Below are 144,179 nucleotides of genomic sequence, written 5' to 3' on the forward strand. Positions count from 1 at the left end.
TAGGGCTATAGGTTAATTGGAAGGGGAAGAAATTGTGTGGCATAGACTCATGGCCCAAAATGCCCTGTTGCTGTGCAGTATATCTACATTACTAAAAAAGAATTACATACTTCCCTATCTTTTCATTATGTGGATCCATTGAAAGTTGGCAGGGAGCGCTAAATTAGTCTGAAGGCTTCCCTTGCCTTCCATCTGGTTCCATGTACACTGGTATAACCTGGCCAATGTGTTGGCATCTAAAATGGCACTTCTACATGAGGAAGGAGTGTGAGCACCTAGCACAAATAGAATCAAGACCTCTCAAAGGATGGATGAAATCATCATGTTAACAGCCATTATTACCTGGAGAGAAGGGAGGTATCTCCACCTCACTCTGCCTGCAGAATGACCTATGATAAAAAGCAACCACGCATGGTCAGTCTAGGTACAAAGTTACCAACCCAGAAGGTGGAATGGTGGAAGGTTGTGGCAGTATTCAAAATGCCTCAATGGGTTGCAGTGGATGTGGAGTTAAGTCGACTTCTCTTGGCTTTAGGGAGTAGAATCAGTTTGGTTGCCCGTTTACCCAATTCTTTCTTCCACTTCTGTGGAGTTTTCCTGCTTTGGGGTAAGAGAAGGGATGCTGTTTAACATTACAGTCATGATCCTACATTCTGTGGACAAGATTGTGGACTTCAGGAGAACCAGCAACGACCTCTCTATACATCAACAAACCTGTAGTAGAGATAGTGGAGAGCACCATGTTCCTTGGTGTTAACTTAACTAGTGATCCATTGTGGTCACATAACACCTCCTCACTTGTCAGGACTTACTTCCTAAGAAGACTGGTGGGCAAGGCAAGGCTATTGTCCACCATCATGTCAGCCTATTTCAGGAGCTCTATCAAGAACATTCTGGCCAACTGCATCACAGTATGGTATGTTTGCTGCAGATAAATAGATCAGAGGTCAATCCACAGGACTATAATGGTGGCAGGGAGGAACAATTAAGTCTTCCTCACCCCCCCCCCCATCAAAGTGATCTACTGGGATCGTGGTCTGAAGAGGGCATGCAAAATCTTTGAGGACCCCTTCCACCCCGCACACAGCATCTTTCAGCTGCTCTCATCAGGAAAGAGATACAGGAGGATCAGAGCCAGCGCCACCAAGCTGAGGAAGAGCAGTGAGAAAGCCGAACGACCAAAGGAACTGCTCACACTAACCGACCGAGATGCTCATATTCATGAAGCAATATTGATTTATTTATTTGTGTATGTGATAACTTATCCTACATATATATTATTCATCTATATCGGTGTTACGTGTCTGCGAGTTTTGCAGCGAGGACAGGATAACGCTGTTGCGTCGTTGGACTTATGCAATCAGATGACAATAAACTTGATCGTATTTCTTAACATAGAAATCCTAAGACTGTGGTACATTACACTCTTCCTACACTGCATTGCTGTTTCTCATTTCAGCTTATTAGAACATCAAAGAATACAGTCCCTTTATTATGACATAGATCATTGCAGCACCAACAGGCCCTTCAGCTTATGATGTTGTGCCAACCTACTCCACAACAATCTAATTTTTCCCTTCCACTCACTCAAAACCCTCTATTTTTCTTAAATCCGCATGCCTATCAAAGAGTCTTTTGAATGTCCCTAATGTACCAGGCTCCTCCACCAACACCCTCGATTATGGTAGTTATCTTGATCTGAATCTGAAACGTGGTATATTGTAATACCTGACACATCTTCTCAAGGAAATGCTGATATCTGAATGCAATATTTATACTGAAGTTGATCTACATTAGGTGGTATTCGGAGATATAGTTTTGTTTGGTTATGGAAAGAATATCTTTTTCTATACGAGATAAGATGTCTTTTTATGAGTTAAAGTCGACCCCATTCATTGATTATATACAATTTAAATAAGTTTGAATTAATCATTTTTTTTCTTAAAAAAAACTTTTTTTATTATATATTTTTTCTATATATATGTTTTCTTTTTTTTCGTTTTTTCATTATTAGTTGTTTTTTTTCGTTTAAGTTCTTTTTGTTTTTGTTTTTTCATATATATTCTTATATAATAAAAAAATTTTGGATTAATAATTAATACTTAATTAATATATTTTTTTGTTTTTTTTATATATATCGATCTTTTTTTTTAAGATATATATTTTTTATTTTTTTTATTATACTAATAGTATTAATTCTTCACTCTTTATCGTGGGGGTGGGGAGGGGGGGTTTAGGGGTTAAAAATAGATTATTTTTTTAGTCTTACTTTTTAGTTGTTAGGGGGAGATGCCGAGATTGGTATTGTATTAACTATGTTACTTTGTACTTGTATTACTTTATTTTGTATTTTTTCTATACGTGAATTACTTACTTTCTTCATATGTTAAAATTAATAAATAAAGTTTTGAAAAAAAAGAAGTTGATCGACAGGAACATCAATTTGAACATTGAAATATGGCCAAGCCCATCAAATTTCTCCATGACAAACCTCAGTTACCCCCTCGCTTTCAGAAGTACACAGAACTGTGAGTACCCAACTCCTCCAATTATATACGATCCTGGTCGTTAAATCCTTGTTAAACTCTATCTTAGCCCATGACATTTATCAAAACAAAAATCTAATAATCTTAAATGTTAAATTTTTAGTTGAGTCCTAACATCATTTTGGAGGCTCAGAGTTGTACTTCTCTTATTAATCTTTGTCAGAACTTCCTAAAACTACTTTCAAGTTACCAGATTCACATTTTTAAATTATGTCCATGTTATTCATTCTTTTGTGGCGATGTCATCGGAAAAGACTATTTGCCTTTTCAAGTCTTTTAATCAGTTTTAAGACTTCGATTGAATCATCTTTTAATCTTCTTTTCCTAAAGAAAGGCTGGCTTAGTGTGTTCAATCTGTCCTCATAATTTAACCCTTAAAATATGGAACTCCGCTGGTAAATCCATCCTGCAAACTCACCAGTATATATTTCTGAGATGCTGCAATGGTAATGCTCAAACTGATTTAAATCCAGATTTGAATAATTCCTATCACACACCTTTGGACTAAAGTGATATTAGACTGAATAATATTTGGAATGGTCCAGTGGTTCTCAGGCTCATGTTCTTTTTTAATGTAGAAGGGCATTTAAGAGTTGAGATTATTTTATTGTCATGTAATAAAACAGAAAAATATGATGTTACAAGAAATTGTCTTTAGACTACCGAAAGGCAGACAGAGATTCGCTCTCAGCAGAAATTGTCCACCGCTCTTTACAGTCAGAGAAAGAGAAGCAAAAGAGAGTCCCCCCAGAGTCACTGAGTGTCCGTGGATTCATCTCCAGAGCTCCCGCAACCTCCACCACACACAGTCTTCAGTTCAAACCATCAGCAATCGGAGCTCCAGATGGAACCATCTGACATGATCAGGAAGCCTCCAGCATCCTTGGCACTCTCTTGCATCCCGGTTCAGATACCTGGTACCCCTTCAGCCATTTTTAAACCAATCTCCAGCATTCCACAACCTGGTAAGTCCCTTGACCGCAGTCGCCAGCAGCCCGCAGCCTGCTTGGGTTCTTCATCTCCAGTCACTAACAGCTCACCGGCTGAGTTTTCTTCAGCCTCATGACCTCCCCCCCCCCACCACCCTCAATGTTCCACTGTCCTGTGGATCATCTCCACTGCTCCATTTCAAACAGGGAGAGATCTCCCTGTTTTCTGGTGCCTTGTGCCAGTCCTCTGCTCCCACAGAGTCAGAAACATCTCGTGGCCGCTGCCAATCATAGGCCCCACCATCTTGGGCCCAGACCCTGTGAGTCCAAGATAAACCACTATTGACTCTTTTAAGAAACCATTTAAAGCCTGTACACAGCCAAAAGCAATCAGACTGGGTGGTTCAGCCCTTCAAATCTATGCTAGTTCTCAGGACAAACCCATCAACCCGTTCCCTCAATTATTTCCTTGGGACTCATTCACTGTCATAGAACCATTCATTTCAACCTGACCCCCCCCTCCCCCCCCACCTCCACTCCATCATATTCTAAAGGAATTTAACTGGTAGATTAATTGGCTAGTGCCATTCACTCCTTCGACCCACAATGCTCACTAACATCCTCAAAAATGCAAGAATAAACCTTGACCACAAATCAGGGGAAAATGCATAAACACAAGAAAGGCAGCACCAGATTCTAGATCGAAAGCTAGTAGAAAGACTTAGGCAGCTTAGGAGAATGGATGAAGAAATGGCAGATGAGATATAATGTTGAGAAATGTACGGTTGTGCATTTTGGTAGAGGAAATAAACGGTTGGATTATTATTTGCATGGGGAGAAAATTCGAACCTCAGAAGTACAAAGGGACTTGGGGGTCCTCATGCAGGATAACTTGAAAGTTGACCGCCAGGTTGAAACGGCGGTAAAGAGAGTGAATGCTACATTGGCATTTGTTTCAAGGGGGATTTTGTATAAGAATAAAGATATGTTGATGAGACTCTCACTGGTGAGACCACATTTGGTGTACTGTGCGCAGTTTTGGGCCCCATAGCTTAGAAAGGACAGGGAGGGTACAGAGGAGGTTTACCAGAATGATTGCAGGCATTAGAAGGCTAACATATGAGGAAGGCTGAGTGGCTCTTGGACTCTATTCATTAGAATATAGAAGAATGAGAGGGGATCTCATAGAAACATTTTGAATAATGAATGGATTGGACAGAGTAGATGTAAATAAGATGTTTCCCCTGATGGGTGATTCCAGGACAAGAATTAAAAAGTACCAATTTACAACAGAGATGAGGAGAAATTTAGCTGTGGAGGCTGGATCATTGTGGGAATTTAAAGGGGAATTCGATTGGTATCTAATTAGTCAGGGTATCATGAGATATGGGGACAAGGTCAGAATATGGAACTAGATGCAAGAACAGTTCAGCTCAGGGAGGTTTCATGGAGCAGACTCAATGGGCCAAATGGCCTACTTCTGTTCCTTTTTCTTGAGATTTTGTGCTCTTGCGATCTTGAATCTGCTGTGCCACTGATCTTCTATCCCTGCTGGAATAAGATCAAGTCAGAGTTAATGGGCATATGACAGAGAATAGGTTATAGAGAGTAGGAATAAGTGAAGGTATTGTTCTGATTGCTGACATTCAGTAGTTTTGAGGAGGTGAATGGTCTCTTTTAACATGGTAAGAGCCATGATCTTATTGAAGGGTGGACCCCATTCAAGGGGAAGAGTGACCTATTCCAGGTCTTCTAGTGGCGTGGTCATCTGCTCAAGGGCAGTGGTTAGCTCAAATCAGTCAAATGAGTAGAGAGAGGAGTGGAGCAGAGGGATGAGGATAGTGGGATGGCAAATGTTTGGAAAGGGGATGCAGAGAGGACCGAAGCCAGCCCTACTTCATGATTAGAACTTCCCACTCTCCCACCTTGCATGCTGAGCTCAGAGGGACACATAATGATGTTTGAGTCTTTTGAAACCCATGGACTCTTAGTTTGTGTATCACAAGATATTTGTGAGGACTCCAAACTAAACTGAATCATGGGCTTGGGGTATTATTATTTTTTTCACCTGCATGAGAGTTTACCTGTCAAAAAACAAAGGCTCAGATTTCTACAGTCCCTTTTTATGGTCAGTCTACTTATTCCTAAAAGTCTAAACTGAAAACTTCTGGTCTAATTTAAAACAGGCAAGGACCTATTAAACAAACAGTTCCCAAAACCCCAAACTCAAACAATCAGTAATAATCCTACATTATGTGTGCCACCTGCTTGGAAATCTCTGCAATGAAGCAGTAGAGGCTGCCTCATGAAATGAGCTTAAGAATTAGAATCAGGATTTATTGTCATGAACATTTCACACAATTTGTTGTTTTGCGGTAGTGTTACAGTGCAAGTATTTATATAAACCACATTTCAAAATAAATAAAAATAGTGGAAGAAAAAAAAAGACAAGGTGGGGCAGTGTCTGTGGTTCATTGTACATTCAGAAATCTGATGGCGGAGGGGAAGGAGCTGTCCTTCTGCTACTGGGTACTCATCTTCAGCCTCCCAGTGACCTGGGTTGTGGGGGTACTTGAGGATGGAGGCTGCTTTTTTAAGACACCGCCTCATGCAGATGTCCTCGATAGAGTGAAAACTGGTGCCCCCGATGTCACATGCCGAGTTAACAACCCTCTGGAGTTTTTTTCCTGTTCTTAAGGCACGTTTGAATCGATTTTTGAATAATCGAGGGAGCAAGTGTTCGGGAGAGCAGCCAGGTAAGTGGGCCAGTAATAATCTTATTGAAGGGGGGAGGGGGGCGTGAGAAAGTTTAAAGGGTCAGATAGTCAACTCCTCCTATTTCATATGTTCTACTGCTTTAAGGTGCAATAGTAATCCATGGAAATATTCAGAATGATTAGGCAGTGTTACCGCTGATGAATGGTACCTTAAGGGGAAAATATGACAAGAAGATCCACTAACACCTGAACTAATGCACAATAAATCTTGGATATCACAAAGAGCCTCATGCATCCTTTACAGAAGGAAATCTCATTTGGCTCCAACAAAGAGGATTAGGATAATCCTTGTTAAATATGATCTTTCAGCATTTCCAGGGTCCCATTTACCTCATACTATTAAATTATCGTTCCCATAAATATGCTGTGGTATTCAGTTGTACCAAATTTATATTTAGCATCAAGAGGAATGCAACATATGGATAGTTCTCCACACATCTGCTCCGAATCACAGTGTTTCAAGGCACTTTTAAAATAATCTGAGCAAGTTCTGTGCTTTTGTTACATGGCAACTGCAGCCTCTCCCAAATGTTAGAACCCATGGCGCTTCTTCAAAAGGTTCCCTTAGTGTCTTTCAATATTCCACATCAAACATACCCTTTAAGCAGACTCATTCAATGTGACACTTTAATCAAGCACATGAGTAATTAACTTCGAACTGGGTTTACCTAAATTACTCTTTAACGGAATTAGCTGCCTTTATTCAGGTCCATCCTATTCTACACTTTATTGAGGATTATCAAAATTATTCTCAAACCAGACTCATTTTATACAGAGGAACACAAAAATTGCAGAGGAAACAATGAGTCTCGATGAATGTCACGACCCAACAAGTTGGCTGGCCATTTATACTTATCGATGCTGTATCCCCAATTGATTCCTCCTGCAAGACATTGCTTGCTCATCTTATACCGAACTTGAATCAAATTTATGTATTTTTTTTCAACATACAACACGGTCACAGGCCCTTCTGGTCCACGATCATATGCCCCCCAAATGCACCAATTAACCTACAACCCCAGTATGTTTTTGAAGGTTAGGAGGAAACCAGAGGTTATGGCACAGCACTGTAGATTTCTTTTGCTCTATGATTGTACTCGAGCTGGCAGAGTCCGCAAGCATTGTATCCACGCTGCTGAAGACCCAACTGCGCTGGGTGGGTCACGTCTCCAGAATGGAGGACCATCGCCTTCCCAAGATCGTGTGTTATATGGCGAGCTCTCCACTGGCCACTGAGATAGAGGTGCACCAAAGAAGAGGTACAAGGACTGCCTAAAGAAATCTCTTGGTGCCTGCCACATTGACCACCGCCAGTGGGCTGATATCGCCTCCAACCGTGCATCTTGGTGCCTCACAGTTCGGCGGGCTGCAACCTCCTTTGAAGAAGACCGCAGAGCCCACCTCACTGACAAAAGGCAAAGGAGGAAAAACCCAACACCCAACCCCAACCAACCAATTTTCCCTTGCAACCGCTGCAACCGTCCCTGCCTGTCCTGCATCGGACTTGTCAGTCACCAACGAGCCTGCAGCAGACGTGGACATACCCCTCCATAAATCTTCATCCGTGAAGCCAAGCCAAAGAAAGAAAATTGATTGGTTGTGATCTGATACCATTGCTTATCTATCTTCTTTCCCCTTTATTGGATAGACAACAGGCATTACATTAACACAAACCAAATGATATTGCATAGATGACATCAGGACATGGCAAGCACATCAAGCTGAATTAATGGCCAGATCATCCAGTGTTGGTTAGAGAAGAAATATCAGGCATGACATGGTGAAAACTTCTCCACTCTTTTTCAAAAAGTGCCTCTAAATTGCTTTGACCAGTCAGAGCTTCATTTTGATCTCTTATTCAAAAGAAAACATCACTAAGTATCTAGTAGTTCCTCGGTATTACATTATGTGCCAACCCAGAATGTGTCCACAACTCATTCAGGTAGGAGAGAATGCTATCCATTGAACTAAAGCTGATACTTTGACATAAAATCTTAGAGAATAAAATAATATCATAAAAATAACAGGAAATACTGCTGGAAGTCAAGTTCAAGTTTATCATCCAATTGTACATGTACAAACTGGTCCTTGGTGCAAAGACATGAAAACACACATCCAGACATAGCACACATTATACTATAATCTGATGTGGTCACATGTTGGAAAGGAATACAATGTCACACATTTTTGAACATTTTTCAATTGGTTGCCTCTCTCTAAGCACTTTAATCAGATGTTGTAGCAAGTTGAAAATCTACTCTTCTGAAATGTCAATTTACACCCAAACTTTTCTAAGTTTGCAAAAGGCATTAATAAATTCAATGGATTCCTGCCTTTTGCACACATCTAATTGGCATCAACCACAAAAGTGAATCTGTACGCAAAATGAGAATTAAGATCCAAAGACTGATTTCAGGCACAGCAATGTTAATGACACTGTTCAGTGAAAAGGAGCATCTGCTCTTCTACAGAGTAATTCCCTCTACCCTGAAGGAGATCTCATGTTTATAAAGAAAGATTTGAGATTAAATGCTGTTCTGGATGGACTAGTTTTAATCCACACAAAAATAGATTCATTGCCAGATTAGCAGACATAGTCAACAAAGATAGACCTTTGGGAGAATTTTATTTTCACCTCTTGCTGTCCCCACAAACAAAATAAGCCCCAAGAGATTCAAATATCCTCCTGTATAAACCAGCTGGAAAATGTTGCGTGAGTGCAAATGATTTGTTAATGAGTTTCGTGATCATATTCAAAAAAGGAAATAAATTCAGTTCTACTGATTACAGTGGTGTTTCCCTGCTACTTGCCGTAGAGAGCGTTGTTACAATTTTACATCTGCCTTCAATGGTCAAAATGCAAGTCTATCAGCCTCAATGTTGATTCTGTCCATCAAAAGGTAGACAAGATTCAAGCCTGATAAATCACAGCATCATTGTATTTTACAACATAAAAACAGACTGCATAACCCACCACATCCATGATGACTAATGGGGACTCATTGGTAATAATTGCAATTTTCAGAACGGAGTGGAGTATTCGAATACCAAGCAGTTCTTGTGCTCATCTGGACCTCCCTTATATGTTGGTCAACAAGAAGTCTGCAGATTCTAGAACTTGTACACAAAGTACTGGAAGGACTCAACAATTCAGGCAGCATCCATAGAAAGAGATAGACAGTCGATGATAGGGACCGTAACCGTTCATTGTGATTATCAAGGATCGGGCAGCTGGTCGATTAAGAGTGCGGGGGGTGTGACGGGGAAGGTGGAGGAGCACAACAGGGCGTGTGATAGGAAATGCAGATGGGAGGGGAAAGGAGCTATGGGGCGAAAGGGGGAAGGGGCAGAGGGCTAAGAAATGTCCACTCTGATAGTGGGGAGAGAGTGGGGAGCTGGAGGTGTGGGTGACTGGTAAGTACGGTGGCTGGGGGAGGAGATAGAGGAAGAATGGGGCCACTGATATGGGAAAGGGGTGGGGATGGGGTATTGTGGTTATTGGAAATTGGAGGTTAATATTAATATTATCTGATTGGAAACTGCTAAGTACTGTTCTGTTCCTCCAATTTTTAAAATTTCTTGATTTTTGTCGGTGATTCTGCTTCCACCATTCTTTCAGGCAGTGTCCCTCCCAGAAGAAATGAACAACTTCTACATGTGGTTTGAGGCAATAAACGATGTGGCAGTGGAGAAGACCATCCCCCCTTGCTGTGTCCTACAGTGGCTGATACTAAGAGAGAACTAGACAAAGTTAACCCAAGGAAATCTGCTGGACTGGATAACATTCCCGGCAGAGTGCTAAAGGGTTGTACGGCTCAGCTAGCAGATGTTGTCACCAACATTTTTAACATCTCCCTGAGTTACACTGTGGTCCCTCCCTGCTTCAAAGCCGCCACCATTGTCCCTGTGCCAAAGAAGTCATCTGTGTTCTGTCTCAATGATGACCGCCCTGTCACACTCATGTCCATCATCATGAAGGGCTTCGAGAGGCTCATCATGGGGCACATCAAAAACTGCTCCAACTCAATCTATAACTTTGAGAAAGACACCACTGTTATAGGCAGGATTTCTAACAATGACAAAATGGAGTACAAAAAAGAGATAGAGGGACTTGTGGCTTTGTATCAAGATAACTTCTCCAACAATATCATCAAGACTAGAGAGCTGGTCATAAACCTGGTGGAGAGGTAAAGCTCACACCCTAGTCCACATCAACATAGCTGAGGTGGAGACAATGGACAGCTTTTTATGCCAGAGGTCTCCAATGACCTTTTCCACCCAAGTTGATGCAATGGCCAAAAAAGTGCACCAGCGCTTCTACTTATTCAGAATGCTGAAGAAATTTGTCATGTCACCATTTGTATGTCTCATCAACCTCTGCAGGTGCACCAATGAAAGCACCCTATCAGCATTCATCACTGCATGGTACAGCAACGGCTCCACCTGAGACCACAAGAAACTGCAAAGGGGTGAGATAGTGGCTCAGTCACAAGGTTCACAAATGCAAGATCACACACCATCAGATCCAAGGACAGTTTTGTTGCTGCCTTTATCAGTCTCCCGAATGAACCCCAAAAGAGGCAAATTAAGTTGCTCTGTCCCAACTGATCTCTCTGTATCTCTGCTCTTTTTTTTATATTTTAGTATTGTCTTGCTTACTGTAACATGCATGAGATGTCTACTGACCTGTTAACAAAATGACTTCTATCACTAGAATTTCTATATACGTGACAACAAACAAACTTGTAAGGAGGCTATTCAGCTCATCAAGTCTGTGGTGACTCCTTGTTGAGCAGTCCTGCCTGCTCAATTGTCATTTGGGAATCTTTTCTTTTCAGGTTCGATTCCCAAATGTAGGCACCTTCTTCATAAACATTTCAACTGACTGTAGATGGTGAATTCCAGCTCATAATGTTCTCTGAGTAAAATATCTTTACCTTTGATCCTCCTTGTATCTTCTACCAACAATATTAACTTGACTCCCGGGTCCCTGAACCATTCACGATTGGAGCATCTTCTCTCTTCTGATTGAAATCAATTCTGATTTTGTAATTGTTAATTATACTGTTGATGAAAGAGAGTTTTCCTTCATCAAACCACATTGTCTAATTTTGAACAATCATTGATTAATTTTCATAATTTTGTTAACACATACAGCAGGGCCCCACTATTTCGCAATGTTTTGGATCCAAAAAAAATTGCACCGCGAATAAAGTGGGATCGCACTAAATTGAGGTTTCACTGTATACGCACGATCATGTCTAAGATCAGGGTTGGCTGCAATGGAGGTACTACTGTGATCCCCCACCTGGCCCTGTGTATTTGTAGGCTGTTATCTTTTTTACTTTATGGAGAGTGCTGATCTCCCAGTTTATCCCTGGCTGGTGATGTACTTTGACGAAGCTTAGGTATCTTAGCCCATGTCTGCCACTGACGCCTTCACATGAATTGTCACTTTTCAGGGGTTGTAGCAAACATTGTTCTTGTTCCAAATTGCTGGTCCCTCAGTCTTGAGATGCTCTCTCCAGCTCGCCACTTCTCCAGCTCTGTGGATACTTCCCTGGATTCCCCCCAGATCTGCCTTCCCCCTCCACCTGATCTGGTAACCTCGGAAGCCTGGATCTTTGCCAGCAGCTCGCGCCTGGCTGGCGATTACTTGCTGACTTTGGTGACCTCTCTAAGTTGCTTGGATGATGGTGGTTGCTCTGGTTCCCTCCTGATGCTGCCTGCTGGTTTGAGGTCAGTGTTTAGTCCAGTGGTCAATGTGATTTGAATGACCATCCCTGCAGACAGGGGTTCTGGAGACTACCAGCCCATGCACCAGGACTCCAGAGCTGCACCTCCTGTTTGCAGTGAGGGGAACATGGCTGATGTTACCCATCCTCTCACGCTATCTCATTGCTGTGAAAGCCTCAGGCCTGGGTGGAGAGGTGCACAGCTTGTCCGGCACAGAGGTTTTGTAACCCATATCTCACACCATCCCTTGCCCATTTTTTCTAGTTAATACATGGACATCCCCCCCTCCTGCCATTGATTCTAATAACTCATTGCATTATATCCGAATTCGCATTAAATTGGGTTCCACTGTATGTGGTTGCTTCTTGCCAACACTCTCCATATTTTACTTTTTTTTTCTCCATGGCATTGAAGGCCAGCTCTAACAAGCAATGATGATTGCTTGCGTAAAGTCCAATTCCTTGCACTCACACAGGGTGATGATAACTTGTTATTCCATTGCAATGAACAGGTAAGAGCATCTTCAAATAAAATTACTCTGAGCTAAGCAAGGCGGTGATGGATTTTATGTTGTCGAATCATTTATAAAATATTTTAACTATCTTGAAATGGCCTCATGGTTCCATTGAGCGATAGGTACACTTTGACCTGTCACCATATATCACTGCCAGACTTGGTCATCTCCCTTTTGGCCATCTATCGATTTTTCCTAGAATTTAGACATCCTGCCTTTGGGCACATTATTTATGAATCAGAATGTGATTTTACATCATATGAAATCCAAGTATGTACCAAAGTCCCATTAAATGTCAAATTGCATTTGATAAAGAACATCTTGATAAATGCATCTTTGCTGTCCAGATGTTCCAAGGCTTTGTGTGGAGCCAGTGAGATATCATCTGCCATAGACCTGTTTCTACGATAGGTGAACTGGAATGGATCCATGTCACCGCTCAGACAAGAGCTGATCTGCTTCATCACCAGCCTTTCCAAACACTTCATCACTGTTGATGTAAGTGCTACTGGTCAATAGTCTTTAAGGCAGGTTACTGCACTCTTCTTGGGCACTGGTATGATTGATGCCAGGCAGGTACCACGTCTTGCCAGGGTGAGATATTGAAGATATCTGTGAATGTTGGTCTTCATTGCAAGAGAGAATTTAAGAACAGGGAGGCTCTGCTGCGACTGAACAGGCTGAGGACGAGGCTGCACCTGGAGTACTGCATGCAGTTCTGGTCTCCTTACTTGAGAAAAGATTTACTGTCATTGGAGATGGTGCAGAGGACATTCACCAAACCAATTTCAGAAATGAAGGGATTAACCTGGGAGGACAATTGACTTGCCTGGGACTCTACTCCCTGGAACTCCAAAGAAATGAAAGGGGATTTTATGGAATTGTATAACATTATGAAAGAGATCATTAAGGTTGGGGGCAGGAAAATTGTTTCCACTGATAGATAAGAGAAGAACTAAAGGACATAGCCTCAAGATTCAGGAGACTAGATTTACAATGGAAAGGTGGATAAGCTTCTTTCTTCCAGAGAGATGTGAATACAGTAAAATTTCTGTTATCTCTAATACAAACAACCAACAACTTCAAGCAACAGGCAACAAAAATAAAATGCAGAAAATCAATGGGCAAAAAAAACCGTAAGTTTAAAATTGGAGCATCTCGCCGTTAGTTCTCCATTCACACAACACGCAGTCTCAAACAACCAGAAAATTCACTTATCTGGCATCTACAAATCCCCGTTGGTGCCACACACCAGGGGTTTTACTATATGTAGAATTCTCTGTCCAAGGAAGCAGCGGCAGTGCCTCATTAAAGGCACAATTTGATAGGTTTTTGCATCGTTGGGTAAAAAGGCTGATGTGCGGATCGGAGTCCACAGTCAGATCAGCCATGATTGTATTGAATTACCAAGTAGGCTCAAGAGGCCAGATGGCTACCTCCTGCTTGTGTTTCTATGTTCACTTGATCTCAACTTCCATATCACGTTATAACTTGTGAATACTTTGTACTTAACATCATTTGTTGCCCCATCTACTAAACACTACCTTCTGACCTGAAAAATAACCTGTTTCTACCTCTTCTCTGTTTTCTGTCCAAAATACTCCTTAATTGTCTCTATATATAGTCACCCCATGCCAGGACCTCCTGTTTTGTCCAATAATCTCCTTATCAAATCCAAATGCATCACATCTGCCGTTATACATACTCCTGATTACATTCACAAACACTTTCTGACACATTGGTCAAACATGATATCTCTTTCATAAATCCACATTGACTGTGCCCAATTTTTACCAATTATTTCCAATATTTTTCAATTGTCTGCTTCATAATGAAAGAAAAAACACCCACAAAATGCTAGAGAAACTCAGCTGGTCAAACAGTGTCCTTAATGTAGCAGAGATTAAAATATAGGACATTTTGAGCTCAAGCCCTTCATCAAGGTATGAAAGAATGTTGACAGGTGCCTGAACTAAAGAATGGTGGAGTAAAATGTGAGGGGGGTGTGGGTAGAGGTGGCAAAGGCAGGAGGTGAGAGATGAAAGGAGGGAGGGGACAGCAGCATTCTGGGGGAGGAGGGATGGCTGGGTGGGAGGAGGAGGAATGGAAGGGAGAGAAATGGAAAACCTGGAAAGGGGGAGGGGAAAGAAAAGATGAGCAGGTTAGGAGAAAGCAGAGAAGTCGACGTTAATGACATCTGACTGGAGAGCGCCTAGACGGAAAATAAGGTGTTGTTCTTCCAATCTGTGGGTGGTCAGGTTGGGATAGTACATAAGGCCATGGACTGGCATGTGAGTGTGGGTGTGTCACTCATAATTGAAATAGTTGGCGACTGGGGGGTCTCTGTTATTGTACTGAGCGAAGCGATCTCCCAGTCTGCGACCAGTCTCTCCGATGTAGAGGCCACAAAGGGAGCACCAGATGCAGTAAATCAGTCCTGTGGATATATGTGAAGTGTATTTCAATTTCTCTTATGAGTCATACTCCCATACTCATATGTCTCTCCATGGCCTTATGTACTATTCCACCCTGACCACCCACACAGGCAGTGGGGCTATTAGTGACTCAAGGATGTACCCATGCAAGCTAATGGCTCCTAGTGATTGTGGTTAAGGGACTTGCACCAGGCTGCAGACTGCTGCACATCGGCTCGAGACTGGCTGAAGGAGTACCAAGTATCAGAAGTGGGATGCAAGAGGGCGTCGCGGGCACTAAGGGCTCCCTGATTGAGTCAGAGGTTCGGAGTTGGAGCTCGGGCTGCTAACGATGGACTGAAGGCTGTGTGGCAGTGAAGGCTGTGGACAATCAGTGGCTCTAGGGCAGCGGTTCTCAACCGTTTTCTTTCCATTCACATACCACTCTGTGATTAGTAAGGGATTGCTAAAGATGAGATGTGAGTGGGAAGGGAGGGACCCAATTGTTACTGAACTAATTCACTTGAGAAAAATTGCAATTTTCCCATTTCCTTTGGAGTTCTGAAACAGTGCACATAACAAGTCAATGAAGGACGATGAAAGCAGTGGTTTCCAAACTTTTTATTTCCACCCGCATACCACTTTAAGCCATCCCTTACTAATCACAGAGCACTTATGGTATAGGGATGACTTAAGGTGGTATGCGAGTGGAAAAAAAAAGGTTGAGGACCACTGCTCTCGGGGGAACTCTCTTTTGCTTCTCTTTCTCTAACTGTAAGGGGTGTCGGACAGCTTCTTCTAATGGCAAATCATTGTCTTACTTCTGGTAGAATAAAGAAAATTTTGTGTGATGTTACATTTTCCATTTTATTACATAACCATAAAAGGATCTTGAATCTTGAATGGTCAGCATTTTGGATGTTGACCCAGTAACATTCACAATTCGGTTACATATTTTAGCATCTCCAAATGAATGTTGTACACAGAAAGTGGCCATTTACTCAAAGCAGCTCCCTGTTGTGAAGGCAATGAGGTGATATATGAGGCATTCTTTAAAATAATATTTACCTCTAGCTATTGATGAGACTGGCCACCTTTCATGTGGGCTCAGTTATGGGCAATTAGGAAAAATAATTATTGAGAAGTTTGTCGAGGTAAACAACTCATCTTGCGACTTAGAAGAACTACAACTGGGTTTTCCCCAGACGTCTTTTGGGCAGCAAAATTCTTTCACAGCACCCATCGGGTTAATAAGGATAGGACGAGCCAACTGTCACGCCACAAATTGTGTTGAAATAATTTCTTGATCACACTGGATGTTGCACCAGAAGTGATGTATCACTATTGTTTTAGGCAATGCTATGCATTCGAAAGTCTAAAATATCCCCACATTCCAAGTGCCATGGGTGTAATAAGTGCCGGGGCATTTTGCGTGTCTGTCTTGAAAGTGCTATAGAATATATAATGTAAAGCAATCATTTTTTTTTCTTTTCACTTCTAATTAAATGCAACAAGTTTTTAATTCAGTTATTCTTTGTGCCTGAAAGAAAACATATTTATAGCAGCAGCTCTGTGCTGTGAACCACCAGGGTAATGGGTTTGACCAATTGTCAGAATCAATAGTTGGCAAAAAAAGTGAGAAAGACATTATCATTTAGTGCAGAAGAAATTGAGGATGCTGTGATCTGGAGTAATAATGATCTGCTAGAGGAACTCAGCGGATCGATCAGTGTCTGTGGGAGACTTGATGTTTCAAGTCAAAACCCTTTATCATGACTTAATAAAGGGCTGATGAAGAACTTTGACCCCAACCATCGACCATACTTTTTCTCCCAATGATGACTGATGACTACAGGTGTACCGTGGAGATCATTCTGACCACTTGCATCACTGTCTGGTGCGGAGGTGCCAAGAACAGGCCTGGAGAAGATTTCAGAGGGTGGTGAACTCGGCCAGCGCCATCATGGGCACCAGTCTTCACTCCATTAAAGCCATCTCAAGAAAGCAGCCTCTATCCTCAATGATACCCACCTACCCTGACCACATCCTTTTCTCACTGCTGCGATCAGGAAGGATGGATGTGTAGGAGCCTAAAGATGAACACCCAAATGGCACAAAAACAGCATCTTCCCCCTCCCGCCCCCTCCCACCACCAGATTTTTGAATGGACAATGAATCTCTGAGACTACTTCACTTTCTCTTCTTTTGGATTAATCTATTTATTTTTAAAATGTGATTTATAGCAATTTTGCCACAAAAGAACAAATTTTGTGACATGTTCATGACATTAAAATTCTGATTCTGATTCTCCTGAACTGCTGAGTTCCTCTAGAAAATTGTTTTTATCTTGCTTTCCTATTTGTTTTTTTGCCCTCCACAGGTCATGTAAGATTTTCAGTGCAAGAAGTTAAACGTATTAATACAGTGGACATGAGGAGATAGAGTTGGAGAGCATGAACCATAGAACATTACCCCACAGAAGCAGGCTTCTTTGGGCCTTCTAGTCTGTATCAAACCATTTTTTTTGCCTAGTCCCACTAACCTGCTCCCAGTCCATAGCCCTCCATACCTCTCCCATCTATGTACCTGCCCAACTTTCTCCTAAATATTAAAATTTCGCCCGCATTCCCCACTTTAGCTAGAAGCTCATTCCACATGCCCATCACTCTCTGTGAGAAGAAGTTCTCCCTCATATTCCCCCTAAACTTTTCCCCTTTCACTCTTAACCCATGTCCTCTGGTTTGTATCTCACTTACCCTCAGTGGAAATAAAAGCCTATCTACATTTACTTTGTCGATCACCCTCATAATTTTAAATATCTCTACCAAATCTCCCCTCATTCTTCTACTCTCTAGGGAATAAAGTCCTAATCTGTTTAACATTTCCCTGTAACTCAGTTCATAAATCCAATCAACATCCTAGTAAATCTTCTTTGCACTCTTTCTATCTTATTGATATCTTTCCTGTAGTTCGGTGACCAAAACTGCACACAATACTCCAAATTTGGCCTCACCAATGTCTTTTAGAGCTTTAACATAACATCCGAACTCCTATACTCAATACTTGGATTTATGAAGTCCAATATGCCAAAAGCTCTCTTAACAATCCTATCCACTTGTGACACCACTTTCAGGGAATTATGTATCTTTATTCCCAGATCCCTCCATTCTACCTCACTCCCCAAGTGCCCGACCATTTATCATGCATATCCTTTCTTGGTTGGTCCTTCCAAAATGCAACACCTGTTGCACGTTCATGTTCATGTTCATGTTCATGTTCATGTTCATGTTCATGTTCATGTTCATGGTCTTTCAACACAATTGTAAGCCAGCAATGTGTGTGTGTGTGTGTGTGTGTGTGTGTGTGTGTGTGTGTGTGTGTGTGTGTGTGTGTGTGTGTGTGTGTGTGTGTGTGTGCGTGTGTGTGCGCAAGTGTGTGTATACATGCCTAGTTTTTCTGCATGTATGTGTGTGAGCAAGTGTGTGTGCGAGTTTGTGTACATGCCTGGTTTCTGTGCATGTGTGAGTGTGTGTGTGTGTGCATGAGTGTGTATACACACCTGGTTTTTCCACAAGTATGTGCGCGCGCAAGTTTGTGTATGCACCTGGTTTTGTGTGTGCAAATGTGTGTGTGTGTGTGTGTGTGTGTGTGTGTGTGTGTGTGTGTGTGTGTGTGTGTGTGTGTGTGTGTGTGTGTGTGTGCAAGTGTGTGCATGAGTGTGTATATATGCCTGATTTTCCCACGTGTATGTGTGTGCACAAGTGTGTGCGTGAGTTTGTGTATGTGTCTGGTTTTGTATGTGTGTGTGCACGTGCTCATTGTGTATAATTATTCAACCATGACCCTCTTTTCAATTTACTTTCAAATGCATGTTACAGCATGCACAATAGACCAGCCAGCTTCAAATCCAATTTGCTTTCAAATTCCCGTGACAGGTAATTATCACACAGTAATATCGACCTAGCTTTGTTTTTCTTGCATCTCCCCCATTCATTGTTCCTTCCTATGTAGAACAGAGCAGTTCTGTGAAGATGTTTCTTGTTATTACTCCATTGTTGAAATATAAGATGAGGAGAAAGAATCTCAGCAGTAGGTAGAGTAGATCTGGGATTTGGAAACAATGTCAAAAGAGGATGAAGGTGAAGGTGTCAGTGCCACAGTGGTTCCAGCTGCATGGGGAATTATGGGTAAGCAAGACAGCCATTGCTCCTGCACAATGGCATTGAACTGTCACTGTAAACCAGAGCAACATTTGCAGCAGCGGCACATCGCAGTCCCCCAACACTCCCCCAATCGTGGCAGTGACCTTTCTTTACCCTGCTTGTGGCACCCACCTCCCCCATGACAGCGAGCTCTCTCCCCAGCATGGCAGTGGCCTCTTTACCCCCTACAGCAGCAACTCTTCTCTCCCACTGCAGTAGCGACCTCTACCCCCCCCTCCCCCCACGGCAGTGACCTCTTTCCCACTGCGGAAATGACCTCTCTCTCCCGGAAGCAGCGGCCTCTTCCCCCCACCCCGATCACAGCCCCTCACTCTCCCCCCCCCCGATCGCAGCCCCCCATTCTCCCCCCGATCGCAGCAATGGCACCTCGCAGGGTTTCCCTGCGACGCAAGCGCGCCAGTGCTGAAGTCACCAGAGTAACTAACCGGATTGGCCATTTCCCCTTTTCAAACCATCGGACCAAGACGCCTGGGTAAGTTTTACTGGTTTCCATGGTCATCTCTGAGGTAGGTCAGGGACCCATTTAGGTTCTAACCAGGTTAATCCAGTTGAAACCTTTCAATTCGCCAAGTAACTGGGTCACTAAGCATGCAAATTGCCCGGTTAACCCCATTTTATATGGGAGTTGACATGCATTCAAAAAGGTGAGGATCCAATACAGTGCAGCAACTGATATCCTGAACAGTGCTATGACTGGGTGGGAACACATCAATGTTGCAACCAAAACTCAGAAGAAATCCCCTCTGCAAAATGATCATCGGAGAAACCCCTGATCCATCTATTGTTTTTGTTACTTTTGGAAAAATACTTTACTTAATTACTCTGAGCTATGAAGATTTTGGTTCCTTGAACACTTCTGGCTGTATTTAATGGATTAAATCACCTTAAAATGTTCCTATCATTTACCTTTCTTTAAGATAAAATCTGTTTTTGTGATTTCCTGTCATATTCTAAGTCTAGTTCAAACATTCAAAACCATGACGAGTAAACATGTCACTGAAATTTCATTTTCTGCATTCGCCTTTGAAATTCTTCCCTGATGATCTTGGTGCAGTCAGTGACAAACATGGTGAAAGGTTTCACTAGGACATTGCAATGTAGAAAATAAGTATCCGGGCAACTGAAATCCATCAATACTGCCCGACTATTTTTGGTGACTATTTTTGGTCACTGGTACGAGAGTAATCAGATATTGAGTACAAATGAAAATCAACGGCAAAACATTTTTAGGTCAGTTGAACTAATGCAATGTGTCAGTGTCATGATGCGATTAAACATGCTGTAATGGATTTGTGTTAATCTTTAAAGTTAAAATCTTTAGTTATAAAATATATATTTCTGAGTAAAGTTAGTTTGTGGACTGGATTCAGGGTCAAACACAGGTCACAGCACTGTTACAGAATCACTATTGCAACCAGAGAGTGAGAGAATTCATTTTGGAGTTGCTGCATAAGACCCTAATGAAACTGAAGTGGCTCTTAATTGATTCAAGAACCATGGAGTGTTTGTTTCTTTAGAAACTGAAGTATTCAAGTACTCAAAAAGAACTGCCGAAGGAGGCCATCTGTTTAATCAAAAACAAGTTTTTGCTTGTGGTCATCAGATTTCCCGGAGTCATTAACCATTTAAATCTCTAGGACAAAGATGAGGCCAGATGTTTTTTGTGGATGTGAAATGATAATTTGATAAGGTTCACGCTTTTGGAAAAATTAATCTGAAACAGTAGTGATGTTATGTCACTTGATTTTGAGAAGGGATATTACTGAAGAAATCAGACATTTTGGGTCAGTTGGAAGAAACTGTACCTCCTGTGAATACAGGATTTGCTTTTTCCGTCAAGAGAAGAAAAGGATAATTGAAAAGGATCAGTGTTCTTATTAAAAGACGGAATATCCAATGGTATTTTAAATAAAAACCCACCCGCAACTGCTCTTTAAAGAGAGGCATCCTCATTTGTGTCCAGAAGTATGGTCACCTTTGAATAAGGAGTTTGAAATCATTGTGAAATATATAGACTCCGTGACTCCAAAGGGAATTAGGAGGAAATTTGTGGAAAATCACTCGTAGGAAGGACTGAAGAATTTTGTTTGTGTGAAGGAACATTGTTTTGAAAATGACTCTACAAAAGGAATTTGTGAGATTTTAAAAAGTCTGATGATTTTGATGTTTAAAAATACTTAATTATTGCTTTTGAGCAACAATTTAAAGAAATTACATGCTTCATTCTTGCTTCTCATTATTTCTGATCCACAATTTAAGAAGATCCTCAAGTTCAACACGATGTTTGAAACTGGATTTAAAAATTGATTTTTCAGAATCAAGTTTAAATTATATTAATTTGAGACTTAATCTCTCTATCTCTCTCTCTCTCTCTCACACGTACACACACACACACACACACACACACACACACACACACACACACACACACACACACAAACACACACACCCACACACACACACACACACACACACACACACACACACACACACAAAGATATTAAGGTTAGAGAAAAAGTTTTTTAAAATGATATGTTATTCAACATCATGGCTTGGCTTCGCGAATGAAGATTTAGGAAGGGGGCTGTCCACATCTTTTGGAGGCTCACTGGTGGTGAACGAGACTAATGTCACAGTGGCTGCAAAGGAATTTCTGGGTTTGGTGCTGCTGTGTCACGGTTCTTCCTCCATCTCCTTTTGTCCTCAAGGCCAACCCTGAGTGCGTTCTTAAAGGAAACGACTGGTGAATGGTGTGTTACCAGTTCGCGTGATCTGGGACAAGATGGTCAATGTGACATGCACCAAGAGATTTCTTCAGAGAGTCCTTGTACTTCTTTTTTGGAGACCCTCTGTCATGGTGGTAAGGGGAAAGTTCACCATACATCATAATCTTGGGTAGGAGATGTTCTTCCATTCTTAGACGTCCCCTGCCTGGTATAGCTGCATCTTGATGTTGGTAACCTCCACCTGTTCAAGGACTTGAATGTTGGTGACAAACTCATTCCAGTGGATGTTGATGATTCTGCGGAGGCAGCGCTGGTGGAAGTGCTCAAGGAGTTATTGGTGGTGATGGTAGATGACCCATGACTCAGAGCCATACACGAGGGTGGTCAGTATTACAGCTCTGTACACACTGAGCTTTGTGCCTTTCTTCAGATGCTTGTTGTTCCAGACTGTTTTGTACAACCTGCTGGATGCGCTGTTTGCCTTTGTCAGTCTGTTTTCAACTTCTTTATCAATCTTGGCATCTCATGAGATGGTGCACTCCAGGTAGCTGAAGTGGAGGACTGTCTTCAACTCAGTCTCACCAACGGTCATGTAGGGATGGTAGTACTCTTCCTGAGGTGTGGACTGATGGAGAACTCCTGTATTCTTCAAGTTGACTTCGAATCTGAAGAGCTCAGCAGCCTTCATAAAGCAGGATGTTATACTTTAGAAGGCTGTCTCTGTATGGGTAACAAGGGCAGTATCATCTGCGAGAAGTAGGTCTTGAATGAGTTGCTCCAATGTCTTGATGTGGGACTGTAGTCATCTCAGGTTAGAACAGACTCCCATCAGTGCGGTATCGGATGTAGACGCTGTTTTTGCCATCAAGGTCTTCTGTGGATCTTTGAAGCATCTTGCTGAAGAAGATGGTGAAGAGAGTTGGAGTGAGAATGCAACCTTGATTTACCTATTGAGAAGGTCTCTAAGAGGTTAATGTTATGGCTGATATGGCCATGCTGATCTTCATGTAGCTGGATAATCACATTGAGGAACATTCAGAGGAATCCCAGTCATTCCATAATTTGCCACAAACCTTTCCTGCTCACAGGAAAGGTCAACAAATGCCATGTACCTTGTTCTTTTCCTTATACTTCTCTTGGAGCTGCCTGAGAACAAATACCACGTCAATGGTGCTTCAGTTGACTCTGAAGCCACATTGACTCTCTGGGAGGTGTTCTTCAGCAATGGTGGGCACCAGTCTGTTTAGGAGTACTCTGCAATGGAGAGCAGAGTTATCCCCCGGTAGATGGAGCAGTCAGACTTTTCTCCCATGTTTTTCTACAGGATGATGATGACTGCATCACAAGACTTGCCTTGTTCCCAGCAGCATATAAAGAACTCATGGAGTTTGGTCTGTAATGCTGGGCCCCTATGCTTCCAAACCTCTGGTGGTATTCCATCGACTTCTGTCGCCTTACAACTGTTCAGCTGCCCTAACCCTCTTCTAGGGTTGGAATCTTGTCCAGTTCTTTTTTTTTCTCTGGGTGTTGTGGGATGCTGAGACTTGGACCATGTGATTGGCGCTGAGCAGAGTCTTGAAATGTTCCAACAGCCATTTCAGGATGGTCATCTTGTTTGTGTAAAGCACCTGGCCCGACTGAACTGCGCAAGGGACTTTAGACCTGGTGCGAAGGGCTGTACACCACCTTCAGGGCTTCATAAAACCCTCTGTAGTCACTGGTGTCCACACAAAGCTGATTTCTCTCTGTGAGGTTGGTCCACCACACATTCTGAATCTCTTGAAATTTGTGCTGGAAGGCTGCTTTCTTATCAAGACAAAACAGCTGAGTAATGTGCGGCTTGTGGGAGGATCTCTTCTTCATCAGCAATTCTTGGATCTCCTCCTTGTTGTTTTCATTGAACCAATCTGTGTTCTTTGTGGACAAACCTTGGATTACTTCAGGGGCCTCCAGGATTGTAGTTTTTAGGTGTTCCAAAAGCACTTCTAGGGGTCGGCTGTGGAGAAACTGGGATCCTCAAGCCTCAGCTGAAGATTCGCCGGGAAGTCAGCTTTTACTTCATTTGACTGGAGATTATCAACCTGGAACTTTTTCCTTGGAGCCCCTGTTCTCCTTGGCTTGGGTTTGAAGTAGAGATCGAGTTTGCAGTGGACAAGATGATGGTCCTATGACACTCTGAAGTGAGCATCACTCAGCTGAGTAAGATTTCCCAAGGTCTCTCTGGCACACCAAGATATAGTCTATGAGGTGCCAATGCTTGGACCGAGGATGCATCGATGTGATCGTCAGACTATCTTTCTGTTGGAAAAAGGTGTTGGAGATGGTGAGTTAGCGCAGCAACTCTAACTGAAGGTGCCTGTTGTCATTGCAGCTTCCAACACCATGTTTGCCAAGTACTCCTTTCCAGGCTTCTGGATCTTGGCCTACTCTGGCACTGAAGTCGCCAAGGATGACGGCCTTGTCATTTTCAGGGAGCTCTGTAGGAGATTGTGCAGATGAGTGTAAAACTTATCTTTTTCTACAGGATCTGCTTAAAGAGTTGGAGCGTGTACACTGAAGAGTGTGGCATGCTTTTTTTAAATTAAACTATTATGTTATTAATAGTTTAATAGAACTATTATTTTTAATTTACCGTTGTCTGGTGAATTTTCCATTGCTGTTCCTTTGTTAATACTAATAAGATTTTATTAGTTCATAACAATGCAAAATTCAATGAAAGTAAACTTAATGTTTCCACTTCCCACATGATACAGCAAATCTGAAATAATCTTTGTGTTTTGCTTGAAGTTGTCTATCATAATCCCCAACTTTTTTTCAGGAAGCAAACCTTTTGAAAACAATTGCTGTCTAATGATATTTAAGTCTCAGTTTCTTTTCATTGACAATATTGTTTTTGAAACAGTGATGATCCAACCTTTGACTTTGGATCAAGGTAACTACCTTTTAATCGCATGCAATTAATACTTTATTGGTACTGACCAGAAAAATAATTTTGAAATAAATCCTCTCAGTCTGTTTCCTAGGGAAGATTATTCTAGAATTTGAGGGCAAAGGTTTAAGGTGTGAAGGGAAAGACTTAACGGGAACTGAGGTGGAACTTATTCATTCCAAATGTGGAATGAGTGGCCAGAGGAAGCTATAGAGTGAGTTACAATTTTTCAACATTCAAAAGACATTTGGACATGTTCATAGAAAGGAAGGATTTGGAACAATGGTTTTCAGACTGTCCCCACCACCCCCCCCCCCCCCCCCAAACTCACATTCCACTTTAAGTAATCCTTCTGGCGTAAATTCTCTGTGATTAGCAAGGGACAGGTTAAGGTGGGATGTGAGTGGGAAGGGAAGGTTGAGAATCACTGCTCTAGACCCAATTGTTACTGAAATATTTTGCTTGAGAAAAATTGTCATTGGCCCATTTCCTTTGGAGTTATGAAACCATGCACATAATGAGTCAATGAGGTATGATTAAAACAGTCGTTTTCAAACTTTTTCTTTCCACTCACATACTACCTTAACCAATCCCTTACTAATCACAGACCACCTATGACATAGGGATTACCTAAGGTGGATTCTGAGTTTGGGACCATTTGAAAACCACTGGTTTAGATGGACATGGGCCAAATGCAATCAAATTAAACTAACCCAAGATGCCAGCCTAGTTGGCGTGGACGAGTGGGGCTGACGAGCCTCTATGCCTCTATGCCTCTCTAACTCTATATCAGTGAAGAATGTCTGTTGGCAAGGCCAGTATTTATTAACCACTCATTGTTAATGAGTTGGTTTATTCTACCTGTTGAAATATGGTGCCGTTGGTTATGTTCCAGCATTTGGTTCCATCACTGAGTAAAGATATACTTGATGCATTCTCAAGTCAAAGTTTGGTGTGTGCCTTGCAGGAGAACCAGATGGCTTTTCCATTACTGTACCTCAAGGCTTTTATCGATCAAGTTTGAAAACTCTGAGGCATCATATCTTAAAATGCATCACCTTCTCTACTTGTCAATTTCACCTTGACCAAACTTCAGAATTTAAGGACGGCATGGTTTGTGTAGAGTTTAACACAATGCTGTTACAACGCCAGTGATAAGGTCTGGAGTTCAAATCCCAAGCTGTCTGTAAAGAGTTTGTATCTTATCTCTGTTTCTTTGTGGGTGTCACCAGGTGCACCGGTTTCCTTACAGCTTTCAAAACTTTCTGAGGGTTATAGGGCGACATGGGCTCTTAGGCGAAAAAGGCCTGTTATTGTGCTGTATGTCTTAATTTTAAAATATATATATTTGATGTACGATTGGTGACAGTATAAAATAACGTCTGTTAGTTTGTTTCTTGGGAAATGAAAAGAAGCACGAATGTATCTCCAAGAAAATAGAATGTTTGAAATAAGCCACCAAGCCCCTTGATTAGATGATGACTGATCAGAATCTTAAATAGTTCTTTCTATCTTGATTTCATGGCATAAGAACATAAGAAATAGGAGCAGGATTTGGCCATCCGACCCATTGCACCTGCTCTGCCATTCAATAAGTTCATGGCTGATCTGATCATTGACCCAACTCCACCTACCTGTCTTTTCCCCATATCCCTTAATTCCTTTTCTATGTAAAAATCTATCTAATTGAACCTTAAATATGTTTAATTAAGTCACCTCAACTGTTTTCCTGGGTAGAGAATTCCACAAATTCATTAGTCTCTAGGAAAAACAGTTTTTCCTCATCTCCATCTGAAATCTACTTCCCTGAATCTTGAGGCTGCGTCCCAGAGTTCTGGTCTCACCTACCAGTGAAAACGATTTTCCTGCCTCTATTCCTTTCATAATTTTGTATGTTTCAATAAGATCTCCTATCCATTTCTATAAGATATCCACTTCATTTTCCTGCAATATGAAACAATACCAATATCAGTTTTGATTTATTCTAATTGATTGTCATTCTAAGTACTTTATTGAGGGTGGGAGGGACAGTTCCATTTCCAAATCTTTTATATGAAGAATTGATTCTTAACATCACCTCTTAAAAGCTTAGATTTAATATTGTGGCTATGTTGGATTCCACCTCAAGTGAAAATAATTCCCCTCTCTCTCTTCATAATTAATTATCCTAAATAATTAAATTTTTGATTGTAAGTAGATGAAAGCTATTGATTCTTTTATGCCATACATTTTCAAATGAGGTAACCTTTATATTTTGCTAACAAGAACCATCTTTCAAACAAGCATTTTTCATATTAATTCATTATTGAGTTTGGACAAAAGTTGTAGAACTCCGTTCCAAATTCAAGGTTTATTATCCTCTGAATGGGCAAGTAAAACCAGATGAAACAGTGTTCTCTGGTGCTCGGTGCAAGAACTTGCAAACACATATCTAGACATAACACACATGCAGATAATACATATGTACTATCTATATACATTTATAAAAATCAATAAATATGATTTAATAAATATTAGTGTCTCAGAGTGTTTGTATGAGCAGATCATCAATTGTTCAGTCTCACTGCATGAGGAAAGAAGCTCTTTCTCAGCCCTAATGATTCTGATACTTCTGCATCTCTTTCCCATTGGGAAATTTCTGGAAGATAATGTGTGGAAGGTGATAGGGGTCCTCAACAATTTTGCGAGTCCTCTTCAGACAATGATCCTGGTAGATCACATCAATCGGGGTGGGGGAGGTGGGGGGGAGACCCCATTGATCCTCTCTGCTGTTCTTATGGTCCTAAGGATTGCCTTCCAACCCAAATATCTGCAATAACCATACCTCACTGAGATACAGCCAGCCAGGATGATCTCGATCGGGCTCCAGTAGAAAGTTGACAGGATGATAGCAAGTTGCCTTGCTGTTAGGTCTGCTTTGTTCATGAATGAGTGAGTCAAACACCAGACTGAGTCGAAATCAAGGTTCTTTGTTCTTTATTGCCGGATTGTAACACTTGCAACTAACAGTGTTAGTTGGAGAAGGCGCATTCTGCCGTTATCAGCAAGTGGTGTTTTTTTTATACCTCAGGATACGTACTTAGTAAATGATCATACCATGACATTGTCCAATGAATAAACTTTTGCTATCCTTCTCTGTTTGTCTGCTGCACATCATTCTTGTTAGTGCAAAGCTTATCTTGAGTGGACAAGGTCACATCTGCATTCTGTTACTCCTTAGTACTGGGTGACTCCTTCTCCGGTCCCATCTCATGATGTTTTAACCTTACACTTGCCCACCTCAGTCTTCTCAAGAAGTGAAGTTGCTGTTGCATCTACCTGACAAGTGAGGTAATGTGTGACCAGGATATAAATTATATCCACATAAAATAAATAAATCCTTAAGTTTTAATAATGCCACTTGTAGTGTGTATAATCATTGCTCAAATTCCAGTTCTGGAAACTGTAAATTCATTAAGACTATAACTGAGTCATAAATCTATTATCTAAATCACCAAAATAAGTTATGGAAAATCTTTCAGGAGTTGATTAATTTGCAAGTCCCACAAAAACATTGTTAGGAGAGAGAAGTTGGGAACTTAAAAGATACAAGTCAGAAAGCAGCTGTATTCTGTTTTCATTAGGATACATGTTTTGCCCAACTTTAATGGTCCTGAACAAAATTCCCAGTGAAGCATATAAGAATCAATCACATATCTCTGTGCCTGGAAGCAACATATCGGCCAGTTATCGGTGGTGGATTTATTAATGAACCAGATGGGATGTTATACAGCAATCCAATGATCTGGTTATTTAGACTAGCTGTGTGGTTTAAAATTATACACTAGCTGTGATGAGAATCGAACTCAGGTCAATAGATGGTGAGTGGTAGTTTGCAGCTTAATTACACACCAACACCCAGCATCTGAGATAAAAGGAGACTTACAACCTAACAGTGGGTTAAAGGAATGTGCTATCCCATACCTGAGTAATTCAAACTGACCTAAAATAAAAATTAAAACTAGAGTATTGTGTCCAGTTCTGGTCTCCTAATTTGAGGAAGGACATTCTCGCTATTGAGGGAGTGCAGCGTAGATTCACAAGGTTAGTTCCTGGATGGCGGGATTGACGTATGCCGAAAGGTTGGATAAACTGGAGTTGTATATGTTGGAATTTAGAAGGATAAGGGGAGATATGATTGAGGTTTATAAGATTATTAAGGGATTGGACATGATAGAAACTGATTCCATGTTCCCGATGTGGACTAGATGCCATAGTTTAAGAATACAGGTAAGGCCCTTTAGGACAGAGATGATAAAAACATTTTTTATTCAGAGAGTTGTTAGTCTGTGGAATGCTTTGCTGCAGAGAGTGGTAGAGGTGGGTCCTCTCGACATGTTTAAGAGGGAGCTAGATAAGGTTCTTGTGGAGAGGGGATTTAAGAGTTATGGGGAGAAAGCAGGGACAGGGTACTGATAGTGGAAGATCAGCCATGATCTAAATGAATGGTGGTGGTAGCTTGATAGGCTGAGTGGCCTACTCCAGCACCTATTGTCTATTGTCTATTAAAATAAAATGCCCAATGGCATGTGACCAAAGAAAATTAGAGCCTAATATTCTACTATAGAGTTAGAATTTTGCTAGTGTTTTAATTGGAAACTGAGTAAAATATCTTCTGGTGTATGGCCAGATCATTCATCAAAGCAGAACTGCATAAAAAGCGAAAACAAACACTCCCACAATAGAAATGACACCACCAGGCACAATCCACTCAGCATCCCACAGTTCCAAATGAATGAAATATTAATGTTTGCCTTTAAAATTATTCAGGGGTTTAATGGTTTAGAAATATGAAAACTCTTCTAATGTTATGGTCTTCAACATGAGAGATAATAAGTATATGGTTGTCATCCTTGAAGGATTCAGGAGAAATCACTTCATTGAGTTAGTGGTTATAATGTAGAACTACCTACAAAGGACTATGTATAAAAATAGTCAAAGTACCAGTTAATGATGATGGAAATAAATTGCTTCTGCTAGTTGCAAACATTGATACTTGGGGCATAACCTAAGAAAAAATAATAATAATTCAAGCCTTTCAGAAGAAAAGTTGGTACAAATTTGGAACTTCCTTCCACAAATGGAAATTTGTACAGTGTCAATTGTTAATGTTAAATCTTTCAACAAAGTATGGAGGAAAATAGGGGAATGAACATGAACCTAGAGTTTGTAGATAAATAAACTCCAATTCCATTGAATGTTGGAATAGAGGCAAGGATCCAAATATCTTCATTGTTGGTACAGTATTAGAAAGAGAACAGTCAACAAAGAAATCCCACCAGATCACAGACCAGTCATTTTTCTTTCAGTTTGCTCACATGAGTAATCCTCACAAATTATGTTCATCAGGCAGACCATGTGAGATGGTTGGAAAATCTGCACTTCAGCACTGAAAGGTTTTTTTTTCTCATTTCATTCATTCAGTGAAAAAAGTACTTCACCTGGAAAATCGCAGTGAAAACTCATTAAAGTCCATATGTTAATGCAAAAGCTCTTGCAATAAATGCTTCATCTGGCAAATTCAGAAGTACCATTACAATCCAATAAAGAAGATTAAATGTTGAAGAGAAGGGAGGGGCCAGCAATTAGTTGATATTTCTTTGGAGGAAGCCAGGCAAATTAAGCTGGTTGTCTCTTGAGGAACTATTGAGTAGAAAGAGCCTGGAAGAATGAAGATGAGCTCACTGCATCTTTGAAGATGCTTAACAAGCAGATACTGGAGCATGTTTCACCTTGTGGTGGAATATAGAACAGGAAGACATTGTTTCAGAATAGAGTTATCCACTTAATATGAAGGAATTTCTCTCTCAGGGCTTTGATATCTGATGCACTGAATGTATTTAAGGTTAATCAGAACAGATTTTTGGTCCGTAAGAAAGTTATAGGAACAAGTGAGAAGGTGGAGCTGAAGTCAACGGTTAATCAATTATGTCCTTATTTTATGGCTGTGAAGATCTTCCTCTCACAAGAAGAACACAGAACGTTCACATAAGAAAGGGGGGTGGAAAACACAATGAAGCTGCTGATGTAATGAAACATACAGCAGGAATTCATTTTCCATATTCTACACTTCCCCTTGATGGAGGATGAGGCCATTCTTCCCAACACCTATGTGCTAGCAACTTAGTTGCCCTCCTGCACTTACTGAAAGCAATCCAAATTGAAAGTGATCATGAGCAGATGATTCAATCGATAAATTCTGTTATTATGAAAATAAATCAATTCTGCACGCACACACACAGACACACACACACGGATAGACACACACACACACAGATAGACACAGATACACACACACAGATACACATGGATAGACACACACACACACACACACACACACAGATAGACACAGATACACACACAGATAGACACAGATACACACACACAGATAGACACAGATACACACAGATAGACACACACGCAGACACAGATACACATGGATAGACACACACACACACACACACAGATAGACAGATACACACACACAGATAGACACAGATACACACACACACACAAATAGACACACACACACACACACAGATAGACACACACACAGACACAGATAGACATAGATACACACACACACACACAGATAGACACAGATACACACACATACATAAAAACACACACAGATAGACACAGATACACACACACATAAAAACACACACACACACACACACACACACACACACACACACATAAAAACACACACACAGATAGACATAGACATACACACACACAAAAGCAGGATCATGTTGCTGTCATGTCTGAGCGTGTAATAAAAATACACTTAATTAATATTAGCCTTTGTGAGGTACATGACGGATTATCTGCACCATTAAGTTAATAAAGCCCATAATAAATAAAGTGCAAGTGAAGGTTCTGGTAACAAAAAAAATACAAGAGTATGGGTAGCACGATTGACATAGCGCTATTACAGCTCCAGCAATCAGGACTGGGGTTCGAATCCCACACTGTCTATAAAGAGTTTGTACGTCCTCCTGATGTCTGCATTGGTTTCCCCCGAGGACTCTGGTTTCCTCCCACTGTTCAAATCAAATGCACCGGAGGTGTAGGTTAATTGGGTGTAAATTGGACAGCATAAACTTGTGGGCCGAAATGGCCTGTTAGCATGCTGTATGTCCAAATTTTTCCCAAAAAGAAATTAATTAATTTAAATGTAGCACAAAGGTTATCTCTCTTCAACTTTTAAATAGGCATATGATTGGAAAGGATTTTTAAAGGCTGTATCTTGTGTGTATAATTGAAGCATTCTCTGAGAATTGAACTCTTGGATTTATAGGAGACTATTGAATAGACTTTGTGATTTCCATTAAATTCATCTTTTGTGTTCCTTTTCTACCTCATATTTTTCCTTTAGTTTAATGGCATTTGCACAGGTTGCTGCCCCAGACTTCACCTTAACATCAATCAAATTCATTTATTTTCATGAAAAAAATATACATCTGCATTCAAGGTTGCATTAGTTCCTTTTAGCTAACCTTCGTTTACAGACATTGTCAAATTTTCCCCAGTCACTGGAAGATAAACCTTTAAAATGAATCAAAGGTTATTTCTCGTGACTATCTTTACTGTGGCAAAGAGGGCTCTGCCTTTATAAAGTTAAATATAAATTAAATTTTAAATTTAAACTTTTATTTACAGCAAGGCCAAAGTCAATTCTGGCCATTTAAACCTGTTCTGCCCAGTTACACCTCAATTAACTTGCAACCACGCACGTTTTGGAGGGTGGGAGGAAACTGGAGCACCCAGGGAAAACCCAGTATGGACCTTGTTGCATCATGTGCAGCTAAATTGAGTTAAAGGTTAGAAAGACTGGGCTTATATGTGATGGAGTTTAAAAGAATGAGGGGAGACATGATTGAGGATTAGTAAATATACAGATGTTACTAAAATAGGGGGAATTGTGGATGATGAAGAGGGTTTTCAAAGATTGCAGAGGGATTTAAATTGCTTAGAGGAGTGGGCAGAAAGATGGCAGATGGATTTTAATGCTGATAAGTGTGAGGTGCTTCATTTTGGAAAGAATAATCAAAGCAAGACCTATGTGGTAAATGGGAGGGCGTTGAAGAATGCAGTGGAGCAGAAAAATCTAAGTCTAACTGCGTATTGTTCTCTGAAGGTAGGAGCGCATGTGGATAGGGTGGTGAAGAAGGCCTTTAGTATGCTTGCCTATATAAATCAGTGCATAGAATATAGGAGTTGGGAAGTAATGATGAAACTGAACAATGCATTGGTGAGGCCAAATTTAGAGTACTGGCTGCAGTTCTGGTCACCAATTTACAGGAAGGATATTAACAAGAAAGAGAGAGTGCAGAGAAGATTTACAAAAATGTTGCCAGGGTTTCAGCACCTGGAATACAAGGAAAGATTGAGCAAATTAGGTCTTTATTCCTTGGAACGTAGAAGGTTAAGAGGGGATTTGATAGAGATGTTTGAGATAATGAGAGGGATAGATAGAGTTGATGTGGAAAGGCTTTTCCCATTGAGAGTAGGAGAGATAGATACAAGAGGTCATGGGTTGAGAGTTGATAGGCAAAGGTTTAGGAGTAACATGAAGGGGAACTTCTTTACTCAGAGAGTGATTACTGTGTGGAATGGGATTCCGGGAAAGGTGGTGGAGGCAGGGTCAATTTTGTCACTTAAGAAAAATAAGTATATGGATGGGAGGGGGATGGAGGGATATGGGCAGAGTGGGATTAGAGGAGGGTACTTAGATCAGTGCCGATTAAAAGGGCCAAATTGGTCTGTTTCCGTGCTGTAATTGTTATATGGTTATATGGGGGAGTCTAGTGTAGAAATTGCAGGGGTCCTGGCAGCTATACATATTCAAAATGTCCTTGGCAAAGGGTAAGATGCCAGAGGATTGATGGGTAACTCGTGTTGTCCTCTTGTTTAAAAAAAGCTCCAAAAGTAAACCAGGTAATTATAGGCTTGTGAGCCTGATGTTAGTACTAGGTAAATTATTGGAAGGAATTCTGAGAGATAGGATATGTAGATATTTGAACAGCCGTGGTCTGATTTAAGGACAGTCAACATGGCTTTGTGCACGGTAGGTCATGTTTAATAAATCTTGTAGAGTTTTTTGAGGAGGTTACCAAGAATGCAGATGAAGGAAAGGCTGTGGATGTTGTCTACATGGACTTTGGTAAAGCCTTTGACAAGGTCTCACATGGGAGTTTAGTTCAAAAGGTGAAGACACGAGGTATCCATGGAGAGGTTGTAAATCGGATTTGAAATTATCTGTGTGGGAGAGGGTGGTAGTGGATGGTTACTATATTGAAGAGAAAATATGTTGTTGCTTGATGGGAAATGCTGGATCTCCCCTGGAATTCTCTGGTTCACAGACTGCAGCAGTTCAAAAGGTTGGGTAACAGCTGCCTTGTCGATGCTGGTTGCCCTTACCAGCAACACCAATATCCCAAGATTAAATTGGGTGATCACAGTTTGCATAGAGGTTAGCCGGATGCTGTTAAAATGACTGAATTTGGCGCTGACAGTATGGAATTTGTACCTTCTCTACATGTCTACATGGATTTCCTTCATCTCACCCCTCAAAGCCTATGGGCGTTGTAGGTTAATTAGTGTATTTGGGGACCACGGGTTCATAGCCCTAAAGGGCCCATTTGCTTTATTTTTAAAACAAAGATAATTTAGATAAATGGCAGTTTAGAAAGTGCATCTTTTGAAATGATGCAGCTGTGTTAAATCAAATGGTTCCTTTTACAGATAATATATGGGGCTGCACGAACGGTTCTGCAATAACAAGGGCATGGCATTGGGCATCCACAGGTCATGAACCCTGGTTAATGTTAAACCAATTCTGTGCTTCAAGGCAGCACAGTGTAGCTGCTAGTGATCTACTGCCTCACAACTTCAGTGATGCCATTTCAGTCCTGATGTTTGAGTAGATTTTCATCGTCTTCTCCATTCCAGTTACCTTCCTATCCCAAAGTCATATGATTGGTAAGTTAATTGGCCACTATCTTTCACTCAGATGCATAGAAGAGTGGTGGAATCTTGGGGGAGTTGATATGGTTGTGGGTGCAATGGATTACAGGGAAACTTAGTTGTTAAATGGCTGCCATATCTATGACGGCTTTCAAACAATGTTGTAAGGAATCACTCCAAATCAACAAAGACTTAAAGTTTTTCTACCTTGTGCAAAGGAGAGAACACAGTGAAATTAAGCATCAATATTTCTTTCAAAAATAGAAAGATCTTCATAAAACTCAGATCAAAGATAACTTTTTTTATGTTGGTATTCTGTGAATATTAATTGTATAATTGTACCAATACAAGCTTCTCCTTTTAACTTTTATATTTAGACATACAGCAAGGTAAAAGGACTTTCCAGCCCACGAACCAGTGGTGCCCAAATACCCCAGTGAACCTACAACCCCTGTGCATTTAGGAGGGAGGAAACCCACGCAGACATGGGGAGAATGAACCAACTCCTTCCAGACAAAACTGGATTTGAACCCGAGTTGCTGGCATCATAATAGCACTGAGCTAATCACTACGCTACCCAGGCTTTTCACATACTGTATATAGTTCGATCTATCATGTGTAAAGTCTCCCCGGTATTTGGCTCTGCAATTTTAGATCGACAAAATACAGTGAAGTCAATTATGTAATTGAATTTAGGCAATGAAATTTCATTGCTCCTGGTCTGGGTCTGATGATTAATTTGATGAAGTTGATATTGAGTTTGGGTTGTATCCTGAGGAAGGGAATGAAATCTTAGTGACTGGGAAGATGCTGCCAAAAGGACATGAAATAAAAGCAGGTATACTCCATAAGCCCACTTGAGTCTGCTCTATCATTCATAGAACCATAAAATATTACTGCACAGAAACATCCCCTTTAGCCCAATTTGTCCATGCTGACCAAATTGCTGAACCAAGTGAGTCCCATTTGCCTGCATTCACCATATATACCTCCATACATCTCCTATCCATGAACATAAGTGTCTTTTAAGCATTACAGTTGTACCCCTTTCAACCACATTCTCTGGCATCTCGCTCTTTGTACCTATCGTCCTCTGCATGAAGAAGGTATCCCTCAGCTCCCATTTAAATCTTGCTCCTCTCACCTGAAATATATGCCCTCATTTTTTAAATAATTTACACATACAACACAGTAATAGGCCCTTCCAGCCCACCAGCCCGTGCTGCACAAATGCCCTAATTGTCCACAACCTCCATACGTTTTGGAGGATGGGAGGAAACCAGAGCACCCAGAAGATGCAGACACTAGAAGAACATACAAACTCCTTACAGATGGTGCCAGATTTGAACCCCAGTCACTGGTGTAGGAACAGCTAACCGTGCTGCAGTTTTAGATTCTCCTACTCTGAAAAAGACTTAGCTAGTCCCCTCATCATTTATTGGCCCTTTATAAAATACACTCCCAGGCTTCTGTACTGCAGTGAGAAAAGTCCCCACCTATCCTTTTAATTTAATACCATGGACCTGCCAACATGTTGTGAGTCTTCTTTGCATCCTCTCCAGCTTAATGACATCTTGCACGTAATCAAACTGAACTGTGCACAATTGACCAGAGGTGCACACATTTCACAAAAATTATTGTTCATCTTATGCCTGATCCATTTTCCTTCCTGACCCAAACATCCTCCGATTCCTTTAGTATTTAGAAATGAAACATTCATCCTTGAAGGCACTCAGTGATAGAGCATTTGTAGCCCTATGTAGTGGAGAGTTCCACAAGAACTGTGGCCTTCAGTATAAATATATATTTCCTAAATTATTTTGTAAGAGGGACAAACCTTTATCCTACAGTTCCCAAATAAAGCAGAGAAAGGAAACTCTACCCTATAAAATGCACTTTGAACTTTGGCTATTTCATTCCCTCAGCCCCCATTGAGCTGGCACAAATGTTACTCAACATCCCTAAAGAAGAAGTACCTCATCTCAGCAGTCAATCTAGTAATTCCACAACAGCATATTGTTGACATGACAAGGCCAATATTGAGAGACACGAGTTCAAAGTTCACAATGGCATCCGAGTAAATTATATTCAAGTGCTTAAAAAAATAGAATTAGACAAGTTTAAAGATGAGCAATGGATTGCTGTGAAAGCTTGTTTTAGAACCACACAAAAGCATGGGAAATTGAAACAGGAGTACTCTGATTCTGCCCTGCTATCAATATGACCAGGGGTACAGTACTGCCGGAGCTCACCATAGGGCTGCTCCGGTGCCACAAGGGGCAGATCTGACACCTCATAGGGCTGCTCCGGCACCACCTTGTCCCCATTATTGGGGAACAAAAAATGAGCACTGCACCCCTGAATATGACTACAGCTGATCTGTCCCACGACTCAGGGTCACAGAGTCTTACAGCACAGAAACAGGCCCCAGGGGCCCAGCATGCCAAATAATGTGCTCTCCTGCTTTTGGCCCATTTGGCTGCATTAGACCCACACTGCATCAATCCCTTCCCATCCATGTCATTATCCAAAAGGAAGCTCAACCAAGCTTTTACCATTTCCAAATGTGAAGAAATGTCCCCTCACTTCCCTTCCAAATCCCATTCCCTCACCTTATAGGTATGCCTCTCATAATAGATTCTCCTAAAGGAAACAGGCTGTCACGATTCTCCTTAGCTACGCTCCTCATAATTCAATCGGCCCTAATGAGATCCCCTTTTAACCTCCTGTGCTCTAAGGAACACAGGTCTTGTTTTTCAAGTGTCTCATGATAACTCAACTTCCCTAATCATAAACCTCTTCAGTATCCTTCCAACTTGAAATATAATTTCTATAACCAAATGGACACACAAAGTTCCAAGTGTGGCTTCACCTCCTCTGCTCTGCCAGTAGTCTTTATCTTCAATCCCCTAATCTTTCAGAGATTCACTACTCCTTAGGAGAAGAAATTGCAACTCACCTCTATTTTAAATGATGCCCAAAATGAACGTCCAATTACTAATGTCATACAGGTTAAAAAAAAATTCCATCTTTACCTTGTCATTTTTATATGTGACTCCAGATTCACTACTTGAGGATTGAAGGGTGATCTTATATGTAAGATCATGAGGGACAAAGTTAAGGTGAATGGTCATAGTCTTATTCCCAGGGTTGATGAGTCTGAACTTGGAGGACATTGATGTAATATCAGAGGAAAAAGATTTAATGTTAACTTGAGGAACAACTTTTTAACACAGAGCGTAGTGTGTATGTGGAATGAGCAGTTACCATTACAACATTTAAAAGACATTTAAATAGGCGCATGGATGGGAAACGTTGAAAGGGACATGGGTCACACACAGGCAGCAGATCAATGATCATGAACGCGACCAGTAATATATATTTCAATAAAATAATGCACTGCTGTGACGCAAATTTCCAATCTCATGACATAAGCAGTTCCAATAATAGCTTTACTATGCAATTTATTTTTGTATTCCCACTGAGGCAGGCTCATTTATAATGTGCATTCAATGCAAAATGGCTATTTTTACCCAGGTACAAGGTTAACTTGGAGGAATGGCGTAGTATGATAATGAGCTGTTTGTGCATGTATATGGAATTTCTTTTGCTATTTTAGCAAAATCAACATTTCATCTATTTTAACCTTAATATGGGTGCCTGGGGGATTCAGCACCTGGACTTTATTATATGGAATGAAAGATATGTAATGATGAAATTACTTTTCCTAACCTTAAAATAGGCATCAGTGACTTAAAGGTGATTATGTACATTTGAAATGTAATTGTTTTGGTAATATGCATTCTCACAGTTTCTTCCACTCCACCATCAGATTTCCGAATGGGCAATGAACCACAGACACTACCTCAGTTCTTTTTTTTTGCACTAATTTATTTATTTAAAAAATGTAATTCATAGCAATTTTTGCACCTGTATTAAATTAAAAGGATAGGTGGGGACTTTTCTCACTGCAGTACAGGAGCCTGGGAGTGTATTTTATAAAGGGCCAATAAATGATGAGGGGACTAGCTAAGTCTTTTTCAGAGTAGGAGAATCTAAAACTGCAGCACGGTTAGCTGTTCCTACACCAGTGACTGGGGTTCAAATCTGGCACCATCTGTAAGGAGTTTGTATGTTCTTCTAGTGTCTGCATCTTCTGGGTGCTCTGGTTTCCTCCCATCCTCCAAAACGTATGGAGGTTGTGGACAATTAGGGCATTTGTGCAGCACGGGCTGGTGGGCTGGAAGGGCCTATTACCGTGCTGTATGTGTAAATTATTTAAAAAATGAGGGCATATATTTCAGGTGAGAGGAGCAAGATTTAAATGGGAGCTGAGGGATACCTTCTTCATGCAGAGGACGATAGGTACAAAGAGCGAGATGCCAGAGAATGTGGTGGAAAGGGGTACAACTGTAATGCTTAAAAGACAACAAATTTCCTGACACATGTTCATGACAATTCTGATTCTGATGTATAACATCACATGAACAGGACCACAGATAAGGGGTAATCATGGATTCGTATTTTGAAACGAGTTGGGTGAGGAATGGGGAAGGGTGAGTGGGGGTTGCATTAAGGATAAGACTGAATGGAATTTCATCAGCTGTGATTGAGGCAGTGACAGTCTCCTGTTAATTCAGTCTGTTGACCAAAGACGAACCACTCTTTTGGTAATAATGAACTCATGGATATATTTGACTTTGTGAAATACAAAGACTTCAGGCACATTGGGATGGCACAGCGCGGTTAGTGCAACGCTTTTACAGTACCATGATCAGAATCGTGATTCAATTCCTGTACTGTCTGTAAGGAATTTGTACGTTCTCCCCATGTCTGTGTGGGTTTTCCCCAGGAGCCTCCGGTTTTCTCCTGCTGTTCAAAATGTACCAGGGTTGTAGGGTCTAAATTGGGTGACATGAGTTTGTGGGCTGAAATGGCCTGTTACTGTGCTATATGTCTATTTTTTTTTTAAATTATGATTATCTGACCAATTTTATATCTGGTTTACTAATTGGTCTGAAATATGAGCTTCAGATACAGGGAAACAGTGGGGCATACAGCCAGAAGTGGAATCTGCTGTGCATCCAGGGCCAGAATCCAAACAGTAGGCTGGGTGTGTGGACAGAACCAGAATTGAGGGTCCAGAAAACTAGGGGTTAGGACATGGGTAAATCAGTAGCCGGAGTCCAAGCACAGAGTGCTGGTACATTTCCAACCTCATTTACTAGATTCATTAAAAAATATTATACATCCCTATTCTTCTTTGGCTTGGCTTCGCGGACAAAGATTTATGGAGGGGGTAAAAGTCCACGTCAGCTGCAGGCTCGTTTGTGGCTGACGAGTCCGATGCGGGACAGGCAGACACGGTTGCAGCGGCTGCAGGGGAAAATTGGTTGGTTGGGGTTGGGTGTTGGGTTTTTCCTCCTTTGCCTTTTGTCAGTGAGGTGGGCTCTGCGGTCTTCTTCAAAGGAGGTTGCTGCCCGCCGAACTGTGAGGCGCCAAGATGCACGGTTTGAGGCGTTATCAGCCCACTGGCGGTGGTCAATGTGGCAGGCACCAAGAGATTTCTTTAGGCAGTCCTTGTACCTTTTCTTTGGTGCACCTCTGTCACGGTGGCCAGTGGAGAGCTCGCCAGATAACACGATCTTGGGAAGGCGATGGTCCTCCATTCTGGAGACGTGACCCATCCAGCGCAGCTGGATCTTCAGCAGCGTGGACTCGATGCTGTCGACCTCTGCCATCTCGAGTACTTCGACGTTAGGGATGAAAGCGCTCCAATGGATGTTGAGGATGGAGCGGAGACAACGCTGGTGGAAGCGTTCTAGGAGCCGTAGGTGGTGCCGGTAGAGGACCCATGATTTGGAGCCGAATAGGAGTGTGGGTATGACAATGGCTCTGTATACGCTTATCTTTGTGAGGTTTTTCAGTTGGTTGTTTTTCCAGACTCTTTTGTGTAGTCTTCCAAAGGCGCTATTTGCCTTGGCGAGTCTGTTGTCTATCTCATTGTCGATCCTTGCATCTGATGAAATGGTGCATCCCTATAACATACACAAAAATGGTGAAATAAATGGACGTCTATTTTAAATTGAAATAGGTTATTCCAGAGTCCTGGGAAACATTTATCCCTTATATATTCTTCCCACTTCCCCATCAAGCAGAAGGAACATCAACTTGAAAACATGAACCTCCAAGTTCAAGGACAGTTGTTGACCTTGAACTATTTGACTGCACTTTTCACTTTATCTTGCATTTATTGTAGGACTACCTGTTGGACTTCCTATGGGTTGACTTGACTGCAACTTTGTGGATGAGACAAAAAAGTAACTTACTTCAATTCAGTTCAATTCAATTCAATGTGGAGTAATGGAATCCTAATGAGATATGAAACTATTAGAAGTAACAATAGGGGTATTCAGCCCATGGCATCTACCCTGCCATTCAATCATGAGGTGATCCATTTTCTCATTCAGTCCCACTGCCTGACCTTCTCCCTATAACCTTTGGTGCCCTGGCTAATCAAGAACTGATCCACCTCTCCCCTAAATACACCCAAAGATTTGGCCTCCACAAGTCCTGGCTGTGGGAAAAAATGTTTTCACATATTCTCCACCCTCTGGCTCAAGAAATTCCTCCGCACAGAAACCAGTCCTTTGATCCATTCCAATTCATTCTTCACTGTCCCACTTTATTCTCCAACAATCCCATGAACTCCTCACACCTTCAAATCTTTCTGCTCTCACCTTGAATCTCTTCTCTCCAACCCTAGGTAAAGACCGTGACCCTGTGCCTCTAGACCTCTGTAAGGTCGCCCCCTCGAACCTCAAGTAGGAGCACATTATCATGGAGGCATTTTGGGAGGAAACTGGAAAGCCCATTGAAAACCCAGAAGATCACAGAAACTTGACATGGAAACTCGACATGGACGGCACAGGAGGTCAGGTTTGACCCTCATCACTGGAGGTGTGAAGTTTACAGAAGCTCTATAAGTTTGTGCCATCATGCCATCCCAATACTGAGCAGATGTAAACAGGAGTGAGAAAGGTGCTTCTCCTTTTTTACAAAATTTACCAAATCCATTGGAAATTATTTCAGAAATAAAAGGTGATTTTTGTCTTTTAAAATAAAAGCTGAGTCTCAACGTAAAATAACTGTCAATAATTATCAATGCATAGAATCTTGAAACAGAACGATACAGCTTCCTTAAAAAGAAACAGCCAAAATAGCAACATAACTGACAAGATCAGGCAAGTTAAGCACACATCAACCACTTGTGACACCAAAAATACAATTAAATGCGTGGGTTTCAGCGACTTGACAGATGTGGTGAGTATGTGGTGCAGTAATCTGTGACAGACAGAGATCCACAGTTATATATTTGCTTTGTTCTGTGATCAAAGGTTAGTGCGGTATAATTAAAAATAAAATTGCTTTGAGGACGTTTTACTTGTCAATGGTAGCAACAATGAATATGAGATAGCTTAAGAGGAGCACCCAGTCTTCGGAAGCAAAACTCAAAGCTGAATATAATGAAGGTAAAAGTATTTTCCCGAGTTGTCAAAAAGAGCTATTGCCATTTCTTTTTGTTCATTTGCAAGATCTGAGCATCACAGCATTTTTTTCTATCCCTCAGTTCTTGAACTGACAGGTTTGCTTGGATACCAAAGGGTCAATCACTGCTATGGTAAAAATACAAAAATGCTGAAGGAACTCAACAGGATTTGCAGTGCCCGTAGGAGATAAAGATATACAACCAATGCTTTGGACCTGAGCCCTCGTCAAGGTATGAGCAAAAAACTGGGGGGGGGGGTGACTGAATAGAAAAGCTGGGGGGGAGGGGGAAGAAAGAAGGAGGAGCAGTCCCGTCTACAAACCTGTATCAATTGTTCTTCAATGCCAAAATTGAGCCTGCATTTACCAATTCATTTTGGAGCTCCTTCCACACTCCCAGCTCTCTCTCTACAAAAAGTTCTCACTAATGTTCCCATTAAACTTTTCCCCTTTCCCCCTTAACCCATGTCCTCCAGCTTTTATCTCACCTATTATAGAGGGATATGGATCATATGCAAGCAAGAGAAATGTAGTTTAATGACATCATCTTCAGTGGGGTGAAGGGGCTGTTCCTGTGCTTTACTGTTCTTTGCACTAACTTACATAGAATTGCCATCTCACGTGCAGGCCAGGGGCTCTTAAAGTTACAGTTTCCACTGGATGATGTATCATAGGTGTTAGAAATATTGCACTGACACGCCCCCCACCCAAAAAAATAAACTAGAGGGGTACAAATGGAACAAGTGCCAACACTTGGTCCATTGAGGGACATTACGTCATTCTCTTCCGCAGTGGATCATAAGATTTGTCCCTGAAGCATGATTCTTTCTTCCACTGAAGCTTGATTTTTTTTTTCATTTGAGGTGAGAGTGATACTCTTAGAGAATTCACCACCCAGTCTCATGATGAAGGCTCTTGAAGAAAGGCTCCTACCTGAAACATCAATTATTATTTTCCTCCCACTGATGCTCAACCCACTTGAGTCCTTCATCAAGTAAAAACACGACGCTGAAGAAACTCAGCAGGTCAAACAGTGTCCTTTATATAGTAAAGATAAAGGTATACAAGCAACAACTTCAGGCTTGAGCCTTCCATCAAATTGCAGGCAGGTGTCTTCCTACTCCTGTTCCTCCAGCAATTCATGGATCACACCAGATTCCAGTACCCTGCCATCTCTTGTGTATTCCCACCTATATCTGGATAGAAATAAATATGAAAAATTGAGTGATCATAAACAATGTAAATTATTAAATGAGATCGTATAAAGCTGAGCAAACAATTTTAGGTGATAGGAAGAGAATGAGGATGAGAATGAGAAGGTCTAAAACAAAAGGAATAACTCTCAGATTAAAGACGATATGAGCACTTTATCACATCTTCATTTCTTTATCCAACAGTTACTGGAAATGTAAAACTCTCCCCCGCATTATGCAGGCTACTTATCCTGTCATAATGTTCAATTCATAACCCAACAAATGCTTCAGATATTCAAAACTATTATCATCAGTTCACGACTTTTGGATAAATATAAATGAAAAATGTTCATAAGATTTGTCTGACTTTATACACTTGTTGATCACAGCTCAAATTAAACAACATTTAAAGAAATTAAGAAATGTATGTTTTATGTACATATTTCTAAATTAGATTTGTAGTGATTATATGTATTATTGACCAAAATAAACTTTAATAGACTGATAGATCCGAACCAAAGAAGCATGTCATGCTCTCTTTATAGGATAACAAGGGAGATATTATCCATCTTATGTGGCTCTAGTCATTGATTGGGATTGTGTGTTTGGTAATAATAACTAAATTGCATGGTGTAACCAGTTAATATGATACAAGTAAAAGCTCTTTGAAAATTTTATATGTATTTATTTAGACATTCAGCTAGGAAATAGGCCATTTTGGTCCAAGAGTCCGTGCCACCCATTTAACTAGACCCCCGGTGTGTTTTGAACGGTAGGAGGAAACCGAACCCACCACCCCGCCCCGGAGAAAACCCATGCCAGTCGCCGGCACTGTAAAGGAGCTGCACTAACCTCTCCACCATTCTGGACATGCATTGAATATGGAAGATTATGGTGTGATCTAATTGAGGCTCTACGGCTAAGAGAGCATCTCAAGGTTCAAGATTAGGGTTTGTTTTTATTATCGCGTAATAGATTTAAAGTACATGATGTACTTTAACTTTTGCCTGCTGTAAGGCAAACAAAGAGACACCATTAGTGTTGCCCAGCTATCTTCACAGTGCAAGAGAAAGGGAAGCAAAAGATAGTCCTTTCCGTTTCTCTGTGTCCATGGATTCACCTCCGCAGCTGCGCAGACACCTGGTTCATGTTCGATTCATCAGCTGTACGAGCTCCAGATCCAAACCTCCGACACGATCAGGAAGATTGGAAGCATCTATCACAATATTGGAGGCTCTGTTACTAAGAGAGCATGAATTGCAACAAGCAGGCTGTGAGGTTAAAGAGGGCATCTGTCTCAATACTTAGGCTCTGAAGGTAAGACAGCATGTGAAACGAAGCAAAAAGAGCAAGGCCCTCTTAATTATTTCAAGTGGTTATGTGGCATGTGACCTATACTTTCCTATCCTGCTTGGCACATGGTTGGACCTGATCGTGATCAGTTGTCCAATCACCTCAGACAATTGAAGTGACAGCAGCACCAAACTGGGAAAATCATCAAAGCATCAAATGAGCACATACAAATTTGTAGCATTTTTAATGAATTCTCTCTTCATTTTCTTCAGCATTTATCCTTGTGATAGCCTCTTGTGTCTGTACTCAAATTATTTCCCTCATTTCATAACTCATTCTCTATGAAGTGATGAGGAGATGAACAATATCATATAAATGTAAATTTTTCCTTGTTAGAACAATGCATCAGAAATTCATCCAGATACACAAAGCCTTTCACTGATGTTAATGATGATGGAGGACGATGATAGTGGGTAATGAGCCTCTGTTTAAACACTGTTGGCCTTTAAATCTTGTGGCAACAGGCTTTCAACCCACTCTCAGCTAATGTTCCTGAACAAGGGTCATTTGATTGCCTGTTGCTTGCCCACACTGCCTTGTGAGATTGACCTCAGATATTGTGGCACCTACGATACTAGGCAAAATGATTGGTTTACTACTATTTAGGTGCATTAAAAATTACACCTGTTTGGAAAATCTAGGTCTCTGTTTTTACTTGAGGTGTGAGAACTTTATAAATTAAACACAAACAGATTATTTCACTGGTGATATTTGAAGCTCCAGGTCTTCAACAGTTATTTATTAGTGATGAGCTTTAATTTCTTGGTGGAGCAAAGCAGCTCAAGCAACTCAACCCCCTCCCCTCCTCCCCATTCTCATCACCCTCCCACTCTTTGGTTCTATTCCCCATCTCCTCACTGGATTCTTCTGCTCTCTTCCTCTCACTCCCCCACACCTCTTCTTTGCCTCATTTCCATCTGGTCTCTCTTGATTCAAGTCAGGTATTAACCACCTTTTGAATGCTTTGCCTACCTGTGTGAATGCGTCAATGCGTCAAAGGCAGATTGTCGGGGGGGGGGTGGGTGGGTCTGAACTAACCTGGCTTTTATCAGCCAAAGTTGGTGGTGACAGAGGCAAAATGGTGTTATACTATATGTCCCACCTCTTTTGCTTTGGGAAGCCAGCTTGCTGTGTAAAATGACTCACCGATCCAACTTTCTTCTGTTCTGTGTGAACAAGCAAGCCAGCTTCCAGATACCGATAATATATCTGCTAATAACATGTATTTTCAGTGGAAAAAGGGTATCTGTATTCTACCATGCTTACATAATCAGATTCCGGGATTGAAAGCTGTTTTCTAATGACTGATGCCTAATACAAGATCAAACCAGCAACCACAAAGAAGGCATATCACACACAGGGGTAAAGATGAACAATTACTTTATTAACAAGAAAATTCACCTTCAAACTTTTTCAAAATCCCCCCCTTTTATAACAATGCCCACTGGTTACTATGCAAATTTCTATAACAGTGTAAAACTAATGAATTCCCCAGCCTAAATATAACATATGTAATTAAAGTCTAAGTTATATTTCCAACCAGCCCACAGAAAAACTTAGACTCAAAACAAACACAAAACACACAAGACTCACAAAAACTTTAATCTCAACCGAAGCAAAGATCATAAACAAAATTCAGTTTGTTTGGTAAACTGAAGCCAAAAAATCTTTGAGAGAGAGAGCACAAAATTCCAAGTTGTCTTGTGTTGCTTGCAGAGAGAGAGGAACAACTGGCTTGGTCCGGATCCTTCTGTCTGCCTTTGGGATGTTCATCCTTTATGATATCCCAACATTCCAAACTGTCCTCCAGACCATGACTCATGCTCTGGGCCTTCTTCCACTCCACAGCACCACCCCAGTGGTGGTTTATCGTCCAAGTCCTGAAATATTTAGATCATTTTCTGCACATGCCCAGTCCGTCTCCCACTCTCTCAGCAGTTCACCTTCACCTTGGCTCTCTAAGGCAAACTGTCACTTTTTAATATAAAACCACACAACACAGAACTCTGTAACACTCCCCACCCTGGGTGAAACATCTTACTCCATCTGACCCCTTTGTTTCTCTTGCCTCTCCCTCCCCATGTCTGTCATCTGCCTCTGTTCATCTTACTTCACATCTACTAGATTTATCAATGAGACCCCTGTCCCTTCACTCCAACTCTCTCCTCTATACACTTGTTTTTCCACTGCCTATCTTCCATCTTGATGAAGGGGTTTGGCTGGAAACATCGACCATTCTTTTTGAATCACTGATGTTACGTAACCTGTGGTTCCTCCAGTAGAGTGTGTTTAACTATCATTTTCCCATCTCAATATATGATACAGTAAAATCCCTGATACCCGGAATTCAAGCATCGGCAAAAAAAATAAAGGAAAATATATTTAAAAATTTTAAGAAATAAGAATATAATAATAGGTAAAAAATATGTAAGTTTAACATTTTAAAAGTAATTGTTCTCTGAAGTAACACATAAACCCTTTGTGAAGATAGGAGCAAATATTCAGCCAGCGGAGGAAGGGCCTTTGTCACGATTTGCTCATAGCTGCTGTTTGAATAAAGTTGTGTGAAACAGCAATGGCGTCACCCAGGATCAAAAGCTGGTTGATGCCGTTCACCTTTGAGGCACCTTAAAGTACCTCCTTACCCCTTCCTTAATAAGTGTCGCCCCGGTCAGAGGCTTTATCTGTCAACTTGGAGGGGTGAGGGGAAGGGGCGGGTGATGTTAATTATCTATAATTTTATTGATCATCTTTGGGGAGCTCTGTGGAGCGGGAGGAACCTGCTGATGCAGAAATGGTTAAATGTTTTCAAAGAATGTGACTGAAAATAAAGTAAAATGCTGTTTTTTTTATATTCATGCAAGTGAAGTTTGTTAATTTTAAGTGCAGTATAATGCTTTTATCTTTTGTTTTTTTAAAACTGTTTATTCTTAATGCAAATGTATTAGGCATTATAAGAACAAGTCTCAAGGAACTGGAAAACATCCTTATCCAGTCTCTACCAATCCCCATAAATGTCGGATACCAGATGTTTTACTGTATAATCTTGGCAGCATCTCAATGGTATAGTGTTAGAGAGAGAAAGACCACAATATTCTGATGTTATTATGTTATTGGTTCTTCACTACTGACCAAGGATAAGCCTTGAACATTTGGGCTAGAAAAGACAGTAAGACTAAGAGTTAATTTATCACAAAAACTGATGTCCCAGTGAAGGCATTGGGAATCACGAATGCTCCAATTATCATCTTCCAAAATCGTTTACATTCAGGAATTGTTCCTGTGAATTATAGAATAGCAAATGTAACACAACTATTTAAGAAGAGAGAACAAAGGAAAATTCAACTCGTTCACTTTAACTCCAATGGCATTAATATCATTGAAATTACAATAAAGGATGAAATAGGCATTAATCTTGAAAAAAAATATAGGATTGAACAGTCAGCAAGAATTTATGAAAGGAAAATCTTGTTTAATGTAATCTTTTGGAGTTGTTTGAAAATATAACTAACTGTATAAAAGAGGAAAAAACAGTGGATATGGTTTTAGTTAAAGTAGATACTCTAATATTTATTTCAGAATCAGAATTTATTGTTATGAACAAGTCACAAAATGTGTTGTTTTGTGGCAGCGTCACAGAGCAAATATTCTTATAAACCATCTTACAAAAATTAAATAAAAAGTGCACGAGAAGTTCATTGATCATTCCGGAATCTGATGGCAGTGGGGAAGAAGCTGTCCTTGTGCCTCTGAGTGCTCATCTTTAAGCTCCTGGATCTTTTTCTTGAGTGTAGCAAAGTGGAGAGGACATGGCCTGGGTTGTGGGGGTCCTTGGGGATAGAGGTGGGTTTCTTCAAATAACTCCTCTTGTAGATGTCCTCAATAGAGTGAAGTCTGGAGCCCAAGATGACGCAGACCAAGTTAACAACCCTTTTGAATTTTTTTTCTTGTCCTGTGCATTGGTACATCCGCACCAGGTAGTGATGCAACCAGCTAGAATGCTCTCCACGGTACACCTGGAGAAGCTTTCGAGAGTCTTCGGTGACATACCGAATCTCCTCAGACATCTCACAAAGTATAGCTGCTGGCGAGCCTTCTTCGTGATTGCATCAACATAGACTCTCCAGGACAGATCCTCAGAGACATTGATACCCAGGAATTTGTTCTTAACCCTCTCCACCACTGACCCCTCAATGAGAATCAGTTCGCATTCTCCCCTCCTGAAGTCCACAGACATCTCCTTGATTTTGCTAACGTTGAGTACAAGGATGTTGGTGTGACACCACTCAATGAGCTGATCGATCTCCCTCCTGCATGCTTCCTCATTGCCATTTGTGATTTTACCGACATCCGTGGTGTCATTGGCAAATTTGTAGATAACACTGAAATTGTGCCTGGCCTCACAGTCTACAGTGAGTAGAGCAGTGGGCTAAGCATGCATTCTTGAGGTGTGCCTATGTTGACAGTCAGTGAAAAGGAGACATTGTTTCCAATTCGTACTGACTGTGGTCTGATGAATAAGTTGAGGATCCAGTTGCGGGGTGGGGGGGGGGGGCGGGCGTGGGGGGGGGGGGGGCGGGCGTGGGGGGTGCACAGAGGCCTAGGGTTTGATGCTTCTTGACCAGCACTGAGGGAATAATGTTGAAGGCTGAGCTGTAGTTCAGTTAATTCAATTTTAATAAATTTCTGTACAATTTAGAAAGTCTTCAAGTTAATCATATGGTGAACAGCTGGATAAGTCCCACCCCAGAATTTCTGCTTGAGGGAGTGTGGTGCGCTGTTAGCCAGAATCAGACATACACAAGGTAAAGACTGTAGAACAGCCTTTTATCCACAAAGACTTCCACAAAGCCAGGCTGGCTGTAGCTGCAGTAACTCTGAGTGAGGCTTCGGGAGGCTGGCGCAGGCTTATAGCCCAGAGGGTGATTGGCACTCGACCGAGTGGGGCTTGATCCCTTCAGGCCGACTGATTGACAGCCAGCCAGGTGTTGTCCTGTCCCCTTACCCTCCTGCAGGTACAGAGGTTGCCCCCTGCAGTAGGCCGGTGGTACATTCCTGCAGGTACAGAGGTTGCCCGCTGCAGTAGGCCGGTGGTACACTCCTGCAGGTACAGAGGTTGCCCCCTGCAGTAGGCCGGTGGTGTACCACTACAGGGAGACTATTTCTGGTCTGGTTATTCCACATACCAGCCACCTGCTGAGGCATGAACTCCATTTGGCCCATGCTGCTAGTTTCAAAGTCGAGGAAGTGAGATTTAGAGGCATGCATATGTTTTAAATGTACAATGCTCAAGTGTGCTGGAGAAACTCTGCAGGTCATGCAGCATCCAAAGGAAGCAAAGGGTAACCAACAGGCAATTTTTCTGCAGTCCAGCTCAGAGCGGGTATGGATGGAAAGCTCAGTTCAACGTGATATGACTTTGAATGGGAGGAATTTCACACACCACAATGAGAAGTATTCTTTTTAACATCTGTTCTAAGTCAGCAAAACCCTTGGTAATCATATTATCATGGAGCTCTGCTCACTTGTTTTCACAAATTAAAATAATGTATATTTTAATTTCAGTTAAACAAGAAAGTTTTCACTTGCTGGGGTCATGTACAGAACATGTGCTGGAGAAACTCTGCAGGATACACATCATCCATAGGTATTCCTGACAAACCCCCAAAGCCCAAAACAGTGTTTACCCTTTACTTCTTGTGGATATTATGAAACCTGCTGAGTTTCCAGCACATTTGTGTATCGTACATTTCAAATTTACTCATGTCTCTGAATCTCATTATTCAACATGAAATATTTAAATACATTTAACACCGGACTGAAATAGTTTGGTTAAAACTGAGAAAAATATATAGGCAGAAAGATAAATTGCTTTGTTTAATTTGTGTTTCCATCAGTAACATTCTATGGTAGCAATTTATTATACATTGCATTTATATTAAGACGGTTTCAAAGTACGCACAGACAACCAACTCACCCTCTTTATTTGCAGGATGGACGGATCAATGTCAGGACAGTGGTGGAACTGATGTTAAAAGTACATATGTTGTTATTGTATGGATTTCAGTTTTGTTATGCTTTATGAAGTATGAAAGTTGATGTGATTCTTGACGGAAACTTTCTTAATAACCAAAAACACACGATTTTGCCAAATATGTGAAAAAAACAAAATTAAACACACGTATAAAACACAAAAATCTGCAGACACACGATTGAAGTAAAAAGTCACATGACTTGATGAAGGGCTCAAGCCCGAGACATTGGTGATGTACTTTTATCTTTGTAATATCAAGGACACTGTTTGACCTGTTGAGTTTCTCCAGCATTGAGTTTTTACTTAAAATAAAATACACATTTTATTTCAAAGCAAAAGCATAAAATTCAAGCCCTGTGGATGCGCAACAGCGTCTATTTTCTGTTATCAACAATGAATGCTATCTCATTGGGCAGCACAGTCAGCCTAGTGGTTAGCGCAATGCTAGTACAGCGCCAGTGACCCGGCTTCGAATCTGATGCTGTCTGTAACGAGTTGTACGTTCTCCCTGTGTCCGCTTGAGTTTCATTCGGGGGCTCCAGTTTCCCCCCATTCTTCAAATCAAAAGGGGGTTGTAGGTTGATTGGGGTATTTGGGGGCACTGGCTTGTGGGCCAGAGGAGCCTGTTTCCGTACTGTGCGGCTACCTTTCTAAAATTAAATTTTAAATGTAGTTTTTCAAAAATATGCAGCACTCTAATTGCTTAACCAATGACTGTTCTATTCTTTTGGGCGCTGCAGAAAATGTCACAGAGCTCAACAAAGTATCCTGCCACTTCACATCTCTAAAACCAGATTGATTGGTCATTAGCTTGTTGATGTTCCTGAGACCTTACCATGTGCAAGAACCAACTTAATTTCAGTAAAGTATAGCAGTAATATATATTATCACCTGTATAGCACTTTCCAATATTGTGAGGTTATGAAAGGTACTTTGCAGATGCGAGTCTTTCGTTTTTCTGGGACTGAAGATTTATTGAAAATGGAGTGTGTTTCCGGGCCATTGCCAGTGTGCCTGGTACTGGAGCGATACTGCAGGCAAAAGAAGAATCCAATGGTGCTGACACATTCACTTAATCAAACCTCTGGTTATCTCAGCACTCCACAATGCAATGCAAATGACTGTCTCCATTTGCTGTTCTTTCCTGCATTATTACACCATGTACACTGCATGTCACTCCTGTCATTAATTATCACATTTCATAATCAAACAAATGCTATTTGTGGAGGGGGGGTGGAAGATTGGGGGGTGTAGTTGGGAAGGGAAGCATTGAATAAATTCAAGGGGAATTGTCAGAATATGAAAGCTTCTTCACAGACTAAGCAAATTTCAATGAAGGTTCTTGCAGTGTCAGTGAAACAGTTTTTTTTTGCCATGGCAACAAAGATTAGTAATGCTTTCAACATTTAATAGTGTTGCTTTATATTTATGAATCTGGCACTGTTAAAAACAGAGGGTTGTAAACTCAGCCATCCCCATATGGGCATTATCTTCACTCCATTAAGGACATCTTTAAGAAGCAGCCTCTGCCATCGAGGACCCTCACCACCCAGGCCGTGGCCTCTTCTCACTGTCACCATCAAGAAGGTGGTGCAGGAGCCTGAAGACGAGCACCGAGTGTTACAAAAACTGCTGCTATGAGATTTCTGAACAGACAATGAATCTCAGACACACCCTTTCTCTTCTTTCGCACTAATGATTTGTAAATTGAAATGTAATTTATATCAATTTTTTGCACCTGTAATGAAAAATACTGCTGCCGCCAAACAACAGATTTGGTGAAACACATTCATGAAAGTAAACCTGATTCTGAACCTGAGACACGCGGCACAAAACAAATATTTTCTCAAACCATGCACTGTCAGAGACTACTTTGATAACCACTCTTTAAGTACTGCAAGCTAAGTTACCTATAATTAGAACTAAAAATCTAAAATTTGAGCTGCCTTAGAATTAATTCTAATGTACAAAGCAATCTAGTTTAAAAATAAAATGGCAGCCAATTTAGAATTGAGTATTGCTATAGCCCGAAACACTGGTTCTGTATCTTTACCTTTGCTACATAAAGACTCTGTTTGACCAGCTGAGTTTCTCCAGCATTTTGTGTTTTTACTTCAACTACACTTCAATCTGCATGTGTCGCTGTTGCGTACTTCTCTCCATTGGGAGCGGTGGCGGCTGCCGCTGATGACATATGCGATGTAACACGCAGGGGTAATAGTGCACACGTGCAGGTGTGTTGAGTGTCAGTGTACGAGTGATGAATCTCACATGCGGGAGGAGCAGAGCAAGAGCGTCAGGATCACCGGTGTGGCAGTGAGCCAATGAGAAGGTCAGAGGAGTTTGGCTGGGTGGAGTTTGGGGAGCTGAAGAATGCAATGTTGTATCTAGTAAATAATAAAAGAAAATCGACCTCATGGTGTGGCTGAAAGAAATGAGAGAGTATATTCTTTGTTTGTTTGTAAGCTGTGGTAAATCAATGCTGTTACAAGTCGTGACCCAACGTAATTCGAACACCAGCCTTCTGATGTCAGAAAGATGACAGTAATTACCCCTTTGGGCACGTTTGAGTTTTTGAGAATGTCATTCGATCTACGGAATGCAGCTCGGGCTTTCCAATGATTTATGGACCACGTACTTGTCAGAGTGCTGTTACAAAGGAAGACCCTGAATTTATAGGGGATTACCCTATCAGCTTCTAGATTGATGTGGGGAACCCACCTTGAGTTGGTTCCCTTTTATATAGGGATTTTTTTCTGATACCACTTCAATGTTAAAAAGCTCATAATGCATACCCAACACATTACAGCCTCTTCCAGCTTGAAGTGATGCCTGCACCTCCATTTTGACCCTCAGCAGATTCAGACCTCCCACCCTACCTGCTGCCCTGATTTCCTCCTCATAACCAAGCACAAATACCCACCTCCTTACTAACCATTGCATCCATTGACCACCAATCCTCCCCTGGCTATCCCACAACTTTCTGATCCATGCCTGAGTACCAAGGCTACTCATTCCAACTTGACCACCATAGTTACCATCCTACTGCCAAGCTTGGAGAAACCATTTCCCTGCAAAAGCAGATGCACATAGAGAGGCCTCGAGCGTTCACAGGAATTCTATGAATAAAATGTCTTACCACAAACTAACTGAATACCATTCAGTTAGGGGAATGGATCAATCTCTAGCCAATGGGCTGGATTGTCCAATTGGCCTCCTTCAAACTGCACAAGAGGCAAGTGAAGAAACAATATAATTAGCTGCCATGCTTTTTCTTCCATTCTCAGTCTTCCCATGGTACTAGTCATATCAAGTCAAGTTTATTGTCATCTGATTGCACGAGTACAACCTGACAAAAGAGTATTCTTCAGTCATCAGTGCAAAACATGCAGACACACAATGAGACATAGCACACATATGGACAAACAATACATATGCAGGACATGTATTCAAATGTCCAAATAAATAAATAAATATTTTTTCATAAATATGAGAGTCTTGGATGGTCAGAGTGAGCAGTTCCTTTGGTCATTCAGTATTCTCACTGCCCGTGGGAAAAACCTGTTTATCAACCTGGTGGTGCTATCTCTGATCCTCCTGTATCTCTTTCCTGATGAAAGCAATTGAAATATGCTGTGTGCAGGGTGGAAGAGGTCCTCAATTAATTTGCATGCCCTCTTCAGACAAGAATCCCAGTCGATCTCATCAGTGGAGGGTGGGAGATGCCATTGATCCTCTCTACCACACTTAGGGCCCTGTGGATTGACCTCCTATCCATTTCTCTGCAGCAACCATACGACACTGTGATTCAGACAGCTAGGGTGCTTTCACTAGAGCTCCTGTGGAAGGTTGAAATGTTGGGGCCAGTAGCCTTTCCCACCTCAGTCTTCTCAGGAAGCGAAGTCGCTGTTGCACCTTCCCGACAAGAGAGGGGATGTTATGTGTCCACGACTGGCCACTAGTTATCCAAAGAAATTGGCACTCTCAACTCTCTCCATTACATTTATTGATGTGTAGAGGGTGATCCACTGTTCCCATTTCCTCCGTGTCTCCCAAATAGCTCTTCTATGTTGACTGACCATTCCCCTTCTCACAGAAGAATGATACAAAATGGAACAGTTGTTCTTTTACATCATCCAGGATCCTAAACAATCCTTTGAAGAGAAACATTTTGAACAAATAGGAGATTTTTCCATCTATCTAGCATGACATCACTTGGATATCCCTGGTTGGAACCATATCATAATATTTTCAAGAGGTTCAATTCTTTTATTGTCATTTAATAAAATAGCTGCAATATTACACGGAATTTGTTTTAGTCTGCTGTAAGGCAGACAAAGATTGGCCATCAGCAGAAATTACCTGGCTCCCATTACAGTCAGAGAGAAAGAAGCAAAAGAGAATCTCTCCAGAGTCACTGAATATCCATGAATTTGCCTCAAGCGCTCCTGCAGCCACCACAGCTCCACAGCCTTCAGCCCAAACCTGCCCTCCAGATCCAAACCTCCAACGTGATCAGAAAGCCTTCAGCACCCTCACATCCCGGTTCCGATACCCCTTCAGTCAGTCTCGAGCCGGTCTCCAGCACCCAGTTCCACGCGCTTTACTGTTCTGCAGCTGGGTTGTTTATCAACAACAATCATGTTTAAGTGACTTCCTCTTACTGAAAAATAGACAAACATTAAAGTTAAGCACTGCTGTCACCCCCATGGTAGTTGAGTGACTAAATTTAGAAACGAGATATTCCATGAATATTGACTCATAAAAATCATGGTGAGATACAAATGGGAGGAAAAAAAGGTAAGACACTAAAGTCTGTAGACACCATGGTTAAATCTTCCTTCCCTATCTCATGTATCAATTCATTTGCAAAATGGCTGCCAATTGCTGGAGTACATGTCTCCTGTAAGGTATGTCAACTGCCTTTAAATGGTGCTTAACAACTGTTTACTGGCCTCCTGGCTGATACATCTGGCCAATTAACTGCACCAGTTTTATGCTGAAGTCATTATATTGCACAGAAAAATGGCAAGCTGCCTACCTAGTAATAAACAGACACAGATTGATTGCATATTGCAATAACTGCACCCATATTTGGCCGCTGTGGAAATCAGACCAGGCACACCTTTGTTCGGGCATTGTTTTAAATTAGTGTTCTGACACAAGGCATTATCCAAAAACTCAGTCATATTGCTGAGTCCCAGGACATTAATAAGTTTGCCTTAAAATTTGCATACATTTGTGTTACGTCTTTCCCTAATCCTTTCTCAGTGGCTTGCTTGAAAACAATAATCTGCTCAGAGATCTAATGAGAAATGAATGCCTTTTCAATTTTAGTGAAATAATATATTTCTACCTGTCGGATCTCCTACGAGCCAAAAGATGACAATGTGATGACAGTGAGGAATTAAAGGTTTTATTTGGCAGCTGCGGCATCAAGTCTTGCCAAGATGGATATCAAAATGTATCAGAGGTAACCCAGTGCATCATCTAAGCTAAGACAATGCATCCTACTCCAGTACAATGTTATTCACCTTCCTCCTATTCATGGACAATGATCTCTCTTTTTTTCCTGAATGACCCACTTGCTACATAAATTTGAGCATTTCCTTGCTGAACCATTGGCACTTGCAAGGAAGGAGATGTTACGTCTTAAAAAACAAACACCAAAATGCTGGAGCATCTCAGCTGGTCTATTCAGCATCAAAGATCTTTTTGTCAAGAATATATTGCCAGTTTGTTGGGCCTGAGCCCTTCTTCAAGGAGGAAAAATAATCAGAAAAGACAGAGAAGCAGGATAAAAGTCTCAGAGTTCAAACAATGGGGGAGGAATCCAGACCAACAAAAGGTGTTAATTGGATGTGATAAGGGTCAAGGTGGAATTTATCATGTCTGTGCAAAATGAGACAGGCAATGGAGAGATGCCGAGGGAAGTAAGGGGATAACGGAAGCCAGAGAAGTCAATATTAATATCATCCAGTTGGAAGGTGCCCAGTCAGAAGGTGAGGTGTTGTTCCTCCAATTTACGGGTGGTTTCAGTCCAACAGTACTTGAGACCATGGGTAGACATGTCGGCAAGGGGATGGGATGGAGAATTGAAACAGGTGGCCATGGGGAGAGCCATGTTATTGCGGCGGACAGAGCATAGGTGCACAACAAAATGATCTCCCAGTCTTCGTCTAGTCGGTCCGATGTAGAGGAGACCACAGCAGGAGCACCGGATGTAGCAGTTGACACTTGCAGATACACAAGTGAAATGTTGCTTCACTTGGAAGGACTGTTTGCCCTTCCCCACCCTGCCCCCACCCCCTTTCTGCCCCCCCCCCACCCAACCTCTCCACAGCCTGTCTCATTTCTCACAGACATGATAAATTCCACCTAGAACCTTATCAAATCCAATTTAACACCTTTTGTTCCTTTGGATTCCTATTGTTGAATTCTGAGACTTTCTGTTGTATCCATTTCTGATGTTTTTTTCCTTGAAGTAGGGCTCAGGCTTGAAACGTCAGCAATATTTTTTTCTGAAAGATCCTAAATGCTAAATAAACCAGCTGAGTTCCTCCAGCATTTTGGTGTTTTTAACTACGAACACAACCCCTTCAGCCTTATCGTGTTTCGCAACTGTTATGTCTTACTGGCTAAGAATAGATACAATCATTTGCTGCTTTTGACTGCCACAATATTATGATAGATATCAGGGACCGTTGTATGAAGAGGGCTCGCAAAATCATTGAGGACCCCATCGCCCAGCACGCAGCGTCTTCCAGCTTCTCTCGTCAGGAAAGAGAGACAGTTATGTCAGAGCTAGAACCACCAAGCCGAGAACCAGCTTCTTCCCGCAGGTCGTGAGAATGCTGAATGACTGAGCAAAAAACTCTCCGAGACACTTTCATTTATTGAACAATGTCTATATATTTTTATAAATGTTCCTATATCTGTATGCGTGTTATGATTCAACACTGAGGACTGGAGAATATTGTTTAATTGGGTTGTATTTGTACAATCGAGAGAAAATAAACGTGAAGGTGTGAAGCACTAAAGTCTGCAGACGATGTGATTGTTGTCAAAACACAGAACTCAGCAGGTCTCTCACCGTCCTTAGGAAGTAAAGATATAATATCAAGCTTATGGGCCTGAGTCCTGCTTCAAGGGACGAGTCAAAAGACACAGAGTGTCTGAATTAAAGGCTGGGGAAAGAAATGGGGAAGACTGGGAGGGGGAGGATTCCAGACCAAGAGACAAAAGATGCTAATTGGATATGATAAGAGGAAGGGTGAGGATTGATTTTGGCTCGGTGAAATGAGACAGGAAAAACTGAAGAGAGAGAGCTGGAGGAAAGGAAATGGGGTAGAAGTTTGGGGCGGAGGGTAGGTGTTTAACAGGTGCCCATAGGTAGTCCTCCAATTTGCAAAAGGTCTCAGTCTGACAGTGTGCATGTGACCATGGACAGGCATGTAGGTCAGGAAGGGAATGGAACCTGATGCATTTTAGACATAATGAAAGTCTGGTTGGTTATTGCTTTTTTATGAAGATGATTAGTTTTAGTGGAAACCACTATTGCAAGTTTTCATTAAATGGAGGAGATTAGAGAAACTGGAGTTGTTCTCCTTAGAATGGGGAAGATTTGAAAGAAGCCTTGCAAATACAGAGAGTTTTGATTGACACTTCAGTAGCAGAAGAACTTATAATTCAAAGGTGCAGCTTTAAACCTTTAGAATGGTGTTAAGGATGATACCTCAGCAGCAGTGCGACCCGCAGAGAGCGAGGAGAGGAGACTGAGCTCCTCCGCAGGATTCTACTGCCCAGTCCAACTACTGACAGCTCCGTACAGGTTTTAAACAGCCTGGTAAAGGAGCCAATAATGGTTTATTTTAAAATCCTGAGACCGTGGGGCCTGGGCCCAGGATGGTAGCACCTGCGTTCAACAACAGCCTCAAGGGGTTGCAGATACTGAGGAAGCAGGGGACTGGCGCAGGGCCCAGAGAAAGGGGAAACCACCCCCCCACCCCCACTCTTTGAGAAGGAGAAGCAGAGGAGAGACCCATGGGACAGTAACCACGACAATGGACTATTGAAGGGCTTAGCGGCTGAAGAAAACATAGGTTGCGGGCTGTTGGTGACTCAAGGCAAGGAAACTATACAGGCTGTGGGCTGCCGGCGGCTGCGGTGAAAGGACTCACTGGCTGCAGACTGCTGGAAGATTGTCTCGAGGCTGGCTGAAGGTGTACCAGATATCGGAACTGGGATATGAGAGAATGCCAAGGGCACTGGAGGGTTCCTTGTCACTTTGGAGGGTTGGATCTGGAGCTCGAGTTGCTGATGATTTGGACTGGAGTCTTTGTGACTGTGGAGTCTGCAGGAGCGCTGGAGGTGGGTGAATCCAATTTCACTTGGTGACTGGTTGGTGGGGGCAGGGCTGATGGCGAATCTGTCTGCTAAATTCATGTAATATTACACCTGTTTTATTACATAACAATACTGACATGAAGGTTGAGGGAGTTGTGGCTGGAGCTGAAGGTTGTTGAAGATTACAGGAGGATATAGACAAGATGAAGAGTTGGACAGAAAAGTGATAGATGGATTTCAACCAGGATCATTGTGAGGTGATGCATTTTGAAAGAATGAACCAGAAGGCTGATTACAGGGTTAATGATCGGTTACTTAAGAGTGTGGATGAATAGAGCCACCTTGGGGTGCAAATCCATACATCCCTCAAGGTCACTGCACAGGTTGACAGGATAGTTAAGAAGGCCTATGGGATGCTAGGATTCATTAATAGGGGGATTGAGTTCAGGAGTAGAGAGGTCATGTTGCAACTCTACAAATTGTATTGTGTTCAAATTGAGTATTGTGTTCAGTTCTGGTCACCTCTTTATAGGAAGGATGTGGACTCTATGGAAAGGGTGCAGAGATTTACCAGAATGTTGCCTGGATTGGGAAATAAGTCTTACGAGGCAAGGTTAGCAGACATTTTTCCTTTGGACTGTGGAAGGATGAGAGGAGACTTAAGATTATGAGAGCCATAGATAGGGTGGATAGCCAGCGCCTGTTTCGTAGGGCAGGATCAACAAACACTAGAGGACATATGTACACAGTGAAGGCAGGGAAGATTAGGGGAGACATCTGGGGTACATTTTTTAAACAGAAAGTTGTGGATACCTGGAATGCCTTGCCAGAGATGGTGGTGGAAGCTGAAATATTGGGGGCATCTGAGGGACTCTTAGACAGACACATGGATGAAAGAAAAATAAAAGGTTCTGAGGTAGGGATAGTTTAGTATTTTTTTAAGGAAGGAATATATGGGTCGGCACAACATTAAGGACCGAAGGGCCTGTACTGTGCTGTATTATTCTGATACATAACAATCTTGAATCTTGAATCATGAATACATTCATACAGGAAAAGCTAAGGTTATTTACCTTGGAACAGTGAAGATTGAGAGATGATTTGGTGGAAGATTATGCCTAGTTTACATCAGAGGTGAGGAGGGAAATTGATCCCATAGCAGGTTGATTGGAGATTGGATGGAAACCAGTACAAATTTGGGCAAAAGAATACAAACGAGATATGAGGAAAGATTATCTTGCTTTTAGATTTATCAAAATCTGGTGCCCACTGTCTCCAAGCAATGGTAGACAACACTTTCAAAAATGGCATGACTGGCAGATGAGGAAAAATAGTTTCTCAAACTGTGGGAGAGAAGAACATTGAATGGATTGCTCTAACAGGAGCTGACATAGATTAGATGGACTGAATGACCTCCTTTTGTGCCAGAACAATTCTTTAGCTCTGTGAAAATAATTGGGCAAAGGAAGCCAGGGAGTACATGAAAAGCATTTTTGTTTTATACATGCTGTGAGCTGCTATGATCTGAAACACATGAGGCTTATGCAGTTATAGTTTTCAAAAGATAGTTTGGTGTCCATCAGAAAAGGAAATACACTGCCATGGGGAAAGAGCAAAGAAGTGAGACTAATTGGAATGCCCTTTCAAAAAATATCAGCAGTATTGAGTTGGGCGCTTCACTCTCTTGGTCCCACATATTTCTAAGATAGCTACGTAGGGGGAATGAAGAATTGGTTCCCTTTATTCCTACCCAGCTTTGCTGACTGCTGGTGTTACTCAAGAGACTATTACAACTGTTTATTGATGTCATTACATGGCATACAAGTGCAGAGTTAGATCTTAACTGTCATATTGTTCCAAGTGCCAAAGAATTGTGTTAGTATTTAAAAAAATAGTCAGGTTGGTTGTAATGGAATACTGTCTTGCTGCACAAGCACAAATCATTTTTATTTTTCTCCAAGGTATGAGGCCAGTAATAGCTGATACAGATCCCTCCATCTCAGGTCCCAGTGGATGGGGCTCGCGTCCCACATCGCTGCACAGATCTCATGTTGCTGGGGAGCTAAAATTGAATTAGACTGGTTCATTTTTACTTTTGTTTAATTTCAATGTTGCATCACTGCAGAATAAAAATAAATCAACTCAATAGTTTGATCTTAAACCATGAAAATATTACTTCATGCAATAATTCCAATTAATAAATAACACAGCAAGACAGACTTTATTGCCAAAGATACAAATTACACAATAACATGAAGTAAGTACCTTTAAATTAAAAATGCAGGTATTGATATGCTACGGAATAATAATAGCCCTGATTTTTCACTGAGAAATATGGCAGCATCTGCATTTTTTAATCAGCGTGTGGAATCTTCCAGAATCGGTTGCCTCTCGGTTCCTGAGTTTTGGGCATGTTATTCTATGAGGTAAACTACTTGGGTTTGGGTCAGAAAGATTTGGACACTCCTATGGATTGAGTGGGTCTCTAAGGATGTGGACCACATGCAGGGAAATGGGACTCACCAGGAATGCTGACTTGGTGGGAATGGACAAGTTGGGCCGAAGGGCCTGCTCTGCCCCACCTACAAAGAAAGCTTTGCCAGCTGCTCATCTATCTTAGCTGGCTTTCAGTATCACTGGAACTCGATCAGGGTTTTGAACGTTTCTTTGGAAATGTTCAATGGCATGCCAAAACTATTAAAAATTAATGAAGTGTATAAAATTGTCACAAAACTCACAAATATAACTATTAAAGCAGAAGAAAGTGTTGTGACAAATTCAAACAATTAAAAAAGAATATTGAAGAACTAAACTGTTGCCTACCTTAATCCCACATTATGGTTCCCCAGTGAACTTTAATCTGCCATGGGTTTATTGTGTGTATTCCCCTGAACGTTGAAGAATTGACACAACACCACAATCCACCCTACACAGTTAGTGTAGCAGATAGTACAACACTGTTACAGTGACCTGGGTTCAAATCCGGCACTCTCTATAAGGAGTTTGTATGGGCTCCCTATGTCTGCATGGGCTTTCCCTGGGTACTCCCACCCTTCAAAACATTCGGGGCTCTAGGATAGTTTGGGTGTCATTGGATGGGATCGGCCAGAATCGACTTCTACCATACTGTAAATAATAACACTAAAAAATTCCACCAAAGGCATGGAGATGAAATATAATCACAGATTGAGCAGCGTCAATCCCTCCCTTGCACATAAATCTCCAATTCCCCTCATGTGCGGACTTTGCCTGTAAAATCAGTCGGCCAACAAGTCATGCAAAGGAGAAAATATACAAATATAATTTTTTTAAGAAGAAATGCTTGATTTGTAGATTTAGCAGGTAGAAATTTCCATCAAATGGACTTAAATCCACTGAGAGATTGAACTGTAACTGCTAAATAATGTTTAGTTTCAAGAAATACAAGGGACAAGTCAAACATTTACTGTAAAAACACTCAGGGGAGAAGCCAGAAGAGAAAGATAAAGGCCCCATTGTTCCCAACAGCCTGAATATTGGGCAGGTAGGTATTAGTAGTAAAATGAAAATCAACAACAAATTAAATTATTACAGAGTTGAGATTGTATTTTTGTATTCAAGTTAGAGAGAGAAAATCTGGCGGCACATCCACAGCTGCAGTAATGACAATGTTGCCACTATTTCACAGCCCGGAGAGCAGAGGCATAGCATTGCTCCGAAGGGTTTAACTGTCTGATCCTAATACTGGGGGGGGGGGTGCATCGTACAGGCTTTAAATGGCCTATTAAAGGAGCTGATGTAAGTAAAATCCTAGACCCAAGAAGGTGGCACCTGTGCTGGCAGTGACCACAAGTGGTTGCAGAATCTGGGAACCAGCAGATCAGTGCAGTGCAGGAAACATCGATAATGTCCTCCATTGCATCCACTCCCCCCCCGCCCCACCCCACACCATTGCGAAGGATAGGCAGAGGGGATGAGGAGATGGCAAAATGGGGAAGGTCACCACGGCATTGAAACATCAAGGGGCTCAGAGGCTGATGCAGGCTGCAGGTGACGCAGTCGGGGACCTGCATGGGCTACAGGCTGCTAGAGACTGGCTCATGGAACAAGGTGAAGTTGGGATTCAAGCAAAAGAAGGACTCTTAAAAGGCATCAGATGCAAAAGGCCTCCTAATCATGCTTGAGATTTGGTCTGGAGCTTGGGTTGCCAGGAGTTTGTGCAGCTGCAGAGATTGTGGGAGCACAGGAGGCGAACCCATGGACATTAAGTGAAGCTGAAGGGACTCTCTTTTGTTTCTCTTTCCCTCTTACTGTAAGGGGAGCCGAGTATTACTAATGACAACTCTTTGTCCGCCTTACAGCAAGAAGAAGGCACTTCATGAATATAAAGTGAATCATCTGTTTGAAGAGAGCACAGGAGCTAGTGAGTGAAAATGATATGGCCTTTGCAGGATAAACCAATCTTTAATTGTCCATCCTTAATTGCCTTTTTGAAGGTGATGGTGCTTCAACATCACCTGCTGAGCCAAATGCCAAACTAACAGGATTTATGAATAGTTGAGAGAGTATTCTTAGAGTTTTACCATACTGTCTAAAATAATATAAGCAGAAAAATTAGCCTGCATAGGGACATGTCTTTGATTTATTTGCCTTTCTCTTTAACCTCCTGCCGTGAGGCTGTGACAAACCACAAAGACAAGGCTTCACTGAATGTCGATATCCTCAAATGCGTTCAAAAATGCTCCTGTCAAAGACATTACTGTAGTGAAATCTGTTTCACCAGCCTTTCAAATTGGTGATTAACAGACAACATTGTTTTTAATCGATACACCGTCAAGTTCAAATTTATTTTCATCTGACTGTACAGACATGACCAGGTGAAACAATGTTTCTCCAGACCATGGAGCACACATACACATGAAATGGTATGGCCAAAACATGAAACAGGATGGCATTCCCTCAAGTAAACAATGGACTAATTCATTGCACAGACAAAGGTCGGGGTGGCAAATCTTTTAATTTTTAATTTTTAGTTTAGACATAACAGCATGGTAATAAACCATTTCAGCCCACGAGTATGTACAGGGGGTGTAGATTAATTGGGCAGCATGGATCTGTGGGCCAAACTGGCCTGTTACCATACTGTATGTCAAAATTAAAAATTACAAGGTTGGCCACCCGAAACTTGGAGAGTGTCCATGGGTAGAAATGGTTAGCCAATGTTTTGGGTGTGGTCCCTTTATCAAGATGAAAGTTAAAAGGGTAATATGACTTGAATAAAGGAGGAAGGAAACTGGGGAGAGGCACAGATGTGATCGCATATAGGACAGAAAATGTGAGAGAACTAATTCATTGACCAAGGAGCGTGAAATAATTTAATCGTCCACCAGCGTTGTCTCTGCTCTATCCTTAACATTCATTGGAGCACTTTCATCCCTAACGTCGAAGTACTCGAGATGGCAGAGGTCGACAGCATCGAGTCCACGCTGCTGAAGATCCAGCTGCGCTGGGTGGGTCACGTCTCCAGAATGGAGGACCATCGCCTTCCCAAGATCGTGTTATATGGCAAGCTCTCCACCGGCCACCGTGACAGAGGTGCACCAAAGAAAAGGTACAAGGACTGCCTAAAGAAATCTCTTGGTGCCTGCCACATTGACCACCGCCAGTGGGCTGATATCGCCTCAAACCGTGCATCTTGGCGCCTCACAGTTCGGCGGGCAGCAACCTCCTTTGAAGAAGACCGCAGAGCCCACCTCACTGACAAAAGGCAAAGGAGGAAAAACCCAACACCCAACCCCAACCAACCAATTTTCCCCTGCAACCGCTGCAACCGTGTCTGCCTGTCCCGCATCGGACTTGTCAGCCACAAACGAGCCTGCAGCTGACGTGGACATTTACCCCCTCCATAAATCTTCGTCCGCGAATCCAAGCCAAAGAAGAAGAAAGATTATTGTATGCAGTCAAATTTGAGATGTAGATAGTACATTCAAAGAATGGCCCAGATTGGGGTTACAAAATTGGAGGTAAGGGATAAAGTTGTACCAGTCATTCACCTGGGCTGTGATTTTTGTATAACAAGAACTTTCAAGGAAACCAAAGACAAGACTGACCTTTTGAGAACAAATTCCTGCAAGTAATTGTGAGTGTGAGCACTTTTTAAAATGAGGAGAGTACAAGTGAATTATATGAAAGGGGATAATATATTAAAAGGAGTAAAAGATTAATTGGTAATAATAAACTTCTGATGAATCGTAAGCCATTAAATGAACTTTGAGTGACACTGTTTCCTGAGACTTAACCAGTTATACACAATCACGAAGGATTTGATATACTATCAATAACGCCAAAAGACTGGAGCTACTTTACCACAGGTTTTTATTACCATAAGAATGTTCATATGCTCCTGTTGCCAGCCCGAATGCAGGATTCAAACTGAGGGAGGGACTCAGGAGTAATCGCCTTTATTGCGGAATTCCAGGAATAGGAGTTACAGGGAGGAGGCGGGCCAGCCATACCCCGAGATACAGTACCAGTGGCATAACAACATCACAGTGGTATCACCACAGGTTGAATTGAGGGATTATAGTTTCAGAGGAGAAGTGAAAGTTGCCTGCGCTCAAGTGTTGCTTAAATTTCTCAAAGATAAATGTTAAAGGCATCTCCTCCAGTAAATCAATTTTAAACTGCATCATTCGTTGATACGTGCAACGTACTCACCACATGTTACCAAAGACTCTCGAAAATTTTTATATTCTGCATGATTGCATCACTGTCTGCTCAGGAGAAGAAAAAAAAACCCAGTGGGTTGTTAACTTGGCCTGTGACATCACGGGCACCAGACTTCACTCCATCGAGGACATTGACAAGAGTCGGTGTCTTAAGAAAGTAGCCTCCATCCTCAAGGACCTCTACCACCCAGGATATGACCTCTTCACTCTGCTACCATTGGGAAAAAGGTACGGGAGCCTAAGGACGAGCTCTCAGCGACACAAGGACGGCTTCTTCCCTGCTGCCATCAGATTCCTCAATGATCAATAAACCAAAGACACGGCCTTAATTTGACTTGCTGTTCACTGTTTTGATTTATTGTTATTGGGTAGTTTATATGAATGTCTGAACTGTGACACTGCCACGTAACAACGAATTGTGTGACTTGTTCATGACAATAAATTCTGATTCCGATGGTAATAATGATAAATATAAAGCTGGCACCCAGCCAAAGAAGAGGGACTGGAATGATGGATCTTGGTCAGCAGGATGCGGAAAAAGAGCTAAACGTACAGACATATTTAAGAAGGAAAATTTCAGAACTTAGTCATGTGGATTATGGGGATCACAGATCTGACTGTTTGTTCATGATGTTAATACATTGATGGGAATAGTTTTCAAGAAACCGGATTGTATAAATACAATGTTAGATTCACATCACAAGTTGCTCACAAAAGATCATTTGGTTGGGATGGTGTAGTAGATGAAATATCTGTTCAAGCTCAATTGCATCAACAGGGTAGAAATTGACTGAAAATGAATAAGTAAAAGGAAACAAGGCATCTTTACCAATGAAGTATTGCTGATATTCAATTTCATTTTCTACCATTATAAGCAATGATTATAAATAAATTGTAAATGCTGGAAATTTGAATTGGAAACAGAAGATGTTGGATGGTTAGGTCGCACTGATGGAAAAATAAATATAATCAATGTTTCAGGTTGCTTCTAGAGAAATGGAGGCAATGTTTAAAATGTTGTTTCTCTCTCTGGTGTGCACAAGATTAGAAAAGGCTACAGAGGGTTATAAACTCGGCCAGCACCATCATGGACATTAATCTTCACTCCATTAAGGACATCCTTAAGAGGTGGTGAGAATGAACCTGAATCTGAAGACATCACACTTCCACATTTCACATGTCCTTACAAGAGATCAGCCCATCAAGCCTCTGCCCACTCTTGGAGCGATCTCATCAGTCCCATTGCTTAAGCTGGTATGTGAGTGGGAAGAGAAGGTTGCCCAATTGTTTTGCTTGAGAAAAGCTGTCATTGGCCCATTTCCTTTGGAGTTGTGAAACCGTGCACATAATGAGTCAATGAGGTACGATTAAAACAGTGGTTTTCAGACTTTTTCTTTCCACTCACACACCAGCTTAAGCAATCCCTTCCTAATCACAGAGCACCAATGGTATAGGGATTACTTAAGGTGGAATGTGAGTTTAGGGGGCCAGTTTGAAAACCATTGAACTGATTGAGATGTAAGTGGAAGAAAATAATTAAAACATAGTGTATAGAAAATGATGTGAAATGCAAAATATTGTTAATGATGGAATCTGAAATTATGTTAGTGCAGCGGTTGGCACAATGCTATTACAATGCCAGTGACCCAGGTTTTCCCATCTGGTGCTGCTTGTGAGGAGTTTTTACACTCTTCCTGTGTCTGCGCGTTTTCCTCTGGGCGCTCTGGTTTCTCTCCATCCTCTAAAAAGATTTTGAAGGTTAATCAATGTATTTGAGCAGCATGGACTCTTGGGCCGGAGCGGTCTGTGACTGAGCTGTATGCCTACATTTAAATGTAAAAAGATAGAATATCAAAAATTTTCAGCACCTATGGAGACAGAAAAATGGAGCTCACAGTCTTGGCCGAGGACATTTCATCAGAAATAGCCAGTTCGGATTCAAGCCAGAAAGACTGGATATCTGAAAATGTTGAACTCATTGTTGAATGTAGCTCAAAATAAGCTCAACATAGCTAAGGAAGAAGTTTGTGCAGAGAATTAAAAAAAAAAATTACAACCTTGACGGGTTGAGCAGAATAATCTGCTTCTGCATTGCGTATTCATTACATGAACAATACCACAAGAGGACTCCTGTAGAAATTATTCTGATGTTGGAACTTTGAAAAATATAGAAACAGTCCATTTTTCCTCCTTTAAAAAAGTAATGAAAAAAGTACAGAATAATAAATCATAGTTTTGTCTTTTTTCACACAGACAAACGAAAAATCTTTAATATATATCTTTTCATGTAACATTTTGCTTCAGCTTCTAAAATATAAAGGCACAAACTTTTGTTTCCGGTTCCTAGGTGCCCACTGATTCAGTTTATTTTCAATGATTTGAAAAACGGTGAAGGAAATACAAAGGCCCTTTGTATTAGTTGAATTTGTCATTTTGACTGACCTTTGGAACTGCAACTATGTTTTTATATTCAATTAGAAGATAAGTGTTAGCATAAAGTTGATCAAAAAACAATTTTTTGCTTAAAACTGCAATTTGGGAATGTGGTTAAAAGTTAATATGGATTAAATGTAGCTTGTGACAATAATTGTTCCTACAGTGTGCAATTTTCTCTCCAATTTTCTCCGTAATGTTTAATAAGCTTCTTCTCTTTGTGTCTGGATTAGTCGATGTTCCCACAAACTTCACCTCATTGTTTCTCCAAATCTGATGAGAGCTCCTTATCTCTCCATATATCGACTACTCACATTGATCTCTGTTTCTCTTAATCAAACCCATTCTTTTCTTTGAGCTAATTCCTCACTCGATCTTCTCTTGCTCTTCCACAATGCAAGTTTTAAAATTAGATTCTTGGTGGCACAATTAGCACTGCAGGGCTATTGGCCTCCCCCAGCGCCCGAAAAGCAGAAAATAATGAAAGGCCAGTGGAAAGAGGAACAGAGTGGATATTTCAAGTCAGAAATCCTTCATCAGAATTGGGAGAGAAGGCAAGCAGGTTGGTTGTAAGCTGTTGGGAGGGTGGCGGAGAAATGGAGAGGCTGGCTCCAGTCAGGGTTGCCATAGTGATTATCTCTTGATGAAGCCATTCTTATTGCCTATAAGTGGACGTTTGCCTCATGCAGCCTGGAATGCCTCTTTTTCTTTGAACCAAGTAGTTACTAACTTTAAAGCAATTATAGAATTCAAAGGAATTGAACATAGAATTATTCCCCTATGTACTGGCAATTGAAGTGAAACACAATATAAATTATGCTCTATTTATAGGCCTGCTGAAATGCCTAGCATCAATCATTGCCTGATTTATTTACAAACTATGTGGGATCAGTATGCAGGTTTAACATGCCTTATTCCTTATTCTAACATGCCAGTATGCCTTATTCTAAATCACCTCCACAGAAACTGTACCAACAGTGAATATAAGATGTGCTTGAAAAGAAATAATCTGTATGAGTGGCCAAAATATGGAACAACCACCATGGATACAGTTCGTATATATTTAGTGAAACACCAAATGGTAAGTGTTCGTTCAGAAGGTAGCAATGTAACATATGCTGTATAATGAGTTTTGGATGACTGTTGGACCTTATAGTTCCCAAGGCTCTCCACCACTTGACATCATGTCTGGGTTTGCCCTAGTCAAATTGAAAGAAGCTGGTGGTTATCAATAACTTCATTAATGACTTATTCAATGGAAGAAAACAACCTAGATGGGCCAAAATGTAATGGTCACAGCCCAAGACATCACAGGCAAAACCCTCCCCACCAATGAGAACATCTACAGGGAGCGCTGCCGACGGAGAGCAGCAGCAATCATCAAGGATCCATGCCATCCAGCATACGCTCTGTTCTTGCTGCTACCATCAGGAAAGAGGTATGGGTGTCACAAGACTTGGACCACCAGGTTCAGGTACAGCTGCTACCCCACCACATTCAGACTCCTCAACCATACTTTTGCTCTGTATTGGTTTTCTTGTTTTTTTCTCTGTATTGTACAGTCAGTTTGTGTACAGATTTTTTTGTTGCACTACCAATAAGTGGTAATTCTGCCAAGCCTGCAGTAAAAGGAATCCTAGTGTTGTATGTGATGTCATGTATGTACTCTGATAATGTCTGAAATCTGAGATGGGTTTCAGTAAAATTAGCTATGGAGATAAAGAGACTGTAGATGCTGCAATACTGAGCCACAAACCATCTGCTGGAGGAACCAAATGGATGGACCAGCCACTATGGGTGAGGGGAGGAAATATTAAGGCTTCGAATTGAGGCCCACATGAGCCAGAATTACGGTGGGATTAGTGTAAATGGGTGATCATTAAAACATGGACTTGATGAGCTGAAGGGTCTGTTTCTGTGATCTATCTCTCAATAATGTCATGACTATGAATGAATCAGTATGCAACATTGAGGTAAAGTAAAATAAACTGGTGGGAGAGCTCAACAGGTCAGGCAGCAATCATGGAGAAAAATGTTGAAACGCTGCTTCAATGCACATAAAATAATATACAGCCTCTCCCCTTCTTACGATCTATGCAACTTACAGCCATTGGTACATATGACTACAAAAAATACTGAACTGTATAAATTATATAAAAAAAAGAAAAAAATATAGGTAAATATAAAAATTACGCTCAGTCATACACCCATGTGCTAATGGCTGCATGCATGTGATGGTGGTCATCAGACAATATCCCAGCATTGTGTACAACACAGCATCTCAGTTTTCAGGATAAAAGAATGCTGTACAGGTACAGTTGGCTGTGTGGAGAGAGCAGGACAGAGGGATCAGTGTGAGGACTGGTAACAGGCTTCAGGAGAGAGCGGGGCAGTGGGATCAGTGTGGGGACTGATAGTAGGCTGTCGGGAGAGAGCAAGTCAATGGGATCTGTATGGGGACTGATAGAGTGGAAACTACATGCCATGCTAACATATGTCTGACTTATGTCCATTTTGTTATCCGACCGGTCGGTCAAAACAGAACTCAGACGTATGTCAGGGAATGACTGTATTTTAATTTTGACTCCATAGGTGATAAATAGCAGAGTAAAATGCCAAATCATTAACATGTATGGTTTATTATTATTTAATTGAATTGAATAGGAATATCAAGTGTGGTTTCTGCAATGGGTGGGTCATCTGCTTGGTCTTAAATGGAAATAAGAAATCCTACTAATTCTGTAGCCTCATGTGAACTTTCTTAACTTCTCCACAGCATTTCTTGGAATGCTCTCTTTCACCAGCCTTCCGTTGTTTCCCCCAGTGTGTTACGTGCTGTCAAATTATAACACCCTGGAAGGTTTCGTTAGAGGCAGGTCATGTACAATTCATGCAAAACACAAAATCCAGAGCTGCTGGAGTCTTGAGCAAACAGTAATCTGCTAGAGTAACTCAGCGAGTCAGGCAGCCTCCATGGGAGGAAATGATCAGTCACATTTCGGGTCAGGACCCTTTATTGAGACTTGGGTAAGAAGGGGTGATAAGCCAGGAATGGGCAATGATAGAGTATTGGACAGAAGGTGGGAGAGCTAGAGAGACAGGTAGAAAAAATAGAAGTTAGGTAAAGAAGAAATGGAAACTGTGGAACAAAAGATACTTTCATCTGTATCTGGTTCCATTGTTTCCATTGGGAAAAGATATAGGAGCCTGTCTTCTTTGGCTTGGCTTCGCGGACGAGATTTATGGAGGGGGTAAAAAGTCCACGTCAGCTGCAGGCTCGTTTGTGGCTGACAAGTCCGATGCGGGACAGGCAGACACGATTGCAGCGGTTGCAGGGGAAAATTGGTGGGTTGGGGTTGGGTGTTGGGTTTTTCCTCCTTTGCCTTTTGTCAGTGAGGTAGGCTCTGCGGTCTTCTTCAAAGGAGGTTGCTGCCCGCCAAACTGTGAGGCGCCAAGATGCATGGTTTGAGGCGATATCAGCCCACTGGCGGTGGTCAATGTGGCAGGCACCAAGAGATTTCTTTAGGCAGTCCTTGTACCTTTTCTTTGGTGCACCTCTGTCACGGTGGCCAGTGGAGAGCTCGCCATATAACACGATATAGGAGCCTGTAGATGAGCATTTAATGGCAAAAGGACAGCTTGTTCCCCTCTGCCATCAGATTCCTGAATGAACAATGAACCACAGAAACATTCTTACTTGGACTTTTTTTTAAAAATTTATTTTGTAAGGCGGTTTATATAAACGTTTGCCCTGTAACGCTGCTGCAAAATAACAAATTTTGTGACATGTTAATGACAATTAATTCTGATTCTGATTCTGATTTTACTTTATACTTGGATGGAATATGTGCCCAGTTACTCCTTTCAGAGAGTTTTACTCCATTGCCAGTTTTATTGAGGATTCAGCAGTGGAGTGCACTATGAAATATTCCAACGTCCAAGATTTCCTGATAGATGAATCGTTAGCACGTTCGACCCAGCAGTTGACACTCAGCACAACTGGTCACCATTATGTGGTGATATGTAATTACACCACTCGGCCACCAGGGGTCATCCTGGTGACCTTGTCTATAAAGCAGTCCAGAGCTACAGTCTAGCCTTCCAGGTTCGTCTTGCAGAGACAAGACCTCTTAGTGTACAGATTAGTTTATGAAAGCTGCCTTATACTCGCACCGCTGGTGTGGTTATGGTCAGTACACATTAATTCACCCAGAGTTCCTCTGACCAATGAGATGAACCAACGCAGCTGACACCATGCAGTAATCGTGTTATTTTCCTGTAATCTATTGTCACAGCCATGTTTGAAAGAAAACTAAACTGTCTCCATTTTGAAACCAGCATGAGGGAGATAGCAAGGACAATTTTATCCTCAGAGGAACATCAAAAATAGGAACCAATGAAGCAAGGAGATTAATTGTGTCGCAATGTAGTTCAGTTGATTGTTGGCTCCAGGTTGCTGGACCCAGAAGAAAAACATAATCTGAACATCACTAATCATCCTTCACATTGTTAACAAATAAGAACAAAGATACTGTTGCATAATCCATTAATACATCACCAAATATAATGCGATGAACAACTGGGAGTTAGTTATTATAAGAAGGCTTATGTTATTAATGTTCCATCTGTCAGAGGAAAATTGATGTTTTTTAAGCAAACTATTTTGTTTTTGCTCTTTTTGACAGAGCTCGGTCACAAATAGTGTTGTCATGGTAACCTTTTTTGACCATTGTTGGATTTGTAAGTGATTAGATGTAATCATAGTTTGCTCAGAGTCCTCTCTATAATTCCATTGTAATATGAACAATACCAAACCTAGTAGATCATAGAAAATGGGTGCAGGGGAAGGCCATTCAGCCTTTCAGTCCTTTACCAGCATTCAATATGACCATGGGTGATCATGCAACCTCGGTATCTTATTTCTTATTTCTTCCCTTAACCTTCAATCCCATTGGCTACAAGCGCCACATCAAACACCCATTTGAATATATCTAACCTCAGCAATCTGCCTCAACATCTTTCTGTGACAGGGAGTTCCACAACTTTACAGCATTTCTCCTCATTTCAGTCCTAAATGTCTTCCCCTTATCTTTAAACTGTGATCCCTTGTCCAAGACTTCCCCAACATCAGGATCATTCGTCTTGCTTTTAATCTGGCTCGTCCTGTCAGAATTTTAATGGTCTTTGTAGGGCAGTATGGTTAAAATAGCAGTTAGCACAATGCTGTTATGGTGCCGGTGATTGGGACCAGAGTTCGAATCCCTCGCTGTCTGTAAGGTGTTTGTATGTTCTCCCTTTGTGTGTGTTTCCTCCAGAGGCTCCGGTTTCCTCCCACTGCTCAAAATGTACCGTGGATTGCAGGTGAATTGGACATAATTTGGAGGCACGGGCTCGTGGGCCAAAATGGCCTGTTTCCATGCTGTATGTCTAAATTTAAAATTTATGGATTTCCCTTACACTCTTCTCAATTCCAATGGGAATGACCATGGAAAAACCAGTCTTTCTGTTAAAGGAACAAATCTGTTCATCAAAGTCAACGTGGGGCTCACTCAGCCTGACATCCTGCTTCTATATTCATTGCCTATTGCAATATATAGTGTGACAGTGTTGGATCATGGAAGTTCTCAGCACAGGGACATAGCATTTGACCATTTTTAAAATTGTCAGTTACATGGCATCTCTATCACTGCAGGCTTTATGAAATCTAACATCCCTCAAGCCTTTGTAAAAATTATCCTGTCAAGCTGCATCCATCTTAATCCCTCATTTCCCATTTGTTTTTATTTCTCTAAAATTTTATATGACAGCCATCCAACAGAGGCCCTCATCTGTCCCTTTGATGCCATTTAACATAGACCCTTATCTATTCTTTTGAAGTCACAGTGCAGCAAACTTTGCTGAGTTCTGGTTAACAAATCCAATCAGAATGCATTGTCACAGTTAGTGTAGTGGTTAACACAACACTGTTACAGCACCAGTAACCCAGGTACGAGTCCGGCACTGTCTGTCAGGAGTTTGTACGTTCTCCCTGCCTGGGTTTCCTCAGGGTGCTCTGGTTTCAGCCCACCCTTCAGGAGTCATAGGGGGATGTAAGTTTATTTGGGCATGGGCAGTTTGGCCAGAAGGCCCTGTTTACATGCTCTGTATGGAAGCTTTAAGCCAATAAGTCTTTGGCATTTTTGATTGTCATGCGCATTCCTCCGAACACAAAGGAAGATCTCGGTCCAATACTGAAATATTCTGGAGAAACTCAGCAGGTCTCGCAGCTTCTATAGGAAGCAAAGGGTAAACGACATATTGGACCTTTGCCCTTCATCAAGGTCTGAACAAAAAGTAGCCAGGTGCCTGAATAAAAATAGTTGGGGGGGGAGAGGAGAGAAGATGAAGGAAGAAGGGGAAGGGGGCAAGATCATGGGTGGGAGGGCAAAGGAGGGAAAAAAAAGCTCTCAGAGTGGAGTGGGAAAGGGATGGGCAACTGGACGAAATGAGACAGAAGGAGAGGAAGGAAAGAAAGAGAGATAGGACAGGGATTTAACAGAAACTGGAGACATTGATGTTAATGGCATGTGGTTGGAGGTGCCCAGACGGGATATTAGGTGTTGTTCTTCCCATTTATGGGTAATGTTGGTTTGGCAGTACATGAAGGGCAGGATATGCTGGTGTGGGATTAAAATGGGAGATCCCCATTATTGCAGCAGATAGAGGGAAACGTGCTCAATGAAACGATCCCCTGACTGCCTGCCGTCTTGGAATTCTAAGCAGTTTCCCATCCCAAGTACTGACCAGGAATGAGCCTGCTTAGCTTTCAAGATCAGATGTTTTCAGGCAAGCCTAGGACACACTCAGCAACTAGTGGTGGTGTTTACTTCTTGTTTTCCCATTGCAGCCTTTGTGCCCGGTGACTGAAGATACTATGGAGAGTATACTTCAGGGTCCAATTTGCTTCCCAGAAATCAAAGCAGAAATGGTGTGACAGCTGGAACTACTGTGAACAGCTGCCATCAGGAAATGAGCAAAACAGTTTCTTAATGAATGATAAAAGCATATTAATGATTTTTTTTCAAGATGGTGATATTTTTAAAGATGGTGATTTGCAGGAACCCTGACTGGGAATCTAGGATAAATAGCTCTGGTTAGTCCACCAGAAAGAGGTGAAATATATTTAACAGGCTCTGGTGTTCACCCTCACCCGCCTCCCCGAGGTGATCCATAGCACATCCAGTAAATCAAAAGCCGTTATATCCAAACTCTGAGCAACACTTTAGAGAGGTTTTATGCTGATATTGTGCATAAGTAGCTGAACTGTAAAAACATATCACTTGTAAAATGTGGGCCCAGAATTGAAATGTAAAGTATGCACTGCTAGGATGGATGGAGAGCTTTTAGAAAGTGGAGTTTGGCAGTCACCCGACTTCTCAGGAATTCTAATGAGTTCTCTGCACTGGAAAATCAGGACTAGGTGAAAAAGATGCCAGGGAGTGCAAATTGTGTCCCTTTGGGGCAGCCACACAATACACATTGAAACTTAAGAGGGCAGCTTGTCAAGTCTATTGTCATCCAGTTATACAGGTGGAACCCGACAAAACCTCGTTCTTAGGTCTTTGGTGCAAAACACAGACACATAACCAGACATAACACACATACAGATAAACAATATATATGCAGGATAAGTATTCATAGATACAAATAAATAAATTAATATTGTTTCATAAAAATGAGGGTCTCGGATGGTTAGAGTGAGCAGCTCCTTTGGTTGTTCAGCATCTTCACTGCCCTTGGGAAGAAACTATTTGTCAGCCTGGTGGTGCTGGCTCTGATCCTCCTGTATCTCTTTTCCAATGGGAGAAGCTGAAAGATGCTATGTGCGGGATGGAAGGGGTCCTCAATGATTTTGCGTGCCCTCTTTAGACAATGATCATAGTGGATCACATTGATGGAGAGGGAGGGAGACTCCAGTGATCCTCGCTGCCATTTGAATTGTCCTGTGGATTGACTTCCGATCCATTTCTCTACAGCAACCGTACCACACTGTGATACAGCCATCCAGGATGTTCTTGATAGAGCTCCTCTAGAAGGTTGACATGATGGTGACCGGTGGCCTTGCCTGCTTCAATCTTCTCAGGAAATGCAGTCCCTGTTGCACCTTCCTGACAAGTGAAGAAATGTTGTTTGTCCACGATAGGTCACTAGTTAAGTGAACTCCAAGGAACTTTGTGCTCTTAACTCTGATGTGTGGTTGTGCATGGTCTTTCCTGGTTCCCCCTAAAGTCCACGATCATCTCCTTTGTCTTGTCCACATTGAAAGTTGCAGTTGTGTGACCAGCCATAAACTGCCAGGAATGAACTGATTCCAATCATGTGCCTTCTGTTCCACATCACCTGGACCATAATAAACATACAAAACAAGTGATTATGGTCATAAATAAAAAGCAGTCAGTTCTTTAATCATTCAACAACACCCAAAATATTAACTCAATTTCATTTTCCACCGATACAATCAATCTGCCAAGTGTTTTCAGTATTTTTATTTATTATTTCAGACTTCCAGCATTTGCAATTATAATTCCACTGTAAGTTCAAAATATTAAAGGAATTATAAAGCCCAAAAGCATTGATGATATTGGAGAAAGATCATTTGGCTCATCCTTTCTCTGCTAGTTGACAAAGAACCTAATTCTGACCCTTAATTTTTAAATTTAAATTTTTAATTTAAAAAATATTTAGACATACAGAATTTCAGCCCACAAGTCCATGCTGTCTAATTTACACCCAATTAACCAACACGCCCAATACATTTTTGAATGGCAGGAGGAAACCGGAGCCCTGGAGCAAACCTGCACAGACACGGATAGAACATGCAAACTCCTTAAAGACAGCGCGGGATTCAAACCATGGTCCGGTCCCGATTGCTGGTGCTGTGAAGGCGTTGCACTAACTGCTATGCCAACAGTGGTGATCACTAGACAAAAATGTGTCCTTTTTTGAATGTTAATTGAAATAAATTGATTATATTCAAATATTGTCAGAAGTACCCAAGATGGACTACTTAAATAAAAGCAACATTGTTCACTGGAAAAGAAACTGATAAAGTAATTATCTGATTGGCCTTGTAGGTCCTTGACTTTGGCAAAGTCAGAAATTCCTTGACTTTTTACATCATTGAGACACTTTACTGGTCCTGAACATTGACTACAAATAGTCAGTGCACACTGAACTTGAGGAATATCCATAACTCAGAGGTAATATCTCATTGGCACATGCCAGGGCGAGTAGAGAGGAAGGCAACATGGCTGTGGAATCGAGTCCGGGTGAGTACATAGTCATAAAGCTTAAGAGCAGCAGGGATTACAGATGGGGAGCAGGGAGAGAGAATCCCACAGAACTCCCTACGGAGAGCAAAGGAGAACTTCTTCAGGGTAGGCATCCCTCGACAAGTAGAGGCAGTGGAAGCAAGTTTTTAATTCATAATTCAGATATGTATGATAACGTGAATAATTTATGACATTTTGAGCTCCATCCCAGATATATTAAGGGCTCAGGCCTGAAACATCGGCAATATATCTTTTTTTTTATGGACACTGAATGACTGGCTGAGTTAGCATTTTGTTGTGTTTTTGCTACAATCTCAGTGTCTGCAATTTTTCATGATTCACCCAGTCATATTCTTGACTACCCTTTCCCATAGTGGAGAAGATACACGTGTTTAAAAATTTAAGAACAATTCTTCAATGGATCTCTCTGTAGCAAAAGATATTGCCCTTCCAGTGTTTTCAACTCTTCTTTTCTCTGCATCCTGCATGGTTTTTTTACTTTGTTCTTTTCTCTGTATACTGGACTACTTGACATATAGCAACACGACTCCCTACTGTTGTCCATTTATCACATAATAGCCTGAATACGCCTGAGTTTGTCTGATCTTGGAAGCTAAGCAGGCTCAGGCCTGGTCAATACTTGGAAGGGGGTCTGCCCTAGGAACACCAGGTGCTGTAGGTTTCTGTGAGGGGCGCTGGGCAAAGGGGCAGCGCTCTGTCCGCCTTATGGTAGACAAAAGTTAGAGAGTTTTGTGTATGTTACATTTTAAATGTGGTATTACATGATAATAATGGGAACCTTTATTTATTTGTTACAATTGGGTGAAATGCTATAAGAGATGACTTGCCTGGAAAGCACATAAGAAAGCTTTTAAGTGCATCTTGGTACACATGACAATAATTAATTCAGTTCAATTCCAAAAAAAAAATTTGCAGTTAAAATGGATCCTGGTAGAGTGCAATAGCAGTTTTTTTTTCTACACAGGTCAATTCATTTGGATCCTTGCAATTCATTACATAAGGGACCAGCAGCCCAGAATAGAAGTTTGCCCTGTGATTCCAAACTTAGTGGTGGAAATATATTGGTCTGAATCTGATAGAATTGGAGAGAGATTGAAATTTATTATTCATATTGTGAAGGTGCAAGTGGGAGAGATAATCATTGAATATAAACACCCACATTTTGCAGGGACGCAAGATGATTATTAAATGCAATGAGAAAAAATAGCCCATTTAAAGCCATTTCCAACTTAGTGCAACTTGTACTATTGTAAGATAGTTACCAGAACAGGTAGGATTTTGAGAAAAGTATGAAAAGAAAGCTCAAGATTTCAGACTTTACCCTGTCAATGCTGTTTGGATACAAGGACTGTGCAGATGATGCAAAGTAGTGAATGTTATGCAAACATTGGCCATAGTCACTGATACATCGTGAGACCCTTTTCTAAAGATTGTTTGGAATCTGAAACATTCTTCGACTAGAAATATTTGAAGTAAATCACAATTAATGTCAGTGCTGTTTCAATACCGGCACTATGCAGATGATAGAAAAGTAGTAAATGTTATGCAATCGTACAAACACTGGCCATGGTTAAACCCACTCAGTTTCACATCCAAGGTGACAACATTGATCCAGGAATTAAATAAACTCGACGAAAGTGGGAAGTTAAGGAGAGACGGTATAGATTTATTAAAAGTTTAAAAAAACATTAGTAAGTTCAGATTTATAGTACAGATGTGACATCACATACAGTCCTGAGATTAATTATCCCATCTTCCAGATAGAATTTTGACTCATCAGTATTGTAAAAACCCGTACTGAAGAAAAGTTATAGATAGAAAAGAAAAATGTAAACAAAGAAAGAAATATAATCAAATTTTCTATACAATACAGAGAAAAAAAATCAGTAATAAATAATTTGCAATGTAAAAGTCCTTAGATGAGCCCCTGATTGAGTTTGTCGTTGAGGAGTCTGATGCTGGAGGGGTAGCAGCTGTCCCTGAACCTGGTGGTGTGAGTCTTGTGGCACCTACAGCTCTTTCCTGATGGCAAAGCAAGAACAGGACATGTCCTGGTTGGTGTGGATCCTTGATGATTGCTGCTGCTTTCTGATGGCAGAGTTCAATCTAGAATGATGGTGGGGAAAGTTTTGTCTGTGATGTACTGGGCAGTGTCCACTACCTTGTGCAGGGCTTTGCACTCAGAGCTATCGATGGTGGTGCAGCCGGTCAGCCACACTTTTCACTACACATCTGTAAAGTTTGCCATGGTTTTTGACATCATACCAAACCTCCGCAAACCCCTGAGGAAGTGGAGGTGCTGACGTTCTTCCTTCATGATTACATTAATGTGTTGGGTTTAGGAAAGGTCCTTCAAGATAGTGACATGCAGGAATTTAAATTTGCTTACCCTCTCCACCTCTGATCTCCCAATGATCACAGGATGTAAACACCTCTGGTTTTCCTTTCCTAAAGTCCACAACCTGCTCCTTGGTTATTGGTGACACTGAGTGTGAAGTTGTTGTTCATACACCATTCAGCCAAGCTTTCAATCTCTCTCCTGTATTCTGCCTCCTCACCCCTTTATATACAGCCCATTGTATCTCAGCAAATTTATAGATGGTATTGTTGTCATACCAAGCCACACAGTCATGGGTGTAAAGCAAGTAGAACAGGGGGGAAATAATACAGCCCCAGGTATGACAGAGATTATGGAGGAGATATTCTTACCAATTCTCACTGATGGTAGTCTTGAAGTGAAAAAATCCAGGTTTCAATTACACAGTGGTGTATTGAGACCCCGTTCTTAAAGTTTGCTAATCAGTTTTGAGGGGATGATCATGTTGAATGTCGAAATGTGGTCAATAAAGATCATCCTGATGTATGTGTCTTTGTTATCTAGGTGTTCTGGGGGTATGTGTAGAGCCATTTAGAAGGTCTCTGCCATAGACTTGTTGTAGTTGACAAATTGGAGCAGATCTATGTCACCACTCTGACAGGAGCTGTTATGCCTCAACACCAATATCTCAAAACACTTCATCACTGTGGATGTGAGTGCCAGTAACTTCATACCAGTTTGGTAATACTTTATTCCTAAGAGGCAATGGATGGAATTGAAGGCAATGCAGTTAAATGTGGTGCATAAACATTTCTGAAAAAAATACTTTTGATACTGTGCTCCAGATAGGATTATCAGTAATATAAATTCTCAAGGCATGAAGTAGATTTTGATAACATGCATAAAATTTTGACTAAGTAACATCCAAATGGTCTTAGGATTTACACTGGAGGAAGATGAACAGTCACATTCCTCAGGGTGCAATGTTCGAGCCATTTTAACTTTTTGTATGTACAGTAAAACTCCTGGTATCCAGGAGTTTTATGTTGAAGTTGCTTGAGGCATACTTTTACAATGTCTAACTAATGCACCTGCATTAAACATAAACAAGGCAAAAGACAAAAATACTATCATGTACTTTATTTAGACATACAGTACGGTAACAGGTCATTTCAGCCAATGAGTCCATGCCACTCAATTTACACCCAGTAAATTTCGAATGTGGGAGGAAACCAGAGCCCCAGGTAAAACCCACGCAGATATGGGGAGCATGTACCAACTCTCTGCAGACAGCACAGGAATTGAACCCTGGTCCTGATCGCTGGCACTGTAAAGGCATTGCACTAACCACTATGCCAATCATGTTGCCACTCTGAACAAGCTTCACTTGCATGAGCACTGTATATATGAACCTTTAGCATTTAACTTTATTTTCAGTCACATTCTTTGAAAACATTTAACCATTGCTACATCTGCAGGTTCCTACCCCTCCATGGAGCTGCCCAAAAGATGAACAACAACATTACAGATAATAACACAACACCCCCCACCACCCCCCAAAGTTCACAGATAAAGCTCTGACCCAGTTGACTCTTACTAAGTATCGATAAGGAGAACATTAAGAGAGTCATCCCAACAGCGAGCAGCGTCAACCAGCTCTTCATCCTGGGCAACATCATTGCTGTTTCGCATAACTTTATTCAAACAGCAACCACGAGCAAAGCATGACCAAGGCCCTCTGCTGGCTGAATATTTGCTCCCATCTTCACCAAAGTTTCATGTGTTACCTCAGAGAACATTTACTTTTACAATTTTAAATATATTTTTTAACCTGTTACTTTTTATTCTTATTTATTTTAATAGCTCCTCAATTTTTTTTTGCTGGTTGCTTGAATTCTGGATGCCAAGGGTTTTATTATAATTAATGACCAAGATTTGGAGGTACAGATCACAATTTCTAAGCTTGTGGATAATACGAAACTTGGCAAAGAGGATCAAGATAGATTGCAGGAGGATTTAAATAGGCTGGTGAAATGAACACATGAAATTGAAATGTGAGGTGATTCATTTTATTGGGAAGAAAGATGAGAGGCAATCATAGATGAAAGAGATATTGTTCTAACAAAGATGCAGGAGAGTAGAGGGATTTAGAAGTAAGTGTACACAAAACATTGAAAAAGGCAGGAAGCTTGAAAAAGTGATTAATAAACCAATCATCAATGGAGGCATAAAAACTGACAAGCCAATTTGGATGTTTCTATAATATTGGTTTGGCCTCAACTGGGCACCATACGACAGCAGGAAGTGTTCCCACTGGAGTTTTCAAAGAATGTGACTGAAAATGTCAAGGACATCAAGTACATAAAACAAAGATGTAAAGAGCAACAAAGAAACTTTTTTTTAACACCACGTGGTTGAGATCTGGAATGCACTACCTGTGCATGTGGCAAAGACAGAGTCTTTGTGGCCTTCCAGAGGGAATTAGATAAACATATGGAGGAGAAAAGGATTACAAGATTATGAAGGAAGAGCCAGGGGGATAGAACAAATGAATTATTCTGACAGAGATCCTTTTCAGTCACGATGGCCTGAACAGCATCCATCTGTGCTGCAACTGCTCTGTTTGTCTATGATTCCATGATTCTCTTCTAAGCTCGGTTGTAATGTAGAACCATAGAACTATAGAACAGACAGCAGACCCTTCAATCCTTTTAGTCTGGGCTGAGCTATTATTCTTTCTTTCTTTTCCTTTTTAAAATATTTTTATTGAGTTTAACATATAAATCCTACATACAAAGCCTTCTAATAATAAAACAACAGGTCATGTCATATACAAATTGAATATAAATGTAAATCAAAAACCAATCAATTTTTGCTTATTTAACAATAAAACATTAAATTCTGTCAATTTAGTAATTAACTGCCTATCTCATTGCCCTAATATATTCCAAAATATATCTGGATAGAAAATGTTAGACTAAATTAAACAATCCCTTCCTCTAAACCAGTGGTTTTCAAACTTCCCCCCCCCCACCACCAACTCACATTCCACGTTAAGTATTCCCTGTGTCATCGGTGCTCTGTGATTAGTAAGGGATTTGTTAAGGTGGGATATGTGGGTGGAAAGAAAAGGTTTGAAAACTACTGCTTTAATTGTACCTAATTAACTCGTTATGTGCATGGTTTCATAACCTCAAAGGAAATGGACCGATGATAATTTTTCTCAAGCAGAATATTTCAGTAACAATTAAGTCTAGAACAATGGTTCTCAATCTTCCCTTCCCACTCACATACCATGTTAAAGCAAACCCTTACTAATCACAGAACACTTAAGGCATAAGAATTACTTAAAGTGGTATGTGAGTTTAGGGTGGGGAGTTTGAAAACCACTGATCTAAACAAAGGGTAAATTCTGTGTTATTTATGATATGATCTATGACAACCATATTTAAACCCATATCTAACAAGTTAATCTAAACTAAAGATTAAATAAAGGAAAAAAAAGTAACTATTATTCTGTCCTAGTCCCAGTCCATTGGTAAAATTCAACACATGTTGATACACATGTTCTTCAGGCAATTGCACAGTGAGTATACATCAATGGCATTTATTGGCTTCAGGAAGATTTAATTCAGCAGAAATGTATCGTCAGTGTTGCAAAAGCTGTGATACATTATTTAACTTTGTGGTGAGTAAATGCTTAAGGATCAAAGTATGATTTGCACCCAGTCCTTAGCTCTCCCATCCATTACCTGTCCAGATTTTTCTTCAATGTTAAAATTGAACCCGCATCCACCACTCATTCCATATTCCTACCTTTTGCTATGTGAAGAAGTTTCCCCTAGTGCTCCACCTAAATTTCTATGTTTTCACCCTTAACACATGTTCTCTCGTTTGTATTTCACCTTGCCTCAGTGGAAAAATCCTGCTTGCATTTATTCTATCCATACCCATCGTAATTTTGCATACCTCTGTCAAATCTCCCCTGAATCTTCTACGCTCCAGGGAATAAAGGAATCAAAACATTTTTTGGGACTCTGGCACATGTCATGTGACTTCTGGGATGGATGGGGCATTGCATGATAGTTGAAGAGTAAGTTGATTCGATAATGTTCGTTGTTCTCTGCAGTGTTGGAAAACCTGTTCTTTCATGGCATCTTTTAAGTATCAGAACAAACCCTTTCACTGCACTTTTTGAGGCTGCATTGTATTGACAAATGAATGTAAGTTTCATACCATAACTTCTTATAAAGTATTCAAACAGACAAGACCTGCATAAAGACATGAACTAAAGTCCATTATCTGGCACCAATTCTTCAGATATATTGTGAGATGTGAAGGTTCATCTTGGCTCCTTGGCTGCATGTTGTGAATTTGTACATAATCCTTTATGTTGAGTCATGATCCAGAAAGTCTGCATGTATCAGAACAAAAGCTCGTCAATGCCTCTCTGTCAGAAATCGACATGGACTGTGAAATGATTGTGTTCTAAACCTCCACATCTGAAAGATGTCTTTGATGCTTTATCCTGTACTCTTGACAGAGGGCGACTGTTGAGACACCATGTCTTATTTTTAATAATCTGGCTGGTTTATGCATTTCTAGTTATTGTCTTCTCACATCCAAAGCCTGTCTGTTCTCTGGGGTGTATTTTTAACCCAGAAATATTCTTCTCCGGATATTTGACTCATCTTCAACAAGCAAACAATTGATTTATTTTATAACAAAATAGTAGCACATAATTGAATATTTATCTGCGGGCCACCTTGTCTATGCCGAGCAACCATCTGCCTATGTTCAGCCCATATCCATTTTGATTAGCCATTCTCAATTTCTTTTTTTTGTCCCCCCCCCCCGCCCTTCCCTGGGAACCAGTCAAGTTTTGGTTCCATCCACTCTTCTCTCCTACCAACTACATAAGAAAAAGTAGAAAGATATTTATGTTAGTTAAGGTGAAAAGAAAACAAGGCATTTAATGTGCTGTGGCTTCTGGAGGTGTTGGGGTGGGGGGGGGGAGTGGCTGTAGGGTTCCCATTAAGAATGGCTATTCTAAACCTTCTATGTATCTATCTAAGTATCTTTTAAATGTTACAACTATCTCTACCTCTACCACTTCCTCTGGCAGCTCATTTCATATACCCACTGAACTTTGTGTGAAAAACATGCCCCTCAGGTCCCTTTTAAATCTTTTCTCTCTCACCTTTAATTTATGCTTTCTAGTTTTATATTCCCCTATCCTGCAGGGAAAATAAAATCAATGACTCTTTACCTCAAGTATGCCCCCACATGACTTCCTAAATCTCTACAAGAAGCCTCCTCAAGCTCCTGTGCTTTAGTTTTTAGAGTCTTAAGTTATTTACTGAACTGCTTTTCGAAATTAATGTTGATCATTGACGTGATCTACTGAGATTGCTGTCTGAAGAGGGCACGCAAAATCATTGAGAACCCCTTCCACCCCGCACAAAGCATCTTTCAGCTGCTCCAGTCGAGAAAGAGATACAGGAGGATCAGAGCCAGCACCACCAGGCTGAGAAACAGCTTCTTCCCACGGGCAGTGAGAATGCTGAACAACCAAAGGAACTACTCACACAAACCATCCGAGACTCTCATGCTTATGAGACAATATTTATTTATTAATTTGTATACATGAATACTTGTCCTGCATCCAGAATGTATGTGTGTTGTGTCTGACTGTGTGTCTGCATGTTTTGCACCGAGGACCAGAGAACGTTGTTTATTTAGGTTCCACTTGTCCAATTGGATGACGATAAACTTGACATGGATTTGGATTTGTTCTGGCCTTATCAATATGAATGGTGGTATCTGCAAAATCATCGTCATAATTCTGCATGCTAATCCATATGCTAAGCTTATCTGCCTTTCCAACAATACTCCTTGCTTTGGAATAGATATACCACAGAACATTATTCCAATCTGTCTCTGTTTTTCCTTCTTCCTGAGCAGGTGCTGAAGAGGTGTAAATCTGACAAAGAATAACACTGAGACATACCCAACATAAACTTATGGTCTGTTACAAATTTTGATATTTTTGCTTTTACAATAGCTTTGATTTTCATTCAATCACAGAGAAAAAAAAACATATTCTGGTCAAGCAAATGTAAATGCGTATTTACCCCATTAAAAGTTCACAGAATGGTATGGAACTATTTAAGAATATTTACACGGTTGTAAATGCAGTAAGAAAGCTACCCTAGTTGCATAGGTAATGGTTGATATCTAGTAAAAACAGAAATGCTGGAGGATCTCAACAACTCTCGTAGTGTCCTTAGGAGGTAAAGATATATGACTGACATTATATATTAATGTCAAAGCTCAGGCCGGGAACGTTGGTCATATATCTTTACCTCCTATGGACACTACGAGAGTTGTTGAGTTCCTCCAGCATTTCTGTGCTATTACTAGAATCGTTGTATCTGTGGACTTTCGTGTTTCACCCCAATGGTCAATACCCTGCAGGATGTTGTCCATTGTCAACTGGATACTTTCCAGTGATAGAAACTTATGCACATTTATAATAAAGTAATGTTGATTCTTTTCAAAATTGCACTGAGTGCATAGATATGATGCCTAACTTTGTTAAGGACATGTCCCTTGTTAAGTATCAACATGTGTTTAATTTTAGCAATGAAATGCCCAGCATCTGCATATGTGAGCTGCTTTTATAGCCCGTCTGCATCTATACTAACTAAGTACACCCAGGTCGAAGGCAACATTTGCATAGCACCTGCACTGAGTGAATGCCCAGATAGACTTGAACTGACCAAAACAGCTTGCTTTATGGGTAATCATGGTTTAAAAAGGGCCCTAGGTGTAGGCCCAGCAATTAAAGGCCAGTAAGTTTGATTTTGGTGGTCAGTAAACTAATGGAAATATTCTTGGAGATAATATATATAAGTATCTAGAGAAGCAGGGATTGATCAGGGACACCCAACATGGGTTTGTGTGGGGAAGGTCATGTTTGATTTTTTTGAGGAGGTTGATGTGGGTAGAGCCTGAGATGTTTTCTACATGGATTTCAGTAAGGCCTTTGATAAGATTCCACGTGGAAGGTGGGTAAGGATGGTTCAGGTGCTAGGTATTAATGTTGAGATAGTTAGATGGGTTCAATGGTGGCTAGAAGGTAGATGCCAGAGAGTCATGGTGGATAACTGTCTGTCAGGATGGAGGTCGGTGAAGAGCAGTATGCCTCAGGGATCAGTGTTGGGTCCCTTGTTGTTTGTCTTTTACATTAATAATCTGGCTAATGGAGTGGTAAATTAAGTTAGTAAGTATGCGGATGATACAAAATAGGGGGAGTTGTGGATAGTGAAGATGGTTTTCAGAGACGGCAGAAGGATTTGGACTGCTTTGATTAATGGGCTGAAAGATGGCAGATGGACTTTAATACCAATAAGTGTGAGGTGCTTCATTTTGGGAAGAATAATCAAAACAGGACATATATAGTGAATGGGAAGGCATTGGGGAATGCAAAGGAACAGAGGGATCTTGGAATAACGGTTCATCATCCTTTAAAAGTGAAATTTCATGTGGATAGAGTGATAAAGAAGGCTATTGGCATGCTGGCCTTTATAAATCAAAGCATAGAATATAGGAGTTGGGAAGTGATGTTGAGACTATTCAAGGCATTCGTGAGGCCAAATTTGGAATACTGTGTGCAGTTCTGCTCCTCAAATTATAGGAAGGATATCAATAAGGTAGAGAGGGTGAAGAGAAGATTTACTAAAATGTTGCCTGGATTGCAGTATTTAGAATACAAAAAAAGATTGAGTAGACTGGGTCTTTATTCATTGGAGTGTAGAAGGTTGAGGGGGAATTTGATAGCGGTATATAAAATGATGAGGGGAATAGATAGAACAAATGTGAATAGGCTCTTCCCCTTGATGATAGATAAGATTGGACTAAGGGGTCATAAATTAAGGGTTAGGGGAAAAAAGTTTAGAAGTAACATGAGAAGGAGCTTCTTCCCTCAGAGAGTGGTAGTTGAGTGGAATGACCTTCCGGAAGAGGTGGTTACAGCAAGATCAATTTTATCATTTAAGAAAGAGTTGAATGAGTGCATGGATGAGCAGGGATTGGAGGAATATGGGCAGGGAACAGGTAAGTGGGACTAAAGGAGATCACATAAATCAATGCAGACTAGAGGGGCCGAGATGGCCTGTTTCTGAACTGTAATTGTTAAATGGTTGTATGGTTATAATATACTAGTTGACTTAAAATAAGGCAGGAAATCGTAAAAATAGGTTATATCTGAAAATTGGTATGTGATATGAAAATTTTAAGATGATTTTCATGATTACCAGCCCAAGATCCTTAAAATATATGCAAAAATTTACAGGAAGCAATATTTTCATTGTCCCATGTTATTGGTCTTTGTGGCCAATGGGACATTTAATTTGACCATAAATCTTTAATCCTTTTTTTATTATTTTATTTATATTTTTAAAACAACATGAAAATCAATGACATAAAGGAAAGATAATCTTATCATTTGATGTTGATTTTGAGTAAGAAAAACAAAGAACAAGTCCTAACCCTCCCCCCCAATCCACTCAGGAAGAAAAAAAGAGATATATAGTCTAGAGAATTGAAGAGAGAAAAGAAAAAGGGATGAAAATTAATTAAAAAAGAACAAAAAGGTTTGATTGAATTCTTCAATCTCCTGCCAAGGGACAAATATCCTGACTTACCCGGAATCCCAGGTGGTTCCCGGATGCAGGGGACCGAGGGCAGCGGAGGGGGGGGGAATGAGTGTCGTTAAGAATCTACACCTACATGTTGAAGATATAGACTCCATTTTTTTTTGGAAAAACATCATATTTTTTCCAAAGGTTATGTGTAATTTTCTCCAGGGGAAAACGTAATTACATTTCTGTCTTCTAATGGATTATATCTAGATGGGAATCGGATTTCCTGGCCACCACCAATGTGATCTTTACAAATTCTAATTGATGTTTCAACAGCCTCATTTTAGGTCTTACATCTGATATATTTCCCAATATATAATCAATTCCAGTATCTAATAAATCTAATCTTGGTGATTTGTTCGAGAAGATTCCCCGAATCTTCCCAGAAACGCCTCACCTTGGAACATGAGCAGGTTGAACATAAATCTTTAATTCTTCTCTGGAATATAACTTGGGAGTAACAGTGCTCTTTTACAAAGGTGAGTAGCTGAACATGTTGCTGTTTATTTTTGGAACTATCTACAGCGATATCAATATGCGTTGATCGTTCATTGATCTGCACCTTGATCTTCAAATCAAGCTGCATCACACTTGTTCCTCCTGCAGTGTAGCTGCAGTCCAAACCCAGCTCTTTTTCCATGTGTTGCAGATTCTCTCTGTACATTCCTTTGGGAAAGTTTCCTTTCTGTATTTGTACGCTGTCCTTGTTAGCTGTTTTGGGTTTGGATTGACATGCTTTGGGACTCTGCTTCTGACCTAATCAGAACAGAAAGAAACACTCAGGTGATGAATGGCAGCCGTGGCCGAGAGAGCAAGGACTCACAGCACTAGAACCCATCTGGTGCAAACACTTTTGGTCATTTGTGTTGGTGCTGCTGGGATATTTATGCTTGTCACTTTAATGAAATTCTCCCATGTTTCGGTGCCATCCCCATTCAAAGCTATTTTGCAAGACAAGTGAAATGTCAGAATTTTTGTATTTAACATGTTGGACTGTGTCTGACCACATGCAAATCTAATCCCCAAAATAAAACTTCAGTAATATTCCAGAACCTTAATAAATCCTGCAATGCAGCAATGTAATTTCTGGATGGTCCCCTTGCTCTGACTTCTCATGCCAAATTTGTAATTCTCTGCTATTAAAACTGAAAATAAAAATCTATTTTTTTCACTGCTTCAGGGAATGAAGCCTATTGGCGATTAGATTAGTAATACTGTGACAGATCTCAGAGCCAATTTTCATTACCAGAATAACCATCCTACCCTCACTTATGGAGATGCTCCAGATCTTGCGTAATTTCAATATGAACCTCAGCTCTTCAGACATTATTTAGCTTGAAAACAGCCCCAACTAGTTAACGTTGACTAAGTTAGTTCTATTTTCCTGCATTCAGCCCATACATCTCTCAACCGTTCCTATGCTTGTACCTTCCATAATGTCTTTTGAGCATTACACTTGTCCCCACCTCTACGACTTCATTTGGCAGCTCATTCCATATAAACACAGCCCTCTGAGTTAAAAGAACACCCCTCAGGTCCTTTAAAATCTTTCCCCTCTTAAATATATGTCCTCTCATTTTAGATGCCCTTTCCTTGAGAATATGACTATCTCATCGTTTTGTGCCCCCCTGATTTTATAAACCTCTCTATTTTACATGAACAGTATTTCCACTTTCTCTCTCTAACAGCAATGGACTCATTTGATAGATAATATGCGGCAATCTTGAAAAACACACACACACACACACACACACACACACACACACACACAAACGAGTGTGTGTGTGAAGTGTATGTATATACGTGTGCATGTGCCTGTGTATATGTGTGTTTGCGTGTTTATGTGTGCTTGTAGGTATATGCGTGCGTGTGTGCATGTTTGTGTGTGTGTATACATGTGTATATACATGTGTGCCTGTGTGTGTGTGTATATACATGTGTGTGTGCCTGTGTGGATATACATGTGTGTGTGTGAGTGTGCATATGAGTACATGTACCTGTGTATGTGTGTGTGTATATATGTGTGTGTGTGTCTGTGTATGTGTGTGTGTGTGTTTGTATATGTGTGCGTGTGTTTATATATGTGTGTGTCTGTGTGTGCATGTGTTTATATATGTGTGTGTGTATGTGTGCCTGTTTCCATGTGTATGTGCAGAACCCAAGACACTCAACATCACTGGAGGGTCTCCGTTTGCTTATCTTTCTCTTCTTGGAAGAGGCTCTGGACGAGTGGCACCTCTGTGTGGCTATAGAAGCTAACAAAAGTAAACATTTTTGATTGTATGAAACTTGAAAATATCAAAGATGCAGGGACTTGTTGGTGAAAAGTGAGGACTAAGGGAATTCTATCTGTGTTCTGTCAGTGCGGGTGAGAGATTCTGGAGGAGATATTGCATGAGAGTGGAAGTGCAAGATTCAAGATTCTTTTATTGTCAAGTAATAAAACAGATGTAATATTACAATCTGCTAGAAAGAAGAAAAATATTCACCATCACCTGAAATTGCTCAGTCCCCATACAGTCAGAGAAAGATAAATGGAAAAGTCCCTTCAGAGTCCTGAACATCGGCGGATTTGCTTCCAGCGCTCCAAAAGCCTCCACAGCCAGACAGATTGCAGGCCAAACCTCGGTAACTCGAGCTCCAGGTCCAAACTTCTGACACGATCAGGAAGCCTTCAGTGCCCAAGGGCATCCCAGTTCCAATACCCGGTATGCATTCAGCCAATCTCCAGCTAGTCTACAGCAGTCCGCAACCTGGTGTGAGTCCTTTGACTGCAAGTTGCCAGCAGCCTGTAGCCTGTGTGGGTTCCTTGCCTCAAGGTACCAATACTCCAGTGCCTGTGTGTGAGGTACAGGAGATACGGGAAAGGTTTATTTTCAATCAATTATAGCAGCGACAAAGCCACTTCACACGAAGAAAGAGGAGTTTAAATGTACTTTGCTTCTTCATGCTCCGGAACAATATCTACACCTTTCACAGTTAGCCCAGCAATGGACTGCATTGCAAGCATCAGCTTTCTTAGCTGGGAACCTTTACCACATATTAAGCACTGAGTGGCAATAGATGGATGGGAGGATGTTGTTGAGGAAGGAACATCCTTTAATCTCTTATCACACTTGAGGTTGTTAATATTTAATAATGCCCTCTAATTCAATGCTCACAGTCCAAGCCACAAGGCCTGCTAACATCCACGTGATGATGTTCAGCTTTTCATAAAAACTAATCTGTTCAATTTCAATTTCATGCCATCAGAATGAAGTGTAAACAGATTTCTGAATGACACAATGTGCTTAAAATTCCTTTTATACTGAGCATAAATGATATGAGAAAGCTTACGGCAGAATTAATCCATACATTTTCAGTGTCATCGATTCCATATGTTTTCTGCAAATCTGACTCAAAAAGTTTTTTTGTTGATTAGTTTTGAAAAGGAAAGTTTCCCCCAGTGACCACAAATTAAAACCTAACAGGCTCCAAATCCACTTCAGTATCACACTGTAAGTGCTGACTTCATTATGTACTCTTGTCAATTTGCCAAGGCCACTTTGATATCATTGAGAAGAATAAGACTGAGATGTCTTAAGGTCACCATCACTGCTTTGCACTGACATGTTTTTTTGTGGTTCTTTGATCATTGCTGTGTGAGGACATCGTTATCACAGGTAGAGAAGCCATTAAGGGAAAAACCCATCATGCTTATAAAGGGAGTCCTTGCCTGTGGTGGCCACATCAGAGAGTACATCAATAGCGTGGAAAATGGAAGCAATTTTCAACTGAGTTATGGAATGATACAGACCGAGTTGGAATTCTGGGCTAGTCCCATTTGCCTGCATTTGGCTCATACAGTTTACTTCTAAACCCTTCCTAAGTCTATATTGGTCCAAATGTATATTGAATATTGTAACTTTGCCCATTTCTCTAGTTTCATCTGGGAGCTCATTCAAGATACAGGATCCGACAGTAAAAGATTCCCCTACCTCCACATCCCCCCATCGGCGATCCTCAAATCTCTTCCTTCTCGCCTTAAGCTGAACATTCTCCTGTCAGCAAATTGGAGTGAGCAATTCATCTTGCTGCTCATACTCACCTCCCACACTAATTCCACCCCTCTAACTCACCCTTCCCCCCCCCCCTCACCCCACAAGCCCCAATAATAATCAGTTCTAGATAAGGAGGAGCAGATTTCATAATGCAGAGAAGGTTCAGTACAGAGAGCAGACATGAAGTGCAGATGTTGAGGTCCTGCCCTCAAATATTTTGGCATACTTTAGCACCTCTTATTTAAATCGTTCAAAAGTAACGTAAAAGTTGAAAATTAAATAAAATAATAAAGACCCATAAAATGTAAACCACATCGTTATTTAGCATTCTTGATTCGCTGAGTCAGCAAATGAATGGGGTCACCGTTCATGCTAACTAATTCCACCTGGTCAACTTGTGCAGCCTGATACACGGGCTCAGTGGTGAACCCAATGTATTGGAAGTTAGGGGTAGAATTACATCTCAGAGTCCTAAATAGGTTCACTTAAAGTTAAATTTGTTGTCATTTGATTCCACAATTATTTCTTTCTTTGGCTTGGCTTCGCGGACGAAGATTAATGGAGGAATAATGTCCACGTCAGCTGCAGGCTCGTTTGTGGCTGACAAGTCCGATGCGGGACAGGCAGACACGGTTGCAGCAGTTGCAAGGGAAAATTGGTTGGTTGGGGTTGGGTGTTGGGTTTTTTCCTCCTTTGTCTTTTGTCAATTACAACCCAATGAAACAACATTCTCTGGTCCTGGGTACAAAACATGCAGATACACAACCAGACATAACACATATATAGACAAACAGGGCATGTATTAATATGTTCTGTTGGTTAGTGTAAACAATCCCTATGGTCATTCAGCATTCTCACTGAAGCTGCTCCTCAGCCCGACGGTGCTGGCTGTCACTTTTCCAATGGGAGCAGCTGAAAGATGCAGTGAGCGAGATGGATTTGCACACCCTCTTCAGTCAACGATCCTGGTGGATCACATCGTTGGGGGGTGGGGTTTAGGGAGATTCTAGTGATTCTCTTTGCCACTCTTCTGAACCTGAGGATTGACCTCTCCTTTATTTCCCTGCAGCAACCACACCACACAGTGATGCAGCCGGCCAGGACGCTTTCGATGGAGCTCCTGTAGAAAGCTGACATAATGGTGGCAGGTAGTCTTGCCCGCTTCAGTCATCACTCCTGTGCCACATCTGAGATTTACCAGTTACTAATAATCACTATGAGATGTTTTATAATTTTTATGATGAGCTTGATAAATATTTTAATATGTCAGGGAAACTTGAGTTGAATCAGATTTTTGAGAGTCAGGTCACTCATAACCTGAGAAGACCATGTATAGTGTTCACTTATTTTTAATTATAATGAATGTGACAATATATGTTAATTCCAAATGTTAATTAATGTCTTTTTCTGTCACTATCTTTGGTATTGATTTTAACAAGAGTCCAACAAAGGGATTAATGAGGGATTAAAATGCACATTGCGCAGCCTCTGCGTGAACTACAGCTAATGAGGTGGAATTTGCAACTTCACAATATTTGAATCAAATCTTTCATAATTATTGGAATTTAAAGAGGATTTATCCTCTTAACGTTCAAATAATATGTATTCCTAGAACTTGTCAAATTCATTTGGTCAACAGGAAATTAAAAAGGTGCAAAGATTCCGCTAATTAAAAAAAAATGTGAGAAAACACCCCCCCCATGGCTTGCATCTGGCCAAATTGTGCTACGCCTGGATACGTGAGCAGATGGTAAAGTGCAGGCAGCCGGTTTTACATTTTACAACAATGTGTAACGTCGCTCAATGTGAGAGGATGAAGATGTTTACCAGCTTTTTGTTTCAAGATGCAACACAATCTATGACTGCATTATGCACACCAAGTTGCCTTCAAATTTGTGGTAACTCACACTAATGGCTGGTACTTGCTGGTTTGTGGGGTTGGACTCTTGCCTTTTCACGATAGATAATTATTTCAGGATTGGGGAAAGCAGTGTCCAAGCTTACAGAGCTGAAAAGTTTTACAAACTGAATTGGAATCAAAATAAAATATATTGGCACCAGTGTAATATAATTGCTGTATCTAACATATGGTAAGTTTAACTCTTGTCTTATCTATCTGCTACATATGAATATTTCCCCATTTATCTGATATAAACAATTGTTAGGTTTTCTCGAAATACAGTCATGATAACCTGTTTATTTTAACATTTGCTGCATCTGTATCTGTATCCTTCCGGACGGAGCACTGGAATATCTCCTAATACTTTTCATTCTTCTTCACTGTACACACATTTTTTGACCTCATCTTGTGCCCTGTGGCCTTTATTATTCTGTATTTGGCTAAACATCATGTGAAGTTGGCAAAGGTTATGAAAAGGCATGGTTATGTTAAAAATATTCATTCTTTGAGTATTATATTCAACATTTTCAGCAGGTGCCCATCACGAGTTAGTTTCGGTGAGAGAAGGCATTTTTTTAAAATTTCATTGTTTCTTTTGAGTTTTAATAACTCAAGATACATTACATATAACTTAAAATAGCCAAATTACAAGAAATGTCAGACTTGGCATACATTCAATAATAAAGTTTTTGTGTGTGTGTGTGTGTGTGTGTGTGTGTGTGTGTGTGTGTGTGTGTGTGTGTGTGTGTGTGTGTGTGTGTGTGTGTGTGTGTGTGTGTAGGTGTGGGTGCGTGTGTGTGTGTGTGTGTGGGTGTGGGTGCATGTGTGTGTGTGTGCGTGTGTGTGTATGTGTGTGAGTGTGGGTGCGCGTGTGTGTGCGTATGTGTGTGTGTGTGGGTGTGGGTGCATGTGTGTGTGTGTTTGCCCATGTGCGTGCATGCATTTGTTTTTAAAATAGAATGGAATGGAGAGCACTTGCTCAGATTATTTAGCCCAAGGAAAAACAGATCATTCAGGAAACCCAAAAGGTCAGCCTTTATGGAAAGGCATTGCCTCAGGCTGAAGACCTCCAAGAGTTTATTTCAGATTTCCAGCAGCTGGTGTTGTTTTTTTTCATATTTAATTCAATTGTCAGTGCCAATGTTTATGCTTCCCATGAGCCCTCCTTTCTCCTCCTTTATCCACTGATTCTTCTTTATTTTCATCCTCGTAGAGCAAAATACTTTCATCCTAGTTTCTACATTAACTGCAACTTCTTCATGTGGTGGCATATTCTACATTTGAACTATAATCTAATTAAAGATGTTCCTCAAAAAATGCTTTGTGAAATTTATGTATGTCTTTTTCGGATGTCCAGATGCTAATTTTAAATTTTCCATCTACATCCACTTGATCAAATTCTTTGAAAAACCTTCTCCAAATTTTTAAGTCACCCTTCAAAGTTCTCCTTTCAAGAGAAAATGGCCCTGGCATCATTAATCAATTTTCAAAGCAAAAATAAATTTTAATCTTTAAAAATCTTATTTCATTATTCCTCACTTCCTTCATCGCCTTTTGTAACTTAAACTGTTTAGGGTGATCTAAGAGTAATCTTGGCAAAGTTCTACATAATTTTCAATTAGCTTCCCTGTTTTTCAGTTCTATTCAGCTGGCTAATTGCGTAGTGGTATATTACATTTTAATTTTAACAATACAGCACAGTAGACAGACAGTCCAGACCATGAAACATGCACCACCCAATTACACCCAATAAACCTACCAACCACATACATTTTGGAGGATGGAAGGACACGGAAGAATCAGGAAAAAACAATAGGGAGAATGCACAAACCCCTTACAGACAATGCTGGATTTAAACCCAGTTCACTGGGTCTGTGAAAGCATTGCGCTAACTGCCTCGCTAACTGTGCTGCCCTGCATGGGGTGGGGGGGGAGTGCATGGAAATTGTTTCTTCTGCAGACATGCCCAATAATTATTTTGTACTGTGCAGGTGTACTTATGCCCCTACACTCAGCTCAATGTCAGGTACATACACTTAGGTGTAAGGAAGGTGAATATAACTGATGGCAAATATTCACTAAGATGTTTTAAGGCTAATTTATTCCATGCTCTGCTAGCTTTCAGTTGGGTTAATATAATTCAGTAAAACTAAACTGTTATTTAGCGTACTATCTCATTGTTAAATTCCCTTGGCAATGAAGAAGAAAATATTGGCTATGAAATACTCTGCACCTGCAAAAGGATTGGGGAAAATTGTACTAACCTTTTATGGAAATCCGTATTTTCATAGATTGATGATTAAAGAATCCTAGCTAATTAAGGAATTCTAGCTAATTGATAAATCCCAATTTCCCCACTTAAAATTTGAAACTCTCCATTTCCCTTTGGCACTTTTAAATTCAGGAGACGCGTATCTCTGTAATTTGAATAAGAATGAGAGATCTTTAATCCCAGAGCAAGCTATAGAATATCAATCCACACATACCTTTTATTTAATTCTTCCTTTCCTCTCAACACTTAAGATCCCCTCACTCTCTGATCAAATGAGATCACCTAATATCATATTTTTAAAATCTTTTCAATGGTTGACAGTTCAAATATCCCTTTGACTGCTTCACATGGAAGCTACCAACACCCATTCAAGAACCTTCACAAAATGATGAGTAGGGAACCTCAAACCTGTGTGATTAGGCCTCTGAATTAGCCCAGAGAGCAGTCATTTTACGACTGTAGAACAGCCATGACTTCATTTGATTTATAAAATTGAAATCCATGTATTTTGTGCTGGATATGAATCAGTGTAGCCAACTGAGTTTTCCACCAAATTTAATTAATTATCTCCATGTAAGACATTGACCAGACACAACCAATGCTTCTAAATACTCATTGTATTTGGGGATTGGGAGACTGAAATCACCTCTGGTAATCGTTCACCCATTGTAGCCCAAGACTGTTTCTTTAAAGCACACATGTCAAACTCTGGCCCGCGGGCCATAATTATATTTGGCCCGCAAGATCATTTCAAAAATGTATTAGAGGTGGCCCGCTGGCCGCCCATGCACAGTAAAACAACAAATCCCAGAATGCATTGGCGTCAGCCTGCTAATCGCCCCCACCTCCTCTGTTTACGTTGCAGGGTCTCACCGTGGACTCTGGTTTTGGGGCCTGGCCGGTGTCAGGGGAAGCCAAGGCCGCTTCCCAGCGCCCGGAACCGGAGGCCTCGGGCCTGACCTCGCCAGGACCGTTGCCCACTCCCCCTCCCTGCCGCAGGCCGACCCGCGACTCACGGTGATGGGGCCGCTGATCCGCCGAGATGCCGCCCTGCAGCGAGAGCCGATGCCCCCGCAATGTCGTTGTCCAACCCGATCGCCTGCAAACCCCCGCCCTCCCGCACACAGGCCTGAGTAAGTATTATGAACTTTAATCTCAGGATAAAACGATCTTCCAATAGTTTCATGTCACAGTGATAAATATATTCCTGGTTAAAAATGGTCCTGCACCTGGATACAAGCTCATTAGGCATAAAACTTGAAAAGTGTGTAAATCAAAGGATATCTGTACCAATGGAAAAAGGGCATGGCAAATAACCCTGCTAGAGTTCATGCCCACAATCAGTCACCCATTTGATTGTTTCAGGAATCATGTTATTCTCCCACATTCTCAATAGCCCTCAGATTTTACTATTCGACAGCACACTAGCAACATTTGACAAATCCTCTATAGAGAAATATTATTTATTGAATATTTTATTTCTCATTTGTTAATGCTTCTGGAAAGAGTTTATCCAAAACTATTATTAAACATTTATTTTAATAAGAAAAAGTTTAACATTACATATGTTGAAAGAAGAGAAAACATGCAGATGTTGTTGAAAATTTTCAATAAATATTTAGTTCGGCCCTCGACTTAGTCCAAGTTTTTAATTTTGGCCCTCCGTGAATTTGAGTTTGACACCCCTGCTTTTAAAGAAATAATTCATGTCAAAGTTTTTTTTTACAAATGCTGTTCAAATTGCAGCATACCTGCACCAATGCAGATATGATAGCATCTGTCAGGGCATTGTACCACCAGCAAGTCCACCTCTTCTTGAGGTAGTGGGGCTTTTGTTTATCTTGCCAATTTGTTATAGATTTTCATTTGAACACTCATTGGTATTGAAAGGACTAACTTGTGGTAGCACAGGTTAATGTATAAACAGAAAGTTCTTCGATTTGCATCTAAATCATTGAGAGTACTCATTTAATTTGTTTTGGAAATAGCACCAATTGAGTAATATGTGGAAACTATAATATCTTTTGGATGATTTATATTGGTCCCTTTGCCATTGGATGAAAAATTGTTCAAAGCCATCTTGCACTAAATAAACTCCACTTCACTTATTTGAGGATGACAGGATGAATGGATGTTTTATTGTTCCTAGGTAATTATTTTTTAACCATCACGAAGTGAGTCTTAGACAGAAATGATCTAGGTAATTGTATTTTAATTGTATTCTGCAATAAAACTACAATGTAATTACCTGGGTGCTCACTGAGGGAATGAATTAAATTCATTTTAAAAGCATGCATAGATTGGGAGCAAAGTCATTGGAAATACTGAGATAGAATCAAGGTGCAATAAAGATCTAGATTAGGGAAGGTTTCTTTTGCAGGTCTATTTAGTGCATATGTCATCTGTTGACGGCTACTGTGCCTGATGGAGGGGATTTTTGCAACTAGAATAAATTACTGGGTGAAGTTAAATATTATGTTTCTAACACTGAAGTAGAAATGAAGAAATTTTGTACAACCAGAAGAAAGACAGGGTTTTTTTTTATAATCATTTCATTATATGCCATAGTGGCACATGCACCATTTCCGAGTAATATCCTATCTAAAGGCATAATTAATTGTACTGAGTGAAAACCTCCTGCAATAACTGATCTCTTTAGTCAATATTTCATAAATGTGAACACCAATCATGTCGATCGTCCATGATTGACAACTATTATTGTATATCCAAGCAACCAGATATTAGCTGTTCAAGTGGTTTCTTTTGACTGTGTAAAGTTGGCAGGCATTGCCTGTTTTTTTGATATATGGATGGAAGTGTTTATTGAAGATTAACACCAAGTTCATAACATTGATTTGGCATCCATCAGCAAATATTGAGTCATACAATATTGGAAACAGGCCTTTTGGCCCAAATGGTTGATGCCAGCCAAAATGTCCTCTTGCCTGCATTTGACCCACATTCCTCTGAACCAGTGGTTTTCAAACTTTTGCTCTCCACTCACACATCACCGCACAAGTAACTCCTATGCCATAGGTGCTCTGTGATTAGTAAGGGGTTGTTTAAGGTGTGTGAGTGGGAAGGGAAGGTTGAAAACCAGTGCTGAAATATTTTGCTTGAGAAAAATTGTCATTGTCATTGGCCCATTTCCATGGGCCAATTAGGTGGAATTAAACTAATCACAGAGAACCTACGGCATAGGGATTACTTAAGGAGGTATGTGAATGGAAAGAAAAAGTTTGAAAATCACTACTCCGAACCCATCCTATCCGTGGATCTGACCAATTTGTTTTTTTAGTATTGCAATAGTACATGCTCAAGCACCTTCTCTGGTAAACTTATTCCATCTACCCGCCTCCCACTGTGGAAAAAAATAGTTGCCCCTCTGTTAAAACTTACCTCCCTTTCACCTTAAACCTATGTCCTCTGATTAGTGATTCCCCTACTCTTGAAATTCTTTATTGAGCTTTACTATCTGTTGTCTGGACACTACTAACAAGTACTTGTTAGTTCACTTGTCATTTCAAGTCAACTTTATTTATTGTTCCTGCCATGCTCACATGGTAAAGACGAGATAGTATTTCTCCAGGATCACAAAGCATATTTACATAATTTAAGTCAGAAGTTAAACACATTAAAATATTAAGATATATGCAGTAAAGGTCCACAGTATGGTGTCCACATATCTTTTGGGAATTCATATCCTGATGTAAATGAAAGTCTGTAAATAGCATTATTTTTGTTTCCCTGTGCTAAGTTTTTAAATCTATCCCAACCATTCCCAACCATTTTTTAACTATCTTTTTTGCCTAAGACGCTGCTCAAGGTTTATGGGCCCCGTTCCCCGTGAAGCAGTGAAGTTTTGGTTTCTTCCGTACTACATTAAAAAAAATATTGGTATTGCATGAAGTGAAAAGGAAACAAGGCTTTTATTTTCTGGCCCCCGGTGGGAGTGGTAGGGTGGTCGTAGGATCGCCATTGAAAATGGCCGATGTAGCCCATGAAGTTCATAAGATTTGATATGTTGGTGAACAACATGTTGGTAATAACATGGAAATTCTCCACCATGCTTTAATCCCATCTCTGACGTTGATACTTGAAGAGCAGAACACTTCTTTCGTCCAAGTGCAATGCAGAAATGTACTGGAGAAACTCTTTGAACATTGCACCCAAGCCCAGCATTTGCAAACTTTCTTGGATAACTCGTCCATCCGCATGTTTATTTGGAGCACGTGCTTGAAGTTAATTATGACCTCAGAATGCACATTCTCATTGGATTTATAATTCACAGCTCTTTAAGAAACACCATTATATAATTATGATGATCCCATTCGATCCCTTTCCCTTACTGGTCATAAACAATTTAATTTCTGAGATCCACATACTGAGGATCAGTAAATTAATTACTGCTCAACTGCTCTTAAATGGTAAAGGACTTATGATTCCCTCCTTTTGTAATACAAACTTGGAATATTCTAGTCACCTCATTAGAGGAAGGATGTAGAAGCTATGGAGAGGGTGCAGAGGAGATTTACTAGGATGTTGCCTGGATTAGAAACCATTTCTTCTGAGCTAAGGTTAACAAAACTAAGGCTTTTTTCCATGAAGTGATGAGAAATGACTTAATAGAGGACTATAAGATTATTATTAGATAAGGTGGGCGGCCAGCACCTCTTCCTGGAACGAGAGTAGCAAATGCCAGAGGACACATGAGCAAGGTGAGGGGAGGAAAGTTTAGGGGCGACGTCAAGGGTAAGTTTCTTATACAGAGTATAGGTGAATGGAATGCAAAGCCAGGGGTGGCGGTGGAGGCTGGTGCAATAGCAACATTTGAAAAACTCATATGGATGCAAGAAAAATAGAGAGTTATGGGCATGAATTAAGAATGGTTTAGTAGAGAGTTATGGGCATGAATTAAGGATGGTTTAGTTTGTTGAGTAGGTTTAGGTAAGTTGGCTGAAGGGCCTGTACTGTGCTGCAATATTCTATGTTCAAGACTAGAGATCATGGACTCAGGGCCATTTATTTAAATTGGTATGATAGGCATAGCGGTTAGTGCAATGCCTTTATAGCGCCAGCGATTGGAACTGGGTTTTGAATCCCGCGCTGTCTGTAAGTAGTTTGTACATTCTCCCCGTGTCTCCATGGGATTTCCCCAGGGGCTCCAGTTTCCTCCCACCATTCAAAACATATCGGGGGTTAAGGTTAACTGGGTGTAAATTGGTGGCGCGGACCTGTGGGCCAAAATGGCCTGTTAGCGTGTCTAATTTAAAAAATTTTAACTTTTTTAACAATATTTTTCAAGTGGTGCTGACCACTTCCAATGGAATACAGTTGTATCTGATGAAGCATCTTACTACCAGGCAAGTCCATCTATGCCTGATGTAGTGGTCTTTGATTTACCGTGACAAAATTATGTAAATTTTCATTTAAAAATATTTTTCTCTTTTTTTTCACCATCTTCCTGACTCATTGCCAAAACTACTTACTCAATTCTCGGGTTGTCTGAAACGACACATCTATCAGCCACTTTCAGTTGTCTTGTAATTAATCACAACATGTGTTGCTCCATGCTCAGAATACAATGTATTGATTTAAAAGTTGACAAGTTGTTTAAAAATAGGATGCAGCGAATTACTATGCAAGCTTCAAGGCATCAAGTCTGTGCGCTCCACAATCTTTGAAAGGACGTAACTTTGTGAAAGTCATGTATCTTACTGAAGACTTAAAAGAATCGATGTATCCTGAAACTTCTGATACAACTTAAGTAATGATCACTTTGTTCATTTATTTCTAATTTTCACCCTATCTCTCACATAATACGGTGAGTGACTGAATTGCAATGTTTCTATCATTATGGGAGTTTTATCGAGTGTGAAAGGGAACGGAGGTGCAAGCTAATAACAGCCAATCCAGATATGAGATCAAATAAACAACAGGTTTATCTGACATTCCTCAGTGGCCAATATTTCAGCGCATTCTGTTGAAGTACAAAATTAAAACATCTTGCTTAGAGTTTAGACTTGTTTTCACTTATGTGAATTACAATATATTTCTTCAATGATTAATATTCAGTACATATTTAATTTGCTTTCTAAGATTGGAAGTAAAATGTGGTAAATATTAGAGCAGTTCAAGGTGAATGTTTGCTGTCTGCTTCATTTTCCCATAGATTATCTGGACTATTATCTGAGACTTCTGCGAGATAGAAAGTTTAATGCCATGGTGCCAAGATGGTGCAACTTCTCTCTCAATGCCAATGAGGCGAAGGAGATGGTCATTGACTTCAGAAGAGGAGGCTGAGACCATAGACCTGTCCATGTCAATGGAGCTGAAGTGAAAAGCATTCCAATGGCCTGACTTGGACCAATCACATTGATGTGATGGTCAAGAAAGCATACCAATGCCTTTAATTTCTTAGAAGACTAAGAAAGTTCAGGATGTTCCTCCACAACCTGTGCAGGTAAACTTATTTGATGCCACACAGCGAGATATGGGAACTGCTCAGCTCAAGATCTGAAATTGCAGAAGGCAGTGAATGTAGCCCAGAACCTCATGCAAACTTCTGTCCCTCCATGGGCTCTATCCATATCTTCTGCTGCCTGGGAAAGGCAGCCAACATTCTGAAGGACCCATCATGTCCTGGATACACTCTCTTCTCCATCCTCCCTTCAAGGAGAATGGCCAAAAATGTGAAACTGTGAACCCACAGGCTGAAAGACAGTTTCTTCCCTGCACCCCTCAAACTCCTGAATGAACCCTGCAAACATATTTGCATGTTGTCCTTGCTTTGAACTAATTCATTTATTCCAGTACAACACCAATTGTGATCTTGTTTATCTACTTTATATAGATGTGTGAACATCTGCATTTACCTGTTGGATTGCTTGTAGAAGAACTTTTTTTGTACCTGGTATCATGTGACAACAAATTTTATAGAAAAGGCAGGAAATATTTTTTTATTAAATTATTAAATTTAGACATACAGTACAGTAACAGGCAATTTTGGCTCATGAATCTGTGCCACCCAATTTACATCTAATATCTAATATCGCCTCAAACCGTGCATCTTGGCGCCTCACAGTTTGGCGGGCAGCAACCTCCTTTGAAGAAGACCGCAGAGCCCACCTCACTGACAAAAGGCAAAGGAGGAAACACCCAACACCCAACCACAACCCACCAATTTTCCCCTGCAACCGCTGCAACCGTGTCTGCCTGTCCCGCATCGGACTTGTCAGCCACAAACGAGCCTGCAGCTGACGTGGACATTTACCCCCTCCATAAATCTTCGTCCGCGAAGCCAAGCCAAAGAAAAGAAGAAATCCCCTGGTACGATTCGAACAATAGGAGGAAACCAGAGCCCCTGGGGAAAACCCACACAGACACGGGGAAATGGTACAAACTTTTTACAGACAGCACAGGGTTCAAACCCTGGTCCTGATCTCTGACGGTGCTGATCCTACCCTTACTTAACCAGCTTAGAGAATTATTAGCAAGTAGTGCATTAGCAAGATTCAAAAGCTACTCGCCAAGATCCCGTTGATAGTACTTCACAAATTCACAACCTCAGCCAGCCAGGGGTAGCAAGGTATGGTATTTTGACTTTCCCATCAAAGATTTCAGATTTATTGTCAGAGTACAGACATTACAGATGTAAACAAACTGTGGATGCAGAGAGAATTTTTAAAAAATCAATGAAGTGCACAAGTGCGAGTCCTTAAATGAGAGCACGATTGAGTTTGTTGTTGAGGAGTCTGATGGTGGAGTGGGAGCAGCTGGTCACCTAACTACAGGAAGGATATCAATAAGATTGAGAGACTACAGAGAAGATTTGCTAGGATGTTGCTTGGTCTTCAGGAATTGAGTTACAGGGAAAGATTAAACAGGTTAGGACTTTATTCCCTGGAGTGAAGAAGAATGAGGGGAGATTTGATAGAGGTTTAGAAAATTATGAGAGGCATAGACAGAGTCGATGCGAGTTGCCTTTATTCACTTAGATTGAGGGAGATAAATACGAGAGATCATATTTTTAAGCTGAAAGGGAAAAGGTTTACGGGGAGCATTAGGGGGAAGTTCTTCACTCAGAGGGTGGTGGGTGTCGAATAAGCTGCCATCTGATGTGGTGAATGTGGCTCGATCTTGTGTTATAAGAATAAATTGGATAGAAACATGGATGGGAGAGGTCTGGAGGGTTATGGAATGGGAACAGGTCAGTGGGAAATGAAAGTTGGCACAGACTAGAAGGATTGAATGGCCTATTTTCTGTGCTGTAGCATTCTATGGTTCTGAGGGACAATGGAAAGAATGCAAGCACTCTTGAGAACCCCATGCAGTCACAGGGAGAACATAAACTCTCCACATAATAATTAGGATCAATACCTTGATCCCTGAAGCTCTGGAGAAAGCAATTTCCTTTCTCTCCTCCACCACCTTTTTTTAAAATTTGGTCAGCTGCCTGCTTTTTGCTCATACCTTGATGAAGGGCCCAGGCCTGTGATGTTGGCTATACTTTTCTTCCTATAGATGCTGCAAGATCTGCTATATTACTCCAGCACTTCTGCGCATTGCACTTCCTTTCTATAGCCAAATTGGGATGTCTCTGCCTCCTCATTCACTACATTACGGTCTGCGCAGCTTGCAGATGGTGGTGGTGATGTAATGGGTGGCATAGTGGTGCATGTTGCAGAACTGCTACCTTTCAGCGCCAGAGATGTGAGTTCAATCCCGGCCTCTGCTATAGTTTGCACAATCTCCTTTTGATCATGTGAATTTCCTCCAGGGTATCCTGTGTCCTCCCTCGTCCCAAAGTTCAGTTAGCTAATTTGCCATTTTAAAAGGCCCTTGATGCACAGGTGGGTAGTAAAACCTGGAGACTGTTGGAGAATAATAAAAAGGGATCAAATGAAGGTGGTTGATGGTCACACGAGAGCTTTCCTTGCTGGTTCACTTCATGACTCCATAGATTACCAGACTAGTAACATGGAGAAGATCTGGCTTGCTGATCGTTTTATTGAAATGAAACATCAGCCATTCTTTTTCTCTCACTGATGTTCCTCGAACTACTGGACTCATCCAGAATATTGTTTTCTGGATATAATCTAGAGAATTAGATCCAACTTGCTATGGAATTTAATTTCAGTTAATAAGTGGGATCTAAGGCCAAAAAGTCAACCATGACTAGATTGGAATTATTACTCTATTGGGAGCCAATAGTAGAGGATTAAATGGGAACAAAGCAAAAGGGTCCATTGCTTGGCATGGATGAGCTGAACCTGTGGGCCTATTTCTTTTAATGATTATTACTGATGACCACCACCTGCTGATGACCATGTTGGTCTGGTTCATCTTAACTTCAGAATCAGTAATGCTAAACCGACACTTGCTTTGGTGACAATTAGTAATGGGCAATAGATGTTGACTTTGATCCAATGGTGAAAAAAAGAAAACAATAAAATGGACCATTAACCTAGCCTGTTTTTAAGTTAATGTTCAGGATCAATTGCTATGCTCCCCTCCGAAAGAAATTGGATGGAACTTTTTTTTTAGCTTCTTCTTTATTCTCTTTTTAGCTTCTAACAAAGGACCAATTTGGGAAAGCAGCCATCCACAGGTCATGACTGGAGTTGTTTTTTTGCCTCTAAGTCTGTGACAAGTGACAGATGTGAGATGCTCTCTAAATCCCAACCACTGTCTGCTGTATTCTATAAATAGTTACTGATCTGTTGCACAATCGATGACAGGTTTCCAAAAAAAAAATTGGTGTCAACTGCTATCTTTTGATCGCTACTGATTGGGAACATTTTACCTCGGATCAGTTTGCTGGAAGGTTACTCCAGAAGGCACAGACAATTTTACTAAACTTTTTTTAATTGACAGGAATTACAACATTTGTGTGGATTATGTAAATTCTTACTTCAAACAAGAACTGGAGACCCAGGATTTAGGGAAAAAATCATTAAACTCACAAAATGGCTTAAAAATTGTAAGCTGCTTTCTAACATCATATGTCCTGTTTAATACGAAAGGAGGAATATGTCAAAGGAAAAACATAACCTACAAGAGACCTGTGGACCTGAATTTTGCCACCAATGTGTTTAATGGCTTTGTTGTTACTTATGCATTAGGTTTAGCCCACGAATCATTAAAGTCACTAAGCAAACTATACAATTAGAATTTTTTTTAATGTTTACAATTGGGCATGTATTTTTTTTATCCTCGAAGGACCTGTTTGGCTGCAGCATTTTGATGCATATTGTATGTATAGTTTACTTTTGTGTATAACAATAAACTCAATATCATATTATCATATTAATTTGTGCTGCTCTGTCATTAGTCTTGGAGTCACAGTTATACAACTTGGAGATGGACTCTTTGGCCCAAGTTTCCTTCCTGAGCTAGTCTAATTTTAGCTCAATTCCCTCCAAACCTTCCCTATCCATGAAGACATCATCCCTTCAATTACCCTCCTAGTGTCAGGTATGTTCTTGCATGAACCATTGATTTACCTTGTTTCACAGATACCTAAAGAGAGTAAGGCAGAATCACTAAGTTTTACAGCACAGAAGTGGTGTTGAAGTTGGAGAAGGTTCAAAGGAGGTTCATCAGGAGTTTCCAAGAATTAAAGGGGCATTTAACAGCTCTCAGCCTCTATTCATTGGAATCTAATGATCCTGTGCTGAATGCCATAATTAGAAACAATCATCCTAATTCTCCAGTATCAACTCTTCCTTTTTGATCATTTTCTTCCAAGTGCAGTAAGACACAGTAAATCACAAGCATATTGAGTGAGATCCAAATATCCCTTTTAACCTTTGCTTTACAACCATAGTTATTTGCCATTTTAACTTTTATTAATCACTCTACAGCTATAGTTATAATGTTCCTTTAACCTTCGTAGCCTTCCTGACTTGTTCCAGCTATTTTATTGTCATAGGCTCGTAACCCATTAACAAGCCACGTCGATTAAAATAAATACTCATCTTAAATTTATTACTCAGTAGTTCTGGAGAAATTCAGCAGGTTTAACCACATTCCTCACAGCAAAGATGTTGAACTGATGTTTCAGGCCTGAACCCTTCAGCAAAATATGAGCAAAAAGCACGGAATGCTGAATGAAAAGTTGGTGGGAGTGGTCGGTGCCACAAGACTCACCCCACCAGGTTCAGGAAAAGTGGCTCCCCCTTCACCATCAGAATCCTCAACAAGAAACTCAATCAGGGACTCATTTAAGGACTCTTGCTTGTGCACTTTATTGATTTTCTTTTTTATTCTCCCTGTATTGAATAGTCATTCATTATTTGTTAACAGTTCTTTATTTGTTTAGGTGTTTATACTGTGTAGTGTGCGTCGAAAGAATCAAAGACTTGTTGATCCAAACCAAGGCTTTTATTAACTAAAAGACTGGAGCGTATCACAAGTAGGTCGACCAGTCCAGAATGACCTGGTCTGGCTAGGAGCAATCCTTTAAGACCAGCCAGTAGGTGTGGCTACACTCTCAGCCAATCACAGTCATCCTACACTACCATCTGTACATATGTACATAGACACATTGGTGATAGAATCTGTACTATCACACACTGTGTATAGTTTATTTTTTGAACTACCAATTAGTGGTAATTCTACCCTGCCTGCAGGAAAAACGAATCTCAGGGTTGTAATGAATGAACTCTGACAATAAATCTGAAATTGAATTGTTTTTAACTCATTGTGTACAAGTCTCAGAGCTCAGGTAGGACAGAAATATCTTTCTCATTGTCTTACCTGATAAGCAGAGTTGACTCATTCTGAAATAATGTCAGGAGATAGTTTTTCATCACTCGAGTTGAAAATTTGAAACAATGAATGAAGTTTATTATCATACACAGAAGTATAATGTACAGATACAATAAACATCTTATTTGTGGCAACTTCCCAGGTACATAAAAAGTTGTCCACATAATACGTAAAAAGAGGGGGGAAAGGGTAATAATGTAAAAGGAAGAGGGGACAAATAAATGAATAAGAATAAATGTCCACATTTGGCCACGTGTTGGGTTAGACAATGGTGCATTTAGCTCTTTGGTGGTTTTGAAGCAGGGTTTGTTGTGACGTCATAAGGTTCAAGAGACTGATGGTTGTTTGAAAATAGAAGATATAGCAGGAAGCACTGGAGTTGGAAAGTTGGAAGACGTTCCTGCAAAACATGGTTGAGGTTTAGGATCAGTTTCAAAGTTTCAAAAGTAAAATGGAAGGGATTTACTTGCCAAAGATCCTAAAGGTGATGAAAAGCAAGGCTGGTAGGTAGTGAAAGGAAAGAAAATCTGATCAGTCTCCCTTGGCTGCACCCACCAATGTAGTTCTTCCTTGACTACCCTCTCTAATGGCTCAGCAAGCAAATCAGTGCAAGAGAATTAGGAGTGAACAATAAATGTTGATATTGTTGATGAAATCCACATATTGCAAATAAGTTAAAAGATGTATAGATCTGCAGTTATTTGAGAGTTCATCATTCCCTAATTGTTGCAGTGCCTGCCAGTTTTATCCATGATTGGTTTATTCACAGCAAGGTTAACTATCAGACTAAAGTTTGTGTTGCAACAAGTTCTATATCTGTTTCATCAGGGATGTCATCTTCATATTTACATTTTGACTTTCCACTAAATAAAAATGCAAAATAATGTGCCCTCCATTTGGTGAAGCAAAGACAGCAATGCATGAATGATGGTATCATTTTGGAGCCCCTGTGAATTAACATGCCAGAGCAGCTGTTAAGATAACTGTAATGACACCACAGTTAGCACGACTAATCTGCATTTCGAAGTCGAAGGTGGTGCTGACTTCTGTAAAAAAGGATGGAACACTTTTATATTTAGTGCAACTGTCACCTAATAAATTTTAATTTATATACACATGTGAGTTGAGAGCATTGAGTAGTAGAAGCATATTTAATAAACCTACCAGCTGGAAGTAATTGGTTTGTGATTATTGAGATCTTATTTATAAAGCTGGGAGATATAGTGAGTTGTTGCAATTGCCAGCAGGTTGGTACCATAGTTAATGCATCTTGTTGCCATAAAATATACTGAATTATAATCTTTCTACAGTAACAAAACATGGGATCCCTCATTTATCCCATCAACTGGGGGGGGGGGGTGGGGTGTGGTTTATGGAAGTGTAACATTTATTGCCACAAGATTATTTCTGAACTCTCACTAAATACTAGTTACTAAGCCAGATGACAAGATAAAAACACAATGCTGGAGAAACACAATAAGACAAACAGTGGATTTTATATAGCAAAGATATATAAGCAACATTTTGAGCTTGAGCCCTTCATCAAGGCATAAAAAATTTAGGCAGGGCCACAAACAAAATGGTTTTGGGGAGGAGCACGGTCCTAAAGGCTGGTGGATAAAGGAGGGAGACACTCTCCAGCTGGATGGGATTAACCGACCTCCAGTTTCTGCTGGTCTATTCTGACCTCACTTCCTTCCCTTTGTGTTCTTACTCCAGCTCTCCACCCCTTCCCTCTCCATTAACAGAACCATCCCTCCTCCTGCTGCCCTCCCTCCCTGATCCACCTATTTCCCCCTGCCTCTAGGACCATGCTCCTCCCCCTGCTCACTCACCCGCCCCCCCCATTTTGTTCAGGTGCCTGCCAACATTATTTAATACCTTGATGAAGGCCTCAAGCCCAAAATCGTGGTAAAGTATTTTTATTTTGTTATGTTACATACATTGCTTGATTTGTTCAGTTTCTCCAACGTTATGTTTTTACTTCAACCACGATTTCTGTAGACTTTTGTGTTTAACTTCCAGATTACAATATTCCTGGTGCGTCATTTCTTTATTCTGCCAATGAACTGTAGAGCACAGGACCGTTGGATCACGAATAGGTAACACCGCCAGTTTAACTTTTCAATTATATTACCACTGACACGTATTTATCGAAACGGGAACGAGACAAGGTGACAGTCAGGATAAAACCGTGTTAAGCATGAAACAATTTTTCTCACATTTATTCAAGAGATGACGACCAAGCAAGATTAGAAATGGAAGCAAATAAATTAAAAGTAATAAAGCATTGAAATTCTGGACCCAAGGGGTTATAATATTGAATTTTAAAAGAAATGATTGAAGAGAAAGCAAAGACATGATTAGACATATTTAGTAATGTGCTAGTGTAGTCAATGTGGTGATAGATAATTCGAGTTAAAATTTATTTATAATCTGATTGTACCAGTGTTTTTCAGTCCATTGGACAATGGAGTACAAATATACACACATATACAAGTACAGTACATAGATAATAAAATAAATATTATTTAATAAATAGTGGACTCTCGGAGAGATGGTTTAGAGTATATCAGACATTCAGCATTCTCCCCACCACTGGGAAGAAGTTGTTCCTCAGCCTGGTGGTTCTGGCTCTGATACTTCTTTATCGCTTTCCCAACAGGAGAAGCAGGAAGATGATATGTGTGGGGTGGTAGGGATCCTGATTTTGTGAGCCCTCTTTAAGCAACAATCTCAGTAAATCACTTTGATGGGAGGAGGGAGGAGAAGAGAAAGAGACCCCACTGATCCTTTCTGCTGCTTTTATGATCCTGTGGATGAACCTCTGACCCAATGATCAGCATCAACCAAACCACACTGTGATGGAGCCGGTAATGACGCTCTTTATAGATCTCCTGTAGAAAGTTGGCAGGATGGTGGACGGTATTCTTGCTTGCCTCAGCCTTTTTACGAAGTGCGGTCACTGTTGCGTATTCCTGATGAATGAGGAGATGTTGTTTGTCCAAGATAGGTGATTTCTTAAGTGGACTCTGAGGAACTTGGTTTCTCCACTCTGAACTCTTCCTGATGTCCACAATAATTTCCTTTGTCTTGTCTACATTGAGATTCAGGTTGTTATTCTTCCACCCTTTCACAATATTTTGCACCTCTTCTCTTGTGGTGCGACTCATCATTATTACTGATAAGACCAATTGCTATCATGTCATCTGCTAACTCAATTACCCTATTGGAGCTGGATCTGACATCGCAGTTGTGGGTCAGCAATGTGAACAAGAGCGGTCATCCAGGGCTCAGCATGACGGTGCTCCATGTTCTGCTTCCAACCTTGACAGACTGCTGGCTTTCAGTTAGGAAGCCCAGGATCCAATTACAGAGTGGGATGTTAAGTCCCAGTGAGGACAGATTTTCCACCAACCTCTGGAGTATGATTGTATTAAATTTTTGAGCTGAAGTCAATGAACAGCAGCCTGTGGTATGAGGTGACATTCTCCAGGTGGGTCAGGATGGAGTAGAAGGACATAACATCTTCAATCAAGAAGGAAACTGAAAACAAATTAATGGAAGGAGAAAAAAAAATCAATGGGGAAAAGTTTGGTTGATGGTTAGCACAGACACAATGGGAAATCACTTCAAAAAGACTAGAATAGAAGAGCAGGGAAGTGATATGAGACCTCATTTAAGAGGTTCACAAGGATGATTCCAGGAATAAAATGGTTATCATATAGCGAGCGTTTAACATCTCTTGACCTGTATTCATTCGAGTTGAGGAGAACGAGGGAGGGATTTCAATTAAACAATGTAAATTTTGATAGGCAAGGACAGACTTGATGCAGAAAGGTTGCTTCCCAGAGGGTCTAGGTCAAGAGCACAATTTTAGGATTGGAAGGCATCCATTTAGAACAGAGATGAGTAGGAATTTTTTCAGCCAAATGGTGGTAAATTTATTGCCACCGGTAATTGTGGAGGCCAGGTCATTGGTGTATTTAAGGGAGACAATGATAAGTTCTTGATTAGCCAGGGCATCAAACATTATAGGGAGAAAGCCAGGCAGCATGTTGAGTGGGAAAATGGATCAGCTCATGATTAAATGTCAGGGCAGAATCAATGGGCTGAATGGCCTATTTCTACTCATATTTCTTATAGTCTGATGATTATGGTCTTATATCTCTATTTGGCAAAAGATCGCGGTGACAGGATATAGATATTGAACAATGTTTCTAAAACAAATTATAAATTATAATTATGATTGAGACTTTGTAATCAGAAAAACCCCAGGGACTGATGGGGGAAGAACGATGATATTGAGAGCAGGGATCAATGCACCTCATTAATCTTACAGTTGTGAGAAGAAAGTTGAAATGAGTCATTCTTACTTTATAATTTACACTTACATTTATATTTTTAACGTTTATGTATCTTAGGTGATTTAATCTGTTCTTGGAGTTGTTTCACTGTGCTTGGGCCTCAAACAGCTTTGGAAATTTGGCATGTCCTTATTAAAGTGAGAAGTTTGAAAAGATTCAGTATGTCACTGAAAACTCTTGAAAACCTCTACAGGTGTACCATGGAGAGCATTCTGTGTGATTGCATCACTGTCTGTTATAGAAGGTGCCAACGCTCAGGACAAGAAAATACACCAGATGGTTGTTAGCACAGCCTGCAACATCGCAGGGACCAGTCTTTACTCCATTGAGGATATCTACAAGAGACAGTGTCTTAAGAAAACAGCCTCTATCCTCAAGGACCCACACCACCCAGGCCATGCCCTCTTTACACTGGGAAAAAGGTACAGGAGTCCGATGACGAGCACTCAATGGCACAAGGACAGCTTGTTCCCCACTGCCATCAGATTCCTAAATGAACAATGAACCACAGACACTGTCGTACTTCATCTTTTTCTTTTTCTTACACTATTTTTATTTATCTTGTAGGGTGGTTTATATAAATGTTGGTACCAACAAATTTTGTGAAAATGCTCATGACCGTAAAACCTGATTGTGATTAAATTTTGGAGAAGCATCACAGCTTGTTTTGGAGCTGATCTGCCCAAGAAACTGCAGAAAGTTGGGAACCAGCCACCACGCAAACCAACCTTCCTTTCATTCACTCTTCCTCACCTGCCGATGGCTCGGGAAAGCAGCTGACACATTAAAGGACCCATCACACTCTCCTCTTCCCACCCCTCCCCTCCCCATTTTAGGGAGAAGGCATCAAAGCTTGAAACCACACACCTTCCAATTCAAGGGCAGTTTCCTTCCTTCTGGGATAGGACGTTGGAATGATCTTCCCATTATTATATGATGATTCCTTGCATTGTATACCTGTTATTCTCTCTTTAGCACTAGACCGCTTTTGTGCTATATGACACTTATTTATTCTTGCATTACATTGGACAACAACTGTTTTCAAAAGGTTTGCTTAAAAAAATGGGGATTATGATAGACAACTTCAAGCTGAACACAAAGATAATTTCAGATTTGCTGCAATCCAATAGACATGATCTATCAGAACCATTGCCTGAAGAGGGCGCACAAAAACAGTGAACCGGTGCGGACTCGAAAGGCGAACATGGCCTGTTTCCGCTCCGTAAATGGTTATATGGTTATATCACATAGGAAGGTGGAGAAACATTACATTCACTTTTATTGGATTTAACATGTTTAATCACATAAGGATGCTGACAAATTGTGTTCGTTCAACTGATCTAAAAATGTTTAGTTGCTAATTTTCGTTTGTACTCAGCATCTGATGCCTCTTGTCTCAGTGTCCAACAATAGTCAGCCAAAATTGATGGATTTCAGTTGCCCCGATCTTGCTTTTTCATGGTCGCCATGTCCTGGTGAAATCTTTCACCCTGTTCATCACTGACAGCACCAAGATCAGCAGGGAAGGAGTCCAAGGGCGAATGTAGAAAATGAATTTTCAATGACATTTTGCACTTCATGGTTTTGTAGGCTTGAAGTAGACTTCAAATGCGACAGGAAATCACAATAATATGTTCTATCTAAAAAAAGGTATGTGTTAGGAAATTTTAAGGCAATTTTCATGATCAGCAGCGCAAATCCATAAAATACACCCAAAAGTGTTCAGGAAGCAAATTCTTCATTGTCCAGTGTTATTTGTTGTGGTTGATCTGCCTGGATAGCATACAAAAAAAAGCCTTTCACTGTCAGTGCACGTGACAACAAAAAGTTCTATTCAGTTCAAACTTTACCTCAGGACAAATCAACTGTCACAGGTGTCATGGAGTTGGAATATTTCTGAATCTGACTCAACATTCAGAAAAGCATTAATCAACTATTAAATGTGAAATAACCAATTAAAACTATTTTAAAGCAATTATATAGAAATCACCCAAAGATAATCAAAACATAACTTTGATAACATAACACATTAAGAAAAAAAGAGTAACTTCCTCACAACTGTGAGATGAATGGGGTCACAGATCATGGATGAGAGCATAGACAGGGGATAAGATCTATGAGCAGGTTCCCCTGCAATAGTGCTGGGAAATGCCAATAATGCCATTAGATGTAGAAGTGGAATTAGGCCATTCAGCCCATAAAATCCACCCCTCCATTCCATCATGACTGATTGATTTACTGTCCTTTTAGTCCCCATTCTCCTGTTTTCCCCCCTTAAATCCTTCATTCCCTTCTTGATCACATCTTACTCCATCTTCAATAGCTTCAATGGCTTGGCGTCAGCTGTCCATGGCAAAAATAATTCCACAAATTCATCACCCTCTGGGTAAAGAAATTCCTCAGCCCCTCCGTTCGACGTGCGAGAGGGTGCCGAGGGTACTCGAGGCTTCCTGATTGTGTCGGCAGTTTGGATCTACAGCTCAGGTTGCTGATGGTTTGGATTGAAGGCCGGATAGCTGCAGAGGCTGCAGGATCACTGGAGGTGAATCCATGGACATTCAGTGACTTTGTGGTCATGGAGGGGGGATGGACTCCCTTTTGCTTCTCTTTCTCTGGCTGTAAAGGGCCACTGGGCAATTTTTGCTTATAGAGAATCTTTGTCTGTCTTATGTTAGACTAAAGGAAATTTTGTGTAATATCACATTTTCTGTTTTATTACATGACAATAAAATAAACTTGAATCTTCTAAAGGGTCTTTGAACATCAAGCAGAATCCAATAGTAAAATAAAGGCTTCTAACTTCAGATACACATATCCGAAGTCACAAACATGCTTAAACTTACAGGGGTAAATGCAACAATCGACTATGAAACTCCTGGCCTGTTCCAAATAAGTTTCACCCATTTGCTGCACTCCTGCTTTTGGGACCTTGTAAAATGCATAATCTAGTTTCTGTGCTGGACTGCAAAGCAATCCTCAGTACACTTCAAAAGGAATTCATAAACTGTAAACTACTTTGCAACACCCTGTGGGGATGAGAACTGATGTGGAGAAATGATTGATTTCCTTATGACATAGCCAAGGTGAAGTTGAATTTGGATTTCAAGTGAAGGAAGAGTTTGAGTGAGTTTAAAAAAATAGTTTAGAATGTTTATTTTAGGGTTAATATTAGTCACAGGATCAAACAGTGCAGTGAGGGTAGATTTCAACTTTTATGTAATTCGGTAGAATGGATGCTAGTGAATTACTGCAGGAGATGCTCCACTTGCGCCCACTCGTCCTCCCTCACCATGATTCGGGGCCTTAGACTGTCCTTCCTAGTGAAGTAACATTTCACGTGAGAATCTGCAGGGGTCATTTACTGCATCCAATTATCCCATTGTGGTCTTCACTACATAAGAGAGGCTGGGCACAGACTGGGAGATCACTACGTTGAGCACCTCGGCTCTGTCTGCCAGAATAATGTGGATCTCCCAGTAGCCACCCACTTCTATTCTCCTCGCTGACATGTCTGTCCCTGGTCTCATGCACTGCCAGACTAAGACCACCCGCACATTGGAGGACAACAACTCATCCATCTGGGCATCATTCATCCCGATGCATCAACTTCTCCAACCATTCTTCAGTCTTTATTCTAATGCCTTCCTATTCTTTGCTTATATCTTGAGGAAGGCCTCAGGGCCGAAATGTTGGTAATGTATCTTTATCTCCTATGGATGCTGCAAGATTGGCTGAGTTCCTTCAGCATTTCTGTGTGGCTTTAGTACAATCACAGCATCTGCAGACTTTTGTTTTTCATTCTTCTTGTGAGTTAACAGCCCACTTTGCAGTTTTCCTGATTGCAATGTGACTTCAATAGATACAAGCACCCAAAGTAGGCTGCTGCCATTCTATCATTCATTTCACACTATCATGCAAATTCAAGATGAACCTAAAGGAATCACACATTGAATACCCAGTGACACTAACCGTGATAGAACACCTGTCAACTCATCAATCATCCTGACTGAGCTTAATGAAAGACACTGTAAAAATCTTTAACGCCATCAACAAGGTGGCAATTTTCTTTCATTTTCAGTGGACAGTTATATATTTGGCAAAGACCTAAAGAAAATTAGTTGGCGGTGATTTACAGAAAAATATAATGGGCACTTGCAGTAAATTCATTTGGTTTACAGATTGAAATGCTTTATTAGGCACTGGCAGGCGTTCCACTCAATACACCATAAAACTGCCCAGATGTCAACAATAATTGTCACTAGATTGTCTTATCATTCACATAAGCCATCAGAAGAGCTGGCATGGGAATTGGGAAGTGTCACACAGATGCAATAGAGAAAGATATTTGAACATCAGGTTCTGATTCTTTGTTATGACAAAGTGTGGTATTTTGGCTTGCTTTTGATATCCAAAATACAGAAACAATAATATTCCCCATTTATCCAATTCTTTGTTTCTTTGAAAATGTCTGGAAAAATTTTTTTTACTCAAAAGTATTAATAGAATTGCATTCATTATCAGTTGTTGCTGTCGATTCAGTATTCTATTCATGCCCTTATAATTTTAATGGACACTACCTGATTAAAGGGAAAATGTGTATGAGATCATGAAAATTTAATGCTTGGATCTTTCTCAACAAAGCATTTATCTGTTTAAATAAGAACAAGTCTAGGATTTCTACACATGCTTGTTAAACAACAGAGTTCAGATTTGTTGTCAGCGAACATACATGACATCACATGCAAACTTAACATTATTTTTGCTCCAGAACAGGCAGAAATTTTACTGCTCTTATTTCTTATGTTCTCATGAAATATAACAAATTTGGAAGACAGAAGTTATTTCTTTTATTGCACGGTGGAGAATCATTGATTGAATAACTGTTTTTCGAACCCTCTGCCAGGATCCAAGATTGTGATTCATTTCAATGAGGATTGTAGCCTAAAGATATGTAACACTGCAAAAATTTTCCGCTAACCTCATGCGGTGCGAATAAAAGCTCTCACGACTGGAGAGAGAACATATGCTTTTATTAGCTTATAACAAAGGATAGGGTCTTACAATGGTCTTCAGTAGGGTTTAGTGTTTAGGCGGGAAACCTGGGTTGTAGATGGGTAGATGGGGCCGGAGCCTGGGGGAGGAACCACCCATCATCAGTGAATCTTAGTTCACCTGCACCTTACTCATGCTTTAAAATTTTTATTGATTGTTACTTCATTTTAAATGCACTGTATTAAATGACAAGCTCTTCCCACTGGCCAAGACCTGGGCAAGCTTTACCAGCTATAGGAGCTCCCTTTGGTTCTTCAGCTCTTTTGAGAATGTCTCCTGAAGCTCTGCTGATGTCTGGGCACTACAGCTTAACTCCATGACCCTTTAGGTTAGTGAAAACAACCTTCCTTCACTGGACTAGGTGTTTGTTAACTGCCCACATCTGGACCTGGTCTATATGGGCCTGAGGAGAGCATAGTGGAATTCACTAAAGTATAAAAGAAAATGAGAAGACTGTAGTGGGCAAGGCTACTCTGTCAACCTTCTACAGGAACTCTATTGACAGCTGCATCAAGGTACAGTTGCTGCAGAAAAAAATGGATCGGAGGTCAATCAACAGGACAATAAGAGCGTCAGAGAGGATCACTGGAATGTCCCTTCCCCCCCCCCCCATCAACGTGATCTACCATAGACATTGTCTGTCTGACCTTGAACTCAATGTCACCAAAACTAAGGATCTAATTGTTGTCTTCAGGAAGGAAAGCCAGAGGTATACAATCTAGTGATCATTGGGAGATCAGAGGTGCAGAGGGTGAGCAAATTTAAGTTCTTGGAAGTCACTGTCGGCGGATCATTACTGGACCCAACACACCAATGGCATAGTGAGGAAAGGATGTCAGTGCCTCTACTTCCTCATGAGTTTGAGGAGGTTTGGTATGACACCAGAAACCTTGGCACATTTCTACAGAGGTGTGATGGAAAGTGTGCTGAACGGCTGCATCATGGTCTGGTATGGGGTCACCAATACGACTGAGTTGAATGCCTTTCAAAAAGGTAGTGGACACAGACCAAGATGTCACAGGCAAAACCCTCCCCACCTTTGAGAACATCTATAGGGAATGCTTCCATCGGAGAGTAGCAGCGATCATCAGAATTTACACCACCCAGCACATGCTCTTTTCTCACTGCTGCCATCAGGAAAGAGGTATAGGTTCCACAAAACTCGCACCACCAGGATCATGAACACCTGCTACCCCTCCACCAACAGACTCCTCAACAACAATCTCCATCAGGGACTCATTTAAGAACACTTACTTGAGTACTTTATTGATTTTTTAAAAATTCTCTCTGTATTGCACATTCAGTTTGTTTACATTTGTCTTCTGTTTACAATTCTTTATTTACATCTGTATGCTGAATACAGTATGGTTTGCCTCTCCCGCAGGAAAAAAAATAATCTCAAGGTTCATTGTGTTGTCATGTATGAACTCTGTCAATAAATCTGAAATCTGAGGGTGCACAAAATTATTTAGGACCTCTTCCACCCCATACACTGCATCTTTCAGTTGCTCCTGTCAGGGAAGAGATACAGGTGTATCAGAGCCAGTCCCACCAGGCTGTGGAGCAGCTTCTTCCCACGGACAGTGAGAATGCTGAACAACCAAAGGAACGGCTCACTCTAACCATCCGAGACTTTTGGATTTACGGGACAGTATTCATTTATATATCTGTATTTTTGAATACTGCATATGTGTTGTTTGTCTGTATGTGTGTTACGTCTGGTTGTGTATCTTTGTGCTTTTTCATCACTGTTTCATTGGGTTGTACTTGTTCAATCAAATGATAATAAACTTGAGTTGAAAAACTAAATCTTGACATACAACAGGAACCTGGAGGCATTTAGCAGGTCACACAGCATGCATGGGTTGGAATGGATGGTTAATTAACATTTCAGACTGGCACCTTTTACTGAGACAACATCTTCTCCACTCGTCTCAATAAAGGATCTTCACTTGGAACATTAACTGACTATTTCTACCCATGGATGCTGCCTAACTTGATGAGTTCCTCCGGCTTCTTTATGTTGGCAAAAGGTCAACAAATTGACTTTCAAAGTTAAAAGATTTGGCTAAAACTCCAGGAGTGAGTTTCGTTCAAAAGGTTCATATTTTTCAAAGAGCCAAGGGGAGAGACATAATAGCTGCTTTCTCTAAGCACACGATGCAGAATTAGCTGCACATTATATTTTCCTTCTAATGGTGACTTTTTCGAGGCAAACTTCACAAGGAATGTAAACATGAGATCACCAAGACACCAAAGAATTAATTTCCCTTCTACTGGATCACTAATAACATTATTGTTTATTGGGAATAATTGTTCCATTGGTCATTATGGAAGGGAGATAGATTTCACATCCAGATTCTCTCAGTGTTAGATGTGCATGCTCCAATCCATCTACAGGTATACTGCCTTTCCTTCTGGGTCAACTGGTTAGTACAATGCAACTTCCAATACAACATGACTAGGTGAAGCAGGTGTAATTTATTTAGTTATAAAAATACTGAGAGAGTCCAAGCTATATGTTGTTTTGATCTAGCTGCAGCTAGTTTCTATTCGAAAGTCAAGTTCAAGTCAAATTTATTGTCATCTGATTGCACAAGTACAACCGGACAGAACAGCATTTTTGGTGCAAAACACGTAGCCCCACAGCTAGACATAACACACATATGGACAAACAATACATATGCAGGACAAGTATTCATGTGTATAAATAAATATTGTTTCATCAATATTAGAGTCTTGGATAGTTAGTGTGAGGAATTTTTTTGGCCTTTCAGCATTCTCTCTGCCCGTGAAAAGAAGCTGTTCCTCAGCCTGGTGTTGCCTGCTGAAATGCCTCTTTGCACCGTGGAGACCAGTTCCCCATAGCTTCTGCAACTGGTGTAGGAGCATGAAAAATGTTGACAGGTTGATGAGGTGTGATCCTAACTCTCCACTGTTGTTCTGCATTGATGCTTTAACAATATTGTAGCATTCATTTCACTCTGAGCCTGATACAAACCTACCACGTCAATTTAATACTGAGGAGTTCCACTGGCTTTAACAACAATTTGCATTCTGCTGGCTTCACTCCGATTCTGCATCATTGCAAACCAGACAAGACTTTCTCAAAGTTATGAAATGCTCTCTAATTGTTGGTGTTGCAACCCACATTTCATCCACACTGCACAAATAAAACCTAGCCTCTGGGCCACTGGACTAAATTAAGCTGTTGAAACTCCGTGTACTGTGCAACCATATCAGCATTAGCTACTGTGTTCATCAGTGGTGAGGCCGAATCCTGAATTCATTCCTGATACATGAAGGATAAATCCAAGAGCCCCTTTTCCATTGGCATCCCAGTTAATTGGCTGTGCAATGTCCCGGGATAGGAAGTCTTTTGTGCCTTTTCCACTGGGCCACTAATTGCTTTTCCACTAAATACAACTCATCTCTGTTGATCGGAGTGTTCTACCTACAACTGGAAACGGGTGACTTTCTGCTGCCCCTTTTCCACTGGTTTTATCAGCACACTGGCATCAGAAAATGCCGGGGATATGAGTATGGGTAGAGGTGGTTAATCCCCAGCGTGAAATGACATCTTTTGACGCCGGCGTTCAGAACAGTGTTCCTTTTTCCGTGGACCCTATCTCAGTAAATTCCCAGTTAATTCCTGGGACAGGGTACCAGGGGAAAAAGGGCTCAAATTACTGAAGATGCTTCCACCCTTCAAAGGTAGTAAAAAAAAATTCTTGACATCACACAATGGATATGTTTTAGATTTAAGTAACAATTTATCATGAACCTTCTTGCCATTTAGTCTTGCTTTATATTTTTGGTGCGACTATACCAGTCGCTCCCTCTCACTCCACTCTGTGGAGCTTTGAATGTGTAGCAAGGATTTCATAGAATCATACAGTCATAAAACAGCCTCTTCAACCCAACTTGCCCACACCATCCAAATGCCCCACCTGCCTTCATATGGACCATATCCCTCTAAACCAATGGTTTTCAAACTGCCCCCTTCACATTCCACCTCAAGCATTCCCTATCCCATAGGTGCTCTGTGATTAGTAAGGGTTGGCTTAAGGTGGTATGTGAGTGCAAAGAAAAAGTTTGAAAACCACTGTTTTAATCATACCTCATTGACTTGTTACGTGCATGGTTTCATAACTCCGAAGCAGAATATTTCAGTAACAATTGGGTCTAGACCAGTGGTTCTCAACCTTCCCTTCCCACTCACATCCCACCTGAAGCAATCCCTTAATTATCACATGGGGACATGGAATAGGCATTACTTAAAGTGGGATGTGAGTTTAGGGAGTCAGTTAGAAACCACTGCTCTAAATCTAACCATGTATCCATCCAGTGCAATAGTACCTCTCTCATCTACCTCCTCACGTCAGTTTCCTCAGGAGTTGCAGAGGTTCAGTATGACATCAAAAACCTTGGCAAACTTCGACAGATATGTAGTGGAAATTGTGCTGACTGGCTGCATCATGGCCTGGTATAGGGGGCACCAATATTTTTGAGTGGAAAGCCTTGTCAAAGGTCACGGACATCACAGAAAAGAAAACTCTCTCCACATTTGAGGAAATCTACATGGAATGCAGCTGTTGGAGAGCAGCAGCAATCATCAAGTATTCACACCACCCAGGATGTGCTCTGTTCTCACTGCTACCATCAAGAAAGAGATTAGGTGCCACAAGACTCATACCACCAGGTTCAGGAACACTTGCTACCACTCTACATTCAGACTCCTAAACAGCAAACTCATTCAGAGACTCATTTAAGGACACTTACTTTGCTCATTATTTATTGTTGAATATTTATTTTCTGTATTTGCGCAGTCAGATGGTTTACATTTCTTTCTTTGTTTATATTTTTCTCTTTTGTATACATATCTTTTTCATGAGTACAGGTTTTTGCACCACTGTTAAGTAGAAATTCTGCCTGGCCCCAGGAAAAAGAATCTCAGGGTTGTATGTGTGGTGGTACATCACCGGCCTACTGCAGGGGGAAACCTCTGTACTTGCAGGAGGGTAAGGGGACAGGACAACACCTGGCTGGCTGCCAATCAGTCGGCTTGAATGGATCAAGCCCCACCCGGTCGGGTGTCAATCACCCTCCAGGATATAAGCCTGCGCCGGCCTCCCGAGGCCTCACTCAGAGTTGCTGCTGCCACAGCTAGCCTGGCTCTGTGGAAGTCTTTGTGGATTAAAGCCTGTTGTACAGTCTTTACCTTGTGTGTGTCTGATTCTGTCTAACAGCGCACCACAGTATGTGATGTCACGTATGTTTTCTGACAGTAAATCTGAACTTTGAACTTTGTTCCATATACCCACCACCATTTCTGTAAAATAATTACATCTCAGGTTCCTATTGTATCTCTTCTCCTTAACCTTAAACCTGTGTCTTCAGTTCTCAATTCCACTGCTCTGAGCAAAGTACTCCTCACGTTTATCTGATCTATGTCTCTCATGACCGCCCCTCATCCTTCTCTTCTGCAAAGCATTGAAATCCCAGCCTCCTCAATCTTTCCCTTTATTTCAGGCCCCCGAGTTCTGGCATCATCCTTGTAAATCTTCTCTGCACCTTCTCCAGCTTGACAATATCTTTTCCATAGCACAATGGTCTAAACTGAACATTGCAAACTTGTTCCTTTCAGATATGATATTGTAAAGTAATATAGATAGCCTGCATCCACCTTCGTACTTACTGATTTTCCCTACCAGGTCTGTGAGGATGAAAATCCCATCTTCACTCCCTTGAGTTGTGTGAATAGTCAACGACACATTGGCCTCACATGGTTGAGTGCCCTCGTTGTTGTGAACACACACCGAGCACCCACCGTGTGTTTTACATGTGCAGTTGTGACACCCTCCCTGATCAAATCTGCAGGAAATTGGCTGAAAATTTCCAACAGAGTAACAACATGTCTGCTGAGGTGATGAGGTCCTGTTTGAGGAATGAGCTTAAAAAAACCGTATTGAAATCAAGAAGATTTGTTTTATGTTTCTCTACTGACGCTGTCTGCTTGTGCAGTGCACGCTCTTTGACAGATGTATAAATAGGCAAAGTATGGAATGACATGAACTTGATGCAGGCAAGTTGGGGGGGGGGCGGGGGTGGTGGCGTGGTGTACTACAGAAGGACAAAAAGGTCATCGTGGACATGCTAGGCCGAAGTGGCTGTTTCTTTGCATCATTTTTTTATGACTATGACTGAACTTGCAGATTGACCTCCTTAAGTACTTAATCATTTCTCCTTTGAAAGTCTTTGGACTGTATTGTACTCAATATGAAAACCAGTTATTGAGGCAAAGAACTGTTATCATTATCATTGGGTCCCAAATTCTGCTCATGAACATTTTTGTTTAGACATACAGCACAGTAAAAGGGCCTTTTGACCCATGACCCCGTGCCATCCAATTACACTCAATGGACCATGAGCTTCGGGATGTTTTGAACCGTGAAAGGAAACAGGAGTACCAGAGGAAACCGACAGAGGCACATGGAGAATGTACAAACTCCTTACAGACAACATCGAATTTGAACACCAGCTGCTGGCACCATAACAATGTTACCACTACCCTAACCATGGCACCAGTACCCTAACCATGTGGCCTAATATGGTGCTAAATCCTGAGATGAGCTGAAGATCAGGTCTGGAGAGAAGACCCTCTGTGAGGACCGCGGGGTTGGCGGGGAGGTGGGATGGGAGAAGTCTGATGCACTTCATACCTGGCTCCTCAGCTTTACAGCAAGCATGCCTTGCAGGGTTGTGAGCTCCCATGCTTTTCAATAATGGCCTTGACTAAATAAGTGCTTTTTTTAAAAAAAAACCTTAATTTTATCTCATCTGAAAATATATTTTTAAAAGTTCACACTATTCATTTAAAGTTTTAATCATTTGTATTATGGTCAATTATTTAAACATATTTGAAACACTTGTTAATGCTTCTGATTATCAAAAGCATTTTCAAACAGATGAAAGTCCCTTTGTCGGCAGTGAGCTGTCAAGGAGCTGTCAGGGCACTTTTGATCCAATACCTGAGGCCAAATCATGGTTCACGGATAACTCTGCTTTGCAGGATATCCAAAACATCCAGAACTCCACTAAATCCATCCCATGGAGATCCAAGAAGTAAGTGGAGCATTAGAAGGAAGGGTCTCCATGGAGTGGAGGTGTTGGATCAGACTGAACATGATTCACTCTTTCTTTCTATTACGATTCCACCATCCTTTAGGCAGTGAGGCCAAGTAACAAGAGGTCTTGGATCAATCTTGCAGATTAAATCTCTCTAGAAAACTGAACACATTATGAACATTCAAAAGAACCAATGAGTCACAAAACTAACATCAACCAGCATTAAAAAGTTTTACGGCAAAAGAAATACTTTTCACTGACTATTTCAGGTCACATTTCTCTCAGACAGCAAATCTTTCGCTGTGAATACCAAGGTTAAACTGCCAAAGAAAAAACTTACGAATTTGATCTAAAATGACAGTTACTTAATGATAATTAAAATGATTTTTGTTGATATATTATGTTTATGTGGGCCATTTATTATATAGGACATTTATTTCTCCACTCTCCATATGGCCTGGTTTTTAGTGAATTTTAGAACAGTTTCCTCCTGAACGAGATAGACACTAAACACACACTCGCATCTTTCAGAGTCACAGGGGCTGTCATGAATAGTTCAAATCCATACTGGGACAGCCCTGTGGTGCAGAAGTAGATGATGAAACAGTATTTTTTTTCTGGTGGGTTCATTTCAGTATAAAGTAGCTTCAGTGAGGAGATCCAACCTCACTGACAAAAGGCAAAGGAGGAAAAACCCAACACCCAACCCCAACCCACCAATTTTCCCCTGCAACCGTGTCTGCCTGTCCCGCATCGGACTTGTCAGCCACCAACGAGCCTGCAGCTGACGTGGACTTTTACCCCCTCAATAAATCTTCGTCCGCTAAGCCAAGCCAAAGAAGAAAGTAGCTTCAACAAAACCCTTCCTGAATCGAAATTCAATGGCATCTCACCGCAGGCAGCAGTCTCTGGTACTTAACACAACCTGGGTGGTCTTGAGTTAAGAATTGTGTACCTGACTGTATTGTGTGAAATCAACTGTCAAAGATGTTGAGAGATTGTAGCCATTGCTGTAATTCAGCCTCTCTCAACCAATTCCTTTCTTGGCTACGGCCCCCTTCGGACTCTGCTCAAAGATTATGGGCCACTTCCCTGTGAAGCAGTCAAGTTTCGTTGGCTTATTCTGTACATCTCTCCTACTAACTGCATGAAAACAATAAAAAAATTATGCTTTCCATCCGTGGGCTCCCCCCCCCCCTTAAATGTGCTATGGCCCTAGGGGGTGGGGGGGAGGTTGAAGAGTTGGGCATATGGCCCCGGATGAGAATGGCTGCTGAGACATAGAAGACATCTTCTATCCAGTAAGCCACTGTAAATAACCATGCAGTAAGTCACCTAACTTTATAGTTTCAGCAATAATAAGAGAGAAATGTCCCTGTTGAACAAGATTTTTGACCTCCCCCTCCACCACCCCCCCCCCCATGAATTTTTGGAACAGACCTTAGTTTAAGACCTTTGGAAGACAGCATGATAGAGGACTCTGCTAGATCATGGACTCAAGATTCCAGAATGGAACTGTACCAACAATGCTCAGACACATACTAATGCTGAGTCTTGCCCTGGGGCAAGACTTCTGTAGACCTACGTGTGATAAACCACTGCGTATATGTTTGGATGTACTAGGACACGTCCCTTGCTTATTTTGCCCAAGGCTTCTCCTACTAGCCCCTGAGTAAAGGCGATGGTGCCACAGCCCCATCCATAGTTCAGGGCAGATGACCAGCATGGGTGGACATCCAGTCTGTAGTTAATAAAAGCCTATCAGTCTCTCTACAATTCCCAGTCTTTGAAGTTATTGATGATGCATTGCTATGCTTTCATATTGTGTGTACTTGATCCAATATTTTTGCTGAGAGCCACTTTGGAATTATTAGTAGGCTGTTGGGTCTACCAGTAGGTTTGATTTATTTAGTGGCCACATCCGACAACACCAGGGCATTCATATAGAAAAGGGAGCAAAGAAGTAAGATTCAGATCCCAACAACTCTGTGGAAGAATATTCTCTCTAAGGCTCTTCCTTTCTGCCTTATCCTCTTGTTTATGATACCCCTCATAATGGGGTAAAAAACTTATCTGTATTCAATTATCACCTTTTGCCTGCTGACCTGTGCTCCTGCCCCCTGCCATTTCTTCTCTTCACCCCCCCTCCCAGCCTTTCATTCAGGCACCTGCTTACTCTTAGCTCACACCTCCAGCAATTTTTTTTTGTATGTTTTTTACTTCAATCATAGCATCTGCAGACATTCATGTTTCCCTCTGACCATCTTGCTTATCTTTGCCTTTTATGTGCCCACATCAGGTCACCTCTCAGTCTCCTTCAGTCCAAGGAAAACAAGCCCGCCCTATTCAATCTGTCCCCGTAGCTCCAGTCAAGGCAAAATCCCAATGAGCATCCTTTGCTCTCTCTTTCCAATACTACCACATCATTCGTGTAGTGAGGCAACCAGCACAATACACAATGTTGTAAAAAGCCATGTAACCCTACCATGAGACATGATCGAAAACTGCAAGGCACCCAAGCATTGTCGTCTGGCTTACGAAACAAGCAAAAGTTCCTTCGTAAGAAATCTTAGATCACTATTCTGAAAAGGGCTGGGCAGAAATGATATCTCATGTGAATACTTTTAAATTATTAAATGTACTGATAAACTGCTCAAAAATTGGATTGTAAATTAACCATTAACATGTAATCTGTTCATTTGATGAATTTCTCCATGGCATATCACTTCTGGAGGACTCAATTGGCCAAAACAATTTTTTTTCCTTTCTGCAATGCTTCCAAATCAATAAAATCAGTGCAAAATATCAGGTGTTTTAAGGCAAATTGTTTTTAGCATACTTAATGTTGTGCAATCTCTTCCATTGGTTTAAGTAGCATTCGTTAAGCACTGCCTCAAAATTGACTCCATCTCCAAGGTTTCTATTAATTGCACTCATTCCTGTGCCTTCAAAGAAACTCCAAAAGTAAGAATTCTTGTAGGCATAAGAGCGCTAATGGATCAGTTCTAAAAGATTCGTGAGATAATCTGCTTTTGCTTCCTCAGAAGGTGACTAATGTAGTCCACAATAGCCAGTAAAATGGATCTGTATGGATTTTAAAAGTAATTTTCAGTCATTTAAAAGTGAGCTTCTCGCAAATGGGTTGTAATTGTGTGGATAAAAATGCTTAAAAATGTACCAATTAGCCTGCGATGTTTCTTCTGCTAAAAGTATCAAGTACTTTTAAAGCAAAATGCAATAAAAAAAATTGTTTTAAAGCTGCCGGCTTGTGTAATTTGATGGCACACTATGGATGCAGTATGCAAATACATTTAAGCAGAACCTTGGCGAAGGAAATGACAGAACTTCTCAAGATGAATGCCAGGATCGGGCATTATGCCCTTATCTGAAAAGCAATCGCTCAGTAGGTGTGATACAGCTGTAGGAGCTGGAAAATTCAAACATTTTTATTTGGAAAGATGTGGTCAGATTTCTGGGATTCTGCGTAATAGGATGGGTGCTGGCATAATTCAACCTTGGCAGGACACAAGCATGCTGGGGGAACTCAGCAGGTCGCACAGCATCTGTAGGAAGTAAAGGGTATCCAACGCTTGGAGATGTGACGCAAGGCTCAGGCCCGAAACATTGGATGGCCTTTGCTTTCTATGGATGTTGCGTGACCAGCTGAGTTTCTCCAGTGCATTTGTGTACTGCACTCGAGCCCAGCATCTCCAGACTTTTCTCGTTCAACGCAACCTTGGCAAAGCTTTACTTCTGAGCAACTTTAATTTCTCCAATACCCCATTAAGTAAATGGTTCTCATGCAAATGTGAAGAGAAAAGTGAACAAAAATCAACTATAGAAAAATGTATTTTTTAATAAGTGCTTTTAAAATTCCATGTTTATCAACATGCCTAGCCAAGAATACATGCGTACTGTGGAGATACAATTGTGAATAATAATGAGCCTGGTGAAAGATAATCCACAGTATTCAATGTTGGAGCAACCTGCTCTTTTCTCACTGTCGGTGCTGTTTTATAAATGTAGTGTATTATTCACAGAGTCCTTTCTCCACTACTTCAGCTCTGACGGGAAAGTGAAGTCGTGCTGCAGCCTGCTGGCAGGGCAGCTCAGAGCAGCTCTGAGAAAGGCCAATTTGATTCAACCTGAAGCAGCTCTACTTGGGCAATGCACAAAAGTGCTGGAGAAACTCAGCATGTCACCCAGCCTCCACAGAAAGTAACAGGGCATCCACATTTCAGGCCTGAACCCCATGTCACCACATTCCTGGCAAAAATGACTCAGGACACAGGTCAGTACGTCACAGGCAAATCTCTCCCCAGAAGGGAAAGATGCTATGATTGTAGTAAAAACACTGAAATGTTTTTATGTACGACTGATATTTTGGGCCTGAGCCCTTCCTCAATCCCTCTCCACCATCGAGAAAATCTTTGCAGAACACAGTAGTCAGGGAGCAACAGCAATCAACAATCCACACCAAGCAGGACATGCTTTGTTCTCACTTCTGACATCAGGAAAGAGGTATAGGTGCTACAAGACCCGTACCACCAGGTTCAGGAACAGCTGTTTCCCCTCCACCATCAGATTCCTCAATAACAAACTCAATCAGAGACTCAACTTTGCACATTATTTATGACTGAACATTTTTTTTCTGTATTGCACAGACAGGTTGTTTACATTTCTTTCTTGCTTTACATTTGTCTCTTTTCTATATGTATCTTTCTCTTGAGTACAGTTTGTATGACTGAAGTAGAAATTCTGCTTTGCCCACAGGGGAAAAAAAAGGTCTCAGGATTGTTTGTGATGTCATGTATGTACTCAGCATCCAGGCCCGATGGAGTACCTGTCCGAGTATTAAAGATTTGTGCTGACCAACTTACCAAGCTATTCATGGATATCTTCAATATCTTACTCCAGCAGGGCATGATACCCAACTCTTTCAAACAGTCGTCAATCATACTGGTGCCTAAGAAGACTGCAGTAACCTACCTTAATGACTATCAACCAGTAGCACTTACATCAACAGTGATGAAGTGTTCGGAAAGGCTGGTGATGAAGCAGATCAGCTCCTGTCTGAGCGGTGACACGGATACATTGCAGTTTGCCTATCGTAGTAACAAGTCTACGGCAGATGCCATCTCACTTTATGCTCTATGCAATGCCATGGAACACCTGGACAGTAAAGACGTAAACATCAGGATGCGCTTTACTGACTAAAGTTTGGCATTTAACACCATCATCCCCTCAAAAATGATCAGCAAACTCCAAGAATTGGGAGTTAACACCCCACTGTGTAATTGCATCATGGATTTCCTTACCTCCAAGACTACAAGCAGTGAAGATTGTTAAGAACTTCTCTACAATCTCCATCAGAACTGGAGAACCACAGGGCTGCGTTCTTAGCCCCTTGCTCGACTCACTTTATACTGTGTAGCTTAGTATGACAATAACACCATCTACAAATTTGTCGAAATTTGTACGGAATTATACCATGGTAGTGAGTTGTATAAATGAAGGGGATTAGTCAGCATACAGGATAGAGATTGAAAATATGGTTGAATAGTGCACTCAATGTCACCAAAACCAAGAAGTTGATTATTGACTTCAGGAAAGGAAACCCAGAGATAGACAATCCAGTGATCATTGTGGGATCTGAGGTAGAGAGGGTGGGAATCACTATCTCAGAGGATCTTTCCTGGACCCAACACACTAATGATATCATGAAGAAAGCACAGCAGCACCACTACTTCCTCAGGAGTTTGCAGAGGTTTGGTATGACACCAGAAACCCTGGTTTGGTGGAAAGTGTGCTTACCAGCTGCATCAAGGTCTGGTATGGGAATAGCAATACAACTGAGCATAAAGGACCAGCAAAAGGTAGTGGACATAGCCCAGGTCATCACAGGCAAAACCATCCCCACTAATGAGTATATCTACAGGGAACGCTTCTGTCAGAGGACAGCAACAATTAATCATCAAAGACCCACACCACCCAGAACATCCTCTTTTCTCACTGCTGTCATCAGGAAAGAGGTCTAGGTACCACAAGACTCACACCATCAGGTTCAGAAACAGCTGCTACCCCTCCACCGTCAGACTCCTCCACAACCAACTCAAACAGAGACTCATTTAAAGACTCCTACTTGTGCATTTTATCGATTTTCTTTTGTTCTCTGTTTTGCACAGTCAGTTTGTTTACGTTGGCATCTGTTTACAGTTCTTTTATTTAATTACATGTTTACATTATGTACAGTTTGTTTTTTTGCACTTTCAATTAGTGATAATTCTGCCATACCAGCAGGAAAAAGGAATCTCAGGTTTGAATGTGATATCATGTATGTTTTCTGACAATAAATCTGAAATGACAATAAATTTGAACTTTGAATGCTTTTTACTTCCTATGGATGCTGCATGACCTGCTGAGTTTCACCACCATGTTTGTGTCTTGCCTTTAACACCAGCATCTTCAGATTTACACTGGTTTGGAAAGCGTCTTCAGAGGTACTGAGTCCTCAATATTAATTCATGATTGCACACTGGGAAAAGTGCAGGCCCAAGTCCTAAATTTTTGGAGAAACCATCAACCAACACCACGAGGGTTCAGAATGGTTTGGCTGACCATTTTACAGCTTAAGAATTGGTTTTAAAATGAATGGGGAATGAGAGGTAGATTTTTTTGTAAAGCCAAGAAACATGGCAGATGGGAAAGTAAATTAACCTCCAATTAATTTACACTGCTGTGAATTCCCTCATTTCTAGTGCAGCAGAAAGGCTAAATACTTGTTAATAAATTAAATGAAAATCAAAACGAACCTGCAAATGCTAGAATTCTTAAACAAAAATAGAAAATTATTGGTATCACTCAATATGTCAGGCAGTATCTGCAGTAAGAGAAACAGGAAAAAAAAATTAGTTGAAAAACACCCTGGGAAAGAGGGGGAAAAGAATAGATTTTTTTTTGCACAGGAGGTTTGATGGATGGAGGGAAATATGTTGGCGATAGGTTGAAGCCAAGGCTGCTGTGGGAATGAGTCGTGAATCAGCAGGGGTTAAAGCGTGACAAAGAAATGTGATGTGTTGCAAATAGCAGGTCATGGTGAGGGAATTAAAAAAAAAACAGAGCCACTGTCACGGACGGATGATTTACAGCAGAAATAGCTGGTTCTGATAGTGTTATTAGCAGTTGGTGAATTCACTATTGACCGATTGAGTTAATGAACAAGCAGCTTAAGTCTGAACAATTGGTTCTGAGTATGAAACCTGTCACAGTTCCTGGGGCCACAAACGACTGCAGATGCTATAATGCGGGATCCTTAGACAGGGTCTCCACCTGAAGCATCATCCACCACTCTGCCTCCACAGATAGTGCCTGACACATTTAGCTCCTCCAGTATTATGGCTTTTGCCATACCTCCTGAGTAGTTTATATCATAAAATAAATCGACATTCTGTTTTACTAAGAGATCTAATATCAATAAAAATGACCAAAAATGATCAGATCGTAACACGCACACTTCTTGCATACGGATATTCTGAAAGAAAGGCAATCTGGCATCCTTACTCCAAACACTACATGTAACTCCATCCCCACACCCATTCTAACATGCCTGAATTTTAATTGCCTCTTCAGGTGAATTTAATGTCTACATTGTAATTAATTCAATGAATTAAATATTTCTTGTTTAATTATTGTTTTATTGGAGCAAATACAGCAGAAAATTTGTCTACCCCAAACTTCTATAGATCCCAGTGATAACAATCAATAATCTCTTTGAAGACCTCAAGAAAACTCCATCCTCTCTTAAAAACAGGACCTTGACTTAAATTATAAAGAGACGATGGACTTCTTACACAGTGAATCCTGCAAATATCAGATTTCTGCACATCTTCAGGACAAGGTTTGAGTATAAACTTCCAAATCCAAAGGGATTGTACACCAGGAGAGCCACATGGACATCAGCAGAAGCTGTTGAAAAATTGCTCGTGAACTGTATATTTTTCCAAGGAAGTAATGAGGCAGGATTTAGTTTGTAATATAAAAATTCTGTTTCTATCATTACCTATGAAGTTAAAAACCCACTGCAAAGATCAGGATGTTTAATTTGTACAGTTATGAGTGGAAAGATATTATTGAGAAGCATTTATTTTCTTTCTCTAATTTCACGTGTCTGAAATGAGCTGTTGAGTCATTCAATTAACCTCAATAGTGCAAAGTCAAGACTGATCAAATTTAGCAGAGTTTGTTCCTTCAAAAATGATCCAGGTGTTTTTTTTTTAACTGCAGTCTTGATGCAATCAGTAGTTGATTTCAAAACCGTCCTGTTAAGACATTGTTGTACAGAAAGGAAAAGACCCTTTGATGCATTTTATCCCTGTGGACAAAGTCATCCGATTTGTTTATGACGCTCCAAGTATTTTGAATTTCAAGCTCAAGTTTAATTATCATACAATTGTACAATTACAACCCCATTAAACAGCATTATCCGGTCCTCGATGAAAAACACTTCGAACATTCTGACCAATATAACACACATCCAGACAAATGAAACATGTGCACTATATGTATAGATAAATATTTTAAAAATATATATATTAATTGTTAAATAAATAGTGGAGACATGGAGGATTTGTATGAGCAGTTCATCAGTCATTCAGCTTTCTCACTGCCCTCGAGAAGAAGCTGTTCGTCAGCCCTATGGTTCTGGCTTTGATACTCCTGTGTCTCTTTCCCAACATGAGTAGCTGGAAGATGTTGCGTGCTGGGTGGTGGAGGTCCTCAAGAATTTTGTGAACCTCACATTGATTAATGCACTGGTCTCAATGTCTTTAAGACATTTAAATTGTCCCTGCCTCTACACCAGGTTATCACTCCAAATTGTGAACTCAAATTCTGGAGTGGGTGGAGAGTAGGGAAGCAGCCATTGCTTCAATTGCTGCCTATTGATTCCCTGCCTGACAAAACTCAAGACATGATGAGGATGAGTGAATGAGGAGGGTTACTGAGTGCATGATACCTCACAAAACATGCAGAGGGGAAGGGAGGGGGAGATCTGTCTGGTGGTGAGATCATGTTGTAGGTAGCAAAGAACAATATGTTGGATGTGGAAGCCAGTGAGGTGGGAGGTAAGGATAAGGGGAACCATTTCCTTGTTGCGTTTGGGGTGGAGGGGAAGGTGCCAGAGCAGATATGTGAGAAATAGAGGAGATACGGGTGAGGACTAAGTTAATGGCAGTAGTCGGGCATTCACTGAAGAAGGAGGACACCTTGGATGTCCTGGAACAGAAAGGCTCATCCTTAGAACAAATGCAGCAGAGACGGAGGAACCTTTAAGGAAACAGGGTGGGAAGAAGTAACTATGGGAACCAATAGGTTTATAAGAGATATCTGTGGATAGTTTGTCTCCTGAGATGGAGACAGAGAGAGATCAAAACAGGACAAAGTGTTTCTAAAGATGGACCAGTCCAATTTTATGGCAGGGTGAAAGTTGGTGGCAAAGTTGATAAAGTTAATGAGCTCATCATGGGTGAAGGAGGCAACCTCAAAGTCATCCTCACTGCAAAGGAGGAAAAGAAGTTTTAACCTCAGGCATTGTTGACCTAAGTTTGAATTTTACCACAGAAATTCAAGTCATTAAGTAACTCTGGAATGAATGTATTCGCGTTGGGAATGGCCTATTCCTATTTCCAGTTCTCATACTCTTGCATTCTAATGTTGGTCGAAAGACTACTGCTAACATAATTGAAATAGCTATGCCTGGCTTGCTTGTCAATCCAGCTGAGATAATCTATCTGGAACCAAGAATGCCGTTGGGCATAAATGAGGAAACTGAGAAGAAAGCTATAAATAACTGTTTTAAAAGCGTGAAAGTTAAGTGAAAATTTAAATTTCATTCTTCGATTGAATTTACATTAAAAACATACAATGTTTCTTTTTTTAAAAATGCCCACATTTTCATTCACAAAGAAATTTGAATGTATTCAATTCTGACTGCCCTCTTATTGTTTTTAATGGAAGATGGTTTTCTGAGATAAAGCAAGCCAAAGCAGAAAGCAAACCTTCTGCATCCAAGTGAATTTTGCGATTATTCATGGTCTATTCACCATCACTGTAAATGAATTGGCAATATTCAGTGGACTGAAACTTGAAAACACAAATAATTGGGCCAGAAGTATTATGTTGTTGGATCATAATCGCATTAGAATCTTTTCAGTTGGATAAACTAATATCAGAATTGAATAAGAGATTCTTTAGCAGCCCATCGAATATTTTTGGCTGGTACTTTGTGCCATCTTTAAACCAAAAGCCCAGATTGAGTTCTGTGGTTTATTAATTATGGGCCACATTAGCCAGGACCAGTTTGTTTGTTTTTCTTCTCTTGTCAGTGCTGCAGCTTCTTTCAAAAATGATATTGTGTATCAGTGATTGACGGAGTAATGAGGTGCACCAAATTATTTTCATTGGATTTATTTTTATGAAAGGAAGACTGGATAATTTTCATCAGATTGTACCTTTTACGACATACTTCTGGTATTCACAAAACAGTTTACAGGCAATTTATTTGTTCATTTTTTTAAGGATCTAGGAATTGATAACATGTATTGCCCACCCATACTAAATTGCAAATGAATAGCTTATTCAGAGAGCATTAAGAGCCAACAACAAAGGTGGGACTGGTATTGCTTCTCAGTCAGACCAAATTAGGGGAGCAGATTATGTTCAAAGTGGGTTCTTAAAACAAAATCATGGTCAACATCATGAATAAAATGTTAAACAAGAAAGACTACAAATGCTGTGATTGTAGTTTAAATCATGAAAATGCTGGATAAACTTAGCAGGACATGTAGTAAGTTTCTCTAGCATGTTTGTACATTAATCAGGAATAAACTACCTTCTTTAAATGTTGAGTTATTAAGTGAATATAAATTCAGCCGTCACATTGTGGACTTGAACTCATCTCCAAAAATTTTGGTTTTTGGATTACAATCCAGCACCTTGGGTACGATGCCATCTTTCCAATACATGAAAAATAGCAACAATTTGCTTATGGAGTGAAACAGAAAAGTTTGCAAACATTGTGATTGAAGTTAAAAACACATAAAGTCAGCTGGTCAAACAGTGTCCTTTGCATAACAAAGGTAAAAAATACATAGCTGACGTATCAGGCTTGAGTCCTTCATTAAAGTATGAGAAAATTCCAGCAGGCGTCAGAACAAAAGAGCAGAGTGGGGGGGGGGAGGGCGAGGGGGGTGGCAAAGCCAAGAGGTGATAAATGGAGAAAGGAGGGAGGGGACAGCAGCAATGGGGGGGAGAGGGGATGGCTAGATGGGTGGAAGGACAGGAAAGGGGGAGGGGAGAGAAAAGGCGAGCAATTTTAATGGAAAACAGTAAAGTCAATGTTAATGCCATCTGGCTGGAGAGTGCCCAGATGGAAAATAAGGTGTTATTCCTCCAAACACGCCTTTCAAGTGAAGCAAAACTTCACTTGTACATCCAGAGGACTTATTTACTGCATCTGGTTTACCCTTGGTGGCATTCTCTACATCGGAGAGACCGTTAACAACCACAGTGACCTCCCATTGTCCAACCATTTCAATTCCGAGTCACATTCCTATGCTCACCTGTCTGTTCATGATCTTATGTACTATTCCCCTCCCTTCTTTCTCCACCTATCATCTCCTGCCTTTGCCACCCTCTTTCCACCCCCGGCCCCCACCACTCTTATGTTCAGATGTTTTCTGGCAATTTTCTCATACTTTGATGAAGGGCTCAACCCCGAAACATCAGTTCTGTATTTTTACCTTTGCTATATAAAGGACACTGTTAGACCTGCTGAGCTTCCCCAAGATTTTGAGTTTTTAAATAGAGTAAGATTGTTTTTTCATTGGGAATATCCCTCACCTTTTTTACTCAGAGGGATTTGAGTGTACGGATCAGGATGCCAGAGGAGGTGGTTGAGGCTGATAAATTGGCCAGATACATGGATAGGATGGGTTTAGAGGAAATGGTGCCAAACACACAGGTGGGTGGCACACTTTGTCCACCTGAGCAAATTGGGCCAAAGGGCCTGTTTCCATGCTGTGATGTCATGACTCCAGGATCTTGATCAGGACAGAATTTACTCTATGTAGGAAAGGAGAAGAAATTCTTACCTGCACAATTTCAAAAGGTAAAGAATTAGCTTGACTAAATATTGGCAACCACCCACGTTCAGGGAGTTTGTACAACAAGAAATCCATCCTTATGGAATTCACAAATCTCTATCAAAAAATTTGAGATACAAAATAAAGATTTGCTCTCATGGAGTTTATGCAGCATTTTTATATTAGGATTGCATTTCTTAGATTTCAGATTTATTGTCAGAGCACATCACGTTCTGATTCTGTTTCCTGCAGGTGAGACACATTTGCCACTTATTGGTAGTGCAAAACAAAAGCTGTACACAAAGTGCACTGGTAGACAAATAAAGAACTGTAAACAAACTGACGGTGCTGTATAGAAATAATTTTTAAAAAGCACAGGTAAGAGTCCTGAAATGAGTTCCTGATTGAGTTTGTTGTTGAGGGGTCTGATAGTGGAGGGGTAGCAGCTGTTCCCGAATCTGGTGGTTCAAATCTTGTGGCACCGAGACCTCTTTGCTGATGGTAGCAGTGAGATGAGAGCATGCCGGGTGGCGTGGATCTTTAATGATTGCTGCTGCTCTCCGATAGCAATGTTTCCTGTAGATGTTCTCATTAGTTGGGAGGGTTTTGCCTGTGATGTCCTGGGCTGTGTCCACTACCTTTTCGAGTTCTCAGGGGTATTAGTGTCCCCATACCAGACAGTGATGCAGCAAGATAGCACACTTTGCACCACACATCTGTTGAATTTTCCCAGGGTTTCCGATGTCATACCAAACTTCCGCTAACTCCTAAGGAAGTAGAGGCACTGACGTGCTTTCTTCATGATGCCATTAGTGTGTTAGGTTCAGGAAAGTTCCTTCAAAATAGTGTCTCCCAAGATTTAAATTTGTTCACCCTCTCCACCTCTGATCCCTCTGGTTTTCTCTTCCTGAAGTCAACAGTGAGGTCCTTGATTATCATGATGTTGAGTGCAAGGTTATTGTTGATGTACCATTCTGGATCCATACACAGATGGAGTGGCATTGTGTTAAGGAAAGTGCCAATGGAAGTGGTATTGCAGTATGCCCTGCACCTCCCTGTAATGAGTGGGTTGCCTGTATTTATCCAAACTTCCCTGATCTGATGTGGTGCATGCTGTTACCTGTTGTTTTTTTTCCCCCACGTTTCAAGAAATGGCAGGATATTATTGCTGATGCCATCTATTCTCTTGGAATTTAGCTAAAGTACTTTTCAATATATTGTGCATCCTTTTTATTTTTCCAGTAAATGGTAGAATCATTTGCTGCATTCATCAGCTAACATAGCTTCTGTCAGTTGTGGGAGACTTAATGCAACATTTACCAAGTGTGGGGTGAAACATTGTTGGGCACCTAGATTTGTCAAGTGAGGATTTTGATTTAAAGATCTCAAGGAGGGGAGTAAACTCTCACTGAAATGCATAGACTATGAAATATAGATACCTTCTCTATTCCATGCAGATAAAAAATGTTGTCTATGGGACAGTGGCAGGAACAATAATGTGCATAGCAATGAAGCATTCCCTTTTACAAGGAAACCAGCTCAAACGGAAATGATTTAACTGCAACTTTGCCAGCACTTGTTAATCTCAAGAATGTGGAGCTGTAGAATGAGGTGAAAGAAAGTTTAATTTCCATTGTTCAATCCCTCTTTGCATACCATGTGAATTAAGAACATAGACAAATTAAAATATGGATGTGAAATTGTTGTTACAAAACAGATGTAATGTTAAGTTCTATTTAAATCAGTGGAAGTAATCAATGGTCCGATATAATAGAAGGCCAAATGGATTCATTTAATGCTATTTAATTCCCTTTAGTTGTAAAACCATTGGGAAGAGTAGAATGATAAACTTCAAAATGTAACCATTGCTCTCAAAAGCCAATTCAGACACAGTCAGACCCCACAAACAGCAATTGGACACGGAATGTAATCACTTCAGAATTTTTGATTGAGCTCTTAATTTGCAGAATAGCAACGTGGGATCTTTGCCATCCCCCCAGGAGTACAGAAAAACCTCAGTTAAGCAGTTCAATGGGAGACAAGATCTTCAACAGCTCTGTATTGTGTTGGACTGAAAATTTGGATTGTTGTACTCTGTTCACTGGAGAGGATATTGAATCCAATAATTGATTAATATTATAATATCTTCTAAGAGCAAAATATTACCAAATGTACTGAAAATTGGAGTGAAAATGATCAAAATATGGAAATAAGCAATAGATCATATTGCATCTCAACAGATAGAAACAGAACAACTGTGTTTGTGCGTGTGTGAGCGGGTACGTGTGTGCAGACTGTGAGCATGCTGGTCTGCATATTGTTGTAATTACAATCACTTACATTTCTGCATTCATTTTTATAATTTAAATTGTGAACTGCTTTGCTTGATCTAATTGTGGCGCTTTTTTTGAGTTTGATTTCTTTGGTGGAAGCCATAAAGTATTTATTATCTCTGCTAAAGCGTGGGGACTGAGTGTGTCCTTTGTTGCAGCAGTGATGAGATAATTTCTATTCTTTGCATTAATCAGCTTTCTCATGCTATCGGCCTCGGTGACACAAAGTTGGAGATTGTTTCTCCTGAGGTCATCATTATCTTTCACAAGAAAGTCACCAATGTAGCCCCTACCACCTTGCAAATCTGAGAAGCAATGTGATTTACGTGATGGATGAGCAATTCAATGGTCTGAATTTAGAACGTAGAACATAGAAAAGTGAAGCAGTAACAGGCCATTCAGCCAAACACAAGGCCAAGAAACTGATCCCACCTGCTTGCAAGGAGATGGGATGAGAAAGATATGGGCCAAATGTAAATAATTAGGACTATGTTAGTTGGGATGGAAAAGATGGACCAAAGGGCGTGCTCTAAGCTGTATGACTCTATGCGTATGGTCTATAGATGAGTGACAAATCAAATCCCAGTGATGAACGTGAAGTACCATCAATTCAATAAATTATGGGAAGAAAAAGGTATCCATATTAGTGAATATTGCTTTGTTGTCAAAAAAAAAGGCACCTGATGCAATGATATGCTTCTATGAACATTTTTGTTTCTTCCCTTACAAAATTTGGCTTCTATGTATTTCATTCCTGACCCAGCAAACCACACACTTCAAGGGCTGCTTGTGAGGTAGCAAGTGCTGCCTTGCCTGTGATATTCATGTTAAGTGAATGAATAAAAATAGATGACAGCTGATCATCAGCCCTAATTCACTTTCCTGGATTACATCCTCACAGATGAAGGCAAACATGCCAAATGCCTTCTTCATCACCGTGCTACCTGCATTACAATTATTAAGGACTATAACCTAAGGGTAGCCTAAAATGGTTCAAAAGAGTTGAGCTTTAACAAGTAAAATAATGTAGTTTACGGTAAACGCAGGTGTAATATCCATTGGTAAATGCATTGGCTGTTATGCCGTTAATGAAGGATATGTTAATTTTTAAATTTAGAGACACAGCAGGGTAGTAGGGCCCTTCCAACTCAAAACCAGCAACATGGCCAATAAAGTTACCAACCCCATATGTCTTTGGATACGGGGAGAACATACATATTTCTTACAGATGGCGCTGAATTTGAACCTGGGTTACTAGCCATGTAACAGAATTGTGCTTAACTGCCCTGCTGTCAGGTTTGATTTCTACACGCTACAAAATGCATTGAACCCAGCAGTAACAAATAATAATCTTAATTTCCATGCAGAGTAACATCCATCTGAAAATGCAGTTTTGCTACAATAGGAGATCCAGAACATCTGGGTACAAACATGAAAAACAATCCCTTTAAATCTGATTTTTAAAAAAATTTTGTAAGGCATGTGGGGAAATGTAAAGACATCAAGGAAGGATTCAAATATTTTCTTGGGTGTTTTAATCGCCTAGTAGGAGGGGGCAAAAAAGTGATTAAATGTCTTTCCTGATTTCAGGATATGGTAAAGCACAGCTGTAAATAATAATTTTATGTTGTAACATAGGAACATTGACTGCCAATTTGAACGCAATAGGGCAAGGTCCAAGAACAAAGCAACATGATCTTGACAAAATCTTTAACTTACGAAAAAAAGATGAAGGTTGAGTTTCATCCTTTAGGAAGTCTACTTTCCTTAGGCTTGCAGAGTGCTTATGGACATCAACTAAAGCTCGAAAGAGTGACAGAACACTTACTCTTATTACTGGAAATTACTTTTTTCTGTATTGCACAGTCAACTTGTTTACATCTTTCTTTGTTTACATTTCTCTCGTTTGTGTATGCACCTTTTTCCTTGAGTACCGTTGATAATTACCGATAAGTAGAAATTCTGTCAAGCCTGCGGGAAAAAGAATTTCATGTTTGTATGTACTCTGAAAATAGATTGAAATTTTTGAAATTTGAGAAGGTAAGTCCCCCAAAGCAGCACTGTGATAACCAGTGTGTTGGAAGTGACATTGAATAATTGCTTTATTTGAAATGCAAAGTGGAAGACAAAAGTCTGCAGATGCTATGATTGACGTGAAAAGAGACAGTAATGGTAAAAAACTCAGCTGGTCTCACAGCACCCAGAGCAGGCTCTCTCTCTCTCTCTCTCTCTCTCTCTCTCTCTCTTTCTCTCTCACTCTCACTCTCTCTCTCTCTCTCTCTTTCTTCCTTCCCTTTTCCCTCTGTCTCCTTTCACAGAACAAAAATCAATTCTCTCTTCTCCTCTTTTCATATCAAATTAGCACCTTTTGTCTGTTGGTCTGGATTCCACCCCTGCCATTCTTCAGGCTTTATTCAGATGTTTTCCTGTTTTTTGCTTACACCTTGAAGAAGGGCTCAAGCCTGAAACGTAAGTAATATATCCTAACCTCCTATGGATGCTGCGAGACCAGCTGACTTCCTCCAGCATTTCTGTGTTATTAATTATAAATACGAATTGCTTTAAAGTATTCATTGAGAAATAAATATTATGGAGAATACATTTATTCTTTTGAGTTCCATAAAATTTTTTACATCCATCAGAGTGGGCCGATTGGGCCTCGAGCAATTGCTTCATAGAAAACAGCTCTTCCTGCAGTACATGAACTCTGCAATATATCTGGTTGTGTGTCTACATGGAGGACCAGAGAACACTATTTTGTCAGGTTGTATTTGTACAATCAGAAGATAATAAACTTGACTTGTCTATTGTTTGTCTGTATCTGCATAAGGTTCTGCAACAGAACTTCTCCCAGTCATCTTGGACCTCACCATGCTGCTCCTTTCTGACGTATAAACCTGGCAAACTGACTGAAAGGAACCACCATTATCCTGGTTAGCCAGAAGAAGTATGCCTTATGTTTGGTTGTGTGCCTGCATGTATTATACCAAGGACTGGAGAACTCTGTTTTGTCAAGTTGCACTTGAAGACATGTCCTCTCCTACCAGCTGTGACTTCCCGGGAAAAAAAAGATGGTGAGTATTTAATTTATCTACGTACCTTGTTATTGTAATGCCTCTAATGTCAGCCTTATCCGACTACCAGTTCCTCCTGTTCAACCTCAAATGGTTTCAAAGTACTTTGAACCACACTTTAATTTTAAGCTGTGATTTGAGCAGAATTGGCTTGCATTTTCTGGAGAGGATCTGACTGAAACTCAAAATGCTTAGAGGCCTGACAGGGAAGATGCTGAGAGGTATTTTCTTCTGGCTGGCAACTTAAGACTGAGGCCCAGAGAAAATTCATCGCTAGAGAGCGACGAATCATGGGAATTTCAGTGTGTACCCTTTGCAAATCAGCGGCTGAGTTTCCAAGATTGATATGGAGGGTACCTGAGAATTTCACATTTATTTCATAAGTGTCCTGTGAGCCAATAAAAATAGTTATTAATATTATTATTTTATTTTGACTGTTTCAGACTTGTGTGGGTTAATGTTACGGTTGAAAATATATTGAGCTGGAACAATCACAAAGTGCAAGCTACACGTGACTGATTCAGCCTTGAATCCCCTTCATGCCTGCTTAACCTGATACGCAAGTCTGAACACAATGCCTTCAGGATGCCATTAACCTATGCTGTATTAAATTTGTACCATCACAGTTTATTTTGTCCAATCAGTAACCTTTCTTACACGTGTTTGGAAATCAACGTAAAACACATTCACTGGATGCCGACAACAATAATTTTTTTGCAAGAAGTTATTTGGAGAGGGAAATTAAACTGAGTCATGGTGCACAAAAATGTAAACTTCAAACATAATCTCACAGGAGAGTTGCAACCTTTTAACTCTAATGAGCTTTGTAATTGGGGAAGTGTGTTGAAAGAAGAAGTAAGGTTATTATTCCTTATCTGTGAATGCATATCAATTTCCAGTCAATTTTGTCAGGGAATATTGATCTGGCAAGCCAGGAAGAGTTTGACCGCACATGAAAACTCAGCAGCAGGCACTCAAAAGTTAATCATACAACACAGAACCAGCCACTCCTTCCATAAAGGAAGTCAAGATGCACCCACTTTCACTAATCCTAGACTCATATTATTCCACCACATTACCATCCGCTCTGCCAAGATTCCACCACTCACAGTGGCCAAATAACCCAACAAACTCATATGTCTTTGGGAGGAGCAAGAAGGGTGGTGCATCCAGGGGAAACTCAATGCTGTTGCAGGGAGAACAAGCGAACTCCATACAGAGGGCACTACAGGCCAGATTGAAGTGAGATTGCGAGGCAGTAACTGCACTAGCTGTGTCCTTGTGCCATCTTCTTTTTTAACAATAATTATAAATGTAGGAGCTTCCCA

At 40.7% G+C, this 144,179-nt stretch overlaps 3 long non-coding RNA genes across 6 annotated transcripts; 2 read left to right on the top strand and 1 right to left on the bottom strand.

The window, feature by feature from the left end:
- The first annotated feature begins 42,088 nt into the window (after positions 1-42,088).
- On the top strand, positions 42,089-44,391 carry LOC138742818 (uncharacterized). The gene is made up of 3 exons (XR_011344425.1): positions 42,089-42,337; positions 42,436-42,585; positions 44,323-44,391. It is a non-coding gene; the product is annotated as an uncharacterized lncRNA (long non-coding RNA).
- On the bottom strand, positions 43,381-59,332 carry LOC138742817 (uncharacterized). The gene is made up of 3 exons (XR_011344424.1): positions 59,114-59,332; positions 55,296-55,596; positions 43,381-43,549 (listed from the first exon to the last, which is right to left on the bottom strand). It is a non-coding gene; the product is annotated as an uncharacterized lncRNA (long non-coding RNA).
- Positions 59,333-59,456: 124 nt separating this feature from the next.
- Positions 59,457-107,218, top strand: LOC138742819 (uncharacterized). Of its 4 annotated transcripts, XR_011344426.1 has the most exons (4): positions 59,457-59,536; positions 63,620-63,681; positions 93,883-93,961; positions 103,158-107,218. It is a non-coding gene; the product is annotated as an uncharacterized lncRNA (long non-coding RNA). The 4 variants fall into 4 exon arrangements; XR_011344429.1 differs by lacking the exon at positions 93,883-93,961; XR_011344427.1 differs by lacking the exon at positions 103,158-107,218 and having other exon boundaries at positions 93,883-94,077.
- The last annotated feature ends 36,961 nt before the right edge of the window (positions 107,219-144,179 follow it).

This window comes from Narcine bancroftii, chromosome 9, assembly GCF_036971445.1.
Source record: "Narcine bancroftii isolate sNarBan1 chromosome 9, sNarBan1.hap1, whole genome shotgun sequence".
Lineage (NCBI taxonomy): Eukaryota > Metazoa > Chordata > Chondrichthyes > Torpediniformes > Narcinidae > Narcine > Narcine bancroftii.